General features: G+C 39.7%; 2 protein-coding genes and 2 long non-coding RNA genes across 4 annotated transcripts; 3 read left to right on the forward strand and 1 right to left on the reverse strand.

The window, feature by feature from the left end:
* Positions 1–18033: 18033 nt before the first annotated feature.
* LOC142658876 (uncharacterized) lies at positions 18034–37955 on the reverse strand. Its single transcript, XR_012850213.1, has 3 exons — positions 37914–37955; positions 21780–22001; positions 18034–18260 (listed from the first exon to the last, which is right to left on the reverse strand). It is a non-coding gene; the product is annotated as an uncharacterized LOC142658876 (long non-coding RNA).
* Positions 37956–37959: 4 nt separating this feature from the next.
* LOC142658875 (uncharacterized) lies at positions 37960–54285 on the forward strand. Its single transcript, XR_012850212.1, has 7 exons — positions 37960–38090; positions 44963–44995; positions 48370–48456; positions 48966–49004; positions 50510–50548; positions 51367–51462; positions 54267–54285. It is a non-coding gene; the product is annotated as an uncharacterized LOC142658875 (long non-coding RNA).
* A 929-nt stretch (positions 54286–55214) lies between these two features.
* Positions 55215–112583, forward strand: LOC142660042 (uncharacterized). Its single transcript, XM_075836693.1, has 77 exons — positions 55215–55299; positions 62128–62181; positions 62462–62512; positions 62791–62841; positions 63100–63153; positions 64653–64706; positions 65000–65053; positions 65411–65461; positions 65754–65804; positions 66000–66050; positions 66325–66372; positions 66672–66719; positions 66915–66965; positions 67246–67296; positions 67591–67641; positions 67867–67917; positions 70856–70921; positions 71492–71521; positions 73986–74036; positions 74521–74571; positions 75134–75184; positions 75392–75442; positions 75970–76020; positions 76167–76217; positions 76697–76735; positions 76883–76933; positions 77132–77182; positions 77649–77699; positions 77835–77885; positions 79018–79068; positions 79196–79246; positions 79398–79478; positions 80021–80071; positions 80219–80269; positions 80459–80509; positions 80639–80689; positions 80854–80904; positions 81441–81491; positions 81653–81703; positions 81834–81887; positions 82016–82066; positions 82195–82245; positions 82899–82949; positions 83093–83143; positions 83301–83357; positions 83699–83749; positions 84073–84120; positions 84249–84299; positions 84541–84591; positions 85078–85131; positions 85295–85345; positions 87802–87852; positions 88012–88062; positions 88532–88582; positions 88717–88767; positions 88902–88952; positions 90492–90542; positions 92035–92082; positions 92960–93049; positions 93706–93759; positions 97344–97472; positions 98104–98235; positions 99308–99436; positions 100126–100254; positions 101488–101622; positions 101873–101995; positions 102579–102707; positions 103696–103836; positions 104287–104415; positions 105404–105544; positions 105996–106124; positions 107486–107620; positions 108071–108199; positions 108902–108994; positions 110576–110623; positions 111960–112463; positions 112573–112583. Exons 1-77 carry the CDS (start codon positions 55215–55217, stop codon positions 112581–112583), a joined length of 5526 nt encoding a protein of 1841 aa, XP_075692808.1.
* Positions 112584–112750: 167 nt separating this feature from the next.
* Positions 112751–115986, forward strand: LOC142659859 (uncharacterized). The gene is made up of 3 exons (XM_075836393.1): positions 112751–113618; positions 114778–114872; positions 115410–115986. The coding sequence occupies exons 1-3, from the start codon at positions 112955–112957 to the stop codon at positions 115452–115454; spliced, it is 804 nt and encodes a 267-aa protein (XP_075692508.1). The 5' UTR covers positions 112751–112954; the 3' UTR covers positions 115455–115986.
* Positions 115987–144179: the final 28193 nt, after the last annotated feature.

The following is a 144179-nucleotide window of genomic DNA, read 5'->3' on the forward strand; positions in this document are numbered from 1 at the left end:
AAAAATACAAACACCGCAGAATTCAGGGAGACAGCGCTATTCAGGTCAGTAAACCAATTCAACTTATATGATCTAGTATCTTAAGTATTTTTTGAAGAAGCTAAAAACATTCAAAAACTGTTAGTTTAAAATTTACCAAAAATATGACTATCTTTATAAAGGATGTGACACATTTAACTTCTTTTTATTACTAGAAATCAGTCAAAGAAAGGCCAAGGAGTTTCTACAATATTCAAAACATTACTTTTTTTTCTTAATCCACTCCAGCGCCGAACATTGCTGTAGAAACTTTAAGGCTGGGTTCACATGGTGCATTTTTTTATTTTTTTTTGTCCTGGTTGATGAACTCTCATTGAGAGACATTGTTTATCTACCAAAACAAAAAAAATGTATGTTAAAAATGCAACAAAAACGCGCCGGTTGAACCCAGCCTTATAGCGAAACAGGCAGTGTCAGAGGATGTCTTCAGGTGGCCTGTCAATCATTGTTCCACAATCTACTGCTGTCCCTGGGTCCTCTTTTTGGGTTTTTGATATTTCTATGGCAACCACCAACTGAGGTCCATGCCATTGTTGTTGAGTCATGATATCAGCCACTGATGAGAGCCGCAGCTCAGGCTTCCTTGTTAGCATGTTCAGGACAAGCTCTTTAGGCACCCTGGAAAAATGCACCCCCTTAAAAATGCCCCCATGGAGGTTACATCTACAGAGCTATCATAATAGTGCCAGCCACAGTGCTCCCATTACTAGGTCATCCACAATGCCTCCACAACAGTACCATAAACAATGTCTACAGAGCAGTAATATGCCACAGTGCTGCAATAACATGACCATGCCATACTGCCTCCAAAACCATGCCACCGTTTTTCAATGAATTTCAGTCATTGTGCTCCTTCTTTAGTGCCACCTACACTGCCCCATGTATAACTTCCTGAATTAAGGGTTTTATTTGTGAAAGTGATTTCACTTTAAACCTCTTACTCTAATGTTTTATGTCTTAAGTATTGAGCCTCATGAACTCTACACGCCGACCACACAGGAAATAGAAATATCTCTTTTGGGGTTTTTCATACTTCTTGTTTATGTGCCCCACCAATAGTAAATAATAAGTAAAGGGAAAAGGGAATATGGATGAGAAAAAGAAGGGCAAGAAGTGTTGGATCAATGGATCTCTAGATTAAGTTAAATCCGGCTATAGTAGATATAAATGACCTTGCAGGGATAGGGTGAGCGGTCCCTTATTTCAGAACACCCTATTGTAAACTTCAAATCCCATTAATGTTTTTATTGATTATTGTTGTTAAATATTCAACTTTCTCTCTCCCCTTCCCAAGTGATAGTTTGCAGGGTTTTAGGGGGTGACTGTTGATTTTCCTGCATTGACTTTTGGGATAGTGTCTGTACTACGTAATATTTAGTTTAATATTATGTTAACTCGGAACATTTTCTTTGTTTCTTTTGTTATGTATGTTAATATTTTGTTATTTAAATCGACAACAATAAAAAATTCTATTATAAAAAAAAAATATTCAACTTTATTGCTATTCTATTAGTAACTATATGGGAATACAGAGGGAAAGTTGAGCTCACACGTCTGATTCTGTGTACTTGAAATGTTCTCAACAGACAACACGTTAATGTATTTGTGTGTCGCTCTTTGGGACGCGGTAATGTAACTCCTACTGGCAAATGGAGTTAAACTGTGCCGCAGCTAGTAACCAAACTGATAGATAATATTAATTATTAATTCAGACCTTCATTGGAAGATCCACTGTATATATTCAGGACAAACAGTTGTATCTGCCAGTGGAATTTGAATTGCTATGTATGAGCTTCAATAGGTAACTATGTTGCCAGCAGTCATATTTGTAACTAAAATCTGGCAACATAAACTGCTCAATTACGACAGCAGCTCTTATATCCACCGCTCTCCTCCTCACGTAACACTGAGAGCGGACGTGCCAGCGCTTGCCTGTGAACCAAGCAGCTGACACAACGAGTCAGCCATTCAAGAGCAGCGGTCTGACCTGTCGCTTTCCCCCTATGCAGTGAATGTGAGCAGACGTGCCGGTCTTCAGCTGTGGATACAAACAGCTGATGTGCGCGTCCGTGGTTGGTTCAGTGGGCACAGCGTGAATTAGCGCTACTCTAATGCCGTTCTCCCGCTTGGCGATCGCTGTGTGCGAGCGTGCCATGGTAAATATAATTTATTGCTGACTGGGAGAGCAAAATATCAACTGTTCCTCAATTGAACTGTCCCTGACATAAAGCTGGGCTTGTACCGATGCGCGTTTCGTTGACATCAGTCAACTTCTTTTAAGGCCTTGTTCACACAGCGTGTATTCAAAGCATTTTTGCCGTGTTTAACATGCCAAAAAACGCATCAAAAATACTTGCTTTAAGCTTCCCATTGGGAAAACGCATTGTAGTTCATACGACGCGTTTTTTTTTACGCTTGCGTGTTTAAAAACGCGTCGTGTAAAAAAAGAAGCGTCAGGTCAATTCATGACGCGTAAAACGTGCCGAAAATGCGCCTAATTCACATAGTCAGTGAGAGTTCTAACTACATGCCCGAAAACGCGTACAAAACCACCTGTATTTTAAAAAAACGCTTTGCAAAGACGCTAGCGTTTTTTTACACGTCGTTTTTTTTTGGCGCCGTGTGAACATGGCGTAAGGCCACATAGAATCAGGTCTCCTCGAGTATCTTAGAAGAATAGGACTGCAGACAGGGCCAGATTATAGGGCAAAAGAGAAAATTGCCCATTGGCCTTTTCCACTTAGGGGCTTCCATCTCTTCAACTGTCCTAGACAAGACATGGAAGTTTGAAAAGCGTACTGTACGTCCAGCAGGGGACAAGGGGCTTAAACTATATTCTTAATGTTCAGAGCTCTTATGCCCCATCTGTCTGCATTGATGTGTAGAAGAAATATGGCGGCCGATGTGCTTATTATTTCCATACATGTCACTGGGCAACACAGTGATCGGTCGCTGCAGTAAGGTGCTGTGAGCGTGACGTCATCACTGACCACCGTAAAATAGCAGAGGGAAGGTAGAGGACAGAGATCAATAGAGAGAATTCCCCAGAGAATGGTGGGGAAACAAAGAGGTTTCAATTAGAAAAATTATATTGGAAATCTTTTTTATTTTTCACATTACTTGCCCCAAGTAATCGCTAGCCACAACATGTATGACACTGATACTGGGAACGGGCCAGGGTGTTGCTTGACTCTGAACCAAGGTACGGTGGCAGGGGAAGAGCAAACAGATAATATCGAATGTGGTGATCACTGGTGCCAAGAGACTCGATCCACAAAGCAAAAGACACTAAGCATGATCCACTGGTGCCAGGTGCCGCGAAGGGCCCACACCAATTTTTTCCCACAGGGACCTTTTAATTTGGCCCTAGCTGTTAAGATTTTTACCAAGTGCCTCCTTGACCGTTCCTGGTTTAGTAGATTGACTATAATGTTTCGACGTTGCAGAAGGTGTCACAAAAATCCTATCACTCGGGAACCTCAAAATCACAGAGTGCATGTTAAGATGTGGTGGATACTTTGTCTTTCTTACAGTCTTGTACAGTACAAGTTTCTCATTATTCTACTAAGTCATAACATAAAATATTGCTCAAGATCTTATCTTCCCTCCATCGTGGCTTCATGCCCAGAAACAACCTGCGGCAAAAGTTACGTTTGGCTTATAAAGACTTTTGACGGCACCGCTGGGTAATTACATGAGTTGAGCGCTATTAAACTTTGATTAAATGAGTCGGAGTGATATTCTCCCAAAATAGGTTAATAAACAATTTCAGTCAAGAACTATCAGATCTTTCGATTTTATAATATTGAAACCATTTATAAAAATTCAAAAATTCTTCAACGTAAATCTAGAATAATGTGAATGTAATTTAGTTAACACTTTCACTACCTTGAGAATTCTGGCCCTAGCGGCCGCACCTTTTCCTAGATGATTTTTTCCTCAGTAAAATGTCTTATGCCCCTTTTTGGGGTCACCTTGTTTTAGGTAATGTTTTTATTCCGAAAACTTTGCCCACTTTCTCTCTCCATGCTGTCTGAGTGGACAGGCTCTTCCAGGTGTGAAGTAATAGCTGTGATGTGCGCTCTGAGCCAATCAGATATCTCCCCCTGCTAAGTAAATGGATGACCGCGCTACACAAATACCGAGGAGCGCCACAGCATGCCACACCGGTTCGGTTCGGTGATTGATACATCTGTTACTTTGACTGAGAAAAGACACCAATTCATCCAACATTTCTCACATGTGGCTGTTTGATTAAAAAAAACGGGTGTAGAGCAAAACTTTCTGGATAGTTGTCCCACAGGCGAAAAAATAATAATTCCTGAACCAACGAAGGCAGTTGGATCATTTCCTGGCGCAATTTAAAATAATTCTCCCCCTTTTTATAACCCTCAATACTATTCGGCATGAAATAAATGTCTAGACCATTCCATACTTTTTTAGCATTATTGCCTTGCATTAAGCTTGACTCCTCTTACTGTAAAGAACCCTTTCTTATATAGATGATGGGAACGCTTTTCTTTACATTTATATGATGCCCCCCGTCCTTTTTACAGTTTTTGCAATAAAAAGTTATTGGTGCTGACCGTGTATACATTAAGATAATCTCTAAGGCATCTATTTTCCAAGCTTAAGAAGCCTTTAGTTATAATAAAGATCCCCCCCCCCCCCATCCAATTTGTTAATCAAGTTGACGTTCTTTGAATAAAATTGCATGTCAATTAGTGCACCATCATGCAACTTTTACATGCTATTTTATTATTCAGGTCAATCTGGACTGTAAAAAGAAGTTGCCACATATAAAGTCACATATAAATCGTGTGGGAGATGTAACCTTATGTGATATATGTAGCAAAATGTCATGCTAATTGACTGTGGAAGTGTAACCACAGCCTAAGGCTCTTGTCACATTTCTGTTCCGCTCTTTAAAGGTTAATAGTATCCGTTAGAAACCAGTTCATAATGGATCCATCATGTCTGTCTTAAAATGGCATCCAGGACGCCAGTGTGAACAGAGCCCAAGGCCAGGTGCACAGTTGTTTCTGGTCGATGCTGGAAACAGAAAACTTCAGAATAGCGTTGTAGCGTGGATAGGACTGGTAAGATGTTTCTGACAGTGAGTAATGTGGTAAAGTAATAAACCTCCCTACAGGCTAGAAAGAATATATTTTATCGATATAATAATTCATGATAATACAACTAAAAGACGCAGGTGCCTGATAAATTGCTCATTCTGCATAAATAATTTCGAGAATTAATTAATCAATGAAATGTAAAGTGTTCTCAGATTGATTGAGCAAATATAAGTGAAGCCTAATTTGCTTCTCCAGCAATAGTAACAAATCTATTTGCTAATTCCCTGAAAGATTAAAGAGCCTCATGAAGACAACCCCGATCCTTATGGTCTATTAGGGTATAATAACGCCATAGCTCCATCGCTCCAGCCTGAAAGGGTTTGTCTCTGAGACCTATCATAAGGAAATTAAAAGTGGCCCTTTAGTGTACATTAAAAATGTGAAAACCGTTTTCTAATATCTTAATTCTAGGCTGAGATCTGATCGCTTAAAGATACAGGCCCAAAGCCTGAGGCTGCACTACTGAGAGATTCCGATGATAACATGTCCATTTGTGATTTCTGTAGTGGCTATTATTTATGATGGTCATTGATATATCCACATTCTGCAATAGCTGTAAGGGAAACCTGGAATTACATGGCGAATGTTAAAGTGGTAGAAGCGCTCGGGTGAGTGTTGAACCGCTTAGTTTCTGATCGGCTTTTCTCGGAAAGCCGAGCAGTTGGTGTATGGACTCATAGACTTTCTGTTGCGCCCGTACACCAACTCATGTGAGAAGTTTTTTGAACGTTGAGTTGAATCTATTTATCTGTGAGCTATACCATGACTTTTTAATGATAGAAGACTATCCCTCGGCCTTGTCCCATCATCACTCATATTCAATGCATCGAACATGTTTTAAGTTGCGTTGACCACCATAGCAGCCCCATTTATTAATAACGATCTTTATAACTCACAAGATGTACACAATAAGAACATATACAAATTAAATATGAAACATTCTTTACATTACCAATTACTATAAAAACAACCTGTTTACATCACAAGGAAAAGGTCCTTGAAGGCGTTCTCCATCAGCATCACCTGTATACTATCTGTGGTAAAATCTCCGCACTCTTAGATGTCCACACCTGACCCAAGACATCAAAATCATAGATATTTGAGATGCTCCCGGGGACTACATCCCCACCAAGAACTCACAAATGTTGCATGTTACCAACTGTTATGATGCACGACCCTTTCCTCCGGCCCCTGACCATAATTTTCAAGGGCCATTCCCTTTGCCAAAGACTTGATTTTCCTGACTGAATTGCCGAGTCCTTTCCTACTTCTGGCTCCACAACTGATTACCCCTCCCTCAAATCCTATGTTATATAAGCCCAGTCTATGCCGGACACTATTAATACACCTGGTGGACTAACAGCCCAAATACAACCCATAACTTGACCCATTAACTTTACATATTCCTAGCCTCTCTGCTTCCTCTCCAGTCAGGCCACCTTCTGCTATGGCTGCACCCCGCTCCATTGCTCTCCTTCCACTGTGAAGAGACCAGGGTCTACTGGACAACCGGACAACCCCTTTAAGATTAAGATATACTTATAGACACAGTAATTGGACATTGATCCACGAAGAAGGGCAATGTACATTAAACTTAGCACCAGGTAAGCTATGTGTACACAGAGGACTGTCGATAAAGTATTGAAGTCTGGGTACTATATTTTGAGGCATCACCAGGCAATGTGAAGAACATTTTTCGCCCATCGTTAAGTCATATATAGAACATAGCTCCATTGGGTGACAATGGGGGGCAGGAATGGACACATTAGGTAATACTGGGGATGGGCATTATGTATACCACTGACCTGTTGGTACAAGCTATGGATAACATTTGGCACAGGTGACATGTACAGTATATCTGACTGTTATTTGATTTGACATATTGTTGGCTTCATTAAACTCTCGAAAGACTGTGACAGAGTGAACCATCAACTTCTGATGTCTGTTTTTCAGTCGCCACCTCCTATAGTAATTATCACTCTTCCCCGATGATTTAAAGACACCAATAACATAGATGCCATGTAATTATGTAAAATAATACTTGAAATGTGTCAGCTTTGTATCACTTCAAGTCGATAGGCCCATGTAATTAATCCATAACATTGCAGAACAACATAGTAAAACACCCAAGAATATGGAGAAAAGAGGACGCACTTACAGTATACACAAGAAAGTACAGAAATGTGGACTCTACCTCCAGAGACTTTGGTGTTGGATAAGCCTTGTCTTCTCTCGGATCTTTATGTTACTTGATATATTAATGTCATATTTAATTGAACCCCTTTGTTGAAATATTAGACTGTTCTGTATCTATATACTACTTTTTATTTTAGTAGTCAATATAGTTGAACATTGTAGTCCAATAGCCCCGGACTTAACCTTATGGTCACCCTTGGCAGATGGGACCTCCACAAATTCTAAGAAAGACATGGTCACAGTCTCATTTTCAGAGCACAGGTGGCTGCATGCGATGGGTCGGTTCTCCGTTGAGGTGGATGAGTTACTAAAACCCACACCCCGATCTGTATTGAAATAAAGACTCTTTCTTAGGATTTGGATTCTATTAAAAATTCCTCTAAAAGGAATTATCAGAAAATATCCCTAAAATAGGCCATTAATGTCCAATGTTACTTCGGTTCCTGTTGGCTGTACTTTGTTTTTTTTCGGAGGCGGCATGGTATGCCATTGCCTATAAGGGACGACTATGTGGTCTCCAAAAAAGGTGGAGCCAACAGGAGCCTAAGTGGCATGAAACTTACCAAGCACCACTACCATTTCATTCTATTAATCTGTTAGGGTCACAGCTGCTAGACACCTAGAAATTAGACATTAATGGCAAATCCTAATCATATTACATTGATAGCTTTAAAATACTTTATCACCTAATCTGATAAATGTACAATCGCTGCGGGTCTGACCGCTTGGACACTCAGCGGTCACAAGATTAAGGGTCCCATGTTCTCTGTTTGAATGGAGCAGTGGTCACCAGTGCACACTACCACTCTATTCATTCCCTGTGGGAGTGATGGCAATCGGTTATCTCCGTTAGCCCCATAAATAGTGGATGGAGTGGTAGTGGACAAGTGTGACCACTGCTCTATTCAAACAGGAGAAACGAGAGCTTCGATCTTGTGATTGCTGGTAGATCGCTTGTGATCGCTGCAGGTCAGACATGCAGTGATCATACATTTATCACCATCATAGAGACAGGTGATAAATGATGAACCATTACAACCTGGGCAGTATTAGTTTGTTATGATATTTGCTGGTCTCCTTTTGTTACTTACTGTATTTACTCCTCCTCACCTGCATCAGATAAATTTGATGAACTAAAAACATTGGGATAATAGAAACATTTACAATATGTGTATTGGTGTACATAACGCACACAGGGGTTGATTCAACCCCAAAAAGAGTTGATTTTTACACCTGAATAAAGCAAAAACTAAACAGTTATCCTTGACCATTACGGACTATTTGGGCAGCACTGACAATTCCCTATCTTTCTTCCCTACTTGCGTGCTCTCGAAAAAACGACTCGAGGACTCCTCGAAATGAAAGCCTGGCTGCATCTCGTCGACCTAAGATTTACACTACACCGCGTTCCAAATTATTATGCAAATGTTATTTTTCACAGATTTTCCTAAATAGTTGATGCAAATGACAGTCAGTATAATCTTCAAGCCATCAATGATAACAGATTTTTTTTTTAGAAGTAAAAAACTCAAAATGCACTGTTTCAAATTATTATGCACAACAGAGATCAAAACATTTTAAAGGTTGTAAAGAGAACTAAAATGGTCATTTGTTGAATTTGCAGCATCAGGAGGTCATATTTACAGAAATCAAAAGCTCTTTCAATAAAAAAAAACTCAACAGGCCAAGTTACATGTTACATAGGACCCCTTCTCTGATATCACCTTCACAATTCTTGCATCCATTGAATTTGTGAGTATTTGGACAGTTTCTGCTTGAATATCTTTGCAGGATGTCAGAATCGCCTCCCAGAGCTTCTGTTTTGATGTGAACTGCCTCCCACCCTCATAGATATTTTGCTTGAGGATGCTCCAAAGGTTCTTAATAGGGTTGAGGTCAGGGGAACATGGGGGCCACACCATGAGTTTCTCTCTTTTTATGCCCATAGCAGCCAATGACACAGAGGTATTCTTTGCAGCATGAGATGGTGTATTGTCATGCATGAAGATAATTTTGCTACGGAAGGCATGGTTCTTCTTTTTGTACCACGGAAGAAAGTGGTCAGTCATAAACTCTACGTACTTTGCAGAGGCTATTTTCACACCGTCAGGGACCCTAAAGTGGCCTACCAGCTCTCTCCCCATGATTCCAGCCCAAAACATGACTCCGCCACCTCCTTGCTGACGTCGCAGCCTTGTTGGGACATGGTGGCCATTCACCAACCATCCACTACTCCATCCATCTTGAGCATTCAGGGTTGCACGGCACTCATCAGTAAACAACACGGTTTGAAAATTAGTCTTCATGTATATCTGAGCCCACTGCAACCGCTTCTGCTTGTGAGCATTGTTTAGGGGTGGCTGAATAATAGCTTTATGCACACTTGCAAACCTCTGGAAGATCCTACACCTTGAGGTTTGCGGGACTCCAGAGGCACTAGCGGCTTCAAATACCTGTTTGCTGCTTTGCAATGGCATTTTAGCAGCTGCTCTCCTAATCCTATTAATTTTTCGGGCAGAAACCTTCCTCATTATGCTTTTATCTGAATTAACCCATCTGTGCTCTGAATCAGCCACAAATCTTTTCACAGTACGATGATCATGCTTAAGTTTTCTTGAAATATCGAATGTTTTCATACCTTGTCCAAGGTATTGCACTATTTCACGCTTTTTGGCAGCAGAGAGATCCTTTTTCTTTCCCATATTGCTTGAAACCTGTGGCCTGCTTAATAATGTGGAACGTCCTTCTTAAGTAGTTTTCCTTTGATTGGACACACCTGGCAAACTAATTATCACAGGTGTCTGAGATTTATTACAATGAGCCAAAGAGCCTTAAGACACAATACCATCCATGAGTTTCATTGAAACACTAATAATTAAATGTTTATGACACTTAAATCCAATGTGCATAATAATTTGGAACACGGTGTATAGCCGCTATAGGAGTTGTGCCCTCCAGCATGACACCCATAGGTGAGGGCATCCACCTCTACATTTCATATCACTTGGTCGCAAATTGTGTTGCTCTATTTAGCGCTTTCTTTCCTTTTGTCTTCTGTAACAATGGGATCCATAAAGATCTGTTTAAAAACAAATTTGTCATATCCATCATGGATCCTTTTTACAATAAAAACCATGACATCAGTGAAAATGGAGCCTAATACAAACAAGCCACATACTGATATCCAGTCTATAATGCACTTAAGAATATAACTATATAAAATGCACTGGCGTAGCTATAGGGGTCGCAGCGGTCGCAATTGCGACCGGGCCCCGAAGCCAGGGGGGCCCGTGGCCCCCCGCACCACATCAATAAAAAGTTACTATAGTAACTCGGGCCGCGGGCCCCTGTTACTATAGTAACATACTTTACTTACCTTCCTGGTTCCGGATGGCAGCGGAGGTCCTGACGTCAGGCGCTGTGCGCAGCGCATGACGTCACAGCGCTATGCGCCGTGCACAGCATTGAGACGACAGAACTCCCGCCGCGGCCGAATAGGAAGGTAAGGTTAGCCCTGACTGGCGGGGACCGACTCCCGGGACCCGCCAATCAGCTGTTTTGAAGGGGCCGCAGCACTCATACGAGAGCTGCTCCCCTTCATTCCTGTTACTTCATTCCGGTCACACTGTGAATCCGTGTCGGCGATTCACAGTGTGAGCGAGTAGTGAAATGAAGGGGAAGCAGCTCTCGTACGAGTGCTGCGGCCCCTTCAAAACAGCTGATTGGCGGGTCCCGGGCGACACATCAGCTATTGATGGCCTATCCTGTGGATAGGCCATCAATGTTTAGGGACTGCACAACCCCTAAGCCTACGATGTTGCAGGCTTAGGGGGCCCATGAGACAGGATCACAGATTGTGTGATCCTGTCTGCTGGGCCCTGTATCTAAGCCAATCACATGGTAGGCTTAGATACATGGCCCATGCGTGATCCTGTCTGCTGGGCCCTGTATCTAAGCCAATCACATGGTAGGCTTAGATACATGGCCCATGTGTGATCCTGTCTGCTGGGCCCTGTATCTAAGCTAATCACATGGTAGGCTTAGATACATGGCCCATGTGTGATCCTGTCTGATGGGCCCTGTATATAAGCCTACCACACTGTAGGTTTAGATACAGGGCCCCAGCACACAGTAATCTTATACTGTAGAAGATTACTGTCTGCTGGACCCTGTATCTAAGCCTACGTTGTGGTAGGCTTAGATACAGGGTCCCACAGACAGTATCACACATGGGCCCTGTATCTAAGCCTAACACATGTGTTACTAATCATTTTTTGTGTGTTTTCTTACAGGTTCGGTCGTTGGACTACGTCGGATTCCAGGACTACTTCGATGACAGCTTTTTTTTTATTATCAATAAAATGGTTAATGAGGGCTGTGTGTTTTTTTTTTTTTTTTTCAATAAAATATATTTTCTATGTCTTTGTGTTTGTTTTTTTTAAACTATATTACTACCGCCTTAGTAATGGCCGCCGGCTGATTGACGACGTCCATTGCTAAGGCGGGGCTTAGTGTTAGCCGATGCAGCGGCTAACACTAACCCCCTTTATTACCCCGGTACCCAGCGCCACCAGGGGTGCTGGGAAGAGCCGGGTACGATCCAGTACCTGACCATCTGTAGTGATGGTCGGCCACTGGGGTGGCCGCAGGCTGGTATTATCAGGAGGGGAAAGGCCAAAAACAGTGGCCCTTCCTACCCTGGTGATGCTAGGCTGCTGCTGCTTTATTGTATCTGGCTGGTTATGAAAAATGGGGGGGACCCCACGTCATTTAAAAAAAATTGGAAAGAACGATGTGGGGTCCCCCCCAATTTTCATAACCAGCCAGATGCAACACAGCAGCAGCAGGCAGCATTACCATGGTGGGATGGGCCACTGTTTTTGGCCTTCCCCAGCCTAATACTACCAGCCTGCGGCCAGATGGTCGGGTACTGGTTCGTACCCGGCTCTTCCCAGTACCCCTGGTGGCGGTGGGTACCGGGGTAATAATGGGGGTTAGTGTAGCCTCTGCACCGGCTAACATTAAGCCTCGCCTTAGGGCGGCCATTACTAAGGCGGTGATAATAAAGTTTAAAAAGATACAAGCACATAGAAAAAATATTTTATTGAAATAAAAAACACAACCCTCATTAACCATTTTATTGAGAATAAAAAAAAAACGCCGTCATTGAAGTCCTCGTATCCGAAGTCCAACAACCGAACCTGTAAAAAAACACAAACACACAAAAATAATCAGTAACACAAAGAAGCAAAATTATTATTCTTACCTGTCCTGGATCCAGCGCTGGAGCCGCAATGTCAGCGAACTGGGCCCTGTATCTAATCCAATCATGTGTGATACTGTCTGCTGAGCTGTGTATCTAATCCAATCATGTGTGATACTGTCTGCTGAGCTGTGTATCTAATCCAATCGTGTGATACTGTCTGCTGGGCCCTGTATCTAATCGTATCTTGTGTGATACGGTCTGCTGAGCTGTGTATCTAATCCTATCATGTGTGATACTGTCTGCTGAGCCACTGTATCTAATCCTATCATGTGTGATACTGCCTTCTGAGCCACTGTATCTAATCCTATCATGTGTGGTACTGTCTGCTGAGCCACTGTATCTAATCCTATCATGTGTGATACTGTCTGCTGAGCTGTGTATCTAATCCTATCATGTTTGATACTGTCTGCTCAGCCACTGTATCTAATCCTATCATGTGTGATACTGTCTGCTGGGCCACTGTATCTAATCCTATCATGTGTGATACTGCCTTCTGAGCCACTGTATCTAATCCTATCATGTGTGATACTGTCTGCTGGGCCCTATATCTAATCCTATCCTGTGTGATACTGTCTGCTGAGCCACTGTATCTAATCCTATCATGTGTGATACTGTCTGCTGAGCCACTGTATCTAATCCTATCCATAGTTTATAGGGTCGTAGTGCTATAGATATGCTATGCTTATACACACACTTTTTTTTGGGCGGACACATATGTATTGGGGCTATTTCCCCTGACATTGTAAGCCCTGAGGGTATGTTCACACGGCAGCGTCCGTTACGGCTGATATTACGGTGCTGTTTTCAGGAGAAAACAGCACCGTAATTTCAGCCGTAATGGCATGTGCAGGCGTCTTTCGCTGCGTCCATTACGGACGTAATTGGAGCTGTTTTTCTATGGAGTCCATGGAGAACGGCTCCATTTACGTCTGAAGAAGTGACAGGCACTTCTTTGACGCGGGCGTTTTTTTTACGCGCCGCCTTTTGACAGCGGCGCGTAAAAAAAATGACCGTCGGCACAGAACATCGTAAGACCCATTCAAATGAATGGGCAGATGTTTGGCAACGCTTTTGAGCCGCATTTTCGGACGTAATTCAATGCTAAAACGCCCGAATTACGTCCGTAAATAGGGTGTGTGAACGCAGCCTTAGTGACGCCCCGGCTGCTAGTGCTGCATTGTTGGGTCACTTAGGAGACCCAGCGATGCAGCTGAAAGCGGACCGTCGGCCATGAGAAGTTTGCGGGGGGGGGGCCCAGTAAGAATTCTTGCATCGGGGCCCATGAGCCTTTAGCTACGCCCCTGATAAAATGTATGTATACAAGTTTGCGCTGAAGAGCTTTTCCTACATTTTTCATCACAAAACCATCCAGTACGAACAACAGCCATGATTTTTCTTTAACCTGGCAAATAAAATCTTCCTTCTATACCTTTTAGTAAAAGTCCTTTCACTCTGGTCGATGATCGTCTGAATGATCGTTCGATTCAGATCATTGCACAGTGAAGACTTGCCCACAAGCCATTTATTCTCCCACCCTATAAAACTCATTTCAGGATTTGAAGGGAATCTCTACTCCTTATTTTCCAGGCATCTGAAAATTTGACAATCATTTTCTTACTGATCATTTAGTTGCCGTGTTTTACAATCTTTCCACGTCCTGGTGAGCTTGGGCTGGGCTTGTGCATTTAACAGCAGCCAATCTACACAAACCGAGCTACAGTGTAATACATGGGAAGGGGACAGAGCAGCAGCCTGAGACAGGGGTATGAAAATATCCCATGTCGTAACATGGTAAATATTACAATACACTTTCAGCAAATACAGGTTCACATTTTCTACCTCCACTTTCTTACAGTCAACTTGAATTACTCAGTTATTATAAGCTAAACATTTGGTGTGATTACAAGGCAGAGATCTTTCTCATGAAATTATTTACCTATTGTAAGAGTAAAAATAAAAAAATAATAACTCAAAGATGCAATTAACATTCCCGGGCTGGTGACACATATGATTGAAATTAATCTAAATCCTTTTCTATGGGGGGTGCAGGCGTAGCAGTCACACCTGGACTCAGGTGCATGAGGGAGCCTAAAGAAGAAGAAGAAGCCCCCAGTATTATAAATTGCAGGTGGTAGGTGGGGGCCTTAATACAGATTTTATAATTGGGTTCAGACTTTGCAGACTAAGATTTTTTTGCCATCAAAAATTAGAACACATGACAGAAAGCTGATGACACCAGTGTGAACAGATTGGAACATAGGGCGCCACATCGTGCGGTATATTAAGTAGGATAAGACGTGGGGGAGCGTTAGGGGTAACCCCCTCGCTCCCTCCTACTATCACATGCCAATGTTTACATTTTAAGTTATATGTTTCATTTTAATCAATTATTATTATTTTTTTATTTTTTTTTAGCCATGTATTGTTTTATTTATATTTTTAAGACTAGCCATTCTAGCTGCTGTTTCTATTGGTTATCCTAGCTGTCAGTCAGAGTTTTTTTTTTCTCTATTCCCCTATTGCTCATATAGCAGTCGCTCGTATTATGACGTTATACAGTGAAGGAAATAAGTATTTGATCCCGTGCTGATTTTGTAAGTTTGCCCACTGTCAAAGACATGAACAGTCTAGAATTTTTAGGCTAGGTTAATTTTACCAGTGAGAGATAGATTATATAAAAAAAAAAAAAAGAAAATCACATTGTCAAAATGATATATATTTATTTGCATTGTGCACAGAGAAATAAGTATTTGATCCCTTTGGCAAACAAGACTTAATACTTGGTGACAAAACCCTTGTTGGCAAGCACAGCAGTCAGACGTTTTCTGTAGTTGATGATGAAGTTTGCACACATGTTAGATGGAATTTTGGCCCACTCCTCTTTGCAGATCATCTGTAAATCATTAAGATTTCGAGGCTGTCGCTTGGAAACTCGGATCTTCAGCTCCCTCTATAAGTTTTCGATGGGATTAAGGTCTGGAGACTGGCTAGGCCACTCCATGACCTTAATGTGCTTCTTTTTGAGCCACTCCTTTGTTGCCTTGGCTGTATGTTTCGGGTCATTGTCGTGCTGGAAGACCCAGCCACGAGCCATTTTTAATGTCCTGGTGGAGGGAAGGAGGTTGTCACTCAGGATTTGACGGTACATGGCTCCATCCATTCTCCCATTGATGCGGTGAAGTAGTCCTGTGCCCTTAGCAGAGAAACACCCCCAAAACATAATGTTTCCACCTCCATGCTTGACAGTGGGGACAGTGTTCTTTGGGTCATAGGCAGCATTTCTCTTCCTCCAAACACGGCGAGTTGAGTTAATGTCAAAGAGCTCAATTTTAGTCTCATCTGACCACAGCACCTTCTTCCAATCACTCTTAGAATCATCCAGATGTTCATTTGCAAACTTCAGACGGGCCTGTACATGTGCCTTCTTGAGCAGGGCGACCTTGCGGGCACTGCAGGATTTTAGTCCATTACGGCGTAATGTGTTACCAATGGTTTTCTTGGTGACTGTGGTCCCAGCTGCCTTGAGATCATTAACAAGTTCCCCCCGTGTAGTTTTTCGGCTGAGCTCTCACCTTCCTCAGGATCAAGGATACCCCACGAGGTGAGATTTTGCATGGAGCCCCAGATCGATGTCGATTGACAGTCATTTTGTATTTCTTCCATTTTCTTACTATTGCACCAACAGTTGTCTCCTTCTCACCCAGCGTCTTACTTATGGTTTTGTAGCCCATTCCAGCCTTGTGCAGGTCTATGATCTTGTCCCTGACATCCTTAGAAAGCTCTTTGGTCTTGCCCATGTTATAGAGGTTAGAGTCAGACTGATTAATTGAGTCTGTGGACAGGAGTCTTTTATACAGGTGACCATTTAAGACAGCTGTCTTTAATGCAGGCACCAAGTTGATTTGGAGCATGTAAGGGTATGTTCACACGATAGCAGGCATTTACGGCTGAAATGACATCCTGTTTTCAGAAGAAAACAGCTGCGTCGTTTCAGCCGTAAATGCTCCTCCTCGTAATATACGAGGCGTCTGTGACGCTCGTATATCTTGAGCTGCTCTTCATTGAGTTCAATGAAGAACAGCTCAAATTACGTGGCAAAAAGTGCCCTGCACTTCTTTGCCGAGGCAGTCAATTTACGCGTCGTCGTTTGACAGCTGTCAAACGACGACGCGTAAATTACAGGTCGTCTGCACAATATGTCGGCAAACCCATTCAAATGAATGGGCAGATGTTTCGCGATGTATTGTAGCCCTATTTTCAGGCGTAAAACGAGGCATAATACGCCTCGTTTACGCCTGAAAATAGGTTGTGTGAACCCAGCCTAACTGGTCTGGAGGAGGCTGAACTTAATGGTTGGTAGGGGATCAAATACTTATTTCTCTGTGCACAATGCAAATAAATATATATAATTTTGACAATGTGATTTACATTTTTTTTTTTAAATATAATCTGTCTCTCACTGGTAAAATTAACCTAGCCTAAAAATTCTAGACTGTTCATGACTTTGACAGTGAGCAAACTTACAAAATCAGCAAGGGATCAAATACTTATTTCCTTCACTGTATATGGAGTGGTTATCAGGATAGTAAGCACGCAACTGGGCAGACCATGTTGGCCAGTATGAGAACTCGGCAAACCAACGGGAATACTAAGCTGGTGTCTTGCCACTGGTATGAAAATCCACTGGTTTGGGCACAAAGTTAAAACATTTTTTATTTTAAGTATCGTTTGGTAGGTAATCAGTATGGTCACTTTAATATTAAGCGTTTCACTGTGAATAAAATATAAAATAAATACACTATGATACCATCAATATTTTAGCTGTGGTTCTCCGGGTGCCTTGGTTTCCCATTGATAATCCAGGCTGCTCCATAGGAATGTAGGTTAAGGTAATATATGTCAGGGATAACATATGCGGCATTATGCAAAACCAGGTTTGCCCATTCTATGCGTCATTATGACTTCTGAATTATATGACTACATGGCAGAATTGGATCTGTTCACAAAAAATAATTTTTCGTGTATAGTCACCCGACTGTATGTAGACAAATGTCCTTGATTCTACCAGTACTTCCAAAAGGTTAATTATCCAATCTAATCTTTTTTTCTACGATTAGACTAGTTTCCGCTCTTTTCCCAACTCATGCATCAATTCTGTAAAATGTCCAGTAAGGGTGGATTGGACATTCATTTGATGAACCCTTAGTACCATGGAATAAGGCTCATGGTAAACGCCAAAATCTGTTCCACTTTTTGTCCAATCAATTTTCAGTGGAAATCACAATTAAAACCTAAAAACACAAGTGGCACAAAAATCAACAATGATCAGGAGATGGAGGGAAGGATGGTGTTGATGGTGAAAGGAATAGGGCAAGGTGAGATTGGTATACCTGTAAATTTTAATGTCGACTGGGGGAAGGGGATTTGATTAGTCCATAGGTTAAGTGTCAGAAGATAAACCTTCGTATCGGGCCTTTTCCTAATGAATTCTGTGTTCTTTTATATTCGACATCCCATTCGTGTGGTTAGAGATATCCTTCACCATTGTTCCAGGTATGAAGTGGTTTCTGTTTTGAGAGTTGGACCTCCTCTTGAGGTCAAGTTGTCCGAGTCGTGATGCAGGTCTGTTTGGGAAAAAGAAAGGAGTGGGGAAAAAAAAGCATTTGATCCAAAACTAAATTTAAAATTTTAAACTTTATTGAAAATAAAGATATAATGTACAAATTATTACAGCCTGGTTTAATGACATTGAGATTGTCTGGCTAATGGGCCTCCACGAGTTCTTGGTTCCCATACAATATCTATCCATCTGTCTATATTTATATATAGATTTAAAGAGCATAATTAATTTACTTAAGCTATACTTTGAAGGTTGGATTATCAGATCTAAATTATTGTTCTATACATTTTCACTGATAACATCACTACTTGTAAATTAATATGATGATGTGTGATGTCTTTCAGCTCAGTTCTCATGTTCTACTTCTCCACTTTCCAATCTTCCCATTCTTCAATTTCCTTTACCTCATAGGACTGTATTATTCCAGCTCAATGATAAAGACAGCGCCATTTGTGATTTACCATGAACACATTTCCAACTGACGTGTCATAGAAGTTTATAGTGCTGGGGGTCTCGGTGCTGAGACTCCCACAAACACTAGAAGGAAGAGGCTGAAGCATTCAGTAGGGTCCTGTGACTTGTAAGGTCTGCGTCTGCCCCAGATGGTGTAGGGTTCAGTCCAGTTTGTGTCAAGGAATAGATAGTACAAAGAGAGAAGTGATGTCAAAACACGTCTATACTTTTTGACCGGTGGTAAACGTCACACACATGACCACAACAAACAATGACAACAATTCTTCTCAGTAGCTTCTGACAAGTACAGTCTTAGGCCTGATTTACACGAGCTGGTACGTTTTTCGCACGCAAAAAAATGCTGCGTTTTGCCTGCACAAAAGGCACTTAACAGCTCCGTGTGTCATCAGTGTATGATGCGCGGCTGCCTGATTTTCGCGCAGCCACCATCATTATGACACTCCGTTTGGATGTTTGTCTGTTTACATTCAGAGTTTGACAGCTGTTGCGCGATTCACGCAGTTCGCACGGAAGTTCGCACGGAAGTGCTTCCGTGCAGCATCCGTGGTTTTCACGCACCCATTGACTTCAATGGGTGCGTGATGCGCGAACAGCGCACAAAGAAAGGACATGTCGTGAGTTTTTTTACGCAACGCACTCGTGCTGCCCAAAATTCACGCACTGTTTGCAATGCCCCATAGCCTAATATAGGTGCGTACGACACGCGTGAAAAGCATTCGCGTCGCACGCGAGTATATTACGCTCGTGTAAATGATGCCTTAAATGCATCGGGTCAGACAGGAAAATGATGGCTGACTTGTATACTCGTCGAAGACAGGCCCAAGGCGCCCCTTCGTGGTACAGCGGTTGGTTCGGCAATTCAGACCTAGTAGGCCACAAAATTGCGGCTTCTGGCTGCATCACTTCGGGCCTGTGCTCCTTGAGATGGTGGTGGCTAGCTACTAACTCACTCCTAATTTGGGACCAGCTCTTTCTTTAGTCTTGCACTATGCTGGCCACTGCATGTACACCGGTTTCTGACTGGCTAGAACGTTTCCTTTACGCTCCCACTTTAAACGCCTGGCTAGCTCTCTGTACTCTTCCTACCCTACCCACTGCTCGCTCTTCAGGACCTGCTGCCATTACAGGCCCAAAGATGGATGCAGCCTAAGCTGGTTCACACCAGTCCTCTCAACGCTCCTCAGTTCCAGTACCTCTACAGTCGGTCCTACCGTTTTCTTCTCTGATCTGCTAATGTAGTCGGCATACGTCCCTCTATCTCTGTATTCCGGTCACTGACTAGACTGCAAACCCTCCATCAGTCTCTCTTGACCTGAGAAACACATGGCACATTATCGTAGTCACGGCCCGACCACAGTCCCAAAAAGTACAGCTGACGTGTCTTCCTCCGACAGCAGCCTCTTCTGTCACAGATCTCTCTATGCCTCTTACTCATCCACATCTTTACCGCTTCCAGCAGCGTGTCACGATGAGCAGCATGCCACTGCTTCTATCTCCACCAGCATGGCAGCTTGTCACTGCTCCTCACTCCCTCCTGCACAGACTTGTTACTTCATGGGCATTAGCTCGCACTATAAATACTGTTTGGTGGGCTCCCTGCTGTTCTATACACTAAGCCTGAGCCGACATCCCTTAACCTGCAATTTAGACAGAGCTAGCAAGCCAACCATCTCTTGCCAGACCTGAGAAGGAACAGTGTTAAATCAACATAACATCAGGACAACACTATACACAGTGAAGTAGGCTGGACTGACCACTACTCCTTCAATGCTGTCATCACAGTGGCTTGACTGACCACTGACTAGATGCCACCTAGTGGGTAAAAGACATAAAACCAGCAGATAAGAGTGGATAACAGCACATCTTAAAGGTACAGTGCACTATTATACTTGCAAACTATTTACAATGGCAACTAATCAATAAAGAATTTAAAGCATTTCCCTGTAACTCAGGGTTTTATACCCCACATTTTATAGCTTCTTTTTGGTACTCATTAATACCGCCACATCCTTTACCATCCTCAAAAAGGAGGACTTAAAACATGTTTGCCACTATCCTATTGTATGAATCATGTGTTGAATCTCCACACCCTTGTTTGCAAACTTTGTAGAGCCTATGGTGAGGGGATCTGTGCACAGGAATATTGTGGTGAAATTATAATCGTAGTCATATGGCACAGAAGTAGGACACAAAAGTCTAGATGCGCGGTTGAATTGACAGACCATTGAGAATTTGCATTTCCGTACAGCGTTTTGAAGATCTTGCGATACATTTTTCAGCACACCTTTGATGGCAAATTCGGCAATCGGAAGTGGCTGCCTACGAGTATTTACATGTGGTCAGAAGATACCCATTATCGAAGCGCATAAAAGGAACCTTAAAGGGTAACTAAACGTTCAGCAAACTTCTGACATGTCATAGTGACATGTCAGAAGTTTTGATTGGTGGGGGTCCGAGCACTGAGACCCCCACCAATCGGTAAAACAAAGCGGCAGAAGTGCTCGTGTGAGCGCTCAGCCGCTACCTTTCTGCTTGGCTTTGTGTTTGTGTTTTTGTTAGTTTGATATTTCTGAACCTTTCTTCTTCATTCTTCTATCTTTCATCTTTCTCATTATTTGGTTTTGTTCGTGACAGGGTTACTTCCTTTTTTTTTTCATTAGTAGTTTATTGGTAGAAGTAGTTTATACATATTCTCATTGCTAGGGAATTTGAATGGCTATAATGACAGGTACTTAAAGTGACCTGAAAATCTTGTTCTATCAGATCAACCTAAAGACTATAAGTGTAGACCAATAAACATGTCAGGATAGTAACATACTATATACTGTAAATAAAATGGGGTAGTGATAGCTAACTCCACTGATGAACATAGTTCCTCCACAGGAACACCCACTGACAGAATTGGGGTATTTTTCTTATGTGTTATATGTATAGCGATTGCTTAAGCAATTTGTATGGTCTGGGGGGGGGGGGGAATAGAGGGCATTATGCAGTATTAACTTGGCTTACTATCAACTTCATAGTTTCATCCATAAACCACTCTCTTTACCTTAGTCCCAGCTGCAGAATTCATCCTAGATAGAATCCACTTTCTGAAATTCTCTTCTTTTAGATTTGCGGTTGTCTACTTTTGGGAATTCCATTATGTTAGAACGGTCCCTCAATAATATGCTGATCACAGCATGTCCCTCTGTCGGGATTTCCAGAGATTATTTGTAATCTGCAGGGGACCTGGCAAAAAGTGTTAAAGTAAAATTCCCCTGCAGCGCACCTAGAGGGGAAACTAAGCATTACACCTTCCCTAATAAAATCATTGGGTTATCCATGTCATATACAATCATAACTAGAGATGAGCAAATCAATTCTAAGTGAATCAAATTCGGTCCGAATTTCACAAAATGTTTGGACTTATTGAAATCCAAAACTTTTGCGGTTTGTAGAGCACGAATTGCTGCAAAATGGCGGCAAGCGCTCGCCAGATTATAAAAAGCCCAACTAGGAAATGCGACTGGTTGGATATAGACTCAGAAGACATCTAAGGCTATGTTCACACAGAGTATTTTGCAGGCAGAATTTCTGCCTCAAAATTCTGTTTGGAAGTTTGAGGCATATTTTCCTCTCCCTGCACGCCGATTTTCACTGCGTTTTCCGCTGCATTTTTCACCCGCGGCCATTGGGCGCTGCAGGCATAAAACGCTGCGAAATACGCTTTCTCTGCCTTCCATTGGAGTCAATGGGAGGTCAGAGGCAGAAACGCCCAAAGATAGGGCATGTCGCTTCTTTCTCCCGCGAGCCGGTTTTACCGCTCGCGGGAGAAAACCACCCCCGCCTCCCATTGAAATCGATGGGAGGAATTTTCGGGCCGTTTTTGACAAGCTTTTTGGCGCGGTTTCCGCGTCAAAAAAACTCGTCAAAAAACTCTGTGTGAACATAGCCTAAGAGTCACAAATGAGTTTTCAGTGCTATCTGGGCATATGTGATCTTTAACAAATTTATTTGTACAGAATTGAAACGGACTCAAAACTAATTTTGGGAAATTCACTCATCTCTCCTCATAACTCATCTTTTCAAAGATTATTGAAAAATTCTTCTGCTCTATTATTTATTGAGGAACCCGGTGCATTGTCTTTAACCAGTGCGGATATAGAGAAATAGCATCTTTTAGTAGCATCGGGTATCTTGACCTTGAAAAACGTTTTCATTGTAAGTCACTTGAAGATAATATAAATCACGAGAGGAAACTGCATATTTCAAATAGACATTTGCAATTCCAACACTGTGTAATCACGGCAGGATCGGAGTTTGTGCCAAAATTGACGTCTATTTAGATCGTTAAAACGTCTCCAGTGCATGACATTCAGTAGTCAAATTGTGAGGACATTATTAATTAATACATAACTCTATGTGTATATTCCATACAATTACGAAATGATTCTGAAGGTGTGGTGAGAAAATTACCTAATTAAGTTATAACTATTCTATGCAAAGATACATATTAGACCATTGTTCTTAACCAGATGAAAGTTAAATCCCAAACATGCCAAGAAAAAGTGTAACTCCACATAAAGTACAACTCATTCTGGGTTACACAAGCCGATGACATGCAATTCCATAATAAAACAAAAACTTTTTTAGCTAAATTGCTCCTGCCACAGACAAGAGCAACCTAGAACATGGACGCTATTAACTTTGCTGAAATTCATGATTATCTTTTTTGGGCAATGTTCTGGAGTGCCAAGGTACCTCCATAAAAGTAACAGCCATAGGTGAGCTATAGAAGTGATAGCCACTGGACCACCATAACAGTGACAGCCAGAAACAAGCCTTGTAACAGTGACAGCCACAGGACCCTCATAATAGTGACAGCAACAAGAACCTCATAACATTGACAACCACAGAAACCCCCATAACAACAGCAGCCACTGGATCCCCATAACAACAGCAGGTACAGGACCTCATATCAACGGTCACTGGACCGCCATAACAGTGATAGCCACTAGACCTCCATATAAGTGATAGCCACTAGAGCTCCATAACAGTGATGGTCACTAGACCTCCATAACAGTGATAGCCACTAGACCTCCATAACAGTGATTGCCACTAGACCTCCATATAAGTGATAGCCACTAGACCTCCATAACAGTGATAGCCACTAGGCCTCCATAACAGTGATAGCCACTAGACCTCCATAACAGTGATAGCCACTAGACCTCCATAACAGTGATAGCCAGTAGACCTTCATAACAGTGATAGCCACTAGACCTCCATAAGAGTGATAGTCACTAGACCTCCATAACAGTGATAGCCACTAGACCTCCATAACAGTGATAGCCACTAGACCTTCATAACAGTGATAGCCACTAGACCTTCATACCAGTGATAGACACTAGACCATCATAACAGTGATAGCCACTAGACATCCATAACAGTAATAGCCTCTAGACCTTCAAAACAGTGATAACCACTAGAGCTCCATAACAGTGATAGTCACTAGACTTCCATAACAGTGATAGCCACAAGACCTCCATATAACTGATAGCCACTAGACCTCCATAACAGTGATAGCCACTAGGCCTCCATAACAGTGATAGCCACTAGACTTCCATAAGAGTGATAGCCACTAGACCTTCATAACAGTGATAGCCACTAGACCTTCATAACAGTGATAGCCACTAGAGTTCCATAATAGTGATAGCCACTAGACCTCCATAACAGTGATAACCACTAAACCTCCAGAACAGTGATAGTCACTAGATCCTAGACTACATTAACAGTGATAGCCACTAGACCTCCATAACAGTGATAGCCACTAGACCTCCATATAAGTGATTGCCACTAGACCTCCATAACACTGATAGCCACTAGACTTCCATAACAGTGATAGCCACTAGACCTTCATAACAGTGATAGCCACTAGACCTCCATAACAGTGGTAGCCACTAGACTTCCATAACAGTGATAGCCACTAGACCTCCATAACAGTGATAGCCACTAAACCTCCATAACAGTGATAGTCACTAGACCTCCATAACAGTGATAACCACTAGACCTTCATAACAGTGATAGCCACTAGACCTTCATACCAGTGATAGACACTAGACCTTCATAACAGTGATAGCCACTAGACCTCCATAACAGTGATAGCCACTAGACCTTCATAACAGTGATAGCCACTAGACCTCCATAACAGTGATAGCCACTAGACCTTCATAACAGTGATAGCCACTAGACCTCCATAACAGTGATAGCCACTAGACCTCCATAACAGTGATAGCCACTAGACCTCCATAACAGTGATAGCCACTAGATCCTAGACTACATTAACAGTGATAGCCACTAGACCTCCATAACAGTGATAGCCACTAGAACTCCATAACAGTGATAGCCACTAGACCTCCATAACAGTGATAACCACTAGATCCTAGACTACATTAACAGTGATAGCCAATAGACCTCCATAACAGTGATAGCCACTAGACCTCCATAACAGTGATAGCCACTAGACCTCCATAACAGTGATAGCCACTAGACCTCCATAACAGTGATAGCCACTAGATCCTAGACTACATTAACAGTGATAGCCACTAGACCTCCATAACAGTGATAGTCACTAGAACTCCATAACAGTGATAGCCACTAGACCTCCATAACAGTGATAGCCACTAGATCTCCATAACAGTGATAGCCACTAGACCTCCATAACAGTGATAGCCGCTAGACCTCCATAACAGTGATAGCCACTAGACCTCCATATAAGTGATAGCCACTAGGCCTCCATAACAGTGATAGCCACTAGACTTCCATAACAGTGATAGCCACTAGACCTCCATAACAGTGATAACCACTAAACCTCCAGAACAGTGATAGTCACTAGATCCTAGACTACATTAACAGTGATAGCCACTAGACCTCCATAACAGTGATAGCCACTAGACCTCCATATAAGTGATTGCCACTAGACCTCCATAACACTGATAGCCACTAGACTTCCATAACAGTGATAGCCACTAGACCTTCATAACAGTGATAGCCACTAGACCTCCATAACAGTGGTAGCCACTAGACTTCCATAACAGTGATAGCCACTAGACCTCCATAACAGTGATAGCCACTAAACCTCCATAACAGTGATAGTCACTAGACCTCCATAACAGTGATAACCACTAGACCTTCATAACAGTGATAGCCACTAGACCTTCATACCAGTGATAGACACTAGACCTTCATAACAGTGATAGCCACTAGACCTCCATAACAGTGATAGCCACTAGACCTTCATAACAGTGATAGCCACTAGACCTCCATAACAGTGATAGCCACTAGACCTTCATAACAGTGATAGCCACTAGACCTCCATAACAGTGATAGCCACTAGACCTCCATAACAGTGATAGCCACTAGACCTCCATAACAGTGATAGCCACTAGATCCTAGACTACATTAACAGTGATAGCCACTAGACCTCCATAACAGTGATAGCCACTAGAACTCCATAACAGTGATAGCCACTAGACCTCCATAACAGTGATAACCACTAGATCCTAGACTACATTAACAGTGATAGCCAATAGACCTCCATAACAGTGATAGCCACTAGACCTCCATAACAGTGATAGCCACTAGACCTCCATAACAGTGATAGCCACTAGACCTCCATAACAGTGATAGCCACTAGATCCTAGACTACATTAACAGTGATAGCCACTAGACCTCCATAACAGTGATAGTCACTAGAACTCCATAACAGTGATAGCCACTAGACCTCCATAACAGTGATAGCCACTAGATCTCCATAACAGTGATAGCCACTAGACCTCCATAACAGTGATAGCCGCTAGACCTCCATAACAGTGATAGCCACTAGACCTCCATATAAGTGATAGCCACTAGGCCTCCATAACAGTGATAGCCACTAGACTTCCATAACAGTGATAGCCACTAGACCTTCATAACAGTGATAGCCACTAGACCTCCATAACAGTGATAGCCACTAGACTTCCATAACAGTGATAGCCACTAGACCTCCATAACAGTGATAACCACTAAACCTCCATTAGAGTTATAGTCACTAGACCTCCATAACAGTGATAGCCGCTAGACCTCCATAACAGTGATAGCCACTAGACCTCCATATAAGTGATAGCCACTAGGCCTCCATAACAGTGATAGCCACTAGACTTCCATAACAGTGATAGCCACTAGACCTTCATAACAGTGATAGCCACTAGACCTCCATAACAGTGATAGCCACTAGACTTCCATAACAGTGATAGCCACTAGACCTCCATAACAGTGATAACCACTAAACCTCCATTAGAGTTATAGTCACTAGACCTCCATAACAGTGATAGCCACTAGACCTCCATAACAGTGATAGCCACTAGACCTTCATAACAGTGATAGCCACTAGACCTCCATAACAGTGATAACCACTAGACCTCCATAACAGTGATAGTCACTAGATCCTAGACTACATTAACAGTGATAGCCACTAGACTTCCATAACAGTGATAGCCACTAGACCTCCATAACAGTGATAGCCACTAGACCTCCATAACAATGATAGCCACTAGACCTCCATAACAGTGATAGCCACTAGACCTCCATATCAGTGATAGCCACTAGACCTTCATAACAGTGATAGCCACTAGACCTCCATAACAGTGATAGCCTCTAGACCTTCAAAACAGTGATAACCACTAGAGCTCCATAACAGTGATACTCACTAGACTTCCATAACAGTGATAGCCACTAGACCTCCATAACAGAGATAGCCACTAGACCTTCTATAACAATGATAGCCACTAGACCTCCATAACAGTGATAGCCTCTAGACCTTCAAAACAGTGATAACCACTAGAGCTCAATAACAGTGATACTCACTAGACTTCCATAACAGTGATAGCCACTAGACCTCCATATAAGTGATAGCCACTAGACCTCCATAACAGTGATAGCCACTAGGCCTCCATAACAGTGATAGCCACTAGACTTCCATAACAGTGATAGCCACTAGACCTTCATAACAGTGATAGCCACTAGGCCTCCATAACAGTGATAGCCACTAGACTTCCATAACAGTGATAGCCACTAGACCTTCATAACAGTGATAGCCACTAAACCTCCAGAACAGTGATAGTCACTAGATCCTAGACTACATTAACAGTGATAGCCACTAGACCTCCATAACAGTGATAGCCACTAGACCTCCATATAAGTGATTGCCACTAGACCTCCATAACAGTGATAGCCACTAGACTTCCATAACAGTGATAGCCACTAGACCTTCATAACAGTGATAGCCACTAGACCTCCATAACAGTGATAGCCACTAGACTTCCATAACAGTGATAGCCACTAGACCTCCATAACAGTGATAGCCACTAAACCTCCATAACAGTGATAGTCACTAGACCTCCATAACAGTGATAAACACTAGACCTTCATAACAGTGATAGCCACTAGACCTCCATAACAGTGATAGCCACTAGACTTCCATAACAGTGATAGCCACTAGACCTCCATAACAGTGATAGCCACTAAACCTCCATAACAGTGATAGTCACTAGACCTCCATAACAGTGATAACCACTAGACCTTCATACCAGTGATAGACACTAGACCTCCATAACAGTGATAGCCACTTGACCGTCATAACAGTGATAGCCACTAGACCTCCATAACAGTGATTGCCACTAGACCTCCATAACAGTGATTTCCACTAGACCTCCATAACAGTGATTGCCACTAGACCTCCATAACAGTGATTGCCACTAGACCTCCATAACAGTGATAGACACTAGACCTCTATAACAGTGATAGCCACGAGACCTCCTTATCAGTGATAGCCACTAGATCCTAGACTACATTAACAGTGATCGCCACAGGATATACATAACATCAACAGATACGGGACCCCATATCAACAACAGTCACTGGACCACCATAACAGTGACAGCTACAGGACTTCTGGATGATTAACCAAAAAAATTAGTTGTGGCTCTAAAATCCAACATTATACATTTCTTATATATAAAATCTTATACTAGTTAAGAAGTATTTCAGTATCTATCTCTGTATGACTGGGATACGGATCCAACTCAGTAATTCAGATACATTTTCTGTTGATTTATTGAAGATCTAAAAAAGTATTTATTTTCACTAAATTGTAGAAAGTACAATATAAAAAAAATACATAAAATTACTATAAAATTCCTTTTACAATATCGAAATCTTTAGCATTATTCCAGATATTTATGCAGAAATAAAATATTTGCATACAGTTTGCATATAATGACATTTATCGATATCAATTCTGGAATTATGAGTCTGGAGGGAGGTCCCTGTCCGGTAAGGCTGTCAATCACTGATTAGCACCGCCCACCGGACCATAATCCCCAAGTGATCAATCAAGGGATTGTATTCAATAAAGTATTATTCTTTCCTACAAACCTTTATATCATTCTACACAGTTCCACCTGCTCTATAACATGCTGCCCACAGATACGACATCGTGGTCAACCAGACAGGTCCCTTTAAGGAATATTGTAGCTTTGGGAAGATAATGTTAATGATAACTGATTTCACATTATATATTAGAATTATAATCTTCATGTGATGTATAGAGAAGTTTTCTGCTTCAGTTGCTGCGTTTCCACTGCGGTTGATTTATGATGAATAATATGAAGGCCTCAGGGAACATGAGCAAAACCAACATGATTTGAACAATGCCCAAGTAAAACAAATACAATGTTCCCTTCATTAATGAAACATATAAATCACTTGACTCCCATCATCAAAAGCATCGCCATAAACAAATTACTGTACAGAAAACGCTTAGATACTATGAGCTGAACAGTCATTCATGGACTAGATACAGTATATTTCAATATTATTATATTATTATTATTATTATTATTATTATTATTATTATTATTATTATTATTATTATTATCATCATTATTATTATTATTATTATTATCATTATTATTATCATTATTATTATTATTATTATTATTATTATTATTATTATTATCATTATTATTATTATTTTTATTATTATTATTATTATTATTATTATTATCATTATTATTATTATTATTATTATTATTATTATCATTATTATTATTATTTTTATTATTATTATCATTATTATTATTACTATTATTATTATTATCATTATTATTATTATTATTATTATTATTATCATTATTATTATTATCATTATTATTATTATTATTATTATTATTATCATTATTATTATTATTATCATTATTATTATTATTACTACTACTCAAATTACTTTTTTTAATATTATTACTATTATTATTATTATTATTATTATATTATTATTATTATTATTTTCATACTCGGCAATTGATTTTTTTCTATTTTATGTAAATAATGTTTGTAGAAACATTACAGTCCGAACCTGCCAATTATGCAGAGATGTACGGCGCTATATAGGCACCACTAATCTCTTCCTCTTGGTTTGTCATGATTACTTTTGTAGGGATTTGTGCTCCAGTATTAACCACTGATTGACTGGTATGTAGAGTATGGCTCCCTCTCTGTACTACTGTGTTTCTGGTACTGCAAAACATCATAATAAACGTTCCTGCTGCTGGATAACATCATAATACACACCTAAGACCTCGTTCACATCTGCGTTGGGGTCCCGTTCTGACGTTCCGTCGAGGCTTTCCATCAGACCGGGACCCTGAACAGACACAAACTCACACCTACGGAAACCAGAGGTTTCTGTTTCCATCACCATTGATTTCAATGGTGACGGATCCGGTGCCCATGGTTTCCGTTTGTCTCTGTTGTGCATCGGACCCGTAGTTTTGCCGGAAGCAATAGCATAGTCGCAGAACGGGACCCCAACACAGATGTGAACGAGGCCTAAGCTGCTGCAGAACTTCTTAATACACACCTCAGCTGCTGGAGAACATTGTAATGAAAACCTCGGCTGGTGGAGAACATTGTAATGAAAACCTCGGCTGCTGGAGAACATTGTAATGGAAACCTCGGCTGCTGGAGAACATTGTAATGAAAACCTCGGCTGCTGCAGAACATCATAATAAACACTTCAGCTGCTGTAAAACAAAATGATACGTATCTCAACTGCTGCACAAGAACATAATACACACCTCAGCTGCTGCAGAACCTCAGCTGCCTCTTAAAAAAAACGTTTCTGCAGCAGCTAAGGTGTGTATATAATAAGGAATAATGTACCTCTATTATAAATTATTTTACGTGATTATCTTTATTTCATTATTTTAATACAAAAAAAATCGGGGGATATACATCGGCAAGTGTACTTACTCCTGATCCAGGCCTGCGGGTTTATATCAGGGATCAATTTGTGTGGGGGTCCATGGGCAAAAGTATTTACTAGATACCCCCATCCCACCCACCTGACACCCCTATCGCTCTCACGTATACGAGATGCAAATTCCCATGATCCTCTACACTGGGAGGTATGAAGATAACCAATATGGTGACTGACTAAAATACAGAGACATACAGATACATGGCTACCTCTCCGCCTCCTCCCGGCTGGATAGGATCCCTGGACAACCATTAGGGGACCCCCCTTTTTACTAGACGTTGTTGTTCCAGAGGTGAGCTGTGTGAATATGACCCATATAAATTATGATTGTCCAGGGCGTAATTAGAAAAATCTGATGAAATGGCCCTGGCAAAAGCCCCCTAGACCCTTTGTTTGGTGGCGGCTCCGTGCCTCTTGTGCTCTCCTTGTTGATAGGACACAATCTTTCGGTCTAAAGCAAATATATTTATCAACAAAGGGGATGGGAGCAACCAGCGCTCGGTGCTCTCCAAGCACCCTATAAGAACCCCATGGTCTGTCCCTATGGCATGTACAGATGTAGCCATCTTTATCTTGACTTTTAACGCATTCAATGCATAGTGCCAAGGAACTTTAACTTGACTTTTTCAATGGCTTTTGTTGTGTGATATCACACTGCAGAAAGTTATCAGGAGTCAAGATAAACTTGGCTACATCTGTACTCCCATGTTAGTAGATATATATATATATATGTGAGTTAAAGGGATATTCCGATTAATTACATTTAAGGCATATCCATAACAACTCCTATCAGGGGGTCCCATGTCTCTGTCCTGTTTCACTTTCTTCTTGTCGTGACATCAGCTGGGTTTAACAGTTCACTGGGGGACACGGGATTCCCGTTTTCCCGATAGGTAGGGATACCAGATTTGGAGCCCCTAACTATCAGACATTTATGTCATATACTAGAGATACATCATAAATCCCATTCCTTGGAACACCCCTTTAAGATTAGTCAGTAGGTTTATCGGTAGCCATATGTTACATAGGAGGATATATTATGTATATGGCCAATTACTACAGCAGAGCATTACACTGACGTGCTGAGTGACGGACACATGCCCAAACTCTAATTAAGGGATATTTAAAGTCTAAGAATGGTTTTATTAAAATTCGGGTGAAACAATTAACACGACATAAATAATAATTAGGACGATTTACAATGCGGAATTACAACAGTGTGATCATAAATATGTATACATTGATGTCAGAAGAATGTTTGTTTGTATATAAGAACCAGAAAGAAAATGTCTAAAACTTTACTGCCTATGACACATCATTCCTTATAATAATATATTGTATTCTACCTCAAGAGGTTTCTGTATTCATGTTGAGAAATTAGGAGTATATATTATATTCTCTATAATAAATGGACTGCAGTAAAGCCAGAAATGTTGTGTGCAACCTGCAGATTCGGGGTATTTTTCCTTCCCTCTGAGGGGTTCTGTGAATGCACATGTTCTCTCCCTTCATGCTGGCTGAGTGGACGAGCTCCTCCTGATGTCATGCTGCAGCTGTGTTTTGAGCCAATCAACTGTCTCCCCAGTTCTGCTCCTCCTCCCCTCTCGCAGCATTCAGTCTCACAGAGAGAGAGAAACTGCAGCTGCATCCCCCTCCTCCCTGTCTTCTATTAAATGTAGACAGATTTTATTTTGGTGACTAATAAAGATTCTAAATATTGAAGATGCACCTGCAGGCATTAAACCAAGTACTAAAGGCTGCTGGAAGGTCAGGAAGATATCACTTTCCCCAATAAGATAAATCTGTGTGTAGGTAGATAGATAGATAGATAGATAGATAGATAGATAGATAGATAGATAGATAGATAGATAGATAGATAGATAGATAGATAGATAGATAGATAGATAGATAGATAGATATGAGATAGATAGATAGATAGATAGATAGATAGATAGATAGATAGATAGATAGATAGATAGATAGATAGATAGATAGATAGATAGATAGATAGATAGATATGAGATAGATAGATAGATAGATAGATAGATAGATAGATAGATAGATAGATAGATAGATAGATAGATAGATAGATAGATAGATAGATAGATAGATAGATATGAGATAGATAGATAGATAGATAGATAGATAGATAGATAGATAGATAGATAGATAGATAGATAGATAGATAGATAGATAGATAGATAGATAGATAGAGAGATAGATAGATAGATAGATAGATAGATAGATAGATAGATAGATAGATAGAGAGAGAGAGAGAGAGAGAGAGAGATAGATAGATAGATAGATAGATAGATAGATAGATAGATAGATAGATAGATAGATAGATAGATAGATAGATAGATAGATAGATAGATAGATAGATGGATAGATACGTATTGTTTTAAACATTATTTACAAGTGGAGAAAATTTCATATGACTGCCATCTTTCCCAGGCCAGGCGACCCAACAAGTTCAGCCCAAGAGAAGAACACAATATACTCAACAAAGCCTTTTTAAGAACCTCAGAATTTAATCATAGGACCTACAGGAAGCTCTCACCACTGCTGCTGTCAAAGTGCACAAGTCTACCATTAGGAAGAGGCTGCACAAATTAGATCTACAATGGAAGGTAACCATTGCTGTCCACAAGGAACATACAAGCAAAACTAAAGTTTGCCTTAAAAACCTAAACACCAGGACTTCTAGAACATTATTTGTCCACAGTACCAGAAGACATGTTGGGCAAACACCGCCAGTGAAGCAGCATGGTGGGGGATATGTTATGGTTTGGGGCTGCATTGCAGCATTAGGTTCTGGGCAGCTCAGCATCATAGAATCCACAAAGAATTCTTCTCTGTACCAAAGGATCCTTGAAAACAATGTGAGACCACCTGTCAGAAGTTTGAAGCTTACAACCTCGGACATTACAACATGCCAATGACCCTAAACATACAAGTAAATCCACCAAGGAATGGCTGGAATAAAAAAAAGATGGTGAGTTCTTATCTTGAAGGTGAAAGCTCAAATCTAAATCCCATTGAGTTCTTGTGAGGGAATGTGAAACAGGCTGTGTATGCCAGAAGCCCCTCAAACTAACGGGTGGGGGAAAAAATTCTCTCAGTCGATGTCAGAGACTGGTGTTCAGTTATAAGAAATGGCTGTTGTATGTGCCACGTATTACTTGGGGTGTCCTTACTTTTTCTTTACAAGAATAGAGAACCTTGATAGCCCTACCTTAAGAATTGTACATATAGATTTTCATTTCTTTCTTTTCGCAAGACCTAAAAGCCATGACTTATGTTATAGGGCTTAGGGTTTATCTTTACATGTCGACCCCTGTAAGCGTGAGGGCATATCATGGGAAGGTACATGGTTATGTCTCTACCATTCACTACCACACTTTAATAACCCCCCATAAATTATTTGTTGGTATAAACAACCCATGTTGTATACACTAAGGTCAATCATGTTGATTATAGTCCCCATAGTAATAGACCCAACAAGTCAACGTTCTTTTCCAAACACCAGGATGACTTTCATTGGTTAAAGGAGCTATTAGTACTGGATGTAGATCTATTATAATTTATCCAGCTACACCCTGTACATGCTCCTAAAATGAAAATGTGGATTCCAGAATGTATGTTAACCTTACCAGGCCCTACATTTTTCCAACATTGGTCATTAAGAATGGCGGAGGGCAAACAATAACTTATTTGTGGTCCCTCCCTCTTCCATGGAAGGGTGTCAACACCTCTGTCCAAAACCTTAAAGCCAGAGGGCATCATACTGCCCTCATTTTTACTATTTGCTCTAATTCCTTGGCACCAAGGAGGAACATCATTGGTTCAAGCATGACTTTTGTCTTAAAGACGTCATGGATACGCCTGGTAGCTACATACCTCCTCACAGCTGGTAAGATCATCTTGGTTATACTTTTGTTAGAACTTTTTGTTTAATAAATATTTTGAATACTATAGGGTAAAATACGGCAATTGGGTAATTTTTTTTATTTACCGTTACATTATGTGGAGATGGAAGCCATGCTGGAAACCTTTTATACTGTGGCATAGAAATACGTTACATGATGCACGGTGACAAAAAAGCTGCTCTTAAACTGCAGTATACTACACTCAGCATAATACTAGGATTTGGTTGGCTTTTTATATGGTAAAAAAAATGTTTGTATTTGATGCTTGAAAATCATGGAAAATATGGATACATGCATTAAGGAAATGAATGAGAAAAAATAGGTGATATATCAACTTTTAACAAAAGGAAGTAGACAAAATAAATTGATATATTTGATCATAAAGTATGAAAAACATTTTAAAGTATTTTGAGACAAAATATAATAAAAAGGGAAATAAATTGGGTAGGAGATCATATTTACAAAAATATAAAAAAAATATTAAAATAGTGTACTAAAAATAGTAAAAAAAATTGCAATTAAGATCAATCATCCCATTGCTGTAGCTATGTGACAGATGCAGAATGATACATTGAGTTAAGGGTAAGCAAGGAAGGATTGGAGAATGGAAGAAGAAGGAAGGGAGAGGGCGATGTGAGAGGTTTCATATGCATAAAGCTGCATGTGACAGAAGAGAGGGAAGATGAGAGAGAAGGAAAGGGAGAGAGAGGAAGAGTGCAGGATCTAGAGAAGACTAGGGGTGGTGGGGGACGGAAATAGAGCGAGGGCTGAAAAATAGAGAGAGTGAGAGAGTGAATGGAAAAGAGAAGAATCAGAAAGAGATTGAGGGAACAGAAAATACAGAGAAGAGGGGGAAAGAGAGAGAAGAGGAGAATCAGCAAGAGAGAGAGAGAGGGAGAGATGGAGTGAGGAAAGAGAAAAACAGAGACATTGAGGAAGAAAATAGCAAAGATGAAGAGACAGAATGAAATGAAAAAACAGAGAGGGCGAGAGAGGGAAAGAAAAAAAGAATAATAATAAAGGAGAAGGAATGAATAAATGCAGAGTCAGAAAGGGAGAAAAGTGCAGATGCAGAGAGAGAGAGAGAGAGAGACAGAGAGAGAGAAAGAGAGAGAGAGAGAAAGAGAGAGAGAAAGAGAGAGAGAGAGACAGAGACAGAGACAGAGAATGAAAAAAAAAGAGCAGAGGAAAAATGGAAAAAAGAGAAGAGTTTGAGAGGAATAGAAAAAGTCAGTAATAGAGAGGGAGAGAGAGAAAATAATTAGATGGAGAGGGAATAGATACAAGCCAAGATAGAACAAGAGAAGAGGAGAATCAGAGAGAAAACAAAAAAGAACAGAAGGAAAGGGGAAGAGAGAGGAAAATGGAGAGGGGAGGGATGGAAAGGAGGAGAATCAGCAGGAGAGAGAGGGGGGAAAAAGCAGAGACAAAGAGGGGAAGAAAAGGGGGAGACTAAGGGAGTGAGAGAGAATGGAAAAGACCAAAGAGAGAGAAGGGAAAAGAGACAGAGAGAAGGGAACAGAGGAGAATCAGCGAGGGAGAGAGGGAATAGAAAAGAGCAGAGAGAGAAGGGAACAGAGGAGAATCAGCGAGGGAATGGAAAAGAAGAGACAGAGAGAAGGAAACAGAGACAGAGAGAAGGGAACAGAGGAGAATCAAAGAGGGAGACAGGGAATAGAAAAGAACAGAGAGAGAGAGAAGGGAACAGATGAGAATCAGCGAGGGAACAGAAAAGAAGAGACAGGGAGGAACAGAAAAAGTGGAGAGTAAAGGGAGAAGAGAGACAAAAAGCAAACAATGCACAATAAGTTTACAAACACATAAATAAATGGCATCAAAAATTTTCATTTGGAGAATGGAATTTAATTTCCAATCAGATTAGAGAATTAGATAATGTTTAAAAGAAGAGTTAAATGTAAAGAGTTTAAATAGGAAAAATACTACAATAATGAACAAAAAGTTTAGATATAACTAAAGAACATGAATATCAAAGTCATAATAATGAAGTAATAATCGCTTTCGCTTTCACTGCCAGTCCTGATTGTAAGAAGTCAAAAAGTTACTTTAAAGACACGTTCACACAGCAATATCTTGGTCAGTATTTTGCATCACCAGAAGTGGAACATAGAGAAAGAGTTGCAACTTTTCCGTATTTTGGACCCACTCATGGTTTTGACTTACAATTACGGAGACAAAATTCTGACCTAAATAATGTCATGTGAATGAAGCTTTAGAAAGAGTCAAATTCATGCTGCTCCTTTGAAACCCTCCAGGGTGACATTTCTCTACTGGAATTGACCTCAGTAAGACATCATGTTGAGTTAAGCTTATTAATTGTCATACATAGAAATGATCTGTGCAATATAGACGAGGCAGAAGACGTTAAAATGTATTTACGCTATAACCAATAATCTACCGCTATACCCATTAAAAGGAATGCAAAAACCTATTGGATTTTTACATGAGGGTGGATCGAAAAATATACATAAAATAAAAACAAAGCTAAAATGAAAAAATATGTAGAGACAAGTGCCAGAGGTGAGAGGAAATAAGATTTAGAGGGTTGGTGCATGTATAGAGCTGTTTAGAACAAGAAAATTAACCACATACTTTACATTTTTGGAAGCTTATATCTCCCTAAGGGAGAAAGCATTGGAAGAACAAATAACTCCGTATAACATAGAAGGTAAAGTAAGGGCATGACCACACATGGCGGAATTCCTCCGCAACTGTCCGCATCAATGCCGCACCTAATCCGGGTTGCGGATTACGGCTGCGGATCTGCACAAAATGTGCAGAAAATTGATGCGGACTAGCTGCTGCGGACTGCGGGAAAAGTGCTTCCCTTCTCCCTATCAGTGCAGGATAGAGAGAAGGGACAGCACTTTCCCTAGTGAAAGTAAAAGAAATTCATACTTACCGCCCGTTGTCTTGATGACGCGTCCCTCCTTCGGCATCCAGCCCGACCTCCCTGGATGACGCGCCAGTCCATGTGACCGCTGCAGCCTGTGCTTGGCCTGTGATTGGCTGCAGCCGTCACTTACTCTGAAACGTCATCCTGGGAGGCCGGACTGGAGACAGAAACAGGGAGTTCTCGGTAAGTACGAACTTCATTTTTTTTTACAGATACATGTATATTGGGATCGGTAGTCACTGTCCCGGGTGCAGAAACAGTTACTGCCGATCGCTTAACTCTTTCAGCACCCTGGACAGTGACTATTTACTGACGTCTCCTAGCAACGCTCCCGTCATTACGGGAGCCCCATTGACTTCCTCAGTCTGGCTGTAGACCTAGAAATACATAGGTCCAGCCAGAATGAAGAAATGTCAAGTAAAAAAAGCAAGACGCATCCGCAGCACACATGACATGTGCATGACAGCTGCGGACTTCATTGCGGAACTTTGAATCTCCATTGAAGTCAATGGAGAAATTCCGCCATGAGTCCGCCACTGCTCCGCAACAGACAGAGCATGCTGCGGACACCAAATTCCGCTCCGCAGCCTATGCTCCGCAGCGGAATTGTACGCATCGTGTAAACGAACACTGCGAAATTAAAGTGAAAGTCAATGTAGAAACGGCTCCGCTGCGGATTAACGCTGCGGAGTGTCCGCAGCGGAATTTAAGTGCAATTCCGCCATGTGTGAACCCGCCCTAATAGTTTATGGAGATAAGAGACAGAAAAAGAGAGCAAGTAAGGAGAAAAGGTGTGCATATCCCTTTAAAATGTCTGTTAAAGGGAAAGAACGCTATTAAAGAGGGGATGAGCAAGTTAAAAAATACATTTGTAGTAAAAATATCCAATAAATGGTTACAATGAGAATGAGATTTAGAACGCACTCACCTCTGTTGGGTCCAAGGTAAAGTGGAAAAAAGTTGCGAAAAAGTGACTCGCTATCCGCTGGTTCACACCCTGATATGTATAATATATTACGTGGTCTATGTCGGAGGTTACTACAAGATAAGATCAAGAGGGATCTGCCAGTAATGTTTCTATGAAGATATCTGCAAATGAAGCTATGCGATATGTCTGCCAGGAATTTCCTTTGATTGTCTTCCCCTTGATTTGCATATAAATATAGATTTTATTCTGCATATCAGATATTGCTTTTTGGCGTTCACGGTATTTCCTTTTCTTCAACCAATGAGTGGGACAGATTAAGGAGTGTGTGTTGACTTATTTTAAAGTATACATTCTCCTTTGCAATCCTTTTACTCCAAAGCATCTAAAATAAAAAATAAAACAACTTGGCATAAATATTTGATTAAAAATATCCTATCGTTTTGTGTATACAGCTATTATGCAGACCTGATATCTCCATGGTTAACAAACTCATAAAGTAATCTGATCCTGCAGTCTTGTATTCCTGCCCTGTTTCTGGCTAATTTGCAGGAAACGGCAGGGGGTGGGCCCAGTAAAAGATTTTGCATTGGGTAAAGATGCAACTCTCACATGGAGAACTGATTCCATTAATGCAAAGACAAAATGATTATAAATGACAGAAAACGAAATAATAATAATTTAAAAAAAAATATATTGGGTAACAGCCACACAAAGAGGCAGGGGGGATCCTGGAGAAATGCCTCATAAAAATATTATACTTTAAATAAGTACTCAGCTGTAGTATTATTGAGTATTCCTTTCTAGGTTGGGGTATCTGGGTAGGTTTCGCGTTGCCCTCAGAACAGGCTGAATTTTTGTGCCATGGATTGACATCTGAGGACCATTGGATAACACAAAACTCATCGTCGTGTTCATCAAACCATCTTGAGATGAAGCTCTTTGTGTCTCAGTGTATTAGCCACCTGGAAGAATATGGCGGCCAAAAATTGATGCAGCATGAACACTCAAGAAGGCTGTGGAATTTAAACAATTCTTAGTTGGTATTAGGGGCCGTAATGGGCGCCAAGAAAATATTCCTCACACCATTGCACTACTACAAGAATGAGCCATTGACAGTAAGAAAGATGGATCCATAGATTTATGAGATTTGCCAAATTTTGACCTCACAATCTACTTGGCATTGAACATTCTTCAGACCAGGTCATGATTTCCTAATCATCAAAGTGTCCAGATTTTGTGTCTCTTCCAGTTACTTCAATATCCTTTTCTGAGCTGATAGTTTGAGGATCCCGTATAGTCTTCCGTTCTGAAGCCCAAGCATGAAACAATTGTATTTTCAGGGCATGTTGGGAGCAGTGGTTTTACAAGAAGTGCCAAAGCATGATGATGCCCTTGATGATTTGCATGTGCCCATGGTCTTCCACCACCTAGGGCCTCCATCTCCCATTTCCCTCTAGCCCTTCCCAGACTAAATATGGGAGATTGAAAAGTATTAAAGAGTACCTCCAAAAATATAAAAGTAGTAGAAGGGGCGAATATCCAGCTTTTACTAATATATTACTAATGGTTGGAGCTCCAGTTTCCTTGTTTGGCGCTCTGATGCCCCAGGCACTGCTGAGTAGAAGCAACCTTGTGGTAGATCGTTTCCTGCCATACATGTCACCCATCGGTGGGACTGGTCACCACGGTCAGGTGCTGTGGGCATGAATTCTGAACTGATATAAACAAAGGAGCAGGGGGCAAAGGACACCGAAGGCAGGGAAACAGAGATGCATCTTTTTGGTGGGTAGACAAGGAAGTTTTTTATTTTCGTATTTTACACCCAAATAATGCTTTTTTAAATTCCTAGACACTGTTACTCGAGATACGGTCCTCCACCAAATTACTTTGCCCAGTGACCTTCTGCCAACCTTGATCCGGCCATGAGAAGACATACTTATAACTTTGCAGTGTCCCAATGACATAAGTAATATATGCATAGAAACATTAAGGTCCGGCAATAAGAAAATGATGAGATAATTACCCTTTAGATTGAACTTCGCTTCAAAGGGAAATAAAGGGAGTCTCTCTATAAAGAACACTGGATAAATCTTGCAAAACCGGTTGAAGGATTTCCAGTGCGGTAAATTTGGTTCTGTAGACCTCATCTCAACATTTGCACATTTTTTCTTATAGGGTTGTGTGAGATTCAATAAAGAGCGCCCCTCATGTCTATAGACTGTGACTGGTATTGCAGACATAGGCCATGTAAAAGAGTGGCGCTGTTTTTGTACATATTGGCCATATTTTTGTGTCCATCTTTTGTCTGTTATAATTGTTGATTGTTTTGACATCCACTATTAAGCCCTATTAGGGTATGTTCACACGGCCTATTTTCGGCCCGTAATAGCCCAAAAACGTCCGAAAAATCGTAAGCAGAACGCCTCCAAACATCTGCCCATTGATTTCAATGGGAAAACGGCGTTCTATTCTGACGGAACGTTTTTTGTTGCATTTTTTTTACGCTTAAAGTAACGGCCGCGAAAAAGAAGGGACGTTTTTGGAGCCTTTTTCCATAGACTCTAGTGAAAAAAGCACCAAAAACGGCCGTAAAAAACGCAGCGAAAATCGTGAGTGGCACAAAAAACATCTGAAGATCAGGAGCTGTTTTCTCTTGAAAACAGCTCCGTATTTTGAGACGTTTTTGACTCTGCGTGTGAACATACCCTTACGGTATTTGGAGGAGCATCCCCTACCAGGGCAAGGAACGTCTCTCCTTTAGGAGGACCTGGCTCTTCTGTGCTTTACATAGTTGTCGCATTTATTTTAATTTGTGCTGTATAATGTAAGTTTCCCCTGGTTTCAGTAAATATATAGATAGCATATCACTAGGATATGGCATCATAGGCGGATTATCTCCTGTTGACCCCGTTCAGTTTCTTTTGGATTCCCGCATGGTCTTTCCATTAGAGTCAATGGCCAAAGTGGCAAGGTGCAGTCCTAGCCGCAATGTTACTTTTTTCTGGAGATGGGGGCACGTACCTCTTTAACTAACTTCTACTCTTTGACTTATAGTTTGGCACGAACGCTATTTAGCATAATTTTGCCGACATGTCTGATATAACTTGTAGCTTAGCGCTTCTATTATTTAAGGTCTTGAGATAAGCACTCAACACCTTCAATCTTTTGACCATTGAGCTATTTTCCAGACTTTTTGTAGCTTTGGGGGGTGCGGAGGTTGCAGTCTTATCCAGGCTCTGGAGCTTGAGGTGGTCCGAAGGCTCTTCTGCCACATAAGAAAACGTCAGAGTAATAAGTGGCCCATGGTAGGGTGCCCCGGTTACAGATTTTCCATTGGGCCCGGCCCCAGGAACTTGAAGTTATGACTTTGGTTAATTCTTAACCAGGAGCTTACAATAAAACCAAAGTGATACCTTAAGTTTCCAGGACTTTCCTTTTTGGCAATGTCCTCGTGGTCAATCTGACTTCATGGACATGATGTATTTTCTTTAAAAATCTTCAAATTTTATGTTTAATTTCTACTTTGTTTTATTAGTTCTACTTTACATTTTACATCTTAGAGGAGATGAAGCAGAGCTGAAATTGAAACGAGGCAAAGTCATCATGATGGCACAATGAGTTGTCTGTGATTTTACACAGGACAGCATATAAACCTGCTCCAATGTCTTAACGCTTAGGCTGGGTTCACACGACCTATTTTCAGACGTATTGGAGGCGTTTTACGCCTCGAAATACGTCTGAAAAAAAGCCTTGAATACGTCGGCAAACCTCTGCCCATTCATTTCAATGGGTTTGCCGATGTTCTGTGCCGACGACCTGTAATTTTACGCGTCGCTGTCAAAAGACGGCGCGTAAAATAACAGCCTCGTCAAAGAAGTGCAGGACACTTCTTGGGACGTAATTGGAGCAGTTTTTCATTGAATCCAATGAAGAACAGCTCCAAATTACGTCCGTAATTGACGCCTCGCAAAACGTGAGTACGAGCAATTACGTCTGAAATGCAGGAGCTGTTTTCTCCTGAAAACAGCTCCGTAATTTCAGCCGTAATTGACGTTATCGTGTGCACATACCCTAAGAGTAATCACAATACAGCCTGTAAGAATTCAGCTCTGCTACATCAGGCTAAAAATTTATTTTTAATTGTACAGTTTATATAGTTTTTTTATATACATAATTAACCTCTACATAAGTCACTTAATAGATCGCACATTTATTAAGAACAGTTTCAGGCACCAGTGTACAAGAAAGAATATCCAAATACATGGTCATGGTAAGTCCTCTAGATGTTCATATCTATTTCTGGTTGCATGAAGTAACTTTGCAAATAGTTTTCATTAAAAATCAAGAATCGTTGTGTGTGCACAGCTCCCATGCAGACTTATGTGTCTTCATGGTTACAGACTACGAAGAAACCTTATGTGTAGTCTGATCCTGCAGTCATATCTGTGGGTTGGCAAAAAGAGGGTGTGATTAATAGACGCGTAATTGCGCCCATTAATCAGCCTCCCAAAATGCCAGAAAGCATTTGTGTTCCTTGGTGTCACATGATCCCTCTCAGCCATTTAGCAGCTGTGAAAGGATTTGTGTGGCAAATAGGAGTCTCCGACTTCATCACATGATCTTTTTCATACCCCATGTGACATCACAGAACCAGGCATTTTGGGAGGTCATTAGGGTGTAATTTTACCCACCAGTATAAATCTATTAGGGCATCGCACCTTATTTTAATAGATCTGTCACAGTAACAGGTTCTTATTAAGGAGGCAATTATGTTTATTGAGTCACAAACTTTTCTCCTAAGTCTAAAAGTAAGTAGCTTGTAATTGGCTAAGAATGGAAATAAAATCGTGAAAAATTAGCAAAATGTTCCAGAATTCTGTAGCAAATTGCACCAAACCAATTTATTATGTGTTTTAGACAATTTTACACCAATCTGAACAGTTTTGAATACAATGAAAAAAGTGGCCAGGAGATGTAAGAGGTGGCAAATTTATTAAAAGGCGTGCTCCATGTTTTGCAGTAAATATATACAGTATATATACAGCAGCAGTCGTGTAAGAAGGAGAAATGTGTCTTACAAGCCTAGAGAAACGTGCCAAGTATATAGGTGCGCAGTGCCCACTGGATAAACTTTTAATCTACAGTCTTTTTCTATGATCTGTTCACATCACAGCAGAGTCTTCCTTCGGAAGTTGGAGGTATATGTCGGAAGAATTTCCCGGCGTATATGTGTCTGAAGGAAGGCTCAGACTTCAAACTCTGATGTATCCTCTAGGGTCCTATTGTAAAAGAAAGTATACCGTGCTATATACAATGATTACTGGATGCTTCTGTATAAAAAAAAAGCTTAGTCAAGTATGCAATTCCATACAGTAAGAAAGAAGATATGGCAAAAGCACACGTTGGGTCAATGGGACTGTAATGACGGGGTAGGGAGTCAGACAGGTGAGCCCTAATCTACCCGCCACTTAGTCCCTGCCTACTTGCAACGGCCCGTCCTAGGCGACGGCGTACAACTGGGCGACGGTCCCTACGCTCAATAAGTGCATGACAGACAAACAGACAAGGGTACACAGAAGCTAAGGGAAATGGGGCAGTTGCCCACAGCAACACAGTGAGCAACAAAAGTAGTGAACGAGCCGAGTCAAACCAGGAGTGTACGAGGTACAAATCGCAGAGCAGGAGCGTAGTCAGTAAAGCCAGGGTCAAAAATAAAGAAAGGTCAATAATCACAGCAGGAGCAGCAGAGCCAGGAAACAGGAAAGAATCACAGGCAGAGGAGGAGCAGGAAAAGCAGGTATAAATAGACAGAGGGCGGGAGCTAGCTCCGTCTGGCCAGGCTGTGATAGGCTCTCCCACTCCTAAGCCTCCCAGCCTGAGTGGTAGAAGATGAAGTCAATCTCTCAGATTTAGGAGCAGGTGCAGACTGACTAACCATGGGCGTCGACACAGAAGCTGTGTCTGGCAGATCCTTTACAGGGACCCTATGGATAAGTGTGGTGCATACGGCGGTAATGTTCCCAGCACATATGATGATGTAAAAAGATGTGAAAAGAGCCTGAATGTGAGATGATGGTTCAATGGGCATGACTATATATCACCAGTAACAATTTTGTTTTTATCCTAGGGATAACAGGAATTACAGCCCCTCCATCTACAGGTAAGTACTAACTGCTTATAAACAAAAATGATCTATATATATATATTAGACTCACAATAATTTAATATTCAGGATTAAGATGCTATAATGCTTCCAGGCCAGGTCAGTTATTATGGCTCCACCGTGGGTTACATGATAATGGGGTAAAAAAACATTATAATCACTTATCCTCTATTCTCTGCTTCTCCTCTGGTTTACTGTTTCAGAATGGAGTGGACAGGAAGGCACTGGTGAGTGACGTCATTAGCTGGTGAGTGACATCATCAGTGACGTCATCAGCTGTCTTTATAACGGAAACCAGTAGACAGTGCCGGGGCAGTCATATGACAGATACTACATGTGTTTGACGGACCCCATTGACTTAAAAAAAGGGGTCTATTGGTTCCGCTATGGTGTGACTCGTTCTGATGGGAAGAATAGCTCTGCATGCAATGCTATTCTTCCTATTAAATCTGATGCAATCTACGATGGACCTTCTGATGTGAACACAGATGTGAACTGATCGGTATTGGTTCAGAGTGCACAAGACCTATAGGAGGTGCACGAATAGGGTCCCAACCCAATCGTATGTAGAGAAGTATTCGGCACACAGACAAATATGATTCAAAACTTCTTTCGTTTTATTTGTATTGTATTCAAATGCCATGGGCGGAGTGCAACGTTTCGGTCCAATAAGACCTTCGTCAGGCACTAAAGGTGTACAAAAATTTTTACACATAAATATCTAGGCATCATTTTGGTACAATATATGTATCATCTCTTATAACACAAAATAATAATGCTACATTGGAAAGAGAAAAATAGTAAATAGAAAAATAAAGATAAAATAAAGATAAATTTAAGACAAGAACAGAATATGCACAACACATACATGATTCATACTTCATCAATATCTATGCATATTAGGATTACATTTGATGTAAAAAAGATATAAACAATCAAAAGTATGTGCATGTGTATGCCAGACGGAAGACATCATATCCGTGGCACCATATCCAAGGCTCCAAATATAGTACAAGCAAAAATCGTATAAAGAAATACATCTGGGTATATTTGTAGTGTAACAGCAATAATCCAAACGATGTCCGCAACTTCTGTGGCTGGAAACAGAGTTGTGGAGTACATAGTGCACGAATATAGTGCAAAGATGCAAGTTTTCCTGTAGATGCTCCCTCAATCTGGTACCCATGCTCAGAAAAATAACTTAAAAAATCATTGCGTGAGAGATAATCAGTATAAACATGATGCACCACATAATATAAAGTAAATAGTTATGCTTGTTAATGTACTGGCCGTATTAACATACTATAGAGAGCCTGTACGGCTCGAGGAGACTGTCCCATTGATGCTATCTAGTCAGATGTTGTTTAACATAAACATTTCTTGTCCTAATTGCATAATGGCTGTCCTGTTCAGTGTGCACGTTGTATCTGATGCATGATGGTGGCAGGAGGCAGGTAGTAAAACATTGCAATGACCTTACCTGGAACCCTGTTGGCGTGGATGTATCCTGTTGATGAGCACTGCTGTTCGTATCGCGGCTTACCGCTCGTTTTTGGCGCTAACTGCAATGATTATTCTTGCAGTTTAAATGTCCTGTGTCTGGGGCGGGTCATGGGAGGTTCCCTATGCACGTGATTGGCCGCTCGTAACTTAGTGGGCGTGTCTGAGTGTGTGATTGGCTGCACACTACTCAGAGGGAGTTGCCATGACACATGGGAGGTTCCCTATGCACGTGATTGGCCGCTCGTAACTAAGTGGGCGTGTCTGAGTGTGTGTTCGGCTGCACACTACTCAGAGGGAATTGCCATGACACAGGGGTGTGTCGTGTGACGCCGTTGTAAGGGGCGGTGTTTTCACTCCCATGTTAGATATTTATCGCCGATCAGATGTAGTTAGGGCTATTGGATTTAGCAGTAATAGCATATGTTTGGGCGATATACAGTCTCTTGATCCTGAATGAGCACCAATATTTACTGTAGTTAATAACCTACAGTAAATATGGTCAGCTACCAGTAACATATTCTTAATAACAGAAGCAGTAATTGGTGCTCATTCAGGATCAAGAGACTGTATATCGCCCAAACATATGCTATTACTGCTAAATCCAATAGCCCTAACCTCCCATGACCCGCCCCAGACACAGGACATTTAAACTGCAAGAATAATCATTGCAGTTAGCGCCAAAAACGAGCGGTAAGCCGCGATACGAACAGCAGTGCTCATCAACAGGATACATCCACGCCAACAGGGTTCCAGGTAAGGTCATTGCAATGTTTTACTACCTGCCTCCTGCCACCATCATGCATCAGATACAACGTGCACACTGAACAGGACAGCCATTATGCAATTAGGACAAGAAATGTTTATGTTAAACAACATCTGACTAGATAGCATCAATGGGACAGTCTCCTCGAGCCGTACAGGCTCTCTATAGTATGTTAATACGGCCAGTACATTAACAAGCATAACTATTTACTTTATATTATGTGGTGCATCATGTTTATACTGATTATCTCTCACGCAATGATTTTTTAAGTTATTTTTCTGAGCATGGGTACCAGATTGAGGGAGCATCTACAGGAAAACTTGCATCTTTGCACTATATTCGTGCACTATGTACTCCACAACTCTGTTTCCAGCCACAGAAGTTGCGGACATCGTTTGGATTATTGCTGTTACACTACAAATATACCCAGATGTATTTCTTTATACGATTTTTGCTTGTACTATATTTGGAGCCTTGGATATGGTGCCACGGATATGATGTCTTCCGTCTGGCATACACATGCACATACTTTTGATTGTTTATATCTTTTTTACATCAAATGTAATCCTAATATGCATAGATATTGATGAAGTATGAATCATGTATGTGTTGTGCATATTCTGTTCTTGTCTTAAATTTATCTTTATTTTATCTTTATTTTTCTATTTACTATTTTTCTCTTTCCAATGTAGCATTATTATTTTGTGTTATAAGAGATGATACATATATTGTACCAAAATGATGCCTAGATATTTATGTGTAAAAATTTTTGTACACCTTTAGTGCCTGACGAAGGTCTTATTGGACCGAAACGTTGCACTCCGCCCATGGCATTTGAATACAATACAAATAAAACGAAAGAAGTTTTGAATCATATTTGTCTGTGTGCCGAATACTTCTCTACAGATGTGAACTGAGCCTAAAAGACACAAGGGACCTTACACTTTCTGAGTTTAGATTAAAAGTTGTGTTTCCTAGAAGGAAGAAAAATTATTCTAATTAGACTGATAAGTAGTCACATGATAGATAATAAATCAGGTGGTAAAATAATAACGCATTGAATAAAATAATAAAACTAATAATAATGTTTTTTTCAATTCTACAGGAAATAGCACATGCCCGTGCCCCCCTAATGAATGCCCTTTACTATTGCAGTTGCTAAATCGGTGCCCTCAGTCATGCGACTGTCCTCGTGAGTATAATTTGTAGTAACTGAAGTCATTGACTCTATGAAGACCTCTGCGGTTATAAAGGAAACACAATGTTTAGAGGGAGGTCTATATTTGCTGTTGGAGCAGCGTGTGGTGGGATATTGACTTACAATAGGCACGGAGCGGACAATGCTATAATATCTACAGAAATGTAAAACGTTCAATCTCTCCTTACTAATGTATGTTAGTTGTATATCATGTATTACTATTGAGCTTAGACGATGACATGACGGAATTTAAAGTTGTTGTCATATTCTTATCGGGGACCATTGCCTATGTATTGCTATAATATATTAAATACGTCGTCCTAGCCTAGAACTAACAACTAATATCTTTGAATTGTCAGTGCAATATATGAGATAAATCATAATAATAATCACAACTAATTTATAATAACTTAATTTTAAAAAAACTCAGTTAATCAATCACCACATGTAATATGATTGATGGAATAACGTGTTTATTAATATCGGACTTTTTTTTTCTAAAGCGACAACATTGAAAACCACCACGACAACCCCAACTACCAGTGAGTACTCAATATAGATATGCATGATCTACTTTATTTACATATTATACAATAAAATGTTAGATTTTCCCAGTAAATATGGGCATGAAATCGAATAAAAAATAAATCCATGTACTGCAACTAAGGCTGGGTTCACACGACCTCTTTTCAGGCGTAAACGAGGCGTATTATGCCTCGTTTTACGCCTGAAAATAGGGCTACAATACGTCGGCAAACATCTGCCCATTCATTTGAATGGGTTTGCCGACGTACTGTGCAGACGACCTGTCATTTACGCGTCGTCGTTTGACAGCTGTCAAACGACGACGCGTAAATGGACTGCCTCGGCAAAGAAGTGCAGGACACTTCTTTGCCACGTAATTTGAGCTGTTCTTCATTGAACTCAATGAAGCACAGCTCAAGATTTACGAGCATCTCAGAGCGTCTCAGACGCCTCGTAAATTACGAGGAGGAGCATTTACGTGTGAAACGAGGCAGCTGTTAACAGTCTGTCTTTTCACACGTAAATGCCTCTCAGCGTGTGAACATACCCTAAGAGTCAATAATTAACCATAATGTAATTGGAAGCAGTAAAATCTTTTGTCCAGATGAAGTAGATTGTGAGGGATAACAACTGTGAGGGTATGTGCACACGTAGTGACCAAAAACGTCTGAAAATACAGAGCTGTTTTCAAGGGAAAACAGCCCCTGATTTTCAGCCGTTTTTTGAGCAACTCGCGTTTTTCGCGGCGTTTTTCGCGCCGTTTTCACGGCGTTTTTTACGTCCGTTTTTGGAGCTGTTTTCATTGGAGTCTATGAGTAAACAGCTCCAAAAACATCCAAAGAAGTGTCCTGCACTTCTTTTGACGAGGCTGTATTTTTACGCGTCGTCGTTTGACAGCTGTCAAACGACGACGCGTAAATGACAGGTCGTCTGCACAGTACGTCAGCAAACCCATTCAAATGAATGGGCAGATGTTTGCCGACGTGTTGTAGCCCCGTTTACGTCTGAAAATAGGTCGTGTGAACCCAGCCTTACACTTAGTTGATGCACTAAGAAATTCAGGCAATAGGAGAATTTTCAATAAGAAAATACATGGAAGTCCCCTGGTTGTTGTCAGATCAAATTAAAGGCGCTGTCTGATTCAGAAAACAGATTTTTAAGTGCTCTATTATGAAACTCAAAGTTGATTGAGAGGGGTCCCACACTCAGGACCCTCATATATCATCCTGTAGTTTGTCCATTTCTCTGGTGGATCAGAAACGTCTGTGCATTACACTGACAGCCCATTGTTTTAAACCGGCACTGTGTAATACTTTTTTTCCCCTGTGGGGGTGCTGTAGGTAAAAGGACCTAATGCTGGCAGGTACTGTGAACATATTACAACTGATCACTGGGACACTTTGTGATCAGGTTATTGTTGGGGGGGCCCTTCTAACAGAAAGGGATTGTCCAAAGCGGAAAGCAACTTTAAATATACTGATGGAATAACGTGTTTATTAATATCTGACTTTGTTTTGTAAAGCGACAACATTGAAAACCACCACGACAACCCCAACTACCGGTGAGTACTCAATATAGATATATATATATATGATCTACTTTATTTGCATATTATACAATCAAATTTTAGATTTTCCCAGTAAATATGGGCATGAGATGTAATATGAAAATTCCATGTACTGTGACTAGGAGTCTAAGAATGAACCATAATGGAATTGTAAGCAGTAAAATATTTTGCTTGGATGAAGTAGATTGTGAGGGATAACAACTATTACACTAGGATGATGCACTAGAAATTCAGGCAATTGTAGAATCTTTAATAAGTTGTTTTTTAACAGGCACTGTGTAATAATTTTTTTCTCCTGTGGGGGTGCTGTAGGTAAAAAGACCTAATGCTGGCAGGTTCTGCCATCATTTTACAGCTGAGACACTTTGGGATCAGGTTATTGTTTGGGGGGGCCCTTTTAACAGAAAGGGATTGTCCAAAGTGGACATCAGCTTTAAAAGATTTCAATGAGAATGGAGATTTCTAAGCCAGAAGAGCATAATGGTTAATTTGTAACTTTTTGTAACTTTTTCCACAAACAGCGCCACTGTTGTCCACAGGCTGAATAAGGTATTGTAACAACAGTAACAGTCTATGGACAAAAGTGGTGCTGTTTCTGAGGGGAAAAAAAGCAAAAAACGATTTTTCTTATCTCAAAAAGCCCCTTTAACTGTTTGCTTTATTTCTATTTTAAGTCATTTAAAGGGCAAAACCACCCAAAATACCAAATTTCACTATTGACATAATATCTTCTCATAATAATAATAATAATAATGATAATAATAATAATAATAATAATAATAATAATAATGATACGTATCTCAATTATACAGAAACCACCAAGTGCGAATGTCCTCCTAAAGATTGCCCCCTTATAGTGCTGGGTATAAACCTCTGTGATATTCTTGGTCCGTCATGCACCTGTCCTCGTAAGTAAAGTCAATTTCATGCTACGCAATCAAATCCATTTCATGAATTCATCGTCTTCTGTGCAGAAAATGTAAATATTTTAATTTTATATTTTTAACATTATTGCCAAATGTCCCTATATTACATTTCTAAGATTGAAAGACTTAAAGGGAAATTCCACCTTTAAGCAATGAAGAAATATTGGATTATTTTTTAATATTATTATAGTTTAATTCCAATTAAATAGTAGCAGCATCAATCCTGCATATTTACAGTATGAACTACCTTTTTAAAGGGGTATTCCCACCTTAGAATATTATGGCATATTGCTAGGATATGCCATAATATTCTGATTGGTAGGGGTACAACTTCAGTATACCCCACTGACACTTTAAATAAATGGATAAAAGGTGTCTTCAGTTTTTCGCCTGCACAGCAGCACTCCCGGCAACCCGCTGTGCCGGTAACTGCGACAAATCTCCATTCAGGTGAACGGGGCTGTGTTGTAGTTCCATTGCCAACAGTCGGCCAGGATCGTCTCTGTACAGGAGAAATGCCAAAGAGACCTCTGTCCTTTTATTCAAAGTATTAATGAGGGATCCTTCATTTTAAGGATTGGTGGGGAATTCTCAGGCCAGACCCCCACCGACGAGGAAGTGACAGTGCATCCTAGCCATAACTTCCTATAGTGGGAAAACCCCTTTAACCTTAAAGAGGCTCTGTCACCAGATTTTGCAGCCCCTATCTGCTATTGCAGCAGATCGGCGCTGCAATGTAGATTACAGTAACGTTTTTATTTTTTTTAAACGAGCATTTTTGGCCAAGTTATAACCATTTTTGTAGTTATGCAAATGAGGCTTGCAAAAGTCCAAGTGGGTGTGTTTAAAAGTAAAAGTCCAAGTGGGCGTGTATTATGTGCGTACATCGGGGCGTTTTTAATACTTTTACTAGCTGGGCGTTCTGACGAGAAGTATCATCCACTTCTCTTCAGAACGCCCAGCTTCTGGCAGTGCAGATCTGTGACGTCACTCACAGGTCCTGCATCGTGTCGGACACATCGGCACCAGAGGCTTCAGTTGAGTCTGCAGCAGCATCGGCGTTAGCAGGTAAGTCGATGTAGCTACTTACCTGCAAACGCCGATGCTGCTGCAGAATCATCTGTAGCCTCTGCTGCCGATGTGTCCCCGCTCGTCTGACACGATGCAGGACCTGGGGAAGAAGAAAAGCTCCAAGAAAAGCTGATCAGAAACGAAGCCGCACATCACTTCTGCCGCTTAGTTTTAGCGATCAGTTGGGGTCTCAGTGCTCGGACCCCCAGCGATCAAAACTTCTGACATGTCACTGACATGTAAAAAGTTTTTTAAAAGTATAGTTACCCTTTCAAACAAAGTGAATTGGAGATGGATATGCTCCTTCGATATGTAATACTTGTATTCTGAAATGTGAAAGCGCTCAGGAACATTTTGGTAATATCTTACTAAAGAAAAAGTTCTAGTTGCTGTAAGTACGTCCAGTCATTTCTATCTTATGATATCTGGACTAACTGTGCAATAAAAAAAATAATCATACAGCTGCTGCAACATCTCAAACAACTTCCCTCAAGACTACAAGTAGGTTTCTTTGCTTAAATAGATTATCCAACTAATTTATTTTTTTAAAAATCTAATTAATAGAACAGCCTGAGATGGAGGTGACATGATATGACTGCTTGAGACAGGGAGGCACTGCTACTTGTGTCAACATCATTTACATGGGGAGAAAGGGAGGTTGTACTGTCTGTGCCTCATTTCCTATATAATGCACATGGAGTAACAAGGAGACAGTACTGTCTGTGTCTACATCAATTACATAGAAAGACAGGGAGAAAGTACTATCTGTGCCTGAGTAATTTATATGGAAAGACAGGGCGGCAGTAGTGTCTACATCATTTATATAGAGAGATAATACTATTTGTTCTACATCATTTACACAGAGAGACAGGGAGGCAGTACTATCTTTACCTACATCATTTCTATAGAGAGAAAGTACTATTTGTGTCTACATCATTTACAAAGAGACAGTACTATCTGTGTCTACATTATTTACAAATAGAAACAGGGAGGCAGTGCTATCTGTACCTACATCATTTAATTAGAGAGACAGGGAGGCAGTAATATCTGTACCTTCATCATTTAATCAGAGAGATAGAGAGGCAGTACTATCTGTACCTACATTATTTACAAAGAGAGACAGGAGGCAGTACTATCTGTACCTACATCATTTAATTAGAGAGACAGGGAGGCAGTAATATCTGTACCTCCATCATTTAATCAGAGAGACAGGGAGGTAGTACTATCTGTACCTACATTATTTACAAAGAGAGACAGGAGGCAGTACTATCTGTGCTGATGATCTCTACATTTAGGCAGCACAATCTGCGATAACATCATTTACATGGAGAAACATGAAGAAAGTACTAGCTGTGTTTACATAATTATGTAGGCAAAATGCTCAGAGCGGGTGGTCACCTAGTGGTCGTCTTGCTGTGACGTGGTTCTGTTGCCGGTCTATGGCCTCCAACCATTGAAAATGCACATTCTATAAATAAAAATAGTAACACAAAAAAGGAAGCACAAACCATGTATAGAGATAAAAGGGGTCGATTGTAATATATGATTCATATTCCCAGTTTTTGTAAAATGAGTGGAAATCCATGACAAACTTTTTAATGCGGTAGCGGAATTGATTGTTTCTACAATATTTGTATTTGGGTTATTATTAGTTATGTCTGGAATCTCATGATTATTTCTCCATGAATAACTGTGTGATAAAAATGTTTACACAGCGACTACAACATCTCCAACCACAACAACTCCACGCCAAACTACAAGTACGTTTTTTACTATTTGCTTCAAGAAATTCTCCAGCTAAATTTACTTTCAGAAATATCTGATTACTAAAGCAGATTGGGAGATGGGGGACATGGTTTGACTTCTGCTCAGCTCTATTTAGTCATCTCTCCTGCAAGAAGAGTTATTTGGCTTTGGACCAAGTCATGTCGGACAGTCTGGTTGATGATTGGTTGGAAATCATTCTGAGGACCATTTTTAACAGAACATGTGCACATCCACTTTTTTTTTCATCATAATCTTTGTTGTTATCATTGTACACACAGGACATAACATTAACCGCTTTGCGCACCAAAACGTGCCATTACTTGCTATATGCTATTACACGTAGCCCACCCCTGTATAGTGTCTCACATATAGCTCCCACTGTATATAGTGGCCCACATATAGACCACCCTGTAGATAGTACCACACATCCCCACATATAGACCCCCCTGTAGATAGCGGCCCACATATAGACCCCCCTGTAGATAGTGGCCCACATATAGACCCCCCTGTATATAGTGGCCCACATCCCCACATATAGACCACCCCTGTAGCTAGTGTCCCACATCCCCATATATAGACCCCCCCTGTATATAGTGGTCCACATATAGATGACCCTCCTGTAGATAGAGCCCCCACTATAGATAATGGCATTAACAGTTTAGATGAGAAAAAAAAAAAAATAATCTTTTCATACTCACATGATCCCGTTTCTGTTCGCTGCCGATGCAGATCTGCTCTCTTCTGAGCAGGTCTGCAGGAGCCGAACTAGCGTGGTCCAATGACGCTGATTGGCGGGGCAGAATGACTTGCCCCGTCAATCAGCGCTATTCAAGCATGGAAGCAGCGCGATGACGTCATCGCGCCGCTAGCCGGTCAGCGTCGTTGTAAGGCGCTAAATGGTCGCTTTAAGCTTCAGCTTTCCCTGGGGAGATTTTCTTTTTGAAATATATTCCAAAGGAAGATCTATAGCTAATCCTCCAGGTATGATCACTCTCAGCATCCTTGAAGTTAGGAAGGGTGTTTAGGATCTAGGAGGAATATCACTTAATATCAGAAATGCTGTTATTACATTTGTAAAGCTATTCTCGGACCCTGGACGTTTGCCCCTCAGTGGTTCTAGGTTCAGGTTTTATACAGGCTGTTAAACAAGTGTAAATACGCCATCTGAATTAAGACACACTTAGATTTTGTATCCAATTATCTTGCTTATTTTCTAGTCAATTTTTCAAAATTTATAGGAAACTTTTTGGAAAAAATTTGGAGAAATGTCTGTAACACCAGAACCCCTTTTGGTACTGCTGAACCAAACTCACAGCACTTTTTGGATACATGATAATGTGAGTTCATTTCAGTAGAATCCCATTGGGTCCAGGTGCTACATATGGAATACAGACAGTTAAATACGGGCACCCTATGCCCATCTGAATGAGAACTAACAACTAATATCTTTGAATTGTCAGTGCAATATATGAGATAAATCATAATAATAATCACAACTAATTTATAATAACTTAATAGAAAAAACAACTCAGTTAATCAATCACCACATGTAATATAATTATTGGAATAACGTGTTTATTAATATCGGACTTTTTTTTTTGTAAAGCGACAACATTGAAAACAACCACGACAACCCCAACTACCAGTAAGTACTCAATATAGATATATATCATCTACTTTATTTACATATTAAACAGTAACATTTTCGATTTTCCCAGTAAATATGGGCATGAAATGGAATTAAAAAAAATTCCATGTACTGTAACTAAGAGTCCAATAATTAACCATAATGTAATTGTAAGCAGTAAAATCTTTTGTCCAGATGAAGTCGATTGTGAGGGATAACAACTGTTACACTTAGTTGATGCACTAAGAAATTCAGGCAATTGTAGAATTTTCAATAAAAAAAATACATGGAAATCACCTGGTTGTTATCAGATCAAATTAAAGGGGCTGTCTGATTCAGAAAACAGATTTTTAAGTGCTCTATTATGAAACTCTAAGTTGATTGAGAGGGGTCCCCCACTCAAGACCCTCATATATCAGCCTGGAGTTTGTCCATTTCTTTGGAGGATCAGAAACGTCCGTGCATTACACAGACAGTCCATTGTTTTTAACAGGCACTGTGTAATACTTTTTTTCCCCTGTGGGGGTGCTGTAGGTAAAAGGACCTAATGCTGGCAGGTACTGCGAACATATTACAACTGATCACTGGGACACTTTGTGATCAGGTTATTGCTGGGGGGCCCTTCTAATAGAAAGGGATTGTCCAAAGCGGAAAGCAACTTTAAATATACTGATGGAATAACGTGTTTATTAATATCTGACTTTGTTTTGTAAAGCGACAACATTGAAAACCACCACGACAACCCCAACTACCGGTGAGTACTCAATATAGATATATATATATATATATATATATGATCTACTTTATTTGCATATTAGACAATCAAATTTTAGATTTTCCCAGTAAATATGGGCATGAGATGTAATATGAAAATTCCATGTACTGTGACTAGGAGTCTAAGAATGAACCATAATGGAATTGTAAGCAGTAAAATATTTTGCCTGGATGAAGTAGATTGTGAGGGATAACAACTATTACACTAGGATGATGCACTAGAAATTCAGGGAATTGTAGAATCTTTAATAAGAAAATACATGGAAATCACCTGGTTGTTATCAGATCGAATTAAAGGGGCTGTCTGATTCAGAAAACAGATTTTTAACTAAGTGCCCAATTAGGAAACTCTGAGTTAATTAAAGGTGGTCCCGCACTCAAGATCCTTATATATCAGCCTGGAGATTGTCCATTGCTCTGGAGGATCAGACACGTTCGTGCATTAGGGTATGTGCACACACACTAATTACGTCCGTAATTGACGGACGTATTTCGGCCGCAAGTCCCGGACCGAACTCAGTGCAGGGAGCCGGGCTCCTAGCATCATACATATGTACGATGCTAGGAGTCCCTGCCTCTCCATGGAACTACTGTCCCGTACTGAAAACATGATTACAGTACGGGACAGTTGTCCTGCAGAGAGGCAGGGACTCCTAGCATCGTATATAACTATGATGCTAGGAGCCCGGCTCCCTGCACTGTGTTCGGTCCGGTACTTGCGGCCGAAATACGTCCGTAAATTACGGACGTAATTAGTGTGTGTGTACATACCCTTACACAGACAGCCCATAGTTTTTTAAGAGGCACTGGGTAATACGTTTTTTCTCCTGTGGGGGTGCTGTAGGTAAAAAGACCTAATGCTGGCAGGTTCTGCCAACATTTTACCGCTGATCACTGAGATACTTTGGGATCAGGTTATTGTTTGGGGGTCCCTACTAACAGAAGGGGATTGTACAAAGTGGACATCAGCTTTAAAAGATTTCAATGAAAATGGAGATGAACAGATTTCTAAGCCAGAAGAGCATAATGGTTAATTTGTAACTTTTTCCACAAACAGCGCCACTGTTGTCCACAGTCTATGGTCGAAAGTGGTGCTGTTTCTGAGAAAACAAAACAAAAACTTTTTTTCTTATCTCAAAAAGCCCCTTTAACTCTTTGCTTTATTTCTATTTTCAGTCATTTAAAGGGCAAGACCACCCAAAATACCAAATTTCACTATTGCCATAATATCTTCTCATTGACTTAATATAAGAATTATATCAAGAATACTCAATATTTAAGATGGTCAAACACAAATTATACTATGAATATTTCCAATGATTTGACAGTAGTCACAGCCCCGCCTCTGATGTTATCACTGAATACAAATAAATCGTAATAATATTTACAAGAATGATTATAATAATAACGATAATAATAATGATAATAAAAATGATACATATCTCAATTATACAGAAACCACCAAGTGCGAATGTCCTCCTAAAGATTGCCCCCTTATAGTGCTGGGTATAAACCTCTGTGATATTCTTGGTCCGTCATGCACCTGTCCTCGTAAGTAAAGTCGATTTCATGCTACGCAATCAAATCCATTTCATGACTTCATTGTCTTCTGTGCAGAAAATGTAAATATTTTAATTTTATATTTTTAACATTATTGGCAAATGTCCCTATATTACATTTCTAAGATTGAAAGACTTAAAGGGAAATTCCCATCATAGAATATTATGGCATATTGATAGGATATGCCATAATATTCTGATTGGTAGGGGTACAACCTCAGTATACCCCACTGACACTTTAAATAAATGGATAAAAAGTGTCTTCGGTTTTTCGCCTGCACAGCAGCACTCCCGGCAACCCGCTGTGCCGGTAACTGCGATAAATCTCCATTCAGGTGAACGGGGCTGTGTTGTAGTTTCAACAGTCGGCCGGGATCGTCTCTGTACAGGAGAAATTCCAAAGAGACCTCTGTCCTTTTATTCAAAGTATTAATGAGGGAGCCTAGAATAAATATGACATCAGATCATATCAAATGCTAGAACTCAGTACAAATCGTACAGTGCCAACCAGTGAATAATGATAATTATAATGAAAGGAGGGAGGAGGGAACGGAAAGGAGGGAGGGAATGGGCAGAGGCAATAGGGAATACACAGAGGATAACCACTGGTAATTAGGCACTCGGCTTAGCGTTTTCGTAAAAGTATCAAAATTTATAATTAATGAGGGATCCTTCATTTTGAGGATTGGTGGGGAATTCTCAGGCCAGACCCCCACCGACGAGGAAGTGACAACACATCCTAGCCATCACTTCCTATAGTGGGAAAACCCCTCTAAGCTTAAGAGTCCTACTTGTAACCTGTTGGACACATTAATTTGATGGACCTTCATCTTCCAGTTAAGAGATGTGTGCTTGTCTCTAGTGTTATGCCTTTATCCCGCTAGAGGAATCAGTTCTGAGGGTCTACCATCAATCTATATAAGACATGTCAATGTCCACTTTCGTTTATATCCTAAATGATGTCCCCATTATTCACGCAGGTCATATATCAATTTCTAACAAATGATTTGTGTATAAACCCATAAAAAATTGTCCCTAGCACAAGCATTGGACTTGAAATCGGCTGGACTGTTTTCTGCTGGACCTTTGGGGCCCAATATTGTGTCAGAACCTTGGCCCACCAGAGGATCCTCTGGAACTCTAGAGGGGGGCCAGTCCACCTGTGCATGTAGTGTATTTCTATCATTTATTGCTAGCATTTAAAGGGTAACTATACTTTTAAAAAACTTGTGACTTGTGATAGTGTCAGAAGTATTGATTGGTGGAGTTCTGAACACTGAGACCCCCACCAAACACTAAAACAAATCAGCAGAACTGCTCAGGTGTGCCACTTTGTTTCTGATTGAATTTCCACAGAAAGCCGAGCGAGCAGTGTACGGACTCATAGACTTTCTATTGCACATGTACAGCGCTCCAAGAAAAGCTGATCAGAAATGAAGCGATCAAAACTTCTGATATGTTACTATGGCATGAATTTTTTTAAAAAAAAGTTTAGTTACCCTTTAAAACAAAGTGAATTGGAGATGGATATGCTCCTTCGATATGTAATACTTGTATACTGAAATGTTAAAGCGCTCAGGAACATTTTAGTAATATATTACTAGAGGAAAAGTTCTAGTTGTCGTAAGTACGTCCAGTCATTTCTATCTTATGATATCTGGACTAACATCTCAAAAATGTCCCTCAAGACTACAAGTAGGTTTCTCTTCATTTGCTTACATAGATTATCCAACTAATTTATTTTTAGAAAAATGTAATCAATAAAGCAGCCTGAGATGGAGGTGACATGATTTGACTGCTTGAGACAGGGAGGCACTGCTACCTGTGTCAACATCATTTACATGGGGAAAAAGGGAGGTTGTACTATCTGTGCCTTATTTCCTATATAATGCACACGGAGTAACAAGGAGACAGTACTGTCTGTGTCTACATCAATTACATAGAAAGACAGGGAGGCAGTACTATCTGTGCCTGCATCATTTACAAAGAGAGACAGTACTTTCTGTGTCTACATTATTTACAAATAGAAACAGGGAGGCAGTACTATCTGTACCTACATCATTTAACCAGAGAGACAGGGAGGCAATACTATCTGTACCTACATCATTTAATTTAGAGAGACAGGGAGGCAGTACTATCTGTACCTACATCATTTAATTAAGAGAGACAGGGAGACAGTACTATCTGTACCTACATCATTTACATAGAGAGACAGTGCTATCTCTGTTTAAATTATTTACAAAGAGAGACAGGAGGCAGTACTATCTGTGCTGATGATCTCTACATTTAGGCAGTACAATCTGTGATAACATAATTTACATGGAGAAACATGGAGACAGTATTAGCTGTGTTTACATCATTCCGTAGGCAAAATGCTCAGAGCGGGTGGTCACCTAGTGGTCGTCTTGCTGTGAAGTGATTCTGTTGCTGGTCTATGGCCTCCAACCATTGAAAATGCACATTCTTATAAATAAAAATAGTAACACAAAGAAGGAAGCACAACTCATGTATAGAGATAAAAGGGGTCGATTGTAATATATGATTCATCTTCCCAGTTTGTGGAAATCCGTGGCAAACTTTTAAAACTGTAGCGGAATTGATTGTTTCTACAATATTTGTATTTGGGTTATTATTAGTTATGTCTGGAATCTCATGATTATTTCTCCATGAATAATTGTGTGATACAAATGTTTACACAGCGACTACAACATCTCCAACCACAACAACTTCACGCCAAACTACAAGTAAGTTTTTTACTATTTGCTTTAAGAAATTCTCCAGCTAAATTTACTTTAAAAAAAATCTGATTACTAAAGCAGATTGGGAGATGGGTGACATGGTTTGATTTAATCCAACATTCATATCAACCAGTTCTTTCCCCAGAGCTTCTATATGACGATGCCTGACATTACCGTCATCATTACAATCCCATGACTCCTAATGGTTTCCACTATATAATGTTAAAACATTTCTTATTTTTTCAAGAATTTTCCCAGTTTCAGTTTCTCATGACTGTCACGATCTGTGGGTATGTGGACCCACTGGGCCATACCGCCGTAGCGGGATAGCAGCTGGCCAAACAGTGTACCAAGTCAGTCTATAGTCCGAGTAAGGGTAGCTGTGGTAGTTCAGACAGTAGCGATGGTTAGGCTTGGATGGGAGCTTGGCAGCAGACACCAGGGGTAGTGTAACACAGCAGACATGATCGGTGGCACAATACGACTCCAACTCTATAAGGCACAGGAACAAAGTAGCACGGGATACAGGATACAGGTACGGGAACACTGGGAACTGAAAGACACTAAGGGACCATTTGCAAGGACTAACACAACACTAAACACAACAACGCTCAGGGAATGAGGGAAGGGGCAGGGCCCTTCTTATAGTCCAGGGTGAGTATGGGCTAATTAATTTTTTTCTTCATGTGCGCAAGCTGGCCCTTTAAGGCCGGGCACAAGCGTGCGCGCGCACCCTACGTGACACAGCAGAACGAAGCGGAAGTGAGGGCTGGCGTCTCCTGAGGAGGAGATGTGGGCTAGCGCTCACAGATCCATGGTTGCGGCCGTCGGGGGGTGAGTAATCCTGACGGTCTGTGGCCATGGGCGTTACAATAACATTACTGTTTTGTGATAGGAAATTAGTGACAGCTGTCAGTTTCTGGTCTTCAAAATCTACACTTTAACATTCATTGTCAACCAGTTATTTACCCAGAGCTTCTACATGACCATGCCTCACATTACCATTATAATCCCATGACCTTTTATGGTTTCCCTTGTATAGTGTTCAAAAATGTACTTATTATTATTTTTTTATTTTTTTTAAATCAAAATGTAATTTTTTTATCTCTAGAAATCACAACAGAAACCTCAACAACAACTCCGGCCACTTCCCCTCCATCTACAAGTAAGAGGATTCATAAGTAAATATTTCCCAAAAATTAGTCCTTAATGTCTTATACGGCAAAAGTACCGTTCTGTAATATAAAATAAGTGCCAGTTTCTGGTCTTCAAAAATTTAAACATTCATATCACCCGGTTATTACCCCAGAGCTTCTATATAACGATGCCCGACATCACCTTTATCATTACAATCCCACGACTCTTTATGGTTTCCATTGCATAGTTTTCAAAAATGTATTTTTTTTTTTCAAAAATATTAAAAAAGTTATTTTTTTTATCGATAGGAATCACAACAGAAACCTTAACAACTCCAGCCACTTCCCCTTCATCTACAAGTAAGTGGATTCATAAACATATTTTCCCTGTATCCGTAGATAAGCCCTTTCTGTTTAATATGGCGGAAATACAGTTCTGTGGGAGGAAATAAGTGCCAGTTTCTGGTCTTCAAAAATGTAATCCAACATTCATATCACCCGGTTATTACCCCAGAGCTTCTATATAACGATGCCCGACATCACCTTTATCATTACAATCCCATGACTCCTAATGGTTTCCACTGTATAGTGTAAAAAATAATAAAAAGAAATTCACAAAATAATTTTTTTATTTATAGGAATCCCAACCGAAATCTCAACAACTCCAGCCGCTTCTTCTCCATCTACAGGTAAGAAGATTCATAAATATACTTTCCCTGTTTCCATAGATAAGCCATTAGTTTTTTTAATGTATTATGAAATTGTAGTTCTGTAATAGGAAATAAATAACAGCCGCCAGATTCTGGTCCTCAAAAAACGCAGTCCAACATTCATATTAACCAGTTATTTACCCAGCACTTCCCGACTCTTAATGGTATCCATTGTATAGTGTTCAAAAATGTACTTATTTTTCAAAAAATGTTCTAAAAGTAATTATTTCTTTTTAGAAATCCCAACAGAAGCCTCAACAACAACTCCGGCCACTTCCCCTCCATCTACAAGTAAGAGGATTCATAAGTAAATATTTCCCAAAGATTAGTCCTTAATGTCTTAAGGCAGAAATACAGTTCTGTAATATAAAATAAGGGAGAGCTACCAGATTCTGGTCTCCGAAAACGTAAACCTACATTCATATGACCTGGTTATTACCCCAGAGCTTCTATATGACGATGCCCGACATTATCTTTATCATTACAATCCCATGACTCTTTATGGTTTCCATTGTATAGTTTTTGGGTTTTTTTTAAATTCAAAAAGTTATCTATAGGAAAAACAGCAGAAACATTAACAACAACAACTCCAGCCACTTTCTCTCCATCTACAAGTAAAAATATTTATAATGATATTTTCCCTGTATCCAAAGATAAGCGCTTATTGTACAGGGTGGGCCATTTATATGGATACACCTAAATAAAATTGGAATGGTTGGTGATATTAACTTCCTGTTTGTGGCACATTAGTATATGGGAGGGGGGAAACTTTTCAAGCTGGGTGTTGACCATGGCGGCCATTTTGAAGTCGGCCATTTTGTATCCAACTTTAGTTTTTTCAATGGGAAGAGGGTCATGTGACACATCAAACTTATCGAGAATTTCACAAAAAAAACAATGGTGTGCTTGGTTTTAATGTTACTTTATTCTTTCATTAGTTATTTACAAGTTTCTGACCACTTATAAAATGTGTTCAAAGTGCTGCCCATTGTGTTGGATTGTCAATGCAACCCTCTTCTCAAACTCTTCACACACTGATAGCAACACCACAGAAGAAATCCTAGCACAGGCTTCCAGTATCCGTAGTTTCAGTTGCTGCACATCTCGTATCTTCACAGCATAGACAATTGCCTTCAGATGACCCCAAAGATAAAAGTCTAAGGGGGTCAGATTGGGAGACCTAGGGGGCCATTCAACTGGCCCACGACGATCAATCCACTTTCCAGGAAACTATTCATCTAGGAATGCTCGGACCTGACACCCATAACTTGTAAATAACTCATGAAAGAATAAAGTAACATTAAAACCAAGCACACCATTGTTTTTCTTGTGAAATTCTCGATAAGTTTGATGTGTCACATGACCCTCATCCCATTGAAAAAACTAAGGTTGGATACAAAATGGCCGACTTCAAAATGGCCACCATGGTCAACATCCAGCTTGAAAAGTTTCCCCCCTCCCATATACTAATGTGCCACAAACAGGAAGTTAATATCACCAACCATTCCCATTTTATTTAGGTGTATCCATATAAATGGCCCACCCTGTATAACATGGCGGAAATACAGTTCTGTAACAGCAAATAAGTGATAGCTGAAAATTTCTGGTCTTCAAAAACGTAAACTAGCATTCAGATCACTCGGTTAGTTCCCCAGAGCTTTAATATGATGATGCCTGACATTATTTTTATCATTACAATCCCATGTTCCTTTATGGTTTCCACTGTATAGTGTTCAAAAATGTATTTATTTTTTCAAAAATATTCAAAAAGTAATTTTATTTATCTATAGGAACAACAACAGAAACCTCAACAACAACTCCAGCCACTTCCCCTCCATCTACAGGTAAGAAGATTCATAGATATACTTTTCCTTTGTCCATAAATTAGCCCTTAATGTCTTATATAGCGGAAATACGGTTCTGTATTAGGAAATAAGTGACAGCTGCCAATTTCTGGTCTTTAAAAAGGTAAACCAAAAGTCATATCAACCAGTTATTACCCGAGACCTTCTATATGACGATGCCCGACATCACCTTTATCATTACAATCCCATGACTCTTTATGGTTTCCATTGCATCACTTTCAAAAATTTTGTTATTTTTTTAAATTTTTCAAAAAGTGATATTTTATCTATAGGAATTACAACAGAAACCTCAACAACAACTTCAGCCGCTTCGACTCCATCTACAAGTAAGAAGATTCAGAAATATATCTTTCCCTGTATTCAAAGAATAGTCATTATAGTCTAATATTGTAGAAATACGGTTCTGTAATAGGAAATAAGCTGCCAGGTCCTGGTCTTCAAAAACATAATCCAACATTCATATCACTGGGGTATTTTCCCAGAGCTTCTATATAAAGATGCCGAGCATTAGCTGCCTCGTTACCTCCCACAACTCTTTATGGTTTCCTTTGTATAGTGTTCAAAATGTTCTCATATTTTAAACATTTATCAAAAAGTGATTATTATAGTTTTTTATCTGTATCGTGTTAAAAAATGTATTTATTTTTCAAAATTTTTTCAAAAAGTTATTTTTTTATCTATAGGAATTACAACAGAAACCTCAACAACTCCAGCCACTTCCCCTCCATCTACAAGTAAGAATATTCAGAAATATACTTCAATTATGTCCATAAATTAGCCCTTAATGTCTTATATGGCAGAAATACGGTTCTGTAAATGGAAATAAGTGACAGCGGCCAGATTCTGGTCTTCAAAAATGGAATTCAACATTCTTATCATCTGGTTATTTCCTCAAAACTTTCATATGAGAATGCCTCGTATTACCTCTCTCATTACCCCCCACAACTCTTTATGGTGTCCATTGTATAGTGTTCAAAAATTATTTTGTTAAAAATTTTTTTTACTATTATTTATTTTTATTTCTAGGAACCACAACAGAAACCTCAATAACTCCAACCACTTCCCCTCCATCTACAAGTAAGATGATTCCTAAATATATTTTTCCTGTAGTCAAAGATTAGCCCTCGAAGAGGTTGTCTGGGAATGTAATCAGTTTTTCATACTAATGATCTATCCAGAGAATAGGTGATCAGTATATGATCGATGGAGGACCCGACACCCGCACCACACACCGATCAAAACTTTTTCACAAAGTGATTTTTTTTTCTATAGGAATCACAACAGAAACCTCAACTACTCCAGCCACTTCTTCTCCATCTACAGGTAAGAAGATTCATAAATATATTTTCCGTATTTCCATAGATTAGCTCTTAATGTCGTAATGTATTTACTAAAATACAGCTCTGTATTAAGAAATAAGTGGTCTTCAAAAATACAATTCAACATTCATATCAACCAGTTATTTACCTAGTTCTATATGACCATGCCTTACACTACCTTTCTCATTATAATCCCATGACTCTTTATGGTTTCCATTGTATGGTGTTCAAATATTTATTTTTCAAAAAATTTTCAAAAATTTATTTTTTACCTATAGGAATAGCAACAGAAACTTTAACTCCAGTTACTTCCCCTCCATCTACAAGTAAAAGAATTTATATATTTTTTTTCCTGTATCCAAAAATGAGCCCTTATTGTCTAATATGTCAGAAATACAGTTCTGTAAGAGGAAATAAGTGACAGCTGCCAGATTCTGCTCTTCATAAACGTAAACCAACATTCATATCAACCAGTTCTTCCCCCAGAGCTTCTATGTGACGATGCCCGACATTACCTTTCTTATTATAATCCCATGACTCTTTTTGGTTTCCATTGTATAGTGTTCTAAAATGTATATAGTTTTTTTTAAAAAAATGTCTAAAAGTAATTTTTTTTTATCTATAGGAATAACAGAAACCTCAATCACTTCGGTCACTTCACCTCCATCTACAAGTAAGAAGATTCATAAATATATTTTCCCTGTATTTAAAAATTAGACCTTAAAGGGGTTGTCCAGGCAAGGTTCAGTTTTTCATACTGATGACCAGTCCATAGGAAAGGTCATCAGTATATGATCGATGGGGGGATCCGACACCCGGATCCCGCACCGATCAAAACATTTTCACAAAGTTATTTTTTTATCTATAGGAATTACAACAGAATCCTCAACAAGTTCAGCCACTTCCTCTCCATCTACAGGTAAGAAGATTTATAAATATATTTTCCGTATTTCCATAGATTAATGTTGTAATGTATTTACTAAAATACAGCTCTGTAATAGGCAATAAGGGACAGCTGCCAATTTCTGGTCTTCAAAAACATAAACCAACATTCATACCAACCAGTTATTTCCCCAGGACTTCTATACAAGGCTGCCGGACATTACGTCTCCCATTACAATCCCATGACTCTTAATGGTTTCCACAGTATAGTGTTCAAAAATGTTGTCTTTTTTAAAGATATCTTTTTTTATACATAGGAATCACAACAGAAACCTCAACAACTCCAGAAACTTCCCCTCCATCTACAAGTAAGAAGATCTATAAATATATTTTGTGTATGTTCATAAATTAGCCCTTAATGTCTTATATAGTGGAAATACAGTTCTGTATCAGGATAAGTGACAGCGGCCAGGTTCTGGTTTTAAAAAACGTAATCCAACATTCATATTGCCCGGTTATTTCCCCAGAGCTTCTATGTGAAGATGACCACCATTGCCTGTCTCGTTACCGCCCACGATTTTTTAGGATTTCCACTGCATAGTGTTAAAAAAAACAAAAACTTTTTCAACAATTTTTCACAAAGTCATTTTTTTTATCTGTAGGAATTACAACAGAAACCTCAACAACTCCGGCCACTTCTTCTCCATCTACAGGTAAGAAGATTTATAAATATATTTTGTGTATATCTATCAATTAGTTTCTGGTCTTCAAAAACGTAAACCAATATTCATACCAACCAGTTATTTCCCCAGAGCTTTTATATGACCATGTCTGACGTTACCTTTCTTATTATAATCACTGTGTGTTTTTTTTGTATAGTGTTCAAAAATATATATATATTTTTTTAAATATTCAAAAAGTTATTTTTTTATCGATAGGAATTACAACAGAAACCTTAACAACTCCAGCCACTTCTTCTCCTTCTACAGGTAAGAAGATTCATAAATATATTTTCCCTGTATCCATAGATTATCCTTTAATATCTTATATATGGAAATAGACTTCTGTAATAGGATATACAGCAAGTGACAGCTGCCAATTTTTGGTCTTCAAAAACTTAATACAACTACAAAAACATAATATTTACAGACAGTAAATTTTCTAGTTATTGAAATTTAGTTTCTGAAATTTAGTTTCCAAAATTTAGTATCAAAACACACCTTACCTCCTTGATTAAAGATTCCTCTGAGTTATGCTCTCTCTTTTGGTACACTATATGGCCAAAAGTATGTGGACACCTGACCATCACACCCATATATGCTTGTTGGGCATCCCATTCTAAAACCATGGGTGTTTATATGAAATTGAGCCCTTTTTGCTGCTATAACAGCTTCCACTCTTCTGGAAAGGCTTTTACAAGATTTTGGAGTTTGTCCGTGGGAATTTGTGTCCATCCAGTCAAAAGGACATTTTTGAGGTTAGACACTGATGTTGGACGAGAAGGTCTGGCTCTCAATTAACTGTTCTAATTCATCCCAAACATGTTTAATGGCCATGTAAACCTTTGAAGACTTTTTTCTTTTTTACTAAAACTGTGTATTTTAGTGTTAAGTGCAACTTTTTAATTAGTTTTTATTCATAAAAAAAAAAGTGTAACTTTTTGAGATACAGTTTCTTCATATCCTGGAGCCAAAGAAGCTGTATCTTGCGCTGAAACCTGAATCTGTCAGCTCAGTGGGACTGACGGCTTCAGTGACTGTAGGTTCTGACCTGTTATCGATCACATCTAAATCATGTACAGTGAAGGAAATAAGTATTTGATCCCTTGCTGATTTTGTAAGTTTGCCCACTGTCAAAGACATGAACAGTCTAGAATTTTTAGGCTAGGTTAATTTTACCAGTGAGAGATAGATTATATTTAAAAAAAAAAACAGAAAATCACATTGTCAAAATTATATATATATTTATTTGCATTGTGCACAGAGAAATAAGTATTTGATCCCTTTGGCAAACAAGACTTAATGCTTGGTGGCAAAACCCTTGTTGGCAAGCACAGCAGTCAGACGTTTTTTGTAGTTGATGAGGTTTGCACACATGTTAGATGGAATTTTGGCCCACTCCTCTTTGCAGATCATCTGTAAATCATTAAGATTTCGAGGCTGTCGCTTGGCAACTCGGATCTTCAGCTCCCTCCATAAGTTTTCGATGGGATTAAGGTCTGGAGACTGGCTAGGCCACTCCATGACCTTAATGTGCTTCTTTTTGAGCCACTCCTTTGTTGCCTTGGCTGTATGTTTCGGGTCATTGTCGTGCTGGAAGACCCAGCCACGAGCCATTTTTAATGTCCTGGTGGAGGGAAGGAGGTTGTCACTCAGGATTTGACGGTACATGGCTCCATCCATTCTCCCATTGATGCGGTGAAGTAGTCCTGTGCCCTTAGCAGAGAAACACTCCCAAAACATAATGTTTCCACCTCCATGCTTGACAGTGGGGATGGTGTTCTTTGGGTCATAGGCAGCATTTCTCTTCCTCCAAACACGGCGAGTTGAGTTAATGCCAAAGAGCTCAATTTTAGTCTCATCTGACCACAGCACCTTCTCCCAATCACTCTCAGAATCATCCAGATGTTCATTTGCAAACTTCAGACGGGCCTGTACATGTGCCTTCTTGAGCAGGGGGACCTTGCGGGCACTGCAGGATTTTAATCCATTACGGCGTAATGTGTTACCAATGGTTTTCTTGGTGACTGTGGTCCCAGCTGCCTTGAGATCATTAACAAGTTCCCCCCGTGTAGTTTTCGGCTGAGCTCTCACCTTCCTCAGGATCAAGGATACCCCACGAGGTGAGATTTTGCATGGAGCCCCAGATCGATGTCGATTGACAGTCATTTTGTATGTCTTCCATTTTCTTACTATTGCACCAACAGTTGTCTCCTTCTCACCCAGCGTCTTACTTATGGTTTTGTAGCCCATTCCAGCCTTGTGCAGGTCTATGATCTTGTCCCTGACATCCTTAGAGAGCTCTTTGGTCTTGCCCATGTTGTAGAGGTTAGAATCAGACTGATTCATTGAGTCTGTGGACAGGAGTCTTTTATACAGGTGACCATGTAAGAGCTGTCTATAATGCAGGCACCAAGTTGATTTGGAGCGTGTAACTGGTCTGGAGGAGGCTAAACGCTTAATGGTTGGTAGGGGATCAAATACTTATTTCTCTGTGCACAATGCAAATAAATATAGATCATTTTGACTATATGATTTTCAGTTTTTTTTTAATATAATCTATCTCTCACTGGTAAAATTAACCTAGCCTAAAAATTCTAGACTGTTCATGACTTTGACAGTGGGCAAACTTACAAAATCAGCAAGGGATCAAATACTTATTTCCTTCACTGTACATGTCAGAAACACGCAGGACCCGCTGTATGGGAAAACTGCTAAAATTTTGCGCCTTTTGCATTTTTATGCCGAAAAATTCATTATGATGGACTCCAGGAACAGGTGTAAATTATAGGAGAAATCTACTCTAGTTCATAGCTGACGTAAATTTCCCTTTCTGCCACATGGACAGTCAGAGACGCGCCTAAATTAATAAGAGGTGTGTGCCTCTTAATAAATTAGGCACATTTTACTCCAGTTCCCTTTTCTATTAAGACTTGCGTATAAAATAACCTGTCATTACAATTACCAATACCTTTTCATGGTTTCCAATGTACAGTGTTCAAAAATGATTTATTTTTTTCCCAAAAAAATTCAAAAAGTTATTTTTTTATCTATTGGAATCTTAATAAAAAACTCAACACCTCCAGCTTCCCCTCCATCTACAAGTAAGACGGTTTATAAAGATATTTTCCCTTCTTTGATTCGACTATCACAGTCATTTTTGTGAACTCTTACATACAGTTTTCAATTAAGTTTTTTTTTTCTATAGATATCACCGAAATCTCATCAACTACAGATTGTCCAGAATGTACAAGCACTTCTATACCTTCGACAAGTCAGTATATACTTTATTAAACTAAATTTTACTTTTTTTTTATCCCACTAGGGGGCTTAAAGCAGCGATCCCTTGATCGCTTGTATATAGCTTTGGAATACTTAGAATTACAAACCATTATTACCTATCAGTGTATCACTCTGTCATGGCCTAATAGGCAGATACTAATGGGAGACCTGCAGGCTTTTTTAGGTAACCGGCTGCCATTGTAACTTATTACCGCTTCGCAATTGCGTCACGGGGCGCCAATGGGCTGAAAGATGGAGACTCCTTCCTCTATTAAACACCTTAGAGTCCGCGGTTGCGCCATGTAAATTGTTAAACTGCCGGGATCTACATTATCTATGATCCCGGTAGTTGCATCAGGAGCCTGACTTCTGCCGCTGATCTTGTGGGTACAATGCCAGTTATCATGAGATCTGTGTGACAGAAATATCCGTCACAATATGGAAACTAGCATTCTCTCGTGACGGGTATATCCAATGTTCATCGATAAGGGGTTAACCTTCATATTTTAAGGGGTTTTCCACCTTTGAAAATCCATTGTCATCTACATTATTATTGTTACAGCTCCATTGTCAACTACAACCGTGACAACCAGTAAGTTTCTTATAAATTAATAGATAAAACAGAAAATGTTAATATAACTTATTGTGTGTTCCGTGTTAGATGTAGTTACATATAGAAAGAATGATAATAGATGATAGATAGATAGATAGATAGATAGATAGATAGATAGATAGATAGATAGATAGATAGATAGATAGATAGATAGATAGATGGATGGATGGATGGATGGATGGATGGATGGATGGATAGATGGATGGATGGATGGATGGATGGATAGATAGATAGATAGATAGATAGATAGATAGATAGATAGATAGATATGAGATAGATAGATAGATAGATAGATAGATAGATAGATAGATAGATAGATGATAGATAGATAGATAGATAGATAATAGATAGATGATAGATAGATAGATAGATAGATAGATAGATAGATAGATAGATAGATAGATAGATAGATAGATAGATAGATAGATAGATAGATAGATAGATAGATAGATGATAGATAGATAGATGGTAGATAGATAGATAGATAGATAGATAGATAGATAGATAGACAGACAGACAGACAGACAGACAGACAGACAGACAGACAGATAGATAGATAGATAGATAGATAGATAGATAGATAGATAGATGATAGATAGATATGTGAGGCTCTTGTGTCCTTATAGTAAATTTCGTATACTTGCCTTTGGCCATCCAATAATCCATAAATCGGATAATTTGGCACTCATCAGGCCCTGATACTGCCAGATTAAAGGAATTATAGTGTACATAATACTCCATAATAAACTAAATTCTCGCAGCTTTTTTTTTTCACCATGTGTAGATTTATGGGAATATATGAAAACCTCGTAAAATGTCGTAATAGGGGAATGTGGCGTCTTCTTCACCTTCCAGCAGCCTGTACCTTTCTCTGCCTGCAGGTTCTCTGTAAAGGTTCTCCTCAGTCCCCCAAAAATGTGTCTGCAGCACTACAGTAAATAGTAATTACAACTCCCAGCATGCTCTGACGGCCGCAGGCTGGGAGTTGTAGTTCTGTAAAAACTGGAGAACCACAGGTTGGGGACTAAAGATTTACAGTATGTATATACAGTCTATAGTAATTCTAAATATAATCTGCTTCTAGTGTATCCAACATTTCAATAGCTACAGTATGCAGGGGATTTGGAGCTCTGTACCAGAAAAATGGTGCTCCGACTGCTATAAATACATTTTTGGTACTGATAATGTAAGGCACGGTGACCCATATGAATGACTGGCAGTGGTGCAAGAAGCCCCTCAATTTCCTAAAGCAAAAAATGCTCTAATTGCTTTGCCAAGAATTTCTTGTAAGACACCGATCCCCTGTCTTACTGTATTTTATAGTTGTAGCTTTATATTCTTTTAGGTTTCTTAGTTATATCCTATTAAAGTACACTAATTACAAAGTATTCTGCGCCATCTAGTGGCAAAGCCCTGATCTCTTAACTCTTTGTATGCCCCAATTGACAGGGAATGCCCTAACAAATTTCTGTATACTTTTAGTAATAAGGCTAATGTATGGATATGGGCTAGTATATTATAGTTAAAAAATAAAAGTCAAAATTAAAAATTCCCCTTTGGGATTATAAAATAAAACAAGTGTTCATAATAAATATAAGCCCAAAAAAAACACACACATTTTTTATAATAAATAAATTAAAAAGACCTAAGACAAAAAATAATATAGAAATATTTGATATTTTCATGACTGTAACAAACTACAATTCATTTATAACATCATTTACAGTATGATGATTGGTGTACGGCATAAAATAATAATAAATATAATAATAATAATGATAATAATAAAAATAATAATAAAAACGATAGCAAAATTGCTTTTCTTCTGCATTTTCTCAAAATAAAAATGAATAGAAATCAAACTCTAAACCCTCTTGCACACGACCGAGTGCCACTCAGGCCATTTTTCACGACATCCTAGTGGCACCCGATAGTCTTCACGGATACATTCACTCTGATCTGTGGAAAGATAGAACATGCCATATCTTTCCACGGATGGGACTGGGGTAGCACACACTAATGGACTGTATATGTACCAAAAAGTGGCATTTATCCAGAAAAACTCGTACAATTACGTCAGCCAGAAAATAAAAAATATGCAAAAAGGCAAAATATTTTAAAAAAATTCATGTCCCGAAGGCCAAAATTGGCCTGGTCCTCAAGGGGTTGAATTTCTTAGCACAGCCAGTTGGATGCTGTCTAAAAACTGCTGATAATGCCATAGGTTTCAAGGTCCAAAAATATCTTCCCAATTAAACAAATTATTAAACCCCTACCATGGACACCAAGAGACCTTGTTCCACCCTTGCTAAGTTTTAAAAAAAAAATCTCACCAAAATTAAAAAAAAATGTAATAAAAAAATGGAGTAAGGGTTTTTTGTTTTTTTTATACAATTTAGATTGATATGGTTTATGAACTATGTATTTTTCTTTTTTAATACAGCTCCAACTACATCAACAACCCCAACTACATCAACATCACTTGTTACTACTGGTAAGGGTTTGATAGTTTGGTCAAAATAAATGACTCAAATATTTACCTCTATATTCAAAAAGAGACATACAGAATGTATAAATGTTACCATTGTGATTGGTATTTGTTAAAAACTCTGCCTTATTGTTTTACAACTTCAACTACAACCACTTTACCAAAACTTTAAAGTAAACTTTAAACTAAACTTTCAGAAAATTTCTGACATGTCATAGTGACATGTAAGAAGCTTTGATCGGGTATCCGAGCACTAAGATCCCCACCGATCACTAAAATGAAGCGGCAGAAGCTAAGATGATCGCTGAGCCGCTTCGTCTCTGAACGGCTTTTCTCAGAAAGCAGAGAGGTTGGCTCAATAGAAAGCCTATAAGCCCGTACACCGACTGCCGTTATGACATGTCAGAGGTTTTTTGAAAGTTTACTTGCCCTTTAAATAAGAAAAGAAAAAGATTAGTATTATTTAGTAACTTTTCTTCTTTTTTTACAGCCCCTACTACATTTACAACCCCAACAACAAACACTTCCCTTGCTACTACTAGTAAGTTTTAAAGAGAACCTTTCACCTCCCCATACATGTGCAGCTGAGTGCAGCATGTAATGGGCCGGGCTGCACAAACATTTTTTTTCTACCCTCCTCTGTTATTTAGATATCGGTGCCGTTATATTTGGTTGCCCGATATTTAAATAACCTCCTGAACTGTCAATGGGGCGTGTACTGGCAAGGGGGCGTGTTACTATGGCTGTGTGTGACACTGTCCAATCAGATACGGACAGTTTTACAGCAAGATCGAGGACAGAGGAGAGAGTGTGCGTGAGCGCGCACGCTCTCACTCTTCAGCTTTCAAGATCAGTCTTCTGCCGAACTGGCAAGGGGGCGTGTCACTGCTACGGACAGTGTAAGAGGTGTAGAGAGGAGAGAGCGCATGCGTGCTTTCATCTCTTCAGCTCTTGCGAGAGATCAGTCTGGTACATTTTTGGCATTGTTTATATAAAAAAATCCTTAAAAGAAATAAATAAATAACCCAAACAGTATATTCAGAATGGGACGAATATACCATTTGGATTAGTATTGCTTAATCATTTTGCCATTTTTGGTGCAGCTCCTGATACATCATCAACCCCAACTACAACCATTTCACTTGTCACTACTGGTAAGTTTTGGGTATTTTTTCTATTACACCAAAACCAAAAATCTATACAATCAAAATAAAAAAGTACAAAATTGAATAATGTATTTATTTATTATAATTTTTTATTATTAGCATTATTATTATTATTATTATTATTATTATTATTATTATTATTTATACTATTATTACTTTTATTGCTATTGCTTAATAACTGTATTTTTGGTACAGCTCCTGCTACATCACCAACCTCAACAACAACCACTTCACTTTTCACTACAAGTAAGTGTATTATATTTTTTTTCCCTCCTCACCATCCAAAAAATGGCCCCCAGTACCAGAGGATCCTCTTTTAGGCCCAGGCACTAATACAATAATGGGCCTCAAAAATCCAACTTAAGACAACCCCATTTGGAGCTGACTTTAAAACAATCCCTTATGACTAGGGTCCATTTCTTATGGGGTAATTCACAAATTACCTATTAAACCTTATAGATGATCTGTCCTGTGTGGACAATGATAAGAATAAAGATTACAATTAAATTAATAGTGGACGTGTACATGTTCTGTGTACATAGTGGGGACCCTTAGAACCATCCCCTTCCGTGGGCCCAGAAATCGCATTTTGACTCTGCCACCAAACACCACTACAACCACTTCATTTTTGGGAACAAAGGTTTTATATTTTTGCTTTAAAAAAACAATTTCTAACCAAAGAAACAGGGAGCAATAATTGATTGTTTTGTAGTGTTTTATATATTTTTTTTAATTTTAGATTTCTGTTATATAATAACTGTCTTTTTGTACAGCTCCAACTTCATCACCAAACCCAACTACAACCCCTTCACCTGCGACTACTGGTGCGTTTTTGGCATTTTTTTTTACATAAAAAAAACTTGAAAAAAAATAGACATACACTATGTGCAAAATGAGAGGTGTATAAAGGGAAAATGTTTCTTACCATTTTGATTAGTATTGCTTAATAATTTTGCCATTTTTGGTACAGCTCCTGATACATCATCAACCCCAACTACATCCACGTCACTTGTTACTACTGGTAAGTTTTGGCTACTCTGCTATAACAGCAAAATAAAATAAAAAATGATACATTCAAAATAAGAGATACATGATGAAGTAACGTATTATTTTAATATTTTATTATTATTACAAATTTGTTTTACTTTTATTGCTATTGCTTAAAGAGGCTCTGTCCCCACATTATAAGTGCCCTGTCTCCTACATAATCTGATCAGCGCTGGAATGTAGATAACAACAGTGTTTTTTATTTTGAAAAACGATCATTTTTGAGCAAGTTATGAGCAATTTTAGATTTCGTTTCTTAAAGACCAACTGGGCGTGTTTTTACTTTTGACCAAGTGGGTGTTGTAAAGAAGTGTAGGCTGACCAATCAGTGATCAATCAGTGACCAATCAGCATCATACACTTCTCATTGTTCCATCCAACTGAGAAATAACAGTTTGTTTTTCTTAAATAAATTTTAGATTGCTATTATTTAATAACTGTCTTTATATACAGTGCCAAATTCAACTACAACTACTTCACCTGCGACTACTGGTACGTTTTTGGCATTTTTTGTTTTCACATAAAAACACCTTAAAATATAATCCATACACTATGTGCAAAATGAGAGGTGTATAGAGGGAACATTTTTGTTACCATTTTGATTAGTATTGCTTCATAATTTTACCATTTTTGGTGCAGCTCCTGATACATCATCAACCCCAACTACAACCACTTCACTTGTTACTACTGGTAAGTTTTGGCTACTCTGCTATAACAGCAAAATAGAATAAAATAAAAACTATATACCCCAAATAGTAGATACATAATGAAGTAACATATTATTTTTATATTTTATTATTATTATTATTATTATTATTATTATTATTATTATTATTATTATTAGCATCATTATTTTTATTGCTTAATAACTTTGTCTTTTTGCTACAGCTCCTGCTACATCACCAACCTCAGAAACAACCACTTCACTTTTCACTACAAGTAAGTGTATTATATTTTCATTATAAAGAAAAAAAGTTTTTTTTTCGTTCCTTACCATCCAGAGTGAGAATGCCCCCCCCCCCCCAAAGTACCAGAAGATCCTCCATTGGGCCCAGGCTCTGATACGATAATGAGCCCCACAGATACAACATAAGACAACCCCATTTGGAGCCCACTTGTCACAATCTCTTACCACTGGGGTCTATTTCTTATGGAATGATCTGTCCTGTGTGAACAATTATAAGAAGAAAGAATAAGATCAAATTTAAAGTGGACGTGTACATGTTCCGTATAGATGGAGGGGGGGGGGGTCTTCAGAATCATCTCCTCTGGTGCGCCTAGAAATTACAGTCTGACTCTGCCACCAATCACCACTACAACTACTTCATATTTGGCAACAAAGGTTTTATATTTTTAATCTATAAATGTTAAATTGCTATTATTTTATAACTCTCTTTTTACACAGCTCCAACTTCATCGCCAAACCCAACTACAACCCCTTCACTTGTGACTACCGGTACGTTTTTGGCATTTTTTTTACATAAACAAGCAAAACCCATGCAGTACATGCAAAATGAGATGTGTATAGGGGGAAAATTTTGTTACCATTATTGATTAGTATTGCTTATTAATTTTACCATTTTTGGTACAGCTCTTGATACATCATCAACCCCAACTACAACCACGACACTTGTTACTACTGGTAAGTAGTAAAATATAAATATACTGTATACACATTAAAAATGAGACATACATCAGAGAGAAAATTTTTGGGGTACTATTTTTATTGCCGTTGCGTAAATTTTTTGCCATTTTTGGTACAGCTCCCGATACATTGACAACAACAACTACAACCACTTCACTTGTTACTACTGGTAAGGCCTCATGCACATGACCGTATTTTTTTCCCACCCGTAAATACTGGCGTAAATACGGGTCCGGTGTCACACGTATTCGACCCGTTTTGCACCAGTATTTACGGACCCGTGCCCGTAAATATGGGTCCGGTGTCACACGTATTCCACCCGTATTTACGGGCAAGTTTTTGGCTGCAAAATAGCACTGCACTAATCGGCAGCCCTTCTCTCTATCAGTGCAGGATAGAGAGAAGGGGCAGCCCTTTCTGTAATAAAAGTTAAAGAAATTCATACTTACCCGGCCGTTGCCTTGGTGACGCGTCCCTCTCTTCACATCCGGCCCGACATCCCTGGATGACGCGGCAGTCCATGTGACCGCCGCAGGCTGTGATTGGCCTGTGATTAGCTGCAGCGGTCACATGGGCTGAAACGTCATCCAGGAATGTCGGGCCGGATGTCGAGAGGGACGCGTCACCAAGGCAACGGCCGGGAGACCGGACTGGAGGAAGCAGGATGTTCTCGGTAAGTATGAACGTCTTTTTTTTACAGGTTGCTCTATATTCTGATGGGAATTCACTGTCCAGGGTGCTGAAAGAGTTACTGCTGATCAGTTAACTTTTTCAGCACCCTGGACAGTGACTATTTACTGACATCGCCTAGCAACGCTGCCGTAATGACGGGTGCACACACGTAGCCACCCAACATTACGAGAGCTCCATAGACTTCTATGGGCCGCCCGTGCCGTTATTACGGCCTGAAATAGGACATATTCTATATTTTTCAACTGCACGGGCACCTTCCCGTAAGAAAACGGGGAGGTACCCGTGGCCAATAGAAGTCTATGAGCCCGTTATTACATAAAAAAAACTTGAAAAACAATAAACATACACTATGTGCAAAATGAGCGGTGTATAAAGGGAAAATGTTTGTTACCATTTTAATTTGTATTGCTTAATAATTTTACCATTTTTTGTGCAGTTCCTGATACATCATCAACCCCAACTACAACCACTTCACTTGCTACTACTGGTAAGTAGTAAAAAAATATGTATAAATATACCTTATACACATTCAAAATGAGATGTACAAAAGAGGGAAACTTTTTTGCTACTATTTTTATTGTCGTTGCGTAACATTTTTCCCATTTTTGGTACAGCTCCCGATACATCGACAACAACAACTACAACCACTTCACTTGTTACTACTGGTAAGTTTTGGGTATTTTTGCTATAACAGCAGAAAATAAATAAAAAATTATACATTCAAAATAAGAGGTACATGATGAAGTAACGTATTATTGTAATATTTTATTATTCTTTTCATCATTATTTTAATTGCTTAATAACATTGTATTTTAGGTACAGCTCCTGCTACATCACCAACCTCAACAACAACCTCTACAACAACCTCTACAACAACCACTTCAGTTTTCACTACAAGTAAGTGTATTATATTTTCATTATAAAGAAACAAGTTTTTTTTCCCTCACCGTCCAGAGTCAGACTGGCCCCCCAAAGTACCAGAAGATCCTCTGTTAGGCCCAGGCTCTGATACAATAATGGGCCCCAAAGATCCAACATAAGACCATCCCACTTGGAGCTGACTTTTCACAATTACTTACCACCAGGGTCTATGGAATGATTCACAAATAACCAATTCGACTTTATTGATGATCTGTCCTGTGTGAACAATGATAAGAACAAAGATTACGGTTAAATTTAAAGTGGACGTCTACATGTTCTGTATAGATGGGTTGGGGTCTTTAGAATCATCTCTTCTGGTGCGCCCAAGAAATAACAGTCTGATTCTGACACCCAACACCACTACAACTACTTCATTTTTGTTTTTTTCACATGGTTTTATATTTTTGCTTTAAAAAAACAATAATTCTAACCCATTGATTGTTTTTTGGTTTTGGATTTTACTTAATTTTTATTTATTTTTTTAAATGCTATTGTTTAATATCTGTGTTTTTATACAGCTCCAACTTCATCACCAAATCCAACCACAACCCCTTCACTGGCGACTACTGGTATGTTTTTGGCATTTTTTGTTTTTACATAAAAACACCTTAAAATATAATCCATACACTATGTGCAAAATGAGAGGTATATAGGGGGAACATTTTTGTTACCATTTTGATTATTATTGCTTAATAATTTTACCATTTTTGGTACAGCTCCTGATACATCATCAACCCCAACTACAACCACGACACTTGTTACTACTGGTAAGTGTTGCCTATTTTTGACATAACAGCAAAATAAAATTAAAAAAACTATATACCCCATATAGTAGATACATAATGTAGTAACGTATTAATTTAATATTTTATTATTATTATTATTATTATTATTATTATTGTTATTATTATTACTTTTATTGCTATTGCTTCATAACTTTGCCTTTTTTGGTACAGCTCCTGATACATCACCAACCCCAACTACATATACTTCACTTGTTACTACTGGTAAGTAGTAAAAATATATATATATAAATATATCGTATACACATTCAAAATGAGACGTACATCAGAGAGAAACTTTTTTGCTACCATTTTTATTGCCGTTGCGTAAAATCTTTGCCATTTTTGGTGCAGCTCCCGCTACATCGACAACAACAACTACAACCACTTCACTTGTTACTACTGGTAAGTTTTGGGTATTTTTGCTATAAAAGCAGATAATAAATAAAAAATGATACATTCAAAATAATAGATACATGATGAAGTAACGTATTATTGTAATATTTTATTATTATTTTCATAATTATTTTAATTGCTATTCCTTAATAACTTTGCCATTTTTGGTACAGCTCCTGCTACATCACCAACCTCAGGAACAACCACTTCACTTTTCACTACAGGTAAGTGTATTATATTTTTATTATAGTGAAAAAAAAATGTTTTTTTCATTCCTCACCATCCAGAGTGAGACTGGCCCCCAAAGTACCAGGAGATCCTCCATTGGGCCCAGGCTCTTATACAATAATGGGCCCCAAAGATACAACATAAGACAATACCACTTGTAGCTGACTTTTCACAATCTCTTACCACTAGGGATTTTTCTCATGGAATGATTCTCAAATTACCTATTAGACCTTATTGATGATCTGTCCTGTGTGTACAATGATAAGAACAAAGATTACGATGAAATATAAAGTGGACGTGTACATGTTCTGTGTAGATGCGGGGGGGGGGGGTGGTCCTCAGAATCATCTCCTCTGGTGGGCCCAGAAATCACATTCTGACTGCCATTAAACACAACTATTTTTGGCAACAAAGTATTTATATTTTTGCCTTAAAAAAAGAAAAATCTAACCAAAGAAACTGAGAAAAAATTATTAATTGTTATTATTTTTAATAAATGTTGGATTGCTAATATATAACTGTCTTTATACAGCTCCAAATTCATCGCCAAACCCAACTACAACCACTTCACTTGTGACTACCGGTACGTTTTTGCAATTATTTTTTTTTACATAAAAGACCTTGAAAACAAAACAAAAAAACAAAACCCACACAGTATATGCAACATGAAAGGTATATAGAAGGACACTTTTTGTTACCATTATTGATTATTATTGCTTATTAATTTTACCATTTTTGGTACAGCTCCTGATACATCATCAACCCCAACTACAACCACGACACTTGTTACTACTGGTAAGTTTTTGCATTTTTACATTTAAAAAAAAACCAAAAAAACATACATTCAAAATTATTTAGAAATAAATGTCTTTTGTTACAAAAAAAAATTTGTAGTATTTTTTAGTAACTCCTTTTTGTTGTACAGCTCCTTCTACTGCAACAACAACCCAAACTACAACCATTTCACTTGTTACTACCGGTAAGTAGTAAAAAAAACAAAAAAAAACTATATATTCTAACTGTGACGTACATTAGGAAGAATGTTTTTATTTATTTTTTCCTATTGTTGATTAGTATTGCTTAATAATTTTGCCCTTTTTGGTACAGCTCCCGCTACATCATCAACCCCAACTACAACCACTTCACTTGTCACTACTGGTAAGTAGTAAAAAATATATATATAAATATACCGTATACACATTCAAAATGAGATGTACAAAAGAGGGAAACTTTTTTGCTACTATTTTTATTGCCGTTCCATAAAATTTTTGCCATTTTTGGTGCAGCTCCCGATACATCGACGACAACAACTACAACCACTTCACTTGTTACTACTGGTAAGTTTTGGGTATTTTTGCTATAACAGCAGAAAAAAATAAATATATATACATTCAAAATAAGAGGTACATGATGAAGTAACGTATTATTTTAATATTTTATTATTTTCATCATCATTATGTTTTATTGCTTAATAACTTTGCCTTTTTGCTACATCGCCAACCTCAACAACAACCACTACACTTTTCACTACAAGTAAGTGTATTATATTCTAATTAAAAAGAAGAAAGTTTTTTTTCCTCACCATCCAGACTGGCTCTCCAATGTACCAGAAGATCCTCCATTGGGCCCAGGCTCTTATACAATAATGAGCCCCAAAGATACAACATAAAAAAAAACACTTGGAGCTGATTTGTCACAACCACATTGTGGAATGATTCACAAATAACCTATTATCTTATTGATGATCTGTCCTGTGTGTACAATGATAACAACAAAGATTACGATGAAATATAGAGTGAATGTCTACATGTTCTGTATAGATGGGGGGTGGGGGGTCCTCAGAATCGTCTCCTCTGGTGCGCCTAGAAATTACAGTCTGACTCTGCCACCAATCACCACTACAACTACTTCATATTTTGCAACAAAGGTTTTATATTTTTAATCTATAAGTGTTAGATTGCTATTATTTAATAACTGTCTTTTTATACAGCTCCAACTTCATCGCCAAACCCAACTACAACCCCTTCACTTGTGACTACCGGTACGTTTTTGCCATACACTATGTGCAAAATGAGAGGTGTATAGAGCGAAAAAAAAATTACCATTTTGATTAGTATGGCTTAATAATTTTTTTGCTACCATTTTTATTGCCGTTGAGTAAAATTTTTGCCATTTTTGGTACAGCTCCCGCTACATCGACAACAACAACTACAACCACTTCACTTGTAACTACTGGTAAGTTTTGGGTATTTTTACTATAACAGCAGAAAATATATGAAAAATTATACATTCAAAATAAGAGGTACATGATGAAGTAACATATTATTTCAATATTTTATTATTATTTTCATCATTACTTTTATCGCTATTCCTTAATAACTTTGTCTTTTAGGTACAGCTCCCGCTACATCACCAACCTCAGGAACAACCACTTCACTTTTCACTACAAGTAAGTGTATTATATTTTCATTATAAAGAAACAAGTTTTTTCCCCCTCACCATCCAGAGTCAGACTGGCCCCCCAAAGTACCAGAAGATCCTCTGTTAGGCCCAGGCTCTGATACTATAATGGGCCCCAAAGATCCAACTTAAGACAACCCCACTTGGAGCTGACTTTTCACAATCACTTACCACTAGGGTCTATTTCTTATGGAATGATATTTTTGCCTTAAAAAAATAAAATTCTAACCAAAGAAACTGAGAAAAAAATATTCTTCTTCTTATTATTATTATTATTATTTTTGTATAAATTTTAGATTGCTATTATTTAATAACTGTCTTTTTATACAGCTCCAAATTCATCGCCAAACCCAACTACAACCCCTTCACTTGTGACTACCGGTACGTTTTAGAATTTTTACATTAAAAAAAAAACAAATTTGAAAATGAAAAAAATACAAAACAAAAAACATATTCAAAATGAGAAGTAAAGAATGGACGAATGTTATCAGAATAATTGGTATTTGTTGATAACTTTGGCTTTTTGTGGTGCAGCTTCAACATCAACAACTTCAACTACAACCACTTCACTTGTTAATACTAGTACTAATACTTGTTAGTACTTTTTTTGCATTTTTTTTTTTGCATACAAAATCTTAGAAATAAATATTTTTTGTTACAAATTTGCTTAGTATTGTTTAGTAACTTTGCCTTTTGTTATACAGCTCCTAATACAACAACCCCAACTACAACCATTTCACTTGTTACTACTGGTAAGTAGTAAAAAAAAAACAAACAACAAAAACCTGTACATTCAAATTGTGACGTACACTAGGAAGAAACTTTTTTTGTTACCAATATTGATTAGTATTGCTTAATAATTTTGCCCTTTTTGGTGCAGCTCCTGATACATCATCAATCCCAATTACAACCACGTCACTTGTCACTACTGGTAAGATTTGGCTATTTTTTTTAATTACACCAAGACCAAAAATGTATACAATCAAAATAAAAATGTACATAATTGAGTCATGTATTTTAAAAAAAATATTTTTATTATATTAATTATTATTATTATTATTTATTATTTTAATTATTATTATTATTATTTATTATTTTAATTATTATTATTATTATTTTTATTATTATTATATTGATTGCAATTGTATAATAACTTTGTCTTTTTGGTACAGCTCCTGCTACATCACCAACCTCAACAACAACCACTTCACTTTTCACTACAAGTAAGAGTATTATATTTTCATTACCATCCAGAGTCAGACTGGCCCCCAAAGTACCAGAAGATCCTCCATTGGGACAAGGCTCTGATACCATAATGGGCCCCAAAGATACAACATAAGACAACCCCACTTGGAGCTGATCACAATCTCTTACCACTAGGGTCTATTTCTTATCAGATGATTCTAAAATAACCTATTAGACCTTATTGATGATCTGTCCAGTGTGAACAATGATAACAACAAAGATTACAATGAACTATAAAGAGGACGTGGACATGTTCTGTGTAGATGGAGGGGGGGGGTCCTCAGAATCATCTCCTCCGGTGGACCTAAAAATTACAGTCTGAGGGAACCCCAAAAATTGCAGGCTTTAAAAAAAAAATTCTAACCAAAGAAATGGAGCAATAATTTAAATTTTTTTTTTAAATAAATTTTAGATTTCTATTGTTTAGTAACAGTTGCGTAAAATTTTTGCCATTTTTGTTACAGGTCCCGCTACATCGACAACAACAACAACTACAACCACCTCACTTGTAACTACTGGTAAGTTTTGGGTATTTTTGCTATAACAGCAGATAATAAATAAAAAATGATACATTCAAAATAAGAGGTACATGATGAAGTAACGTATTATTGTAATATTTTATTATTATTATCATAATTATTTTTATCGCAATTACATAATAACTTTGTATTTTTGCTACAGCTCCTGCTACATCACCAACCTCAGGAACAACCACTTCACTTTTCACTACAAGTAAGTGTATTATATTTTCATTTTAAAGAAAAAAGTTTTTTTTCCTCGCCATCCAGAGTCAGACTGGCCCCCCCTCCCAAAGTACCAGAAGGTCCTCCATTGCGCCCAGGGTTTGATACAATAATGAGCCCCAAAGATAAAACATAAGACAACCCCACTTGGAGCTGAGATTTCACAACCACTTACCACTGGGGTCTATTTCCTATGGAATGATTCACAAATAACCTATTCGACTTTATTGATGATCTGTCCTGTGTGTACAATGGTAACAACAAAGATTACGATTAACCACTTAATGACCAGCCTATTTTAGACTTTGATGGCCAAGCCATTTTTTTAATTTTTCCATTGTCTCATTCAAAGAGCTATAACTTTTTTATTTTTGCGTCGACATAGCTGTATGAGGTCTTGTTTTTTACGGGACAAGTTGTAATTTTTAATAGCACCATTTTGGGGTACATAGAATTTATTGATTAACTTTTATGAACTGTTTTTTTGGGGGGGAATAGAAAAAAAACTGCAATTTTGGCACACTATTTAGTGTCCTAAATTTACGCAGTTTACCGTGTGGTATAAATAACATAATAACTTTATTCAGCTGGTTGTTGCGATTGCAACGATGCCAAATTTATATAGATTTTATATGTTTTGCTACTTTACTACCTTTATAGTCCTCGCCTGTAGTTAGTGCCCCCTGTATAGTCCTCCCCTGTAGTTAGTGCCCCCTGTATAGTCCTCCCCTGTAGTTAGTGCCCCCTGTATAGTCCTCCCCTGTAGTTAGTGCACCCTGTATAGTCCTCCCCTGTATTTAGTGCCCCCGGTATAGTCCTCCCCTGTAGTAAGTGCCCCCTGTATAGTCCTCCCCTGTAGTTAGTGCACCCTGTATAGTCCTCCCCAGTATTTAGTGCCCCTATATAGTCCTCCCTTGTAGTTAGTGCCCCCTATATAGTCCTCCCCTGTAGTTAGTGGCCCCTATATAGTCCTCCCCTGTAGTTAGTGTCCCTATATAGTCCTCCCTTGTAGTTAGTGCCCCCTATATAGTCCTCTCCTGTAGTTAGTGCCCCCTATATAGTCCTCCCCTGTAGTTAGTGCCCCCTATATAGTCCTCCCCTGTAGTTAGTGTCCACTATATAGTCCTCCCCTGTAGTTAGTGCCCCCTATATAGTCCTCCCCTGTAGTTAGTGTCCTCTATATAGTCCTTCCCTGTAGTTAGTGCCACCTATATAGTCCTCCCCTGTAGTTAGTGTCCACTATATAGTCCTCCCCTGTAGTTAGTGCCCCCTATATAGTCCTCCCCTGTAGTTAGTGTCCTCTATATAGTCCTCCCCTGTAGTTAGTGCCCCCTATATAGTCCTCACTTGTGGTTAGTGTCGACTATATAGTCCTCCCCTGTAGTTAGTGTCCTCTATATAGTCCTTCCCTGTAGTTAGTGCCCCCTATATAGTCCTCCCCTGTAGTTAGTGTCCACTATATAGTCCTCCCCTGTAGTTAGTGCCCCCTATATAGTCCTCCCCTGTAGTTAGTGTCCTCTATATAGTTCTCCCCTGTAGTTAGTGCCCCCTATATAGTCCTCACTTGTGGTTAGTGTCGACTATATAGTCCTCCCCTGTAGTTAGTGTCCCCCATAGATAAGGCCCCAACACTGTCCACAATAAAATGAAAAAAAAATAAACATTAAATGCTTACCTGTCCCGTTCCCGCGCCATCCTCCAGCGATGCCAGTCTTCCTCCAGCGGTACAACGCAGCAGCGTGATGACATCATTGCGCCAACTGCATCATCGCTAAAGCGCCGAATGGCGAAGCATGTGCCTCGCCAGGGCAGCACTAGTCAACTCAATTGTATCCGCTTCCTTAGGACAAGGATACAATTGAGTGCAGAGGACCGGTTACGGTTTCCCGCTTCACCCGGGTTCTACGAACCGGTTGTAATTTTAACATCCGGTTCAAGAGAATCGGGGCAAATCGTCCGGATCCCACCCCTGCTTGTGACGTTTTAGCCATTTATTGTTTTTACATAAAAGAAAACTACTGGTAAGTTTTGGGTATTTTTGCTATAACAGCAGAAAAAAATAAATATATATACATTCAAAATAAGAGGTACATGATGAAGTAACGTATTATTTTAATATTTTATTATTTTCATCATCATTATGTTTTATTGCTTAATAACTTTGCCTTTTTGCTACATCACCAACCTCAACAACAACCACTACACTTTTCACTACAAGTAAGTGTATTATATTCTAATTAAAAAGAAGAAAGTTTTTTTTCCTCACCATCCAGACTCGCTCCCCAATGTACCAGAAGATCCTCCATTGGGCCCAGGCTCTTATACAATAATGAGCCCCAAAGATACAACATAAAAAAAACCACTTGGAGCTGATTTGTCACAATCACTTACCACTGTTACCATTTTGATTAGTATGGCTTAATAATTTTACCATTTTTGGTGCAGCTCCCGATACATCATCAACCCCAACTACAACCACTTCACTTGTTACTACTGGTAAGTTTTGTGTATTTTTGCTATAACAGAAAAAAATAAAATATATATATGCTTTCAAAATAAGAGGTACATAATGGAGCAATGTATTATTGTCATATTTTATATATTTCATCATTATTTTAATTGCTATTGCTTAATAACTTTGTATTTTTGTTACAGCTCCTGCTACATCACCAACCTCAGGAACAACCACTTCACTTTTCAATACAAGTATGTGTATTATATTTTTATTATAAAGAAACAAGTTTTTTTTTCCTCGCCATCCAGAGTCAGACTGGCCCCCAAATTACCTGCTTCATTGTGCCCAGGCTCTGATACAATAATGGGCTCCAAAGATACAACATGACAAACCCATTTGGAGCCGACTTGTCACAATCTCTTACCACTGGGGTCTATTTCTTATGAAATAACAAATAACCTTTTCGACCTTATTGATGATCTGTCCTGTATGGACAATGATAAGAACAAAGATGACGATTAAATTTAAAGTGGACGTCTACATGTTCTGTGTAGATGGAGGGGGGTCTTCAGAATCATCTCCTCTGGTGCGCCTAGAAATTACAGTCTGACTCTGCCACCAATCACCACTACAACTACTTCATATTTGGCAACAAAGGTTTTATATTTTTAATCTATAAGTGTTAGATTGCTATTATTTTATAACTCTCTTTTTATACAGCTCCAACTTCATCGCCAAACCCAACTACAACCCCTTCACTTGTGACTACCGGTACGTTTTTGGCATTTTTTTTACATAAACAAGCAAAACCCATGCAGTACATGCAAAATGAGAGGTATATAGGAGGAACATTTTGTTACCATTTTGATTAGTATTGCTTATTAATTTTACCATTTTTGGTACAGCTCCTGATACATCATCAACCCCAACTACAACCACGACACTTGTTACTACTGGTAAGTAGTAAAATATAAATAAATATATATAAATATACCGTATACACATTCAAAATGAGACGTACATCAGAGAGAAACTTTTTTGCTACCATTTTTATTGCCGTTGAGTAAAATTTTTACCATTTTTGGTACAGCTCCCGCTACATCGACAACAACAACTACAACCACCTCACTTGTTACTACTGGTAAGTTTTGGGTATTTTTACTATAACAGCAGAAAATATATGAAAAATTATACATTCAAAATAAGAGGTACATGATGAAGTAACTTATTATTCTTATGGAATAATTCACAAATTACCAATTAGATCTTATTGATGATCTGTCCAGTGTGATGCAGAATGCTTAAAGTTTCAAGCAATTGAACTTATAAGACCTCCCAAACGGGGAGGCGATTGGGACAATCTCATTCTACGAAAAGAAGCCCAGTGGATTTACAGATTGGCATGTACACAACCAGCGGGTTTAAATGAACAGACAAACTATACGTGCTTTATATGAACATACATTTATATCATCCATTATCGGGCAGCCAAGTCCATATGGCTGTTTTTCTTCGTAAGGTGGCTTTCAAGCGAATTGATATGGCCAGTGGGTCAGCTTGTGTGTAATCAATACTTTACAATGTGAGGGACATCGCACTTATCCTTTCAATATGTACTTACAGTGGAAGAGTTGTTTTTGAAGGCAGTCTTTTTGCGGTTTGGAACTGATCCATAAAACCAATATCCTATATCCCATATCGTTACACTCCTTCCTTATCGCTGGTTCTGGCAGCATGGGCGATACGTCCGTGGCTTCCACTGCGCCTGCGTGTTCTTCTTGATGCGGTCGATGATGGTTCCGGGTTGTCAGCTGACGGCCGGGAGTCACATGGACAGGCGTCACGAATTCGGGGGACGCATGTGATTGGCTGGTTCGGGTAGCGCTGCCGAGAACAGGGGGTGGAGCTAGGTGTTTAAAGCAACTCATAGCCCCGTTACGAAGCATGCCGCGGACATCAATGCGAGTATCCTTCCGTGATGTACAGCAGAATACCTGCTGCTGAAAATATATATCGCTGGCAATCTGGCAAGAGTGACCAAGACACAGACCCCTGAGGATAAGTATTTGAAACGCGTAGGGTCTTTTTGATTTAGGGATTTTTTGCATAGGGAACGATAGCATTGTGTTATACCCAGCACTGGGAGTTTCCGGTGTGTCAATCTCGGACTCTGGTGTGTACTTGGGATTCAAACTATTGTTGTGCCCAATATTAATGCTGATCCCGAATGTATATCTGCAAAAACACTGTACTATGTTCATGAAATTTAACAGTGTTCAATGTTTAATACGTTTTTAATACACACGGTGGGGCTTTTCACAGTGGTGATTTACCCCTGTTTTTAGTGAGTTACAAATAAAAGGTATTTTTTACTCTATTGTCACTTCAGTGAATTTACTGAAATTCCTATATTGTGGGAGCACAATTATATTTATCCAAATTAATACAGTGAATTCTGTCCAGTGTGAACAATGATAACAACAAAGACTATGATGAAATGAATAGTGGACATGTTCTGTGTAGATGGAGGGGTCCTCAGAATCATCTCTGGTGGGCCTAGAAATCGCAGTCTGACCCACCAAACACCACTACAACTACTTCATTTTTGGCAACAAATGTTTTAGATTTTTGCTATACAGTTTAGATTTCTATTGTTTAAAAACTTTGTTTTTTCATACAGCTCCAACTTCATCCACAAACCCAACTATGACCACTTCACTCTTTACTACTGGTAAGTTTTTGCCAAAATAAAAAAAAATATATATATACCAACATGAAAGAAAAAATGACCACGGTCCACACATCCAATTTTCACAGTGATCTATTGCTGCTTCGCAAATATGGAAAAAATAAGCAGGAGGTTCTTAGTACACATGTTAATCAAACTGTATAAGTCCACTTGCCACTTTACGGTGACCTCGTTTAAATGGGTCCCTACTCTATTAGGTGCAGTACCACATGGCAACCAATGCCACCTCAACACAACACCTGCAAAGGTACAACCCAACAGCCAAACAGCACCCCTGCTGCCATGCTAAACACCAATTTTTTATATACTTTAGATATCTTTTGTTAAAGGGGTTATCTGGGTTCTGAATTTTTTTTGGGTAATGGCTGCCAATGAGATAAATAAGCAAAAGAAGCAGTACTTACCTATCCTTGGCCCCGGGATCCAGCGCTGACGCTCTAGCGGCGCTCCCTGTGAATGAGTCCTAGAAGACATCAGAGAGTCAAACAAGGCAATCAAGGCACTTGCCATTCCACAAAAAGAAAAAAGAAAACATACTCACCACCTCTGCTGGTCTCCCGTAGCGACTTGCCCCTGCCAACAGGTGAGATGATGTAGCTGCAGTAAGCACATGGGACAGCTACATCATATTACCTGCTGGCAGGGACGCATCTGGATACCAGGGGAGGTGGTGATTATGTTTTTTTTTTAAAATCTCTTCTTCTTCCCTCTTTATTATCTATAATTGACAAAATGGCGGCCAGCGTTCAGCGCTGGCAACCATTTTGACAATTCGTGCCCCGAGAACCCCAAAAGTTTCAGATTTCGGCAAATCCAAAACTTTGGAGAATTTGGGATTGAATTTGATTGGCGCCGAATCGGTTCGCTCATGTCTAATATTGACCAAAATACTGCCGTGTAAAATTGCCCTAATTTATAAGACCACATGGGCCATTTTTCTTGCAAATTTCGCCATGATTAGTATTTGCTCTTCATCTCTGATAGTCCCATTTCTGGGACTCCCACCTATAAGGAGAATGGGGACCCCCTGCTCCACTGGCATTTGTGGTATATCCTGTTGATATGTCATAAATATATCACATAGGAGAACCCATTTAAAGGAGCAATCTGGATAAAACGGATGCACTGTCATACGCCTAATGTCAACGGGGGCGAAGCATGACACAGAAATTCAATGGAAACCAAAGAGCGAACAACAGTCATGACACAGTAACAGTTTTTCCAGCATTGCTCCTTTAAGTTTCCTGAAATAGATATTATATAGACCCGCAGTGCCCCAAAAGCAGTGCCAGATAAACAGTGGCCACCACACAGTGCCCCCATCGCAGTGCCAGGTAGACAGTGTCCACCCCACAGTGCTCCACTATAACGTCTTAAACATTTAGTAAATGAATGAGCAGAGAATTATTTTCACTGACTATTGACTATTAATTATATTTAATTTCCTTGTGATAACATTATCTTTTTTTGGTAGTTCCTTCTACATCGATATCAAACACAACCCCTTCACCTATGACTACAAGTAAGTTTTAGATTATTTTCAATAAAATATATACCAAGAATTAGAGCTCATGGATACGGCCATATCACAGATCCGTACAACCTCCGAGTTGAGTTTCACCCTCGAAGACTATGGAGCTCTACTGTACCTCCGTATACCACCAATTTCATACAGAGTTACTCTGCATCAATCCGGCAGAAAAAACAATAGTCATATGCTCCATCAGACTCCATATTGCGGAGGTATTCTCCTATATGTACATCCCTTCTAGGGGAGAACATTTCTGTGATATGGTGCCGAACCGAAATATCACATGGGCTGCCGACATCTTCATAGTAAGAGCCACAGGGACCTCCATGCAGGACCGTCCACATGGCTCTGCCATTAGACTTCTGTATGCCATCTGTACCATGTACACCATGCCATGTAGTCAATGTGAGAGACTTTTGGTGCATTCTTATTGGCAAATCTCCCCCATTGACTATCACATTTTGAGTCCCCTTCTATGTGAAGCTCCCAGCAGTGAAGAGATTTAGGTTAGGAAGTTGCTAGTAGAGTTTTATTCATGATGTAACTTAAAGCTACCGGGCCTGATGCAACATTTTTAATGGCCCCCCAGGGCATGGCATCATTTATAGTATTGGTGTCCTGTTATGAGACAAAGAGCCTTCTGGGTCACGGGACCAGATTCTACTGCATCATTTTGATCCATAGAGTTACAGTACATTCTAGATGTTCCTGTAGACACATCAATAACAATTGTAATAGGTATACAATGCAAAATAGAAGTGGAGCCTTACTGCTCCAATCACTGTATACTAGTCTATAAAATATATAAAGAATAATCATGAGGATGATGAGGATGATAGTATAATCATGTCTTCTAAACATTACACAGGGGAGAAGCAGTGCTGGTGTCTTCCTCAAAATTGCAACCCAATAATGTACTACCATTATACCTGCTCTCTTATCCCATGTGACTGTCCTCGTAAGTAAAATTTACCTCTTTGTTATTAACCCTGTGATCACTTTTGAGCAGCATTTTACAGTTAACATATAGATTATATCTACATAAAAAGTGAATTCCAAACCCAACCACAGTTATTTAACCCGACCACAGTTTCTATACAGAATGAATCTACATAAAATATTTTATATGAATGTTCACCCTTGATCACTATTTAATTTTTTTAATCTGAATGGATCCAAATTTTGTGCTGATTTATTTTATCCTATAGCTTTATATCGGTCAGTACTCTTTCTGATACAGAGCTCCAAATCCCCTGCATAGACGCAGAGTTAAATGATATAATTTTGTCTGCATGCAGCCACCACTAGGGGGAGCTTAAGAGCTTACTGTATACTGAACGTATATTGTACCCAAAATAAAAAAGTATGTAAATGCTAATAAGAAAAACAGTGCCATTACGGAGTTGCGATATGACGGTGCACCGGGTGCCTGCTACTCAGTAATACAGAATAATAGAGGTTCCATGTGTCGTCATAGAGGCTGCGTACAGACATCTCTGCTGTGTGATGGGACAACACTATTCCAACATTTTCTCCACCAGACATAACCGAGCGGGTGAATATTCTTTCTTGGCATGAATAATTGATATTTGTCACCTTCTTTTTTTGGTACAGCGGCTCCTACAACTAAATCCTTAACTACAACCCCTGCAATCCCGGTAACTACAAGTAAGTATTGGTAGATCTCTTATTTTACATGTTACTGATGACTGTACCACAATATAAGGAGATATACAAAGGGAAATATTTAAATCCATTTTACATTAACATACAGATGAGTTATGGTAAAAATCCTAATTTCTATACAGTTCTTATTTTTTTCTACCCTATGGCGACCTTTGACTCTCCACCAACAATAGCGGGTAGAGAGGTTGTGGTGTTACCCGGGCCCCAGAGCCTAAAAGAGCCCAAAAGTAACAGAAATTACACGTAAAAGTTGGGGGGGCCATGTTATAGACTTTGCATTGGGCCCCAAGAGCATCAAGTCTCTACTCTGATCTGTAGCCGTGGTGAAACTACAACTCTCAGCATGCCCTGACAGCCTACAGCGTGCTGAGAGTTGTAGTTTCAGCACAATTGGAAAGCCACATGTTGCAGACCTCCGCCCTATTGTATCCACCACACACAGGGCCGCCATCAGGAATTTCAGGGCCCCCTACAGCTAAATTTTCTGGGCCCCCCTACCGTGGCACCGCCTGTTAACGGTACTCCGTCCAGCACTATATCATGGTACCCAGGGCCGCCATCAGGGGGGGTATTATGGGTACTGATGTGAGAGGCCCGGCCAAACCTAATTGAAAGGGGGGCCCGGCAACTGCCGCGACTTGCCTTTGGTAGAAAAAAAAACAGGCCCCTGCAATGGGGCTTGTTTTTTTCACCAAAAGAATGTCGTGAGCTGCGGGCCCCCCTTTCAATTAGGTTTGGCCGGGCCTCTCACATCAGTACCCATAATACCCCCCCTGATGGCGGCCCTGGGTGGCATGGGGGTCGTCATGGGGGCCGTCAAACACTGCCGCCAGTGCGACCGATCGCGCGCACCCGCAAACTCCCGCGCATGCGCACCCGCGACCGCCTGGAACCGCGCACCGAATTTTGAGGCAGATTTTGACCTGCCCACACTATCTTGCCGCGTTTTTTGCCCGCGGCGATTGAGGACAGCAGACAAAAAACGCAGGGAAAAATGCATTTTCTGCCTCCCATTGATTTCGATGGGAGGTCAGAGGCAGAACCGCGGCAAGAAAGGACGTGCTGCTTTTTCTTTTTTCCGCGACTGACTCCCATTGATTTCAGATTAAATCAATGGGAGGCGGTTTTGGAAGTTGTTTGGTGCTGATTCTGACGCAGTGTCCGAGTCAATATCAAGGCCCAAAAACTTTGTGAACTGGGCCTTATTGTTAGGGCTTATTCAGACGAACGTGTAATACGTCCGTGCAACGTGTGTGATTTTCACGCGCCTCGCACGGACCTATGTTACTCTATGGGGCCGTTCAGACTGTCAGTGATTTTCACGCAGCATGTGTCCGTGTGTCCGCTGCATAAAACTCACGACATGTCCGATATTTGTGCATTGTTCGCGCATCACGCACCCATTGAAGTCAATGGGTGCATTAAAATCAGGGCCAGCACTTCCGCAGCCGTATAAACTATGAATGAAAACAGAAAAGCACCACGTGCTACAAACAGAGTGTCATAATGATGGCGGCTGCGCGAAAATCACGCAGCCACGCATCATACGCTGCTGCCACACGGAGCTGTTATGGACCTTTTGCATGCGCAAAACGCCACGTTTTTGCGCACGCAAAAATCACACGCTCGTGTAAATCCGGCCTTAGGGTAGGAACACACTAGGCATGAACGCTGCGGATTTTATGCAACACATTTTATTGTGGAAAATCCGCAGCGTATCACAGTCGCAGCAGAGTGGATGAGATTTGAACAAATCTCATCCACACGCTGCAAAAAAAATGGACCTGCAGTGTGGCTTTTGGCTTTTTAAGCCGCAGCGTGTCAATTTATTCTGTGGAATCGCTGCTCCTCTGTTGCGGAAATGCGCGGCTGCGTGATTTTCGCGCAGCCGCCATCATTATGACACTCTGTTTGTATGTTTGTAGCACGTGGTGCTTTTCTGTTTTCATTCATAGTTTATACGGCTGCGGCAGTGCTGGGCGTGATTTTCATGCACCCATTGACTTCAATGGGTGCGTGATGCGCGTACAATGCACAAATATCGGACATGTCGTGAGTTTTACGCAGCGGACACACGGACTCACGCTGCGTGAAAATCACTGACAGTCTGCACGGCCCCATAGAGTAACATAGGTCCGTGCGAGGCGCGTGAAAATCACGCACGTTGCACGGACGTATTACACGTTCGTCTGAATAAGCCCTAACAATAAGGCCCAGTTCACAGAGTTTTTGGGCCTTGATATTGACTCGGACACTGCGTCAGAATCAGCACAGTGGCGCTACCTACACGGGGGTGCCATCCACAGGGGGTGCTATCTACAAGGGGCAGTGCCACTACCTACAAGGCGGCTGTGTGGCACTATCTGCAGGGGGCACTGTGGCAGTATCTACAGGGGGCTGTGTGGGACTATCTACAGAGGGAAGTGTGTGGCATTATCTACAGAGGGAAGTGTGTGTCATTATCTACAGGGGGCACTGTGTGGGTCTATCTACAGAGGGCAGTGTGTGGCATTATCTACAGAGGGAAGTGTGTGGCATTATCTACAGAGGGAAGTGTGTGGCATTATCTACAGAGGGCAGTGTGTGGCATTATCTACAGAGGGAAGTGTGTGGCATTATCTACAGAGGGAAGTGCGTGGCATTATCTACAGAGGGAAGTGTGTGGCATTATCTACAGAGGGCAGTGTGTGGCATTATCTACAGAGGGAAGTGTGTGGCATTATCTACAGAGGAAAGAGTGTGGCATTATCTACAGGGGGCAGTGTGGACCTATCTACAGAGGGCAGTGAGTGGCAATATGTATAAGGGGCTGTGTGTGGCATTATCTGCAGAGGGCAGTGTGTGGCATTATCTATAGGGGGCTGTGTGTGGCACTATCTGCAGAGGGCAGTGTGTGGCATTATCTACAGAGGGAAGTGTGTGGCATTATCTAGAGAGGGCAGTGTGTGGCATTATCTACAGAGGGCAGCGTGTGGCATTATCTACAGAGGGCAGTGTGTGGCATTATCTACAGAGGGCAGCGTGTGGCATTATCTACAGAGGGCAGTGTGTGGCATTATCTACAGAGGGCAGCGTGTGGCATTATCTACAGAGGGCAGCGTGTGGCATTATCTACAGAGGGCAGTGTGTGGCATTATCTATAGGGGTCTTTTAAAGTGTCATTTTTATCTGTAGAACAAGTTAGGCCAAATTCAGACGAACGTGGGGAAACTCAGACCTAATAAAAAGGTCAGTTTTTCACGTCCGAGTTGCGCCCGTGCGGGTCCCGTTTTCATGGATCCCCATAGACTTGAGTCTATGGCGGGATCCGTGAAAACAGAACAAAATAGTACATGTTCTATTTTTCAATGGACCGTTCACCTGGTCGGTTGAAACAACGACCGTGTGAATGGCCCCATTGAAATACATGCATCCGTGTGATGGCCGTTGTTTTAACGACTGTCACACGGACGCATGCTACGGTTGTCTGAATTCTGCCTTACGGGTTAAAAACACACAATAATCATGGACAACGTTAGATTTATCACATATAAACCGTACAATTTATTTTGACTTGTTTTTTTTAGCTACAACTGTGAAACCTACAACAACTTCCATGACCACAAAGCCCACCGAACCTCTTCCATGTCCATGTACCTGCCTTGGTCAGTTTATGAATTACTGTGTCCGGCCATCCCACTGTTCTCCATGTACAAGTGAGAAAATGTCTTCTCTTAATTTATTTTTCTTGATGATTTACTTCCAACACTCATAATAATTACTAGAGTTTTAGCATAATAAGAAATAAATCAGACACATCATAGGGAGATGTTCCAAAATTATACATTAAACGTTGGCAAAAAACGTGATGTGCACAGGATCTAATTTGGTTCATTGGGAGCCATATGCAAAAGGCTCCACCTAGTGGTGGCTGCAGGCAGACAGAATTTCAGCATTTAATTTTCTGGTTGTGTGAAGGGAACCAGCGGATTTGATGCTCTGTAACAGAAAAAAAGCTCTGACTCCTATCAAGTTATATTATGAAAATAATTAGCACATAATTTTGAACCTATTTAGATACAAAAAGAAAAATGTTGATCAAGGTGGACATTTACTTTAAAATACCCAAAGTTTTATACTGATCTTCCAGTAAAAACTACAATGGTCTCCTCTAAAGTAACAGTGCCACCCCTGTCCGTAGACCGTATCTGGTATTGCAGCTCAACTCAATAAAAAAATGTTTAATATGAGACTGAGTCAAGTTTTTAGATAATATCCATCAGTTTTGTTGTAATTACACATCCTGACTTGAAGCAACTAGATGGGTCAATGTTATATTTCTCACAGCTACCACAAGGAGTCCTGAGACCACCACATCTGTGACTACTAAGACCCCTTACAACGATCTTTGCTTCTGTCCTTGCACTGGCTATCATTTAGGATACTGTCTCCGTCCATCCTTTTGTGCTCCCTGCCCATGTAAGTACTACATCTTACCATATATTATATGTCGAATGTAGTGGTCTCCAACCCGTGTCTCTCCAGCTGTTGCAAGACTACAACTCCTAGCATAGTCTTCAGGCTCCAACCAGTGGACCTAACCTGTGTCTCACCACCTGCTGGAGGACCTGACACATTACACAGATAGCCCATTGATTTAAATGTAAACTGTGTAATTCTTAATTTCCCCTGTGGTGCCGCTGTAGGGTAACTGAACACTAACACTGGGGGATCAGCTTATCTTCAAAGGATCCTTCTGAAAAAAAAAAAATTATCCGAAGTGGAGATACATTTTAAGTTAAAGGGAAACTTAATCTGTAGTCTACAGATCCTAAGCAGTTGAATGCAATCTATTTTTCGCTGTTATCCAGCTGGGGAGCGGCTGACTGTATTGTTCATCATGAGGGTTGCTAATTAATGTTCTACCTCCATTATCACTACTTTAACTTATGGGGGTTTTACACTGGGTGATTATTGGGCAGATGAGCGTTTAGAGAACGCTCGTTACCGATAATTGCCCAGTATAAACAGGGCAGCAATCAACAGATGAACGAGCAAACTCTCGATCATCTGCTGGTCGTATCGTTTTAAAAAAGGAAAATATTATCGTTGTCGGCAGCACATCTTGGTGTGTAAACAGAGAGACGCGCTGCCGACATGATAATAATGTATGGGGACGAGCGATCGGAGTAACGACCGCTCGTCCCCATCCGTAGCTCCGTGTGACAGGAGCAAACGAGCACCGATCAACGAGCTGTCTCGTTGATCGGCGCTCGCTGCACCGGCCAAAATTGTCCGGTGTGATAGGGGCTTTACTGTACATATCTCAAGTTCTGAACCTCCAGGAATATTTACATACAGAGCTGTTACTCTTATCTTTAGCTAGTTTTATTGTCTGTATATTTATAGGCAACGTACATCAGGTTCCCCTACAGTGTCATTTTTATCTGTGTAACAAGTTGAGACTTAAAAGAACAGCAAAAATCAAAGACAAGGATAGATTTATCATTTTATATATATACTGTGGAATTAAATTTGACTTGTTTTTCAGCTACAACTATGGAGACTACGAAAACCTCAATGACCACAGAGCCCACCGAACCTGTTCCATGTCCATGTACCTGCTTTGGTCATTTTATTAATTATTGTGTCCGTCCATCCTACTGTCCTCCATGTCCAAGTGAGAAACCTTCTTATTTAATTTTATTTCCCTTGATGATTTACATCTTACTCTTATTAGTCCAACACATGATTTAGAAAGTTGCTTTACTTGTTTTTGACTAATATTTCATAGTTTTTCCTCATTATCCCTATATTTTAATTTTACATTGTTTAATATATTACTTTAAAGCCTGTGACCAGGGTCGGAGACTCGGAATGACCCACCAGAGCACCTAAGGTTTTAGACTGAGGCTCTGGCACGGTAATGGGCCCCAAAGGTCTAACCATAGTCAATACCATTTGAATACCACTCTGTTATTAAAAATTTTTCTTATTCCTAGTTCCGACTACACGTCCTGTGACCAAAACAATAACCACAATGTTCCCCAGCCCTATTCCTTGTCCATGTACCTGCCTTGGTCATTTTCAGAATTTTTGTGTCCGACCATCCTACTGTTCCCCATGTACAAGTGAGAATCCTTCCTCTACCTATTGTGTTGTTAATATTTAATATTTTACCACTTTCTTGATCATGATCATTGGTTTTATTAATAAGTAAATGACTACGCTGTTATTATTTTTTTTTATTGCTTGACTACGAGGACACCATGGAGTGGAAAAGATCCTACCTAAGAAATTCTTACTTTATACTTTAGAATTTTTTACCACAGCAATCATCATGTTAAAAAATGTATTTGATATTTCTAGCTACTACAATCAGCCCTGTGACAACCTCCACAACCACTAAGTCCACGACACCTACACCTTGTCCTTGTACCTGCCTTGGTCAAACTATGAATTATTGTGTCCGACCATCCTACTGTTCACCGTGTACAAGTGAGAAACCTTCCTCTACCTATTGTGTTTTTAATATTTAGTATTTTTCCACTCTCTTGATCATGATCATTGGTGTTATTAATAAGTAAATGACGACGCTGTTATTTTATTTATTTTTTTATTGCTTGACTACGAGGACAACACGGAGTGGAAAGGATCCTACCTAAGAAATTCTTACTTTATACTTTAGAATTTTTTTACACAGAAATCATCATGTTCAAAAATGTATTTTATATTTCTAGCTACTACAATCAGCCCTGTGACCACCTCCACAACCACAAAGTCCACGACACCTACACCTTGTCCATGTACCTGCCTTGGTCAAACTATGAATTATTGTATCCGACCACCCTACTGTTCGCCGTGTACAAGTGAGAAACCTTCCTCTACCTATTGTGTTTTCAATAATTATTATTTTTCCACTCTCTTGATCATGATCATTGGTGTTATTAATAAGTAAATGACTGCTGTGTTATTTTTTAGTATTGCTTGACTACGAGGACACCATGGAGAGGAAAGAATCCTACCCAAGAAATTCTTATTATATACTTTATACTTTTTTTCCCAGAAATCATAATGTTCAAAAATTTTATATTTTTAGCTACTACAATCAGCCCTGTGACAAACTCCACAACCACAAAGTCCACGACACCTACACCTTGTCCATGTTCCTGCCTTGGTCATTTCATGAATTATTGTGTCCGTCCATCCTACTGTTCTCCATGTCCAAGTGAGAATCCTTCTTATTTTATTTTATGTTATTTCCCTTGATGATTTACATCTTACTTTTATTATTCCTGTTCAGCAAAGCTTCAGATATTTTTCATAAACAAAATATTAGCAAATTAGTTCAACACATTATTTAGAAAGATGCTCTACTTGATTTTGGCTAATATTTTTATAATTTTTCCTCATTATCCCTATATTTAAATTTTACATTGTTTAATATATTACTTTAATGGCTGTGACCAGGGTCGGAATGACCCACAAGAGTAACAAAGGTTTTAGGCTGAGGCTCTGGCACGGTAGACAATACCATTTGAAGCTGTTTTGAAGCCCTTGCATATGTTCTGTTTTCTTCTTATTTTTTAGACTTTATTAATTTCCAATGATCATAATAATTTTTAAAATAAGTTTTGTGTCATATACTGTAAAACCACATTGTTCAAAATATTATAAAGTTGTTTTCCTCAGAATTCATAAGATATAACAATTCATTTGAAATAGTTCCAGTAACTACGAATCCTTCGACAACCTCCACAACCTCCACAACCACCATGTCCACCACACCTCCAACCTGTCCATGTACCTGCCTCGGTCAAGTTTTGAATTACTGTGTTCGGCCATCCTACTGTTCTCCATGTGCAGGTGGGAAACCATCTTTTTCCGACTTTATGTTCCTAATTGTTTTACTTTTTCTATTCTAGTGTCAATGATAACTAGTGATTAAAATTATTCCATTTCTAAGCCTTTTTTTCACTATTACAGCTAGATTGGTAGGATATCACTATACAGGTGGAGTGGAGGAAACCCTGAGCATTGGCAATATTCTTAATATTTCAAAGACATTTTTCCTCAGAATGCTCAATCTATAACACTTGATTTTAAATGTTTCCAGCTACTACTACAAGTCCTACAACAACCCCCGCCCGGTCTAACTCACCTCCAATTTGTCCATGTACCTGCCTTGGTCAAGCTATGAATTACTGCATTCGACCATCCTACTGTTCTTCATGTGAAGGTGAGTATATTTTCCTTCCAAAATTATTCTCATTATTTGCCCATGTTCATAATAATTCCCCTCAAGGGAAAATCAAGTTACATATTTGTTTTATACTACAGTATAGAAAGTTGATAAAATAATCCCCACGCAGTTGGAGTTGAATGACAGAATATTAACCTGTATAAGTGAGGTGTAAGTATTTTAAAACTTTTCTTACACGGAACGGTCTCTGTTATTAAAAAAAGTCTTATTCCCAGTTCCAACTACGCGTCCTGTGACCATTACAATAACCACAATGTTCTCCAGCTCTATTCCGTGTCCATGTACCTGTCTTGGTCACTTTCTGAATTTTTGTGTCCGACATGTACATGTGAGAAACCTTCCTCTACCTATTGTGTTTTTAATTCTTAATATTTTTCCACTTGATCATAATCATTGGTGTAATTAATAAGGAAATTACTACTTTGTTATTTTTTAGTATTTCTTGACTACGAGGACACCATGGAGAGGAGAGGATTCTACCCAAGAAATTCTTACTTTATACTTTAGAATTTTTTTCCACAGAAATCATCATGTTCAAAAATGTATTTTATATTTTTAGGTACCACTATGAACCCTGTGACCACCTCCACAACCACAAAGTCCACGACACCTGCACCTTGTCCATGTACCTGCCTTGGTCAAGCTATGAATTTCTGTGTCCGGCCACCCTACTGTTCTCCATGTACAAGTGAGAAACATTCCTCTACCTATTGTGTTTTTAATAATTATTATTTTTCCACTCTCTTGATCATGAACTTTGTTTTTCTACTTCTAATTTAATTTTATTTATTCATTGTCTTCCCAATCCCATGATCTGGATCCATAACCACTGGTAAAATATTCTTAGGTCAATGGGATATGCAGTTGGCTTTTGGCCTCGTTTTTTCTCAGATCATGATCTCTAGATCTATCATGATCTGTGGGTATGTGGACCCACAGGGCCGTACCGCCGTAGTGGGTTAACAGCTGGCCAGTACAAAGACAATTTATAAATAGTCCAAGCACAAGGGTACCTGCAGTGGTTCAGACAGTAGCAACGGCTAGGCACAGATGGGACCTTGACAGCAGACACCAGATATGGTGTAACACAGCAGGCGGAACCGGTGGCACAACACGACTCCAACAGGTTTAAGGCACATGAACAAATAGCACGGGATACAGGGCACAGGTAGCAGGGCACGGAAAACAACGGGAACAGGATAACACTAAGGGACCATTTGCAAGACTAACATAGGAAAAAACAACAACGCTCTGGCAATGAGCAAAGGGTCAGGGCCCTTCTTATAGTCCACGGTGATCATGCTCTAATTAGTGATAATTCCCATGTGCGCGCCCTGGCCCTTTAAGGCTGGGCACGAGCGTGCGCGCGCACCCTACGGGACACAGCAGACCGGAGAGGAAGTGAGCGCTGGCGTCTCCTGGAGAGGAGATGTGGGCCAGCGCTCACAGATCCATGGCTGCGGACGTCGGGGAGTGAGTAATCCCGACGGTTTTGTTCCCGGCCAAGCTCCATGCATATGTTCTGTTTTCTTATTTTTTAGACTTTATTAATTTCCCATGATCATAATAATTTTTAAAATAAGTTTTGTGTCATATACTGTAAAATCACATTGTTCAAAATATTATAAGGTTGTTTTCCTCAGAATTCATAAGATATAACAATTAATTTGAAATAGTTCCAGTAACTACGAATCCTTCGACAACTTCCACAACCTCCGCAACCACCATGTCCACCACACCTCCAACCTGTCCATGTACCTGCCTCGGTCAAGTTTTGAATTACTGTGTTCGGCCATCCTACTGTTCTCCATGTGCAGGTGGGAAACCATCTTTTTCCTACTTCATGTTCCTAATTATTTTACTTTTTCTAATCTTGTTTCAATGATAACTAGTGATTACAATTATTACATTTCTAAGCCTTTTTTTCACTATTACAGCTAGATTGGTAGGATATCACTATTCAGGCGGAGTGGAGGAAACCCTGAGCATTGGCATTATTCTTAATATTTCAAGGAAAATTTTCCTCAGAATGCTCAATCTATAACACTTGATTTTAAATGTTTCCAGCTACTACTACAAGTCCTACAACAACCCCCACCCAGTCCACCTCACCTCCAACTTGTCCATGTACCTGCCTTGGTCAAGCTATGAATTACTGCATTCGGCCATCCTACTGTTCTACGGATTCTACCCAAGAAATTCTTAGAGAATGCAATAATTTTTTCCACAGAAATCATCATGTTCAAAAATGTATTTTATATTTTTAGGTACCACTATGAACCCTGTGACCACCTCCACAACCACAAAGTCCACGACACCTGCACCTTGTCCATGTACCTGCCTTGGTCAAGCTATGAATTTCTGTGTCCGGCCACCCTACTGTTCTCCATGTACAAGTGAGAAACATTTCTCTACCTATTGTGTTTTTAATAATTATTATTTTTCCACTCTCTTGATCATGAACTTTGTTTTTCTACTTCTAATTTAATTTTATTTATTCATTGTCTTCCCAATCCCATGATCTGGATCCATAACCACTGGTAAAATATTCTTAGGTCAATGGGATATGCAGTTGGCTTTTGGCCTCGTATTTTCTCAGATCATGATCTCTAGATCTATCATGATCTGTGGGTATGTGGACCCACAGGGCCGTACCGCCGTAGTGGGTTAACAGCTGGCCAGTACAAAGACAATTTATAAATAGTCCAAGCACAAGGGTACCTGCAGTGGTTCAGACAGTAGCAACGGCTAGGCACAGATGGGACCTTGACAGCAGACACCAGATATGGTGTAACACAGCAGGCGGAACCGGTGGCACAACACGACTCCAACAGGTTTAAGGCACATGAACAAATAGCACGGGATACAGGGCACAGGTAGCAGGGCACGGAAAACAACGGGAACAGGATAACACTAAGGGACCATTTGCAAGACTAACATAGGAAAAAACAACAACGCTCTGGCAATGAGCAAAGGGTCAGGGCCCTTCTTATAGTCCACGGTGATCATGCTCTAATTAGTGATAATTCCCATGTGCGCGCCCTGGCCCTTTAAGGCTGGGCACGAGCGTGCGCGCGCACCCTACGGGACACAGCAGACCGGAGAGGAAGTGAGCGCTGGCGTCTCCTGGAGAGGAGATGTGGGCCAGCGCTCACAGATCCATGGCTGCGGACGTCGGGGAGTGAGTAATCCCGACGGTTTTGTTCCCGGCCAAGCTCCATGCATATGTTCTGTTTTCTTATTTTTTAGACTTTATTAATTTCCCATGATCATAATAATTTTTAAAATAAGTTTTGTGTCATATACTGTAAAATCACATTGTTCAAAATATTATAAGGTTGTTTTCCTCAGAATTCATAAGATATAACAATTAATTTGAAATAGTTCCAGTAACTACGAATCCTTCGACAACTTCCACAACCTCCGCAACCACCATGTCCACCACACCTCCAACCTGTCCATGTACCTGCCTCGGTCAAGTTTTGAATTACTGTGTTCGGCCATCCTACTGTTCTCCATGTGCAGGTGGGAAACCATCTTTTTCCTACTTTATGTTCCTAATTATTTAACTTTTTCTAATCTTGTTTCAATGATAACTAGTGATTACAATTATTACATTTCTAAGCCTTTTTTTCACTATTACAGCTAGATTGGTAGGATATCACTATTCAGGCGGAGTGGAGGAAACCCTGAGCATTGGCATTATTCTTAATATTTCAAGGAAAATTTTCCTCAGAATGCTCAATCTATAACACTTGATTTTAAATGTTTCCAGCTACTACTACAAGTCCTACAACAACCCCCGCCTCATTCCACCTCACCTCCAATTTGTCCATGTACCTGCCTTGGTCAAGCTATGAATTACTGCATTCAGCCATCCTACTGTTCTACGGATTCTACCCAAGAAATTCTTAAAGAATTCAATAATTTTTTCCACAGAAAGCATCATGTTCAAAAATTTATTTTCTATTTCTAGCTACTACGATGAGCCCTGTGACAACCTCCACAACCACAAAGTCCACGACATCTACACCTTGTCCATGTACCTGCTTTGGTCAAACTATGAATTATTGTGTCCGGCCATCCTACTGTTCACCGTGTACAAGTGAGAAACCTTCCTCTAACTATTGTGTTTTTAATATTTAATATTTATTCACTGTCTTGATCATGATCATTGGTGTTATTAATAAGTAAATCACTACGGTGTTATTTTTTAGTATTGCTTGACTACGAGGACACCATGGAGAGGAACGGATCCTACCCAAGAAATTCTTACTTTATACGTTAGAATTTTTTTTCACAGAGAGCATTATGTTCAATAATTTATTTTCTATTTCTAGCTACTACAATCAGCCCTGTGACAACCTCCACAACCACAAAGTCCACGACATCTACACCTTGTCCATGTACCTGCCTTGATCAAACTTTTAATTATTGTGTCCGGCCACCCTACTGTTCTCCATGTACAAGTGAGAAACATTCCTCTACCTATTGTGTTTTTAATAATTATTATTTTTCCACTCTCTTGATCATGAACTTTTTTTTTCTACTTCTAATTTTATTTTATTTATTCATTGTCTTCCCAATCCCATGATCTGGATCCATAACCACTGGTAAAATATTCTTAGGTCAATGGGATATGCAGTTGGCTTTTGGCCTCGTCTTTTCTCAGATCATGATCTCTAGATCTATCACGATCTGTGGGTATGTGGACCCACAGGGCCGTACCTCCGTAGTGGGTTAACAGCTGGCCAGTACAAAGACAATTTATAAATAGTCCAAGCACAAGGGTACCTGCAGTGGTTCAGACAGTAGCAACGGCTAGGCACAGATGGGACCTTGACAGCAGACACCAGATATGGTGTAACACAGCAGGCGGAACCGGTGGCACAACACGACTCCAACAGGTTTAAGGCACATGAACAAATAGCACAGGATACAGGGCACAGGTAGCAGGGCACGGAAAACAACGGGAACAGGATAACACTAAGGGACCATTTGCAAGACTAACATAGGAAAAAACAACAACGCTCAGGCAATGAGCAAAGGGTCAGGGCCCTTCTTATAGTCCACGGTGTTCATGCTCTAATTAGTGATAATTCCCATGTGCGCACCCTGGCCCTTTAAGGACGGGCACGTGCATGCGCGCGCACCCTACGGGACACAGCAGACCGGACCGGAAGTGAGCGCTGGCGTCACCTGGGGAGGAGATGGGGGCCAGCGCTCACAAATCCATGGCTGCGGCCGTCCGGGAGTGAGTAATGCTGACGTTTTTGTTCCCGGCCAAGCTCCTTGCATATGTTCTGTTTTCTTCTTATTTTTTAGACTTTATTAATTTCCCATGATCATAATAATTTTTAAAATAAGTTTTGTGTCATATACTGTAAAACCACATTGTTCAAAATATTATAAAGTTGTTTTCCTCAGAATTCATAAGATATAACAATTCATTTGAAATTGTTCCAGTAACTACGAATCCTTCGACAACTTCCACAACCTCCACAACCACCATGTCCACCACACCTCCAACCTGTCCATGTACCTGCCTCGGTCAAGTTTTGAATTACTGTGTTCGGCCATCCTACTGTTCTCCATGTGCAGGTGGGAAACCATCTTTTTCCTACTTTATGTTCCTAATTATTTTACTTTTTCTAATCTTGTTTCAATGATAACTAGTGATTACAATTATTACATTTCTAAGCCTTTTTTTCACTATTACAGCTAGATTGGTAGGATATCACTATTCAGGCGGAGTGGAGGAAACCCTGAGCATTGGCATTATTCTTAATATTTCAAGGAAATTTTTCCTCAGAATGCTCAATCTATAACACTTGATTTTAAATGTTTCAAGCTACTACTACAAGTCCTACAACAACCCCCGCCCAGTCCACCTCACCTCCAACTTGCACATGTACCTGCCTTGGTCAAGCTATGAATTACTGCATTCGGCCATCCTACTGTTCTACGGATTCTACCCAAGAAATTCTTAGAGAATTCAATAATTTTTTCCACAGAAAGCATCATGTTCAAAAATGTATTTTCTATTTCTAGCTACTACGATGAGCCCTGTGACCACCTCCACAACCACAAAGTCCACAACCTCTGCAACTTGTCCATGTACCTGCCTTGGTCAAACTATGAATTATTGTGTCCGGCCATCCTACTGTTCACCGTGTACAAGTGAGAAACCTTCCTCTGCCTATTTTATTTTCCAAGATTATTACATTTTCTATTTTCTTGATCATAAATCCATGGTCACTAGTGCTTTAAGCTTTTTGATCATTGGTACTGCTAGATTGGTAGGACATCATTCTACTGGTTCAGTGGAGAAGACCCTGCTCATTCGCAAAGTTGTTTTTTTGTTTGTTTTTTTTTTGTAGAATGCATCATTTATAACAATTGAAGTTATTATTTTTTCAGCTACTACCATGAGCCCTGGGACAACTTCTATAACCACAAAGTCTACAATACCTCCAACTTGTCTATGTACTTGCCTTGGTCAAACCATGAAATTTTCTACTGTTCTCCATGTAAAGGGAGGAATTTTCTCTTCTCATTCTGTCTTATTCATTAATATCCCACATAATGTTTACAGCTCAAAACATTCTCTAGGTGGATTACAGAATAGTAGCTTATTTATTATCATAAATTTGTCTGAACCACCCCCTTTTGGTAATCTACACCCACTTTCTCCCAAAAAAAATGTAATGCAAATTGCAACTTTTGGGCCTATTGCGACTTTTCTACACAAGAAAGCTGGCATAGAAAAGTTATTAATTACCTCCAATGTTTCAGCTCTGGAAAATTGAATACTTTAAGTACTTACACATCTTTCATCATTAACATAATCCTACTATCCTGTTATTTTATTTATTTATTTAGCACCATCAACATCATCGACAAGTATGACTTCCTCAAGCACAACCCCAATGACCATCACTTCAACTATTACAACCAGCAGCATATCACCCACCTGTAAGTACCATTGAAAAGTGAGATTACAAAGTAAATGCTCACTTTCTGAATGCCTCATTGTACTATTGACTTAACATACACGTGAAAAGACTTTATAAAGTGTTCCATGGGAAAAATAAGCATGTAAAAATTTACATGGCTACCATATAGTTGTCTCCCTCAAGAGGGAGTGCTAAAACCCTGCTGTTAACTACACAGAGAAAGCCAATAGTGCATACAGACATCATTGAAAGAGGTCTTATGCACAGGAACCCCCTCCTATTAGCCATAGAGACAGAAATTGTAATGATGATCTCCTGTTCTTCAAAACTCAGCTCAACCATGTATTGTATGGTTACTCAATCATTGTAATAGACTATGTAATACCACATTTATCCTGCAGGGGCCACTGCAGGAGAATTTTATGACCATCAACAGCTTTCCCTGGCGATCACAGCTGATCATCAGGGATGCTGTGTCGATTAGCTGATCCCCAGTGGATGATCTTTTAGGGAAGAAGTTGTCCAATTTAACATAACCTTACAGATCTGTCCATAGAAGGAGGCAGGAATCCTTCAGCTCACTGGTTCCAGCGTCCGATCCCAGACTGCGCATGGATCCTTGTTGCAGCAAACGGTTGAATTGAAGAGAAGAAGAAAACTTGATCCAGTGCTTTAAAAGGAAAGAATCTTCCAACTTTATTATAATTTATTTTCAAATATTCAATAAACACAAAGGGGTGGATGCAGCAAAGCTACGAGTTTCGAACGAATCACCCATAAAAAATTATAATAAAGTTTAAATAAAGTTTAAAGCGCTGGATCAAGTTTTCTTCTTTTCTTCAGCGAGGTTTCTTAGAAGGTCCTGTCTTTGGACTCCTTCTCGAGGCCTTGACTTAACCATGTAAATGGTTCTGTAGGGATAATTTCTTCCTGTTGGTGAAGGGGATCACAGAGAAGAGGAAGCTCTTGAATATTAGTGGTGGTACATTTTGAAGGGTTGTTATAGTAAAAGAGAGGACAATCATGGAAGGAAACTTATGAAAAAGTTTTGAGTACACAATTGGGAAGAAATTACTGTTTATTAATGTCATTATCCTTATAACAGAAGTTTCTTTCTTATAACGTCTTAGGTTTCGTTCACATCTGCATCAGGGTTCCGTTAGTGGGTTCCGCCAGACCTTTCCATCAGGGGAACCCACAAAAGGAAACAATAGTTTTCCGTTCGCATTTCCATTGATTTCAATGGTAACGCTTCCGTTGCTAATGGTTTCTGTTTGGTCGACTACGCTATTGATTCCGCCAAAAAAACGCAAACCTTACGGAACAGAGACAAACGTAAACCATTAGCAATGGAAGCATTACCATTGAAATCAATGGTAATTCAAACGGAAAGCTATGGTTTCCGTTTTGTTTCCATTCGTGGGTTCCCCATGATGGAAAGGTCTGACGGAACCCACGAACTAAACCCAGACACAGATGTGAACGAAGCCTTATAGTTTCTACCAATCTTTTGCCAGAATTGTTAAATTTTAACAAGTTTTATCTTTTTAATCATTACTGTCATCAAATTCTTCCACAAGTTTACCAATCTTATTTACAGTTCCAGGGACCAATGGGTTGACCATGAATTTTACCACATCAACAACTGGTGAGTACAGTAAAGGGCCTTTTACACCGACACTCGGCCGGTGCAGCGAGCGCCGATCAACGAGACATCGTTGATCGGCGCTCGTTTGCTCCTGTCACACGGAGCTATAGATGGGTGCGAGCGGTCCTTACTCCGATCGCTCGTCCCCATACATTATTATCATGTCGGCAGCGCGTCTCCCTGTTTACACATCAAGATGTGCTGCCAACAACGATAATATTTTCCTTTTTTAAAACGATACGACCAGCAGATGATGGAGCGTTTGCTCGTTCATCTGCTGATTGTTCCCCTGTTTACACAGGGCAATTATCGGCAACGAGTGTTCTATGAACACTTGTCTGTCCGATAATCGCCCAGTGTAAAAGTTCCTTAAGTCCATGAACCTTAACGTCAATCTATAAGATCTGCAAGGTAATGACATCTCCTCTACAGGTAAAACTGAAATACGAAGGGAGTTTGAGACTAATAAGACACGAATTAGCAAAGCGCTTGACTTGATGTCTTTGTGATTCTATATGTTATTTATAAACTAGTATGTATTAGTAAAATTATTAACAGAAAATAAAAAAAGTATGAGATATTTGACAATCTAGAACAGGGGTCGCCATTCTGTGGCTCCCTGGCTCTTGCAAAACTACGACTCCCAGCAGGTTCGAGAACAGGATCTAGAGTTTAATTAGTGTTTAATGCCCCGTTTTATAGGAAGAAAGTAGATATTAAGAATCAAGACGTTCTTTACATGTAATCTTAAAGGAGATATCTACCTAAAGTGATGCTCGCAGATGTCATACATATATGTCAGATTAATTACAACATGTCCGTAAAACTTTTTTTGCATGAATTTCCCCTTAAAAATAATTTGTATTTGTATGTATTAGAAGTAATTTTGATTTATAGACCTATATGATGGCTCATACAGAGGTATATTGTAGTTGAGGTCCTATTTGAACCCTCTGGCATGCCGCCGACATAAACATAACACCACAACCATTTATCATAGCCAGGGTTGCATTTTCTCCCCGTGCTTGCTCTAATGATAATTGCGTTTGCGGCATGTTATAATTTGTCTTATTAATGTAATGAAATAAATAACTTTACTAGTTAATATTTAGCCACAGGAATGATCTATGGGCCAAATCTTAGTCTTCATTTGGTGCTTGTCTCAGAAGAGGTAAGCCAATTTTTGTGAAAATGATGGTCCACCACTAGAGATATATTCAGACTTCAATACTAACTAGAGGTCACACTGTAAGGACAGTATAGTACACACCAAAGTAGGAGACAGGTTAAGAATGACCATCTCAATGGCTAAAAATCAAAACCATTATTACCACAGAAAACCTTATCAGGACAAGTCCAGAATTCACTACAACAAAGACGGTTCCAACCACTACAGAATTTACGATGGAGTCTTCAACAAGTGGAACAAAGCAAGGAAGCACCTTAATGGAGTCCAGTACTGAAATGGCAACTGGGATCAACACAAATTCTAAAATAACACAAATCAATACAAAATCTACTACATTGAACACTAATAAATCGACCTCCCAGGAAATTGTATCTAAATCTACTGCAGGTACCACTACAGAAGTCTCCACAAGAGGAACTAATATCCCAGATACTACTGTAGGATTTACCAACTCGAGTAATGGAAGATCTACCAAAGGCATTACTCCGGCAGTTGCCACAACAAGGACCTCTAAAAATTTTACTATTCCAACATCTGGCATCACACAAACAAGGACAACAGTTTTTTCTCCCGAAACAAGAAATATTAGAAATTCTACTACCGCAAAGTCTACAATTGGATCCACCACAACAGAGAATGAACCGATAAATAGTAAATCTACCACAAAAACATCTACCACAGAAAGCAAAATTACAGTAACTACTAGACTAAGTACAAGAAAAACCATATCGTTAACAAGTGTTGTTTACAACGTTTCTAGAACTAGTATAGCCTCTACCGTTAGTAGTACCAATACAGAATTCACACCTACAATGCAAAACATAGTAACTACCACAACAATACTTCCTACCACAATACCACAATTCAGTAGTAGTAGTAGTAGTAGTAGTAGTAGTAGTAGTAGTAGTAGTAGTAGTAGTAGTAGTAGTAGAAGTAGTAGTAGTAGTAGTAGTAGTAGTAGTAGAAGTAGTAGTAGTAGTAAAATTACAGAAGGGATTAAGACAGGAGTCAGTACAACATCTACTATCTCAAAGACTAGTAATAACCTAACTCCTGCCACAGAGGCTACTGGACAAACATCTATAACCAGAGCAACCAGCCCTGGAATTAGTTCATCTTCTGTCACGACAGGGATAAAAACTATGTCTATCATCACAGGGGCCCAGACAACCAATACTTCAAAAAGAAGTACAACGGTGACTAACTTGGAGACAGATACAATACCAAGTTCTTCCAAGTCTTCTACAAAATCAGCTATTACAAAAAGCAGTTTGGGAAGTACTACTATGCAAATCAACAGAAGATCTACTACTCCTACAGAGATGTCCACCATAGGTACACAAGTGAAATCTACTAGCAACATAACTAGTTCAGTCTTTACAGGTAGAACAGACAAAACGAGGCCAACTGCTACAACAAATAACACAACTACCACACAAAGTGGAACAATCTCCTCTACCACCCAAACTAATGGTGGATCTAAAACAACATTGAACCCAAATGACTTCAAGAATACATCCTACATTATCACATCCATTATTTCTAACACCCCAAAGAACATGAATTCAGCAACTAGTCCAGTCTTCACAACTGAAACAGATAAAACGAGGCCAACTGCTACGACAAATAATACAGCCACCACCCAACAAAGAAGACTGTCCTCTACCACCCAAGCTAATGGTGAATCTAAAACAACCTTAAACCCAAACAACTTGAAGAATACATCCTACATTATGACATCAAGTGTTTATAACACCCCAACAACTTCATTGGCGCAACAGACCAACACTACAGTGAATAACAACAGTAAGTGGAACATTGGTGAACAACTAACATTGTCCTCTAAGGACAACAATACAGGTGCATGATGAATTTCATGGATGGAATTTATCTATGGTGTAATATAACTAACAAAAAACTAAGCCGAACCTTGATAGAGCTTTGTTTTTGGTTTCTGGGCTAACTTGACTTTTCTTTATTAACCACTAACTATGTGACAACAACCTAATAACTACCATACCCATCTATCACTAACCAATGCTTTCTCTCTTCTTTCCAGTTTACGGATATGTTAACAGTTAACAACTAACAGAAGACCTTTTTTTTTTTGTCAATTTATTTTACTAATAGTTATCTTTGTTTTAACTATCATTTTAGTATCAAAGCTTACTAGCATTTGTTTAAAAGGGTTGTCTGGTATTATACATTTGGATAGACCATCATTGTATGATCGGTGGGATCGAACCCCTAGAAACCCCCCCCCCCCTCCCGGTTAACAGTACTATGGGGCCGTGGCGCTCCTGTTTGGGAACGAGATACAGTACCAGACAAGAATGGGTGATAAGCAATGCCTAGACAAACAATGGAGGGGCCACGGCTCCTTCATTCTTCTTAACGGTTGGGGTCCCCCATGATTACACGTTAAAACCGACAATATTTTTAAGAGGTTTCAGTGTATGCCTCAAAATTTCCTACTGGAATCTGGAAAGGTCATTATTTGTGACCATAAACCATTTTCTGTACCATGTATAGCACCTGCCAAAGGGACTGTAATGTACTAAAAAAAACATTGTGATCACAAATTTGAATTTCATTTTTAACTTTGAATTCCATTATTCACGGCCAACTTATGGCCATTACTTGATCCCTTCATTTTCATCACTGTAGATATACATACATTACTGCTTAAAATTACTTGACCAATAAAGGACAAGTCAGACTCAATCATATGCTTTTTCAGACTTTTGAGCCACTAAGCTAAAATTTTCAGAAAAAAAAAATCTGGAAATCAAAAATTGCAGAATTCTAAATACAAATTGAAATGCCCATGGAAAAAATACAGAAATTGAAAGGCCTTTTATTGGGTTTTAGAATCATCTTACTTGAATCTACAGATAAGAAGACTTATTTTTTTAATCTTTTAATCTGTGTTCAGCTCGTGTATAAATCTGTTTGCTCTACACAGTACCCAGAAGACCCGTTGTGCCATGGTATGGATATCTTCTCATTGCATTGGGAGTTTCCATCATTACACCCATGCTTCTGTGTATATCCTGCATGGTAAGACACTTTTATTGACTTTATACTAAGGTTATGTAGCGTTTGCACCATATAGTCTAAAAAAAATTGGCTTGGATCAAATCATGTAACATAATATTATGTAAAATTTACAAAAAAATTTTATTACAAATTTTACGTCAGACAAGATTAGTCAATAAATTCAAAGGAAAAAGTCTGCAGCAATCCGTAAAGTAGGTAATGGTAGTCTTCTCATTCTGCTGTACTTTAGGGAATCATTTTATTAGTTGAAGGTCCACTGGGGTGTATTTATTTTTCAAAAATTTTTGGGTCGAAGGAATTAAAATAGAGGGTGCAGGGAACTCTGTAAGCCTCCCTGGCCACCAGACTATGACTGAAACCCGAGCTCATGAAGAGCTCTAGACTAACAGGTTGGTAATGTTATGAGGGTCCGCGCTATGTCTACCAATGCTTTATTGTCATTATGGGTAGTTTTGGACTATGAGTTGCACTTAAAAAAATTGTCCATTTTAGTTACTTGAAATATCCTGACAGTGATGTTCTATTTTCAATCCACAGATAATAAAGTATAATAAATGCCAAGGGTCCGTCAACTTCATGTAAGCAACGAGCCCATATTCATCGTACAGAGTCAAGTGGACCAGTGATGACCCAACAACAGAAGAAGGACCAACCATAGCCTTGTAATTATCTCGTGTCAACCGATCCAAACTGAAATAAAGATTATTAAAGAGGTTTTCGAGGATCATAGGGCGTCTGTCACCAGGACCCCCACTGATCAGTCGCATGTACAGATGTGCCGATGTGGCATGAGGAACAGGTGGGTTCCCCATGAATCACACATTAATGGCCATCAATGTATATTCCCGGAAAAATCCTTTAATAAAAATCTTAAAATTGTCGTCTTCTGACAAGTGTGCTTGAACTGAAAGTTACCAAAGTGTAAACTTTACATTCATTTATAGTCTGCAAAATGATACTTGAATACTTAAAGGTTGTTAAAGTTACAATTTTTGAAAAAATATGAATTCCAATAAGAAAGTAAGAATATTTTTGAGAAATATGACAAAATAGAAAGCCACTTGGGATTTAAGGGTGTTTAAAAAGTCTTTTTGGAAATCCTAATTTATTTTATCGAGAGTTTAATATAAGAGCTGTACATGTAAAGATTTATTTTTATTATTTGTATTTTGACTAAATGTTTTTTGTGCATTTTATATATTTATAATTTTTTTTCCCTTTTTTTTAAATTAGAATAAATGTAATAAAAATGTGTATCCTGTTTAATGCTCTTTGTACTTTGTCTATTTTTAAAAAAATTGTAATAGCTTAAAGGGGCACACCCACCATATAATGTCAGATCTATCACCATCCCCTATGGAAATGAATGGAGTTTAAGATACACATCCATTATACTACTGCTCTGATTTCTATAAGGATCCATATTTTTAGGCTCCATTTAATAGGGAAGAATATGGATCCATTATACTGTACATGTTTCACTATTTATTCTCATGAAGTCAATCCAAAAGTCATATTTGACCAATCCCTGGCAAAGCAAAATGTAAAAAAAATGACTTCTCTAAATATCCAAGGTAATTAAGGGAATGGGTGGATTGCAGTACCAAGAAGGCTTATCATATTTGGGGCTATTCAGTGTGGGGAAAAAACGGCTTAGAGGCGATCTAATTACAATGTACAAATATATGAATGGACAGTACAGAGATCTTTCTTGTGATCTCTTTACACCTAGGCCTGTAACAAGGACAAGGGGGCATCCTCTACATCTAGGGGAAGGAAGGTTTCACCATCATCACAGATGAGGATTCTTTACTGTAAGAGCGGTGAGACTATGGAACTCTCTGCCATAGGATGTTGTGATGGTTGATTCTTTGAACAAGTTCATGAAGGGTCTTGATGCCTTTCTTGATAAATATAATATTACAGGTTATGAGTAATATATTCTGCAGATGGGACGTTGATCCAGGGATTTATTCTGATTGCCATATTTGGAGTCAGGGAGGAATTATTCCCCTAGTGAGGCCATTGGCATCAACCTCATGGGGGTTTTCCTTCCTCTGGATTTAGGCCTCTTTCACACGTCAGTATTCTGGTCAGCATTTTGCTTCAGTATTTGGAAGCCAAAACCAGGAGTGGGTCCAAAACACGGAAGAGGTGTGAATCTTTCCATTATAGGTTTTCTCTGTTTATGTTCCACTACTGGTTTTGGCATCCAAATACTAAAGCAAAATACTGACCAGAATACTGACGTGTGCATGAGGCCTTACATGGTAGGATTATAGGTTGGATTTGATGGACCTATGTCTTTTTTCAATCTTATCATCCATGTAACTATGTAACGGAATGCTGCATATTCAATGTCATTCAATGTTCTTTCCACTGGGTGTCACTATACGACCATAAACAATTCTCTACTATACACTATACTGTACTATTCTATACTATACTATATACTACTATTTTATATACTATACTGTACTATTCTATACAATACATAATACTGTACTATGCTATACTATACTATTTTATATATTATACTGTACTCTTCTGTACTATAATCTACATTGTACTATACTATATACTATACTCTACTATACACTGTACTATACTACTGTATATACTATACTGTACAATTCTATATGCTATATTGTACTATTCTATACAATATACAATACTGTAGTATACACTGTACTATACTATATTATAATGTACTATACACTGTACTACACTATATACTATACTTTATACTACTACTATACACTCTACTATATTATAATGTACTATACACTGTACTACACTATATACTATACTTTACACTAGTACTATATACTCTACTATATTATAATATACTATACACTGTACTACACTATATACTATACTTTACACTACTACTATACACTCTACTATATTATAATATACTATACACTGTACTACACTATATACTATTCTTTATACTACTATACACTCTACTATATTATAATATACTATACACTGTACTACACTATATACTATACTTTATACTACTACTATACACTCTGCTATATTATAATATACTATACACTGTACCACACTATATACTATACTTTATACTACTACTATACACTCTACTATATTATAATATACTATACACCGTACCACACTATATACTATACTTTATACTACGGTACTACTATACACTCTACTATATTATAATATACTATACACTGTACCACACTATATACTATACTTTACACTAGTACTATATACTCTACTATATTATAATATACTATACACTGTACTACACTATATACTATACCTTATACTGCTACTATACACTCTACTATATTATAATATACTATACACTACCACACTATATACTATACTTTATACTACTACTATACACTCTGCTATATTAGAATATACTATACACTACCACACTATATACTATACTTTATACTACGGTACTACTATACACTCTACTATATTATAATATACTATACACTACCACACTATATACTATACTTTACACTAGTACTATATACTCTACTATATTATAATATACTATACACTACTACACTATATACTATACTTTATACTACTACTATACACTCTGCTATATTATAATATACTATACACTACCACACTATATACTATACTTTACACTAGTACTATATACTCTACTATATTATAATATACTATACACTACTACACTATATACTATACTTTATACTACTACTATACACTCTGCTATATTATAATATACTATACACTACCACACTATATACTATACTTTACACTAGTACTATATACTCTACTATATTATAATATACTATACACTACTACACTATATACTATACTTTATACTACTACTATACACTCTGCTATATTATAATATACTATACACTACCACACTATATACTATACTTTACACTAGTACTATATACTCTACTATATTATAATATACTATACACTACTACACTATATACTATACTTTATACTACTACTATACACTCTGCTATATTATAATATACTATACACTACCACACTATATACTATACTTTATACTACGGTACTACTATACACTCTACTATATTATAATATACTATACACTACCACACTATATACTATACTTTACACTAGTACTATATACTCTACTATATTATAATATACTATACACTACTACACTATATACTATACTTTATACTACTACTATACACTCTGCTATATTATAATATACTATACACTACCACACTATATACTATACTTTACACTAGTACTATATACTCTACTATATTATAATATACTATACACTACTACACTATATACTATACTTTATACTACTACTATACACTCTGCTATATTATAATATACTATACACTACCACACTATATACTATACTTTACACTAGTACTATATACTCTACTATATTATAATATACTATACACTACTACACTATATACTATACTTTATACTACTACTATACACTCTGCTATATTATAATATACTATACACTACTACACTATATACTATTCTTTATACTACTATACACTCTGCTATATTATAATATACTATACACTACTACACTATATACTATACTTTATACTACTACTATACTCTCTACTATATTAGAATCTACTATACACATTGGTATTTATTCATTCCAATCATTTAAAATTATTATATGATTTCATATATATATTTTTTTATCATACACAATGGTCTGCAATGCGTTGACTACTTATTGGGGTGTTTATCAATCACAATGTGCTCCTCCTGCAAGGAATATCCCATGTTTCTCACCTTAAAATCTATCTACATAAAGTGTCCCAGATTTCTTCTTCAGAATAGAGGTAACACATGGGTTCCTGCACCTCAATCCCTTGTCATGTTTGTTTTATATCCTGAAGCTTCTTGATCTCTTGTGTTTCGTGTGAACGACATAAAACAAGCCTGTGTAGTCCGGAGAGGCAGTGTGTTGTACAGCAGATAAAACTTCCTGTGACTATTTCAGTACATGTAGATACATCTGCTAAAATAGTCATCACCTCAAGTCAACAGGTTTTGGGGTGGTCTTCTCATAGAAGAAGAGCAAGGTGCTTGGATATAAGGGAACTGAAAATCTGTCACAGAGTAATTTGACCTAAACCAGGAGTGGTCAACTCAAAGAGGTGGTTCTTGTAGAGTGGTTTCATTGTATACTCTTCAGCATAGAGTAAAGTGGTCTCCACGAAGAGTAAGAATTCTTCTCCTACTAATTATATTATGTCTATCTAGTTTGCACAGAGGACTTTATAATATATCTTCATGGTGGTTGTACATCAGTAGTCGTTGAGGAGTCAGGGTAGTCACTGTGTTGTAAACTTTACCTCCAGGAGTAACCCTCTAATCTGTATATAATCCATGAATGTATGATGATGACAATGACCTTCAGATACATAGACCACACCAAAATAGTTTTAGATTATTTATTATGAGATCTTTTTAAATTACAATAAATAATTACAGATCAAAGGTTTATGGATGATCAGAACCCTTCATAGCTCAAAATCCCACATGATATATCCAGAGGCAATATGGTGGACTTCAACATGCACCTTCATGGATGGAGATGATTCGGTCCTACAATACTGGCACCTGGGACATGGCACCAGTGTTAATTTCACTCACATTGCCATGACTGTGAACATATCCACATAGTAGATGTGAAGGTACTAAACAAGGGTTCTTCATGCTGGTTCTCTGGTTCCAGAGTCTTCAGTTAATTTCAGTTTCTATTGTAGATAAACTGCAAAAAATGAAAAATATTTTTAATCAGCTCATTGTAAAGAGAAGTGTTTCTAATAGGACAATCCCTTTAATGGGGTTGTGTGCTTTGGACAATGCTTTTTTAATAGAATGGTCCTTCCATGATCAATTGGGACCTCAAGCGATCATCTATAATATGGGTGAGAACTTGAAGTATACACTTTCTCTGCAGCGCCACCAGAGGGAAAATGAAGCATTACATAGTTTAAATGATTGAGCTGTCTGTGCCAGTGCATTGACATGTTTGGTCCTCCAGATAGATAGACGCTCTTTGTAGCTGTTCTCTGTTCGTGCTAATAGATGAGAGTCATGAATGGGGGACTCATCTCTATTAACCCAGAAATTGCTAATAAGATATTTGAAAAGTGGTCCTTTTGGGAGTAAATTGAAGCTCCTGGGCCTTAATGCAAATCTGTAACAGGACCCTCTGCCATTACATGTCATTCATAGTTCTTGTCTTCTTATATGGCAGATATCCATCTTGTAGATGCCCCAGGTCCCAAAGCAAAATCTGTAATAGGCCCCCCACCAACCATGTGCCATTTATAATACTGGTGACTTATTATTTGGCAGAGGAGCCTTTGGACGTTCTCAGACAACAAGGTTCACTGCGACTATTACTTCTGCATCCCCTATAGCTATGCCCTAGTCTAAGTTTTTCATAGCAGAATCTATTTGCAGGACTCCACTGCGGCTTATAGCGGGGGACCCGAGCTCTAGTAAGCTTGCAGTGGTAAGTGCAGTATAATACATCTGGATTGTTTTCAATATGATATACAAGTATTACATAATTACTTACAAAGACACAGGGCATCAAAATTATGAAAAAGAGGGTCAGCGAAGACAAGACAATGATGGCAACTTCTGCAGGAGTAATTTTAGATGCTACAAAAAAAAGATAAAAGCAAAATTAAAATGGTTAAATGCAACACATAGTCATTTTTATAAGAAATTGGGCCCTGAACAAAGAGCAAAGTATTGTTACTCCCTTCACTTTCTATTTTTACATCGTTTTTCCCATAATTTCAGCCCACATAGGAGTGCCATAATGCCATATAGTGCTGATATAATACTGTCATATACTGTAGTGCTGATATAATACTGTCATATACTGTAGTGCTTAAATAATACTGCCATATACTGTAGTGCTGAAATAATACTTCCATATAGTGCTGAAATGATACTGCCATATACTGTAGTGCTGAAATAATACTGCCATATACTGTAGTGCTGAAATAATACTGCCATATACTGTAATGCTGAAATAATACTTCCATATAGTGCTGAAATAATGCTGCCATATACTGTAGTGCTGAAATAATACTTCCATATAGTGCTGAAATAATGCTGCCATATACTGTAGTGCTGAAATAATACTGCCATATACTTTAGTGCTGAAATAATACCACCATATACTGTAGTGCTGAAATAATACCACCATATACTGTAGTGCTGAAATAATACTTCCATATAGTGCTGAAATAATACTGCCATATACTGTAGTGCTGAAATAATACTTCCATATAGTGCTGAAATAATACTGCCATATACTGTAGTGCTGAAATAATACTGCCATATACTGTAATGCTGAAATAATACTGCCATATAGTGCTGAAATAATACTGCCATATACTGTAGTGCTGAAATAATACTGCCATATACTGTAGTGCTGAAATAATACTGCCATATACTGTAGTGCTGAAATAATACTGCCATATAGTGCTGAAATAATACTGCCATATACTGTAGTGCTGAAATAATACTGCCATATAGTGCTGAAATTATACTGCCATATACTGTAGTGCTGAAATAATACTGCCATATACTGTAATGCTGAAATAATACTTCCATATAGTGCTGAAATAATACTGCCATATACTGTAATGCTGAAATAATACTGCCATATACTGTAATGCTGAAATAATACTTCCATATAGTGCTGAAATAATGCTGCCATATACTGTAGTGCTGAAATAATACTGCCATATACTTTAGTGATGAAATAATACTGCCATATAGTGCTGAAATAATACTGCCATATAGTGCTGAAATAATACTGCCATATACTGTAGTGCTGAAATAATACTGCCATATACTGAAGTGCTGAAATAATACTGCCATATACTGTAGTGCTGAAATAATCCTGCCATATACAGCTCACATAATAATTGAGACATAGAAGGAACAATATGACATGAACAGAAGATTTGTTAGAGAGTTGCATAATGGGGTATACATGAATGCGTAGACACATATATGACGGCATAAGACTTAAATACATACGTGCTGCTGTTGTGGTTGCTGTTGTAGTTGCTGCTGTAGTTGCTGTTGTAGTTGCTGTCGTGGTTGCTGCTGTCGTGGGAACAGCTGTGGAGAATATGAATGAAAGAGTTAAATGTCAATATACATTGGGTGCGTAAAGATGATTATACATAGTGAGTGATTAAAATCTTTGCACAGCATCAAGGAATATGTGGAAAAATTACTAAAATACAGGAGCCAATTTGATTTTTTTAGCAACCAGCAATAAAATCTCTATACTGTGAACCTCAACATTTCAAAAAGTTAGGTGCCAGCAGCAAGATTTTAGTCATATTGGTAACTCCCTACCAATTCTGCTCCTTTACCCAGCTGGTTGTCCTGCTGTTTCTGACAGGGATTCGATAGCACAGATTCGATAGCAAACACATTAGCTGGACGTTGACTGAACGGACGACCATCTAATGTGTTTGGAGGTGTCCTGACTTTTCTCAGATGGCAGATGATGAGGGGGGAATTTCAACATGCTTGATCCTTTGTTCTCACAGGAGATAAACCTCTGTCAAAGGTGATTGTGTCTGTCTAATGCTTGGATGTGCCGGGTCCTCCAGAGAGAGACACACACACTGTGTAGCTGCTCTCTAGTCTAACTAAAAGATTAGGATCCTGAACCTCCCATCCAGTACCTTACAATTCCCTAAAAGGGTATTTGAAATAACTTACTAAAATCAGAGAACCCCTTAAATCAGGACCTGTCACCTCTCCTGACTTGTCTGTTTTTAGTAAATGCTTGTATTCCCCATGAAATAACAATGCTGGCATAACTTTTCTAATTACTTGGCATTGGGCAATTCCTCTGTTATTCCTCCTGGAAATGTTTGTATAAATGTACAACTGGGTGTTAGTATTGATATTGCCCCACTGACAAAAGGAATGGTAACTTGAAGAAGCATAAGGCTGGTAGAATTATTAATCAGACTTGTATAGCGTAAAAGGCTGATTTTGCTTGGCTGAATTCAGGAACGGTTTTATAGGAAATAAGGCCTGGGGAACAGGCAAAGTAGGGTCATACCTAGCTGTCGATTTTTCGGTCTTTCTTGAAATTTTAGCCCGCATAAGAGCGTGAAGCTGTCATATAGTCGTAAGATATACAGCCCACATAATTACCACCCTATAGTGCCCAAATAAAATGCAGTAATTACAAATAATAATAATAATAACTTATAGAGCCCATATCATACTCGCTCATGGTTCCCACATAATGCTACAATTTAGTTCCCAAATAATACGACCACACATGCTGCTAAATTATATTGGATCATTTTAGTTTGATCCTGGGGTTTCCATCTTTGAGGCCCCTAAAAAATGTCACCCTGGGCAATTGCCTATTTTGCCACCCCCTAAAACTGTCCCTTGCTGCATTTCAGGGTTTGTATTATGGACGCAACACATAGACCCACCTAAATTTATATCCCAATAGGACGTTAAAATGTGTCTCTGTGACAGCCGTGGGGAAACTGGTCACAGGTTGGGAATCTCTTTTATTCAATTAATTATTACAGTGCACAGAAGAAAAACAGAATTAGACAAGTTCAGCTCTGCTACAACTGTATATGTGGCTACTTAGCGAAGGTTCAAGACATAGGAAATAGTATATAAAAATGTACTTACTTGATGATTGACAAAATACTGTAGAAAAGGAAGGAAATGAAAGGATAACATTAAGTAATGCACAAAATATATCTGACCTCAGTAATAATGCGATTCAGTGTTGGTCTAGGAGTTCATGATCTCTGCTGCTTTCTGATTTAGCTTTCACATCAAGGTTTCTTAAAGGGACACTCCTTGCAAAACTGATTTGTCTAGGGCCTGAGGGGGCGGGGCATGGCAGGATTTACTGTTTGGTGTACTTTGAATCCCTGCGATTGTGGGAGCTCAAATGAAAGATACTAAGGTATGAAGCAAGTAAAACCAATACAGAGTCCAGTAACCTGCAGGAAATTAATATTTTAAGTATATTTTAATTATAAAATATTGTTCAAAAGTTTTATATTAAGCTGGCCGCACACACTTTTGCTCATTGACTGAAAAATACGTTGGCCAGAGGCGTACAGTAACTTAAGGCTCATGGGCCCTTGTAGAAAGTTAAGCATGATACCCTCCTTCTCCCCCTCACTTGCTTCCTAAGTAGCCTATGTGGTTGAAGAAGTGATGGTAATATCCCTGGTGGTCTAGAGTAGTTAAGGGGTCAATGCCCACATCCCTTGTAGTCTAAGATAGTAAAGGGGTCAAAGCCAACATCCCTCGTGATCTAAGGCAGTGAAGTGGTTAATGTTAGGTTCCATGGTGGTCCAAGGTAGTGAAGAGAATAATATCCACATCTCTGGTGGTCCGGGGAGTAAAGAGTCTAATGTCAGCATTATAGGGGTATAGGGCAGTGAAGGGGTAAATGCCAGAATTTCTGGTGGTCTAGGGCGGACTGCCAGTGAACTCCAATGTTTCTCATCTAGAGATTCTCAAACGTATCTGACGGACCCATAAACACTGAATTAGTTAAAGTTTCCAACAACAGCAATATAATGCGTACGGGGGGGTCTTTAAACAGACACCTCAAGGTAAAAAAAACAACGTAAGACCACTTCCTCTACCCCCTCATCTTGCTAACCTAGAAAAGGGGAAGAGGGAACAAAGTAACACATGACTGCAGAATCAGACTACACACAGATTTTTGTTGTAGTCTGTTACCATGGAGACACATAGGCGTTCATAGGAGCTGTATATACAAAATGGGAAGAGATTTTCAATTACGGTCATTTTCTTTAATCAAATGTATCCTAATCTTAGGGCTTAAATAGGGGACTATTTAATATAGGTAACCTTATATGAACTCTTAGATGGACATTCGCAGCTTCACCCCCTTTTACTCTTCTTGGTTGAGCACTTACCTTTTGCTTGTAAGGTGAGGAACACCAGCAGGATCAGACCCCGGGACACCACCTTAGAAACCATGTTGATGTCTGTGTTCGTTTGGGAGCAGCTGGAGTGAGGTTGCTGTACAGTGAAGTGAGGACACGACCACATGTGGGGTTCTTATATGCAGTGACAGCAGAGCGGCTGTATGATGTGCTCACCGCCTCCTCTCCCGGTATTGTTTATGTTGTTGTTGACATCACTCACGACAAGGAATGCTGAATGAGAAGATTAATATTGTCATTCCAAATATCCAAACATAGTGCCCTATAATTCCCAATAGCTGCTTAATTGTAGGTTCAATCAGTATCTATATGACATGAGGACATAGATATGTAAGAGATACGTCACAGAATATCTATTTCATCTATATCATTCATGTACTAATTATCTATCAATTATCTGTCTGTCTTTCCATCAGTCTGTCTATCTATCTATCTATCTATCTATCTATCTATCTATCTATCTATCTATCTATCTATCTATCTATCTATCTATCTATCTATCTATCTATCTATCTATCTATCTATCTATCTCATATCTATCTATCTATCTATCGATCTATCTATCTATCTATCTCTCTCTCTCTCTCTATCTCTCTCTATCATCTATCTATCTTTAAAAAATCTATCTATCTTAAAAAAATCTATCTATCTATCTATCTATCTATCTATCTATCTATCTATCTATCTATCTATCTCTCTCTCTCTATCTCTCTCTATCATCTATCTATCTTTAAAAAATCTATCTATCTTAAAAAAATCTATCTATCTATCTATCTATCTATCTATCTATCTATCTATCTATCTATCTATCTATCTATCTATCTATCTATCAATCAATCTCATATCTATCTATCTATCTATCTATCTATCTCTCTCTATCTATCTATCTATCATCTATCTATCTATCTATCTATCTATCTATCTATCTATCAATCTCATATCTATCTATCTATCTATCTATCTATCTATCTATCTATCTATCTATCAATCTCATATCTATCTATCTATCTATCTATCTATCTATCTATCTATCTATCTATCTATCTATCTATCTATCTATCTATCTATCTATCTCATATCTATCTATCTATTTATCGATCTATCTATCTATCTATCTATCTATCTATCTATCTATCTATCTATCTATCTATCTATCTCATATCTATCTATCTATCTATCTATCTATCTATCTATCTATCTATCTATCTATCTATCTATCTATCTATCTATCTATCTATCTCATATCTATCTATCTATCTATCTATCTATCTATCCATCTCATATCTATCTATCTATCTATCTATCTATCTCATATCTATCTATCTATCTATCTATCTATCTATCTATCTATCTATCTATCTATCTATCTATCTATCTATCTATCATCTATCTATCTATCTATCTATCTATCTATCTATCTCATATCTATCTATCTATCTATCTATCTATCTATCTATCTATCTATCTATCTATCTATCTATCTATCTATCATCTATCTATCTATCTATCTATCTATCTATCTAACTATCTATCTATCGTCTGTCTGTCTGTCTGTCTGTCTGTCTGTCTGTCTGTCTGTCTATCTATCTCTAAATATTGTTCTCTTATATCCATCCCTTTTTATATCTCATTTGCTGGGAATATTACAAAGATGGGTGCTAATTGCATCTCTGCACAAATATTTCTAGTGAAAATGCTATTTAAAGGGCATGTCCATCTTTATTCACTTTTTATTTTTATTTTATATAAAATGAATGTACATAATAATAAATATATTTGAATCGTGTTACCCAGTGAAGAGCTAGCTTTATGGACTTCCCACTGTACAGTAGGTCTCTTCACTCCTGATGTAAAAACCTAAGTAGTCTTGAAAGCTTTCTATTTGTCATCATCTTTTCAGTTAGCCACTATACGGTATCAACTACAGCAAACTATTAATTATAATCTTTCATAATAAGCTAAGTAATTTTCTAAATACATTATATTACCGATCTTCCACGGATCCTGAGTTACAGCCTGTATTATACTCCAGAGCTGCACTCACTATTCTGCTGGTGGAGTCACTGTGTATATACATTACATTACTTATCCTGTACTGATCCTGAGTTACATCCTGTATTATACTCCAGAGCTGCACTCACTACTCTGCTGGTGGAGTCACTGTGTACATACATTACATTACTTAACCTGTACTGATCCTGAGTTACATCCTGTATTATACTCCAGAGCTGCACTCACTATTCTGCTGGTGGAGTCATTGTGTACATACATTACATTACTTATCCTGTACTGATCCTGAGTTCCATCCTGTATTATACTCCAGAGCTGCACTCACTATTCTGCTGGTGGAGTCACTGAGTACATACATGACATTACTTATCCTGTACTGAACCTGAGATGCATCCTGTATTATACTCAAGAGCTGCACTCACTATTCTGCCGGTGGGGTCACTGTGTACATCCATGACATTACTTATCCTGTACTGATCCTGAGTTACTTCTTGTATTATACTCCAGAGCTGCACTCACTATTCTGCTGCTGGAGTCACTGTGTACATACAATACATTACTTATCCTGCACTGATCCTGAGTTATATCCTGTTTTATTCTTCAGAGCTGCATTCACAATTTTGCTGGTGCAGTCACTGTGTATATGCATTACATTACTTATACTGTAAAGATCCTGAGTTACAGTCTATATTATACTTCTGAGCTGCCCTCACAATTCCGCAGTCTTAAGAGCTGAAATCTGCCAGTATGCACCTCTGGCTCAATATCAGCCTTCTCTGGTGATTTACATATTGGGATGTTTCACCTTTACACCAGGCAATGTACAGTCGTCTCATGTAAGAAAATCAATCTGCCATCCCTCCAACTTGCAATATAAGAGCTCAGCAAAGCTGTTAGGGACGTGTCTGACAACCAGCTTGCCGCACTCCCACCTGAACATCCGCACTCCCACCACAACACCTGCACCCCCACCTCAACAGTCGCATTCCCACATCAACAGCCGCACTCCCACAATAAGACCTGCGCTACCACTACAACAGCTGTACTCCCGCAGCAACCACTGCTCTCTCCCCACAACACCTTTCTATTGTACGGATGATTCATCTAGTTTTACTACACCAGTAATAGCCACAGATCCTGGACTCCAATGAGAAGAAAAACTCATATATTCAGAAGGTACATCTGTAAATATGGATGGTGGCTTGGTGGTTAGTACTGCTGCCTTGCAGCACTGGGGTCCTAGGTTCAAATCCAACCAAGAATGATGTTTGTATGTTCTCCCTGTGGGTTTCCTCTGGTTTCCTGCCATGCCTCAAAAACATACCAATAGAGAATTTAGATTGTAAGCCCCAATGGGGACAGTCAGTGGCGGATTAAGTAGACCATGGGCCCTGGGCTGTTACTTATAGTTGGGCCCCCCTTCTCCACCGCCGCCCTGTAACTATTGTTAACACTTCCTTTTTGTCCAGACATTAACAAATGGGTGTTACTACTCCCCTTGTCAAAAGGCGGTGTCCCCACATACTGACAGTCTCCAACCATCGCTGACAGTATCGCACCGTGTAGGGACACATTCTCCTGACAAGGGGAATAGTAACACTTATTTGTCTATCAGTCCTGGACTGCACAAAGACTTTGTGAAATACAAGGATTTCCTATAATAAACATGTCAGTAGAGATCACAGATTGTCTATAAATCTAGTGACTCACAGGTGACGACTTAGTTTTTTTCCTCTTCTCCATCCAGTCCAGACTTCATGACGACTTTTCCCAGCCATGACCCATTTCTGCAGAATTTGCCACTCAGATGTCTTTGGCTCCTCACTTTTCCAACATTTCCACACCTATAAACAAAGATAATATTATCATGGTGCCACACACTGTGCCCCTAAATATAATAGCACCAAACACTGCGCCCCTGAATAAAATAGTACAAACACTGTGCCCCTAAATATTATAGCACCATAGACTGAACCCCTGAATATAATTGTGTCAAAGACTGTAGATAGCACCACACACAGCCCCCTGTAAATAGCGCTACACAGTCCTCCCCCTCTGTAAATAGCATCACATAGCCCTCCCCCTCTTGTATATAGTGCTACACAGCAATCCCCCTTAGATATAGTGATACACAGCGCTCCCTTCTATATAGTGCTATACAACAATCCCCCCTTGTATATAGTGCTACACAGCGTCTCCCCCCTTGGACCTGCAGCTCTTGTAATTGCTCAGTATAATGTCCCCCGTAGCTGCCCCCACAGTATAATGCCCTTCATAGCTGCCTCTACACAGTATAATGCCCTTCATAGCTGCCTCTACACAGTATAATGCCCTTCATAACTGCCTCTACACAGTATAATGCCTCCATAGCTGAGACACAGTATAATGCCCCCATAGCTGCCTCTACACAGTATAATGCCCCCATAGCTGCGACACAGTATAATGCCCCCATAGCTGCGACACAGTATAATGCCTCCATAGCTGCGACACAGTATAATGCCTCCATAGCCGCGACCCAGTATAATGCCTCCATAGCCGCAACACAGTATAATGCCCTCATAGCTGCTACACAGTATAATGCCCTCATAGCTGCTACACAGTATAATGCCTCCATAGATGCGACACAGTATAATGCCTCCATAGCCGCGACACAGTATAATGCCTCCATAGCCGCAACACAGTATAATGCCCTCATAGCTGCTACACAGTATAATGCCCTCATAGCTGCTACACAGTATAATGCCTCCATAGATGTGACACAGTATAATGCCTCCATAGCTGCGACACAGTATAATGCCCCCATAGCCGCAACACAGTATAATGTCTCCATAGCTGCTACACAGTATAATGCCCTCATAGCTGCTACACAGTATAATGCCCCCATAGCTGCTACACAGTATAATGCCTCCATAGCTGTGAAACAGTATAATGCCTCCATAGCCGCGACACAGTATAATGCCTCCATAGCTGCTACACAGTATAATGCCCCCATAGCTTCTACACAGTATAATGCCCCCATAGCTGCAACACAGTATAATGCCTCCATAGCTGTGACACAGTATAATGCCCCCATAGCTGTGACACAGTATAATGCCTCCATAGCTGTGACACAGTATAATGCCCCATAGCTGCGACACAGTATAATGCCCCCATAGCTGCAACACAGTATAATGCCCCCATAGCTGCAACACAGTATAATGCCCCATAGATGTGACACAGTATAATGCCCCATAGATGTGAGTGACACAGTATAATGCCCCATAGATGTGAGTGACACTGTATAATGCCCCATAGATGTGAGTGACACAGTATAATGCCCCATAGATGTGAGTGACACAGTATAATGCCCCATATGTACGTACCTAATAAATAAATAAAACATAATTACTTACCTATCCCAGTTCCCACGATAGTGGGGGATGCTTCTCCTCCTCTGCACTGTCCCGTGAGTGACTCCGTGCAGACAGGCGCGATGACGTCCTGCGGACGCAGATTCAGTTGGAAGCGGGCAGCGCGGCAGCGGGCAGCGTGGCAGCTAGCAGGGCTGCATAGTTTTTTAAGATAGTGTGCGGTTCGGGCTGCGATGGGCCCCCTGGCAGCCTCGGGCCCCGGGCGGCCGCCCGAAACGCCCATATTATAATCCGCCATTGGGGACAGTAAAAGAGGCATAATATGTTGGTGCTATATAAGTAACTGAAATAAATAAGCCATATTGCAACAGCTGCACTTCCCTTACAACAGCTGCACTTTGACAGCAACCGGCGCGGTCTCACCACAACACCGTTCTATTGTAATGATGAATTATTTCAAGTCTTCTCTCAACCGGAGAGCCTCGACTCCAGTGAGAAAAATACTTTAGTGTACATCAAGAGGTCCATATATGAATACGGAATTGAGCTATATCACAACAGCCATACTCCCAGTGCAACAGCTGCACTCCATTTACAACAGCTACACTCCCCCCACAACAGCTACACTTTTACCGTAACAGCTACCCTCCTACCGCAACAGCTACACTCCCACCTCAACAGCTACACTCTTCCCACAACATCTACACTTCCACCTCAACAGCTACACTCCCACCAAAATAGCTACACTCCCACCTCAACAGCTACACTCCCACCACAACAGCTACACTCCATCCACAACAGCTACACTCCCACCACAACAGCTATACTCCCACCTCAAAAACTACACTCCCACCTCAACAGCTACACTCCCACAACAGCTACACTCCCACAACAACAGCTACACTCCCACCTCAACAGCTGCACTCTCACCACAAAAGCTGCACTCCCACCACAACAGCTACTCTCCCCCCACAACAGCTACACTTTTACCGCAACAGCTACACTCCTACCGCAAAAGCTACACTCCCATCTCAACAGCTACAATCCCACCACAACAGCTATACTCCCACCTCAACAGCTATACTCCCACCACAACAGCTACACTCCCACTACAACAGCTACACTCCATCTACAACAGCTACACTCCCACCTCAACAGCTGAACTCCCACCACAACAGCTACACTCCATCCACAACAGCTACATTCCCACCACAACAGCTACACTCCCATCTCAACAGCTACAGTCCCACCTCAACAGCTACACTCTCCCCACAACATCTACACTTCCACCTCAACAGCTACACTCCCACCACAACAGCTACACTCCCACCACAACAGCTATACTCCCACTACAACAGCTAGACTCCATCCACAACAGCTACACTCCCACCTCAACAGCTACACTCCCACCACAACAGCTACACTACCACCACAACAGCTATACTCCCACCACAACAGCTACACTCCCACCACAACAGCTACACTCCCACAACAACAGCTACACTCCCACCTCAACAGCTGCACTCTCACCACAAAAGCTACACTCCCACCACAACAGCTACTCTCCCCCCACAACAGCTACACTTTTACCGCAACAGCTACACTCCTACCGCAAAAGCTACACTCCCATCTCAACAGCTACAATCCCACCACAACAGCTATACTCCCACCTCAACAGCTATACTCCCACCACAACAGCTACACTCCCACTACAACAGCTACACTCCATCTACAACAGCTATACTCCCACCTCAACAGCTGAACTCCCACCACAACAGCTACACTCCATCCACAACAGCTACATTCCCACCACAACAGCTACACTCCCATCTCAACAGCTACAGTCCCACCTCAACAGCTACACTCTCCCCACAACATCTACACTTCCACCTCAACAGCTACACTCCCACCACAACAGCTACACTCCCACCACAACAGCTATACTCCCACTACAACAGCTAGACTCCATCCACAACAGCTACACTCCCACCTCAACAGCTACACTCCCACCACAACAGCTACACTACCACCACAACAGCTATACTCCCACCACAACAGCTACACTCCCACCACAACAGTTACACTCCCACCACAAGAGCTACACTCCCACAACAACAGCTATAATTCCACTACAACTGCTACACTTCCACCTCAACAGCTACACTCCCACCACAACCACTGCACTCCTCTAATGTTACAAACCTCACCCTTGGTACTGAATAAAGCCCCCAGCGCTGACCTTTGCAAGTCCATGTTATGGCATAATGCAAAAGGGTGGTCTCTGATTTTAGCACAGTACCATAGCTGAAATAAGTGCCCCTCTTACAATGTTGGAATAGCTTGCAATCAGTCTTGGAGTGCACTACACCATCTATGAATATCCAGACCTACTGTACAAATGTTGCATTTATGAACTTGTTAAAAATTTGTAATGAGTAGTAAAGTACTACAGTATGAAAGTGCAACTAAAGCTATATTAATAGTACAGTACTGTACTTACTGGAGCTTCTCTGATTTGAGATAATTAAATAAGTTTAGATGCAGGCCCAGCAGGCCCTTCGGTGGGCCCAGGCTGCAAGCTGCTTTTATCCTCCAGTGGAGCAGAGAGACATTGGCTCCCTGCACCGCTGCTTACCCTTATAGGCAGGGCCACCCGGCCCATAACATTTGTGGGTCGGGCGGTACGGGCCCCTTATACCCAGTGGCGTCGCTAGCACCGAGGCCCCCTACCACATTCAATTGTAGAGGGGGCTGTGCGGCATGATCTACCAGAGGGGTGAATGTGTGTGGCACTATCTACAAGAGGGGGCTGTGTGTGGCACTATCTACAAGAGGGTGGGCTGTGTGTAGCACTACCTACAAGAGGGGGTCCTGTGTGTGTGGCACTATCTACAAGAGGGGGGTTGTGTGTGGCACAATATACAAGAGGGGGCTGTGTGTGGCACTACCTACAAGAGAGGGCCTGTGTGTGGCACTATCTACAAGAGGGGGGGCTGTGTGTGGCACTATCTACAAGAGTGGAGGCTGTGTGTGGCACTATCTAGACAAGGGTGGGCTGTGTGTGGCAATATCTACAGGGGGCTGTGTGTGGCACTATCTACAGGGAGCTGTGTGTGGCACTATTATTGTTGTAGAGGGTGGGGAGGTGTGAGGAAAGTTAGAAGCCAAAGATGTTTGTGTTGCAAATTCTGCAGAGGTGTAGTCGGGAGAAGGCATTAGAGCAATCCAGGCTGGATGAAGAAGAAAAGGAACAGTGAGCAATTCCAATCTGGGAAGACGTCCCCGGTGAGGCATTGGATTTCACTGTATTCAAGGAGTTTTCACCCCTTAGACATTTATGGCATATCTACAGGAAATGCCAAAAATGTCTGTTAGGGACCTGGGACCTGCACCTATATCAAAAACTGACCACATAATCCAGACGGAGACAAGTGGAAAGAGGGTCGCGCGTGCGCGTAGCTCTCTCTATTCTGTTGTATGGTTGTTATGGAAACAGCCGAGCAGCTCTTGCTCGGCTGTTTCCGTAACTGCTATTGACACCAAAAAACAAACAGACCAGTTAAAAGCGTTGTATACAAAATACAAACAGTGATCCTCAATAAGATACACCGTGAAGAGAAAGGTCCTGGACACAAGGACTGAAAAGTTGCATTTGGGCTAATAAAGTACAAGAGTGCTGCCTCATTATTGTATACCTAAGGCCTGCAGGCTACAAGTCGTGTGCTCTGCGCCCACCATTGACTATTAATATATGGTGCTGCTCTGATTTATTCATTGGATAGATGATAGATAGATGGATGGATGGATGGATGGATGGATGGATGGATGGATGGATGGATGGATGGATGAATGGATGGATGGATGGATGGATGAATGGATGGATGGATGGATGGATGGATGGATGGATGGATTGATCGATCGATCTCAATAGTTAGGGCTACTCTGTCACCTTCATGATATTTAGATGATGAGAGGTAATTGGGAATACATATAATTTGTAAGAGACACCAAATATCTTCCTAATGAGTTGGAGTAACGCTGGGGACATTCTTCGGCACGCAGCAGGTGAGCACATGGCACCATAAGTCATTTTCAACACAAGACACAGTGAGGATCTGCCCGGCACAGAATTCTCCACGCCTACAATCTGGTTCTCCAGGTTCAATAACAGATGAATGGGTCCCAGCGTGACAAGATCATAATAACACATCCACCCAAAGAACAAAACCCTCAATATATCGATGATGATAGATAATTACATAGATAATCCACAGGAAAACAATGACACAGCAATACCATACAAGTGCTATATGTAATGTGTCACCATATCTGCCAAGCCTGAGGTGCCCATTATAAATCAGCTTAGGAGGACCGTGGGAGGACCCTCATTGGGGGTGGGGGCATTAGTGATTGTCCTATAAGTGCATTGGTTCAGACCCCTAGACCCTACTAGTCATTGTTTTTTCACCGTAGTCTAAGGTGTCCTTAGGTGATTTACCCTGCACACATGGACAGTGGCTTTAGGGACTATGGCTGCCCTCATCCCCCAAGGGAACTGTACCATAAGCAAACAATGCAGATGGACACCAGACCACGGGGGTTTTATCTATCCTCTCACAATGGATGGGTAATGGGGCAAATAAACAAACATTAGGTGGGATTTCCTAACCAAGAGTGGGGGGCATGTGATGGTATGGGCCAGGATATGTAAGGTTGTAATTTTGGTATGGACCCAACGCTAATCTTTGTTTGGCCCTTTTTCTGGGATTGATGCAAAACAACTCAAAAAGAACAGCTGCCATATGACAGAAGCTCAGTTTTTAATGATAATGACTGCCATATTGTATTTTGCAATGGTTAATGAAGGTGGTCGATGAAGGTGGTGGTGGACCTCCTTACCCTCAAAGCCCTTGTGCAAGTGACCACCCCTGACGTGTTGACCTCCACAACAGGAGATGTCTTCTACAACCAGTCATGGCCGATTGCCCAACTGAATGGCACCACCTGAATAGCTGAGCAATGTGTGTGACTCAATACGACTGCAACTTATAGCTGCAAATGACTGTAACGTGACCTCAATATCGTTGCCTGCACCACAGTAGGATCTCCACCTCGGTGACCTGTACCTCCAAGTCTCCACATAGTATGGACCATAATCAACCATTCAGAATAACAGTACAGATATTGCAGAGATAGGGGGCTTCTTATGTCATGTGAATTTTTGGTTGACCTCCAGCACCGCAGATCTTTACAGTTTTGTCTATGCCACCTAATTTATCAATAAGGTTCAATATTGTGGACTATAGTCTGTAATACTGAACTGCTGACCATAGTCAATTTTATAACTCTCTGTATGACACGGATTAATTCATGTTTTTAAGCAGCTGGTCAGTGCCAAAGCAAAAAACCCATTACCACCACCGTCCCTACCACAACTACCACCACTGCCACCACCGTCACTACCACAAATGCCACCACTTCCACCACCTCCATTATCACCATTACCACCACTGTCACTACAACTACCACCACTGCCACCACCGTCACTACATCCCTTACTTACCACCACCGTCACTACCATCACTACCGCCACTATCACGGCCACTACCACTGCTACCACCATCGCCACTACCACCGCTATCACCACTACCATCCCTGCCACTACCACCACAGCCACTACCACCACTACCACTACTATCACCACTGCCACCACTGCCAATACATCCCCTACCACTACAGGACCTACCACCACTATCACCACCGCCACTACCACCACTACTATCACTGCCACCACCGCCACTATCACCCCTTCCACTACATCCGCTACCACCATAGCCACTACCACCACTACCATCACTGCCACCACTGCCACTACATCCCTTACTTACCACCAGTGTCGCTACCATCACTACAACTACTGCAACCATTGCCACTAACACAGCCACTACCACTACTACTGCCACTACCACCACTATCATCACTACCACCACCGCCACTACCACCACTACCACTACTACCACCACTTCCACTACATCCCCTACCACCACAGCTACTACCACCACTACCATCAGTTCCAACACCACCACTACCACCACTGAAACTACATTCCCTAACACCACAGCCACTACCACTACTACCACCACTGCCACTACTGCCACCACTACCATCACTACCACCACCGCCACTACCACCACAACCACTACTACCACCACTGCCACTACATGCCCTACCACCACAGCTACTACCACCACTACCATCACTTCCACCACCGCCACTACCACCACTGAAACTACATTCCCTACCACCACAGCCACTACCACGACTACCATCACTGCCACCTCCACCACTACCACCTCTGCCACTTCATCCCCTACCACCACTACCAATACCATCACTACCACCATTGCACTACCACCTCTACCACTTCCAACACCACTACCACGATTTGCAGCTGGTTTTAATCCAGACATTCTTCAGCTGCAGTTTCCTTCAGCTCTCAGTACATATCTCGGCTTTTTATCTTAGGCGTTATATATCTGGCAGGCACAATATTCATTTTCAGAAAGCTTTTATTACTAATCACTCCATCAGACAATTAAGCAACTAAATAAGATTAGTTCTGCATAATGTGTTTAGCATGATAACATATTAAATCATGGCTTTTAGCTGCCCTCGAGGTTTACTTTATAAAATGCTACCATCAGCACTGTGATTGTGCGGAGTAACGATGTAGCAGAGTTGAAGATGTTTCCAATAGCGATTACCATTCATGGCGGACGGCATTAGGCTGTGAGCAGTCCCTCAGAGGGATAATTCAACCAAATTGCTTATTTATCGTATTTCTGTCCTCTTAAGTGGTGCCGTAGACCCCGGTGCGACTGCAACCGCTGCACCCTCTTTAGTTGCACCTCTGCTGTGCGTGGCCTAAATGTTCAGGCCCTTCCTTGGTGGCATATACTGCAGGGGGTAGGTGACAAGGGCGAATATCCACTATTACCATTATTAGAGCCTGTAGTTATCATAAATTACCACCAGGTGTCATCAGAGCTTTAAAAAAATAAAAAAATAAAATAACCCCGTCTTTCCAGGTTGATGACTGCGGAGTGGAATGAAGGAAGAAATAAATGTCATTCTTATAATTACGTTTTGCAATTAGTAACCGTTAACCATTGAAGTTTACTATTACACAAGATCTCAGCTCACAGGGTGTAATTATTATCATAAAGCGATGGGATCCTGTGGGTCAGATGGTAAATGTATGTCATATTGTCACTTGGCTGCTGGATCACTTGCTTCAATTGATTTCTTAAATATTTTTTTATTTTTTAATTTACATGGCACCTGCATATTCTGCAGCCATGTACAGAGAATTCACTCCCCCTCATCATCAGTGGGGCTTATCATTTAATTTGCCTATATCAAGCATTTGCATATATACCATACTGGTCTGGATTGTCCCGAAAAGTATGGGAGCTCTCCGAGGCTTCAGGATGAGCAGACAAGTTTCACACAAAGGTTGCTGACAACCACCACTAGGGGGAGCTGACTGTATATGGATTAATACTAATCCCATTGATTAGATATATACAAGGCCGAAACATATGGAGGGCGCACGGAGCACGAGTCCCTGGCAGCGATGTCAACCTGGGTCATAATCGAGCAGCTGGTCGCGACAAAAATGGGAGTGGCTGTTTTGAGGGCGTGGCTTATGAAGAGGGGCATGGTAACACATATTCAATCCCCTTTTTTTAAATACCAGACCCAAGGCCAGACCCCCTAAATATATTTGGACCCCTATATTAATGTCAGACCCCAGACCAGACCACCTATAGGGTCACTATTTCTATGGTTAGTGTATACCCTCTGCTCACCTCTGGGTCCCCCACCTCTTGAGAAAAGAAGGCTCCCCTGATGTTCTACAAAGCCAAGAGGCGGAGATGCATGCGAGTGCCTCTCCCTCTTTTTTTGAGTCACTGGCGCGGGTGTCTCCAAAATTCTATAGACTTTAGTGTGAGTCATGTACCTGCACAGCCACCTCTTATAGCGTACGTGGCTGTAATACCAGATCAGGTGGGGTCCGGGGTCTAGAGGTGACACTTTTGCTACAGCAGTATATGTGAGCAGGCCCTGTAAAGATGTAAACCGCATGCAGGATGATGACCTAGAAATGGACCATACACTTGTATTGACAGCAATAATCAAATCCACAGTGTGGTATCCACCGGGTAACAACATTATGCAGTAGAAATATAGGAACAAAATCTCCAATCACAAGCCCAGCGGGTACGTATGACCGGACAAGGGGTTTCACTTCGCTAGCGTTTACAGTGTCCATAAAGGTGTCAAGTGGCTTGAGTGGCCAATCATCGCAGTCATGTGACGGTATTACGGGCGTTAGCAGGAGTGTAGTTATAGGGGGTGGAGAAGTAGCAGTCCCGCTCGGGGTACCAAATGCCCCTCAAGAGGACAACATTATTATAAATGGCACATGGTAGGTGGGGGCCCTGTTACCGATTTTGAATAGGAACCAAGGAGCTTCAAGTTACGCCTTTGGGCGTCACATCATTGCACAAGGTTTTTAATACTGGAGTGTAGTTAGAACCATCAGATGTCGGGCTGGGGGCGGACCAGGGTAGGAGAAATAAAGATTTTCTCACAATTGCAAAAGTATACACAGATTTTGTTCATCTATTGCCTAGATAATCTTGTCACCCTCTATGTAGGATTTGGATACCACACTAAGGATTATCCTAGTTAATTTTGAAAAAGCAAAACTGCAGTGTAAAGCATGGTGGAAAGACAGAGAAGCTATCTGAGCCTCTGATCCTAAGCTGCGTATTAATTGTCCCCTAGTAGAAATAGAGCAAAAAAAAATGAAAAGCATATAATAATTTTTCGATTTTTTTTAAACCAAAACTCCACTGATCCCTGATCAATTCTGCTTTATTAATCTATTTCCGTTTTTCAGTGAATGAAGAGAACCTCATATGTTGTGTATATTTGGACGTGGTAGCTGCTTGGGTTAGGAGGTAAGGATCCGGGCACTATGCAAGGCTGGCAGGGCAGGAGGTAATTATGGCCCCGGCTGACATTGCGGCCTTCGAGCTTCTCCCAGTGAACCCGGACTGGTTTCACCTGTTAGATTACTTGTCAGGACCGTAAATCTGCTTAATGTGAAGATATAGGAGTCAGCTTTGGGTCAGTTGTAAACTATGTCACCAAGTCCTGAACAGACACCTCTCCCGATCTCAAGTAGAGCAGATAGAGGAGCGTCTCCGTCTTCAGCAACAATCATTTAGAACGCTAATTCCTACATTAAAAGCTTGCGGACCTAAAACAATGTATCATGGTGTTTAAAACAACTTTTTTACTTTTTACAAAGTTTTACTTTTTGAGTTACAGCCTCTATGTATCCTGGATACATAGAAGCTGTATCTTGTGCTCAAACCCGAATTCGTCAGGTCAGCGCGACTGACGGCTTCAGTGACAGTGGGACCTGCGTGTCTCTGACACATTCACGACTTAGATGTGATCGATAATAGGTGGATCCACCCACTGCCACCGAACCCGTCAGTCCCGCTGACCTAATGGTTTCAAGTTTGCAATAATAGGATACATAGAAGCTGTATCTCAAAAAGTAAAAGCATTTTTTAATAAAAAAAACAATTAAAAAGTTGCTTCAAATGATGATCACCATGATACGCATATTGTTTTGTTAAAAAAAAAAAATCTAAAGTTTACATAGCCTTTAAGAAAGAATCGTCATAAAACAACATATTATTTGTATCAAGTTTTTACTCAATTTCAATTTTTTTCTATTCTCAATATTATGCTGAAATATTCCAGTTTTTACACTGGAGTAAACACAATAGGCTGACATTTCCTGTTTTCAGCAGCTAACTTCTCAGCTTTACTGTATAGACTAGGATGAGGTCAACGCAGTCATTTACATACAGTGAAGGAAATAAGTATTTGATCCCTTGCTGATTTTGTAAGTTTGCCCACTGTCAAAGACATGAACAGTCTAGAATTTTTAGGCTAGGTTAATTTTACCAGTGAGAGATAGATTATATAAAAAAAAAAACTGAAAATCACATTGTCAAAATGATATATATTTATTTGCATTGTGCACAGAGAAATAAGTATTTGATCCCTTTGGCAAACAAGACTTAATACTTGGTGGCAAAACCCTTGTTGGCAAGCACAGCAGTCAGACGTTTTTTGTAGTTGATGATGAGGTTTGCACACATGTTAGATGGAATTTTGGCCCACTCCTCTTTGCAGATCATCTGTAAATCATTAAGATTTCGAGACTGATGCTTGGCAAATCGGATCTTCAGCTCCCTCCATAAGTTTTCGATGGGATTAAGGTCTGGAGACTGGCTAGGCCACTCCATGACCTTAATGTGCTTCTTTTTGAGCCACTCCTTTGTTGCCTTGGCTGTATGTTTCGGGTCATTGTCGTGCTGGAAGACCCAGCCACGAGCCATTTTTAATGTCCTGGTGGAGGGAAGGAGCTTGTCACTCAGGATTTGACGGTGCATGGCTCCATCCATTCTCCCATTGATGCGGTAAAGTAGTCCTGTGCCCTTAGCAGAGAAACACCCCCAAAACATAATGTTTCCACCTCCATGCTTGACAGTGGGGACGGTGTTCTTTGGGTCATAGGCAGCATTTCTCTTCCTCCAAACACGGCGAGTTGAGTTAATGCCAAAGTGCTCAATTTTAGTCTCATCTGACCACAGCACCTTCTCCCAATCACTCTCAGAATCATCCAGATGTTCATTTGCAAACTTCAGATGGGCCTGTACATGTGCCTTCTTGAGCAGGGGGACCTAGCGGGCACTGCAGGATTTTAGTCCATTACGGCGTAATGTGTTACCTATGGTGTTCTTGGTGACTGTGGTCCCAGCTGCCTTGAGATCATTAACAAGTTCCCCCCGTGTAGTTTTCGGCTGAACTCTCACCTTCCTCAGGATCAAGGATACCCCACGAGGTGAGATTTTGCATGGAGCCCCAGATCGATGTCGATTGACAGTCATTTTGTATGTCTTCTATTTTCTTACTATTGCACCAACAGTTGTCTCCTTCTCACCCAGCGTCTTCCTTATGGTTTTGTAGCCCATTCCAGCCTTGTGCAGGTCTATGATCTTGTCCCTGACATCCTTAGAAAGCTCTTTGGTCTTGCCCATGTTGTAGAGGTTAGAGTCAGACTGATCATTGAGTCTGTGGACAGGAGTCTTTTATACAGGTGACCATGTAAGAGCTGTCTATAATGCAGGCACCAAGTTGATTTGGAGCAGTAACTGGTCTGGAGGAGGCTGAACTCTTAATGGTTGGTAGGGGATCAAATACTTATTTCTCTGTGCACAATGCAAATAAATATATATCATTTTGACAATGTGATTTTCTGTTTTTTTTTATATAATCTATCTCTCACTGGTAAAATTAACCTAGCCTAAAAATTCTAGACTGTTCATGTCTTTGACAGTGGGCAAACTTACAAAATCAGCAAGGGATCAAATACTTATTTCCTTCACTGTATCATTGAGGGCAGGGTATTTTATGACAGACCTCTGCTGTATTGTACTTCTAGAGGTCCATACAAGGCAGAATAGTAAAATTAAATACACAGATAAGGCTCTGTATGCAGCTTCCCTGCCACTACAAAATCTCTGGTGGAGGGGCTGTACTCCATCACTTCTTAAAGACTGTATTAGTCTATGGACATTTTTCTGTCCATTAACTCCTATTCATATCAGCTGTTATAAAGTGCGCACACACCCTGTCTATACATGTAATACAGTAAGGAAGCGTGTATCCCCAATATGGCCACCCCCGGGGGGAAAACAAGTAACTAGAAAAATAATAAACACATTATCTACAGACTTACATTTTTCATGAAACTAACATTAAAGGGGTTTTCCAATGAGGGACATTTATTACATATCCACAGGATATGCCATAAATGTCAGATAGATGCGGGTCCCAGCTCTGGGACCCGCACCTATCTCTAGAACGGAGCCTCCTAAACCACGTTCTATCTTTCACGGCTCCCGCTGCCACCCGCCCAGTTCCTGATTAGATGGTCGGGAGTTACAAAAACAGCCTAGTGCTTGCTAAGCTATGCTGTTTCCGTAACTCCAATAGAAGTGAGTGGCAGTTACGGAAGCACCGAGGCAGGCCAGCTACGCGGTTTTCGGAACTCCCGACCTCATCAGGAAGTGGCCGGGAGGCAGTGGGAGCCGAGAAACGTAGAACGGGGTTTAGCGGGCCCCATTGTAGGGATAGGTGCGGGTCCCCGAGGTGGGACCAAAATCTATCTGACATTTATGGCATATCTGCATTTTTCATGACCATACAGAGTATTAGGAGGATCAGAAAAAATGGAAAGAAAAGTAATAATTGTAGAGAAATCCAGGTCGTTTCCAGACACGGACTTTTCAAAAACTCTCCACAAGTTTTATTGTGATAACTGGCCTTTTATTTGAGTTTGGCGACAATACAAGCAATTTATTTGCTACTGGTCTTTGAATTGTGTCTAGAGTGGATTATGTGCCATCCCTTTACATCTTCTGGGGCATTAGTGGTAAGCAGGGAGATATTCATCATGTAATAGCAGAAGAAATTCAAGAATGTCCATATAAAAGTTAATAAAGTTGAGTCAAGATTTTTCATTAAAGAACTTGAAGAACAACAGGAAGGCTCAGGCTACCATGCGACTTGCGGTAAATTTTATGGGAGTACCTTGACCATCATGCAACCGCTATGATTCCCTATGACAAAAATCTTCATGGTATTCCCACAGCCCTATTCACCCAAAGCATGTTATTTTGGGTGATTATGTAAAACTCCTATTACCCCCCCCCCCCCCCCCCCCCCAAATGATGTAAAGTAAACACTCAAGTGATAAAAAAAAAGAAAAGCCT

This window comes from Rhinoderma darwinii, chromosome 8 (genome assembly GCF_050947455.1).
Source record: "Rhinoderma darwinii isolate aRhiDar2 chromosome 8, aRhiDar2.hap1, whole genome shotgun sequence".
NCBI classification, from domain to species: Eukaryota; Metazoa; Chordata; class Amphibia; order Anura; family Rhinodermatidae; genus Rhinoderma; species Rhinoderma darwinii.

Excerpts from the sequence above, each read along its gene's own strand:
- LOC142659859 (XM_075836393.1), top strand. The coding sequence starts at position 112,955 with ATGTCTATCATCACAGGGGCCCAGACAACCAATACTTCAAAAAGAAGT. Across the intron at positions 113,619-114,777 it reads CACTACAGTGAATAACAACA|TACCCAGAAGACCCGTTGTG; the intron begins GTAAGTGGAACA and ends TGCTCTACACAG. Across the intron at positions 114,873-115,409 it reads TTCTGTGTATATCCTGCATG|ATAATAAAGTATAATAAATG; the intron begins GTAAGACACTTT and ends TTCAATCCACAG.
- LOC142660042 (XM_075836693.1), top strand. The coding sequence starts at position 55,215 with ATGGTCGCTTTAAGCTTCAGCTTTCCCTGGGGAGATTTTCTTTTTGAA. Across the intron at positions 74,037-74,520 it reads AACATCACTTGTTACTACTG|CCCCTACTACATTTACAACC; the intron begins GTAAGGGTTTGA and ends CTTTTTTTACAG. Across the intron at positions 77,886-79,017 it reads CACGACACTTGTTACTACTG|TTCCTGATACATCATCAACC; the intron begins GTAAGTAGTAAA and ends TTTTTTGTGCAG.